The following is a 102,484-nucleotide window of genomic DNA, read 5'->3' as shown; positions in this document are numbered from 1 at the left end:
TGGGGGTTATTATTGTATACAGTGCTGGGGGTTATTATTGTATACAGTGCTGGGGGTTATTACTGTATACAGTGCTGGGGGTTATTATTGTATACAGCTCTGGGGGTTATGATTGTATACAGCGCTGGGGGTTATTATTGTATACAGGGCTGGGGGTCATTGATGTATACAGCGCTGGGGGTTATTATTGTATACAGCGCTGGGGGTTATTGATGTATACAGCGCTGGGGGTTATTACTGTATACAGCGCTGGGGGTTATTGATGTATACAGCGCCGGGGGTTATTGATGTATAGAGCGCTGGGGGTATTATTGTATACAGCGCCGGGGGTTATTATTGTATACAGTGCTGGGGGTTATTACTGTATACAGTGCTGGGGGTTATTATTGTGTACAGCGCTGGGGGTTATTATTGTATACAGTGCTGGGGGTTATTATTGTATACAGTGCTGGGGGTTATTACTGTATACAGTGCTGGGGGTTATTATTGTATACAGCTCTGGGGGTTATGATTGTATACAGCGCTGGGGGTTATTATTGTATACAGGGCTGGGGGTCATTGATGTATACAGCGCTGGGGGTTATTATTGTATACAGCGCTGGGGGTTATTGATGTATACAGCGCTGGGGGTTATTACTGTATACAGTGCTGGGGGTTATTGATGTATACAGCGCTGGGGGTTATTATTGTATACAGCGCTGGGGGTTATTATTGTATACAGCGCTGGGGTTATATTACTGTATACAGCGCTGGGGGTTATTATTGTATACAGCGCTGGGGGTTATTATTGTATACAGCGCTGGGGGTTATTATTGTATACAGCGCTGGGGGTTATTATTGTATACAGCGCTGGGGGTTATTATTGTATACAGTGCTGGGGGTTATTATTGTATACAGTGCTGGGGGTTATTATTGTATACAGTGCTGGGGGTTATTATTGTATACAGCACCGGGGGTTATTATTGTATACAGCGCTGGGGGTGTTGTTGGATAAGACGTCTGTAGTAGGTGGAAAGAGGTGGAATTCTATTCTGGTTGGTTTTCTTCCTTTCTATTTTGAGAACAGAACCCGCGTAGCCATAATTACAGGTAACGTGACGTGGTGAGCGCGGTTTCTTATTAAGGCCCCTGAATGTGTCTGCGCCAAGACTAGACTTCCGTGAGTCTCGTAGATCTGTGGAAGGAGACAAACAGTCCCTACTTTGTTGGCTGTCCTATTTTGGTTGTAGATCGCAGGGTGTAGACGGCACAATATACTTTGTATCCTTGTGGTTTTACCTCCCAACTACCGGTAATACGTCGGTGACCTGGTATAGGAAGCCCGGGCGTCTCAGTGCCCTGCATTTCCCCCAAATCACTGCAAGGAACCGGCTGATCTTCTCTTAGAAGCCGCGATGGTGCTTCTAACGGTCTCTCAAACCGCTTTCTCCCCGTGTTTCTGAATTAACCCCTTAAGGACAATGGGCGGTTCCTAAACCTATTGAAAACAATGCATTTTGAGCCCGTACATGTACGGGCTTTGTCATTAAGGGGTTAATACTTATGTTTCCAGACAGTATCACGTTGAGATACAGCTAAAATAGGACCCCTTACGAAAAATTACTGCAGTTTTTCTGAAGTAATACTGCTATTTTCTGGACATGAAAAAACTGCAATACTGCACTTTTACTGCAGTATTACTGCACATTTACCGCACTTTTTTTTTTATATTGCAAACCTACGGTTGTACTTCAAAGTACTGTAGCTTTATTGCATTTGTACTTCCGTACAAAAATAACTGCCGTACAACTGCAGTACAGTGAAGTGCAAATGCAGTAAAACTGCAGTAAATGTGCAGTATTGCAGTTTTTTCATGTCCAAAATATAGCAGTATTACTTCAGAAAAACTGCAGTAATTTTTTTGTAAGGGACATGTATTTATGTGTACATGTTCTAGGGTCTATTCAGTTATGGTTTCAATTCCTTGACTTCACTAGACATCATGCAAGGCCAACTCCAGTGAGCTTCGGGACGAGCCTGGCCAGCCCTGGATAATGTATAGTTAAATCAATGACATTCCTTCAAAGTCTCCTCACCCATTGAATTATACATTATACAGGGCCACCTTTTCCCTCCGCAGTGGAGGTAACCTGCCAGCGCTGGCCCCTTCATAACAAAGAGTGAGAGGAGAATTAAGACCAAACTCTCCTCCCAGCTCTCCCTTTAGTGAATAGGACTCCTGTGTAGGATGGCAACGAAAGAACTCACAAGTGTCACAAGTGTCCGTGCAAAGGAATCGAGGTCTTTACTCTAACAGACACTGTGTGCTAGCAGGGCTCGCTCCACCTAATGCTTGTCTTAGAGTAATAGGGGTTGGATCTCTATGGTGGAATGGTGGGCACTACTCTGTTCTGAAGTCATATATATATATACGGTATATACACACACACACACACACATATATAGACACTTTATATAAATAGCTATTTCTGGTCTCTGATTTCCACGAAGAAGGCAGAGCCGAATCTCCTGTCTGCCCATTGTTTCCGCTCTTGCAGGCATTCTGCTTGGTAAGCACTGCATGTTGCCTGTCTACATCCGTCCACGGGTTATGCGTTTGGCTTCAATGAGTGACAGACTTCACAATGAGGAAATGATAGGGTCTGGAGACAGGCTCTGTACTGGACGTATATGTGAGGTCATGACCCATGGTATATATGTGAATGATAGGTCACGACCCGCCATATATATATATATATATATATATATATATATATATATATATATATATATATATATGCCAATGTGAAGACTGCTCTGTTCTCAGAGCCCGAATCTACTAGACAAACACATTGTCTCCTTATCATACTGCCTTTGGGGAACAATAGAATTGCTCAGTCTCAATCACCCAGTCAGACACTCTGACTAATGAAAGTCTACGGAGGAACAGACTTCATAAGCATCGCCATAAAGCATTGTCTCAGTGTGGTGTCTGAGCCGGGAAAGTAAAAAATGACATCAAATTACTGACAATAATGGTGGCAGATAAAGGGGACTTTTTGGAACAAAATGAGATAGAACTGCATACCCTCTGGGTTAAAGCTAAAGGAAAAAATATTTTCCCCTTTAAAATGAGAACAAAAGAGTTTAGGAAGTAGATGTGAATAATATGTATTGTGTCGCAGAAGAGTCAGTAGTGCTTCTTCTCAACGAGGTTGACAATGGACAATAGTAAGCAGCTGAACCGCTCCTAAGGATTATTTTATTTTTATTATTTTAACTTCTTTTGCAATATATGATATACGTATATATATATACATACATATATAATTAATTGTATCGTTATATAGATTAATTTGGAGTCTTGTCATCGTGACCTCTGTCTTTGCCTTTTAATATATTTATTTTTTAAATATTATTTTAAGAAATATTATTTTTCCATCTATCGAAACATTTTTTTTTTTTTATAATCTTATGCCTGCTATACATTTATAAAAAGGGAAGTAAAACATCCAGGCAAGCTTTACTAATCTCAGAACACCAGAATGCAAACATTTATGAAAGAAGTGTAAGTTTGCGGTTCATTTTTTTTTTTTATTTTTTTTTTTAGAAGTTTCTTCCCTGCTGCGGTTGGACCGTAACTCTTGCAATCTCAGCCAGCCAGTTCATCTTTGTATAGCTCATGGTCTGCTGTATACATTGTACAGCGCTACGGAATTTGATGGCGCTATATAAAACAATAAATAATAATAATAATACATTGGTCTGATAACAGAAGCGTCTATTCACAACAATAGGTTGTGAGTTGGCAGTTGTGTCGTTGTGTCGGCAGGTTGTGAGTTTGCACGGAGAGGACTAAATGGTCCAACTCACAAATTCAAGAGATGGCCAATCACTAGTAGGCATATTACTGTAAGGATAAATGGTGCTTGCTCATTAATAATTAATTAAGAGGTTCCCACGCCTAATTAACGGCTATAGAAAGGTGGAGAAGTGTCACGATCGCTCTCTATGGATAGCAGTAAAGCACTTGGCCAAATAGTCACAACCGCAAGAACCTCTGAGACATTTTGAAGGACGGCTGGAGGAGGTTTAGGAGGGTTCGGAGACACACGTTAGCTCTTTCTCCTATGGTCCGTGCGCCTTGAGTATTCCGGCCCAGGACCGTCCAGGAGGTGGACACCAAATGACCAGAATATTAGGCGTTTTAAGTAGGCCCAAGTGGTGCTCCTGGGTCAGGAATCTGATAAGGATTCTTGCTTCCGCGGTGAGCGAGGCTGTGGTGCCGTGTCGCCGCTTGATCGATTGTGAGAAGAAATGTCAGATCCCCGCAGGACTTCTTCTATCAAAGAGGCTAAAATGAGTGTTTTGGGGTTTTTAAAGCCAACGGTCTGCCTTCCCACTCTCTAGATCCGGAATGATGACGATAACGTCCCGGCTAAGCTGTAGGCTTGGCTTATAAACAATGATTTCCTCCATCTGTTGGCATCGGCGTTCTGTCTGCTACTCTCCTGTCTTATCTTCCTTGGGATCTGTTCACGGGGTGAGGCCCTGTAACATGACTCCTCTATACACTGTATCCTATGTGTTTCTCGCATTGTCTCTGTTACACGGGCGGCTCAGAAAGACTGAAGAGCTGCTGACGCCCCCACCAGACAGGGAGAAAGGGCGACGCTCGGCAAGAAAATTAAAAATAGGTTTTCACAAATATTGTTCTTTTTAAAAACTGGCCTAGTTTGCAGAATATAATGTTTCCAGACAGCCGCATACCAGCCATTTGTATTTAGTTCTCGCTCTGCTATCTGATCTACTAGACAAACACCCCGACTCCTTATCATACTGCCTGCGGTCATCAACAGAATAGCTCGGTCTTAATCACCCAGTCAGAGACTTTGACTAATGAATGGAGAAACAGACTTCATTAGCATCGCCATAAAGCATCGACTCAGTGTGGTGTTTGAGCCGGGAAAGTCACCCAAAATATCACATGACCGAAAATGAGAGATTATGGGGGATTATAACTGTATACAGAGCTGGGGGTTATATTACTGTATACAGCGCTGGGGGTTATATTACTGTATACAGCGCTGGGGGTTATATTACTGTATACAGCGCTGGGGGGTTATATTACTGTATACAGCGCTGGGGGTTATATTACTGTATACAGCGCTGGGGGTTATATTACTGTATACAGCGCTGGGGGTTATTACTGTATACAGCGCTGGGGGTTATATTACTGTATACAGTGCTGGGGGGTTATATTACTGTATACAGCGCTGGGGGTTATATTACTGTATACAGCGCTGGGGGTTATATTACTGTATACAGGGCTGGGGGTTTATATTACTGTATACAGCGCTGGGGGGATTACTACTGTATACAGCGCTGGGGGGATTATTACTGTATACAGCGCTGGGGGTTATATTACTGTATACAGCGCTGGGGGTTATTACTGTATACAGCTCTTGGGGGTTATATTACTGTATACAGCGCTGGGGGGTTATATTACTGTATACAGTGCTGGGGGTTATATTACTGTATACAGCGCCGGGAGTTATATTACTGTATACAGCGCTGGGGGGTATTACTGTATACAGCGCTGGGGGGTTATATTACTGTATACAGTGCTGGGGGTTATATTACTGTATATAGTGCTGGGGGGTTATTACTGTATACAGTGCTGGGGGTTATATTACTGTATACAGCGCTGGGGGGTTATATTACTGTATACAGCGCTGGGGGTTATATTACTGTATACAGCGCGGGGGGTTATATTACTGTATACAGTGCTGGGGGGTTATATTACTGTATACAGTGCTGGGGGTTATATCACTGTATACAGTGCTGGGGGTTATATTACTGTATACAGCGCCGGGAGTTATATTACTGTATACAGCTCTTGGGGGTTATATTACTGTATACAGCGCTGGGGGGTTATATTACTGTATACAGCACTGGGGGGTTATATTACTGTATACAGCGCTGGGGGGTTATATTACTGTATACAGTGCTGGGGGTTATATTATTGTATACAGCGCTGGGGGTTATATTACTGTATACAGCTCTTGGGGGTTATATTACTGTATACAGCGCTGGGGGGTTATATTACTGTATACAGTGTTGGGGGGTTATATTACTGTATACAGTGCTGGGGGTTATATTATTATATACAGCGCTGGGGGGTTATATTACTGTATACAGCGCTGGGGGGATTATTACTGTATACAGCGCTGGGGGTTATATTACTGTATACAGCGCTGGGGGTTATTACTGTATACAGCTCTTGGAGGTTATATTACTGTATACAGCGCTGGGGGTTATATTACTGTATACAGCGCTGGGGGGTTATATTACTGTATACAGTGCTGGGGGTTATATTACTGTATACAGCGCTGGGGGTTATATTACTGTATACAGCACTGGGGGCTATTACTGTATACCGCGCTGGGGGTTATATTACTGTATACAGCGTTGGGGGGTTATATTACTGTATACAGTGCTGGGGGTTATATTATTATATACAGCGCTGGGGGGTTATATTACTGTATACAGCGCTGGGGGGATTATTACTGTATACAGCGCTGGGGGGATTATTACTGTATACAGCCCTGGAGTTTATGCTCAAGGGGATTTTTTTTATTTTTAATGGGACTTTACTTTCAATGATAAAAATTGTCTCTTGTGGGAGGGAAGAGGTGGATTTTCTGCTTCCCCTTGAAGTATTCGGTCAGGTTGAAGTATGGGGGCAGAGCAGATGGCGGAAGGGCCTACGCTCATCATAATCAACAGAAGCGATACTGAGAATAGGTTGCCTCGGCCGCTGAAGATCTAGCTTCATATTTACACGGCCCTTACCTCTGAGTTAATAATTAAATTCTTAAATTGTTCAAATAACTCAAAAGGTGACAAATTCCCCCCCCCCCCGGAGAAACCGGTTTCTTTTTCTGGCGTGACGAGAAAGTCTTGATTTTTATCACCGTGAATTTATCGATAAGTCAGAAGGAGTGGTTCTTGCTTAAAGTAAAATTGCCATTTGCTCTAAGGCAGTGCCAGTCCTGTAACCCCTTAATGCACCGTACATAGTAATGTGCCCCACCACTGACGTATATACACGTATCAAGGGGGTTATTGTATATAGGGGCCAAGGAGGGCCAGGGAGGGCTCGTGCCCTTTGGTCTGGAGGGCAGGCGATTAATATAACCGTCTAGAAACTTCCCAGCCATGATAAATTACAGGAGGCAGGAAGGGACAGGGTGAGATTGGGGGTGGGGCTATTCACACTTGGAGGCGGTGCTAGCCCCTAGTAGATTTAAAGGGGGCAGTGAGTGGGTAGAACCTGGGTGGGAACTGGGTGTGGTCAAACACACTGGCCTTGTTTAGTGTCATACAGGGCAGGGCAGGGCAGGGCAGGGCAGGGCAGGGCAGGGCAGGGCTGGCAAGGTGGGCTCATCTGCCCTGTGAAAACCAGGACTGTTGGGAGGTATGAGTCTACATATACAAAAATACACATTCACTTCGAGACTCCCCTCTCCTTAGTCTGCCATTTCATCTGAAGAAGAGACCATTGAGGTCACCAAAGCTTAAGCATTTGAAAATCTTTTTGCGTCGGCCCACGTTACATATTGCAATCGGCTTCTTGTAAATATATGATTTATCTTAATGACATGGCCTAATGGGATTATTTTAAAGCCAGCATTTTGTATGTAAATCTTTATTGAGCATTTACAGCTATGTACAGTGCTTTACATAAGTGCAGTCATACAATAAGGACAGTGATTGGGGTACAATAACAATGAATATATAAGGAAAGGAGATCTCTGACCCACGGAGCTAACAGTTTACACGATTAAAGGCACAAAGAATAAACGAAATAAAAAATAAAGCGTGGGGCAAACTGCCAGAAACAGCACCAGGAAGTAGAGTTCAAGAGGCTCCGCCCATCGCAGTGACGTAATTTCACCTGGCAACAGCCACAGGACGGAGTCTCCCTGCCTGGAAAGAAGGGATAGAGTCGGAGAGCGGGATCGTGCTGTGATTGGCCGGTGGCTGTCATGTGACCTGTCCAGTCTCCGAGGTGGCGTTCTAGCCGTCGTGGATGCTGGTTGGCGGCAGTAGAGGAGACCGGTGTGTGAGGAGAGTGACGGGACACGGGTACTGGAGGGGAGCCTACCGGATTGGATGGGCTGAGTTTGCTGGGGAGTAACGGAGTGAGAGGCCAGAGAAAGAATCCCCATATCCGGGGGCCGGAGACAGCCGGGCAGCATGGGTAAGTTTCCCGTTACAGGGGCCGGCGGTGTGGGGAGTAAAGGACTACCGGGTGTTGGGCCTCGGGTGCAGCTCTGACCCTGAGGCAGGGATTGAATGTAATGGGGGCACATCCTGTCCCGGGGCAGTAACTCCTGCCCCACCCTCCCAAAAAACTTTGAGGCCAGGATCCCCTCTGCGGTTGGGGAGCTGGGTAACTGGGCCCTCTTATCAGCTGAGTAACCCCCAAAATGTGTGTGCGCGCCTCTTTGTCAGTTTTTTTGGGGGGGCTCTTGACCCAGTTGGCGGGGGGCTCCTGTTTGTGCCATGGGGGTACCTGGCTGTAGGCTGTTCTGTAGGACCCCGTCCAAGTATTTGTGCGTGTGTGTGTGTGGGGGGGTGTTAGCTTGTGGCACCCCAATAGTCTCTCGCCCTGTTGTATATTTTAGAGGGTCTTCAGCCTCTACAGGTTGTGACCCCTCTTAAGGTCTGTCTCAGGTGGTGGCATTTGGGGCTCAGTAAAGGATTTCCTGATTGCCGGGTGGGCATAATGTCCTATTTCACATTAATAATTAATAAATCGGGGCGTTGCATCTCTCTGTAATCAAGCGTCTAATAAGAGGCTGGGTGTTTGTAGAATTCTAACGGCATTATTTAACGTCCGGTCGCCCCATTTTTCCTGCTACTGTCTTGTTAACGTAAAGCTTCGGTTCCTTACATCTGGTAATCATTTTATTTCATCGGCTGCTTGTTACATGTTATATAGCTGGCCTAGGAAGAAGTTTTACTTTACTGGGGAGGAGGTAGATAAGTGGAGCAGCCTCCCATCAGAAGTGGTAGAGGCTAATACAGCGGAGGAATGTAAACATACATGGTATAGGGATATGGCCGGGCGACTAGATGGGGTGAGTGCTTCTGATCTTTGACCTTGAACAAAATAGACAACTAGAAACGACCATTTTTTAAATGATTTGTCGGTTAAATCCTGGAAACGGTGATGAGCGGCTTGAAGCAGTTTGGAAACTCTTACAGCTTAATAATTATGATAATAATACAATTATAAAAATGATTATAATAATAATAACGATGAGTCAGACTGAAAACCGAGTGCCTGGAAATGCTGTCTGCGGGTTAATATGGTAATTGCCCACCGACAGACAGGAAGCAGCCCGTCGAGCATTGGAGTCGCTTCAAAGCCCGCAGATCAGACCCTATTCTACCCGACTAGTCGCCCGTTTCTCACGCTGTAAAGACTCAGCCCTTAATCAGTCGTTGGTCTCGTCTTAGATTCATGCGCCTGTCCCATGCGTGTTTACATTCCCTCGCTGTATTACCCTCTACCACTTCCGCCAGGAGACTGTTCCGCTTATCTACCACCCTTTCTGTTAGCAGAGATCCCATGGTTTGGTGTTTTGGTGCTGGAGCTGGGTGTATTTCATGAGGAGGCTGCCTTAAAAAGACTTTTATTTAGCAGTAAAACATAGGACTGCGATGCCGTGTTTTCATTGTGATCGGGCGTGTGTGTGTGTATATATGAGTGTGTGTGTCTGCGCGTGCGTGTTGTTTGTTATTGGTGTTGACAAAATAATTGCGCTGCCGGAAGAGCTGTCTGTGTTTGTAAGGTTACGCTGTGAAGGCTGCGCTGCATCCGTCTTTGGATTGCGTAGCAAAGTAAATGTGGGTAGAACTCTTGCCGGTTATCTTGAATTTAACTATGCATTATACGGGGTCCCCTCGCCCTTTCCTGCATTAACTCATCACCTTGGTTTGAGGCAGCTGCATATTAGCCATTTGTATGAGTTCTTGCTCTATTATCTGATCACCAATCTACTAAACACCCTGTTTCCTTATAATACTGCCTGTGGGAAACAATAGAATGGCTCGGTATTAACCGCCCAGCCAGACTCTCTCTGACTAATGAGTCTAAGAAGGAGCGGACTTCATCAGCATCGCCGTAAAGCAATCAGCTCAGTGTGGGGTCTGATTAAAAATCTATGCACTTGGCTTACTATAAACAATGGGTTAGGGCATTTCTTTGTTTTGTTGAAAGAGTGGTGGGTGCTTGGAATAGCCTACCAGATGAGGAAGCCCAGTTATTATGCTGTTCGGGTATGTAATGTAGACTAGCTGCTTGTAATTAACGGCGTTTCTGCTGACTCGGTGTCTGTAATAAAGTTTCTGTTACGTAGAAACAGCTGATGGACACTGAAACGTTTCCATGGAGACGCCGGCCCCCTGGAATACACTCGGCGTCCCTTCTAGATTGTAAGCTCCTTGCCTATTGTATGCACGCATTATTGTGACATTAAGCCCTTTTTACTTGTTGTACAGCGCTGCGGAATATGCTGGCGCTATACGAATCCGTTAAGGACCTGAATGTCTGTCTCGGGGCCTCGCAGGAACCGCGTGGAGCCGTTTAGGATGCCGGCGGAATGTGGAGGGTTTGGGCTTTCAGTGATTTGTCTTATTAGCCTGAGAATGCGGTCTTCAAACTGTCCTCCCATGAAAGGGGAGGACGTCTGCAGCTGTAGAGCTGCAGCTTCTCGCTCATGTAAGCCTTTTAGCCCCCCCCATTACTTTTAATCAGCTGCTGCTTTAGTGTTGCTGTCGGACGTTACCCCGTATCTTTAAGGGCTTTTCCCCCCTCGATAGTCCTGGTACTATGAACGCAGCTACACCCTGCGGCCCGCATCGGCCCCCGTACCCCAATTAAGTTGCCAAATCTCTGCCCTCTAACCTTCAAACGTATACAGGCTGGGCGTCCAATCAGAGAGCAGTCAGGTGTGCGCTGGTGAACATTGTGTTCTAAACACTAGAGACATGGATGTGTAAGTGGGTCATTCGTGTATCTTTACATCTGCCAGATGTTAAGTCGCTTACCGCAGCGCATGCGCTCCTGGCTTAACCCTTTGGGTGCCATGCGGTCAGGGCACATCCGGGGGAAACTTTTGCGATTTTGGCAGAGCTCAGTGACAAAAGTAGTTTTACGCATTTACCCAGAGAAACCAGTATTCTGTTACCATGGTAACAAAGGTTTCGCTAACATCTATAGGCTCTAATTAAACTCTACGTGTAATGTCAGAGAGGGTTGTAGATAAGTGTATCAGCCTCCCAGCAGAAGTGGTAGAGACTAATACAGTGTGTATGTGGCTCGTGGACATAAGACGGGACCAAAGACTGATTAAGGTCGGATCTGCCGGCAGGTCCTAGGTTTCCGTATAACATGTTAAGCAACGGACTGTATATAGATATAGCGCTATATAGATTTATATTGAGCCAATTGAGAAGGATTGCACAGGGTGCGTGAAAAATTAATATAGCTGTATTAGCCCACCTGAAGAAGAGACCTCTGAGATCTTATGCCACTTTACAATAGTATGTAGTCGGCAGATGCTAGAATGAGAATTTGATGGCAGATACGAACCGTTTAGCCCTTCTAATCTCCTTGCGGCTTTGATCTATACATTGTGCTGGGCCAGCTCAGCCCCTGCCTGGGTTATGAGAGCAGAGTTAAAACTGCAGTTCCCCTGCGCACTCCGTTTAATGAATAAGCCCCAACCCGGCAACGGCTCCGATCTCGCCTACCCCTGCAGTTTCCCTTTAGGTCTCCATTCTGACTCGAATTTAGATAGATATATATTTTTAGCGCGTTTGCCTGTGATTTTAGTTCCCGCCTGCTCCACACACAGCTTGCTGGAGATTCCTGGTTAAAATGTTTGTCGTTGGCCACATGGAGAGGGAGAAATGTCCGTTGAAACCGGTTTACAGGCGGTGTGGGTACATCGGCACTGATCGGGATGCAGGTAACGGTCAGTAGGGGGCAGGCTAGTGTCGGAGCTGATTTCATTTATTTCAATTATTATTCATCACGGCGTAATCTCTGAGCCTTGGCACCGATCACAAAACAAAGGCCCCGACGATAAGAGCGAAACAATGTACATATAATATATATAATCACTACAAACTCTTATGTGCCAAACATCAATCAAATCAACCAAAATAAATATTAAAAATGAAACTAAAAACACACAATCAGTAATTCTCTGCATCTTGCTTTCCCACATCACCTTTTCCCTTACACACAAAGGTCACAAAAATTATATAGAATATAAAAAAAAAATTCATTTTTTTTTTAATTCAGTTTTTCACAACTTTAATACAATCACATGAAACAAAGATCACATCGGAAGCTGAAGAGAAACTCAGCAGATCATTTCCACAGAACCGCCTTACAGCTTCCAGATAGAAACATTCTGTCACAAAACAACCGCCCAACCCCCCAAAAAAACCCATCAAAAACACCTTTTTAACAAAAAGCACCCATTTGATCCGTGGTTGCTAGTCGCTTACTGATCTCCGAGTGTAGGGATGCCTCTTGACGACGTCAGAGATGACTCTACTTTCCTCTATCTATTAGGTCACCCATGTGATGTCATTAGAAGGCATTACCTCACGCTGCATCCAGATGCCTTGGCCATTCATTGGGCGTCTCGTGGAGAAATAAAGATAATAGAACTTTTTTTTTTAAATAAATAAAAGCCCCTCAACAACACTGACTGCCCAAAATATGTACTGCACGTCCCTGGCTCTTCGGGGGTTAATCCGCGAATTGTCAGTTGAGTTATGGTTTAACTCCTTCACTTCTTTGATCGTCATGAAGGTCCAACTCTGGCAGGTTTCTCCAACAAGAAGGCCCCCCCCACTGTATAATGTATAATTTAAGGCTTTGGAGAAGTCTTGCTGATTTAACTATACATTATACAGTGAAGTCAAGGAACATAAACTAGAATGCTCCCCTTAGTGAATAAGCCCCAATGACTGCTTCTTAGAACGTTCTCCTCTGATATGAATCTCAGACTTTGACGGGGGCGAGGTGAATGTTATTTATACAGGTTCCTCCTCTTATAAGGCTACAGACCACAAGCTTGTTTGATCAGGGCCAAGGGTGTGATAGATAAGCCGGGGAAGTTTTATAGCTCGGAGTACAAAAGATCAATTGAAGTTGTTTACGGGCAAACATTTACCGTGTTATAAGGAGCGTTTCTCATGGAGCGTGTGCGTATTTACACGGAAAGCATGTGAAAGAGTGAAAATCTGCTAAACGCAAAAAAAAGGAAAAAAAACATGTTGTGGCCCTGAGCTCTGGAATGTGAATAATGTAAAGCATGTAGTATTGTTTCCCCTTCCTCAAGTGTGGGGGGGGGCGACCCTCATCCCCTCCTCCACTCCTTAATCACAAGGATATTTTTGGACTCTATTAATCCATTTCCTCATTTCTTCATTATTTATTTTTTTGCACTTTTTTAAATTTATTTGTTGCACTTTTTTTCATAAAATTTGAAAAAAAAAATATTTTACTAATAAAAGAAATGCTTGATAAATCGAATCCCTTCCAGCCGTTCTGAAGCAGCCAATGAGTAGCAGTAAAGAGCTCCCATTGAAATCAGTGGGGGTCTGGCTGCTCGTTCACCTGGTGGTCTGTCGGGACCCCCGCGGTAATTATATCGCTTGCCCGGTCATGGCTATTACGGTATTTTGAATCATGCCAATCCTCTATATAGATAATTCCTGGTACATGTACGGGGCGAGGTGCCGAACCAATCAGACACAAGCATGAGGTGTGCTCTAATTGGTCCTCGTGTCCCTTGTATCGCCTCGTGACGGCATTTAGTCAGATTTTTCCTTTCCGTGCTCTCTTCTGCTGGGTGTCCTTGGACTGTAAGGAGGTTCAGTAAGACAGCTGCTGCCTGGCTACATGCTTATTAGTAATTATTATTTTTAATGGATTTCCTTTTAAGCGGCTGAGCTGTGTCCGCACCCAGAAACCGGTTGCCGGCCCGTTTAATGGATAAGTGATACTGGAGCGGGGTTGGAGAACCGGTTCGGAGAGCAGGAGAAAGAGACTAGACACTCAGTCGCTTATCCAAACCTACATCTGTTGAGCCAGACCACAACATCATCAAATCATCTGAGAACCAACTTTTTTAAATTTATTTTGCCGGCGGAAGCTTCCGGCTCCAGCTTGCTCTCAATACATTAACCCCTCGCTTTGCTCATGCAGACTTAAGAAAGTTAATAAAAACAAAGCGTTGAACACACGGGAGTTATTTGTTGAAAGCGCTGTTATTATTAATTGTAATCCCAACAATTCCTTCCAGAAAGCAATGCGGGGCTCGTGCTTAACTGATGAGAAATGTTAAGACGAGAGGTCATCATCTGACTAGAGGGTCAGAGGCTTGGATGTCATTTAAGAAAGTTTTAGTTCACTGAGAAGGTGGTAGATAAGTGGAACAGCCTCCCAGCAGAAGCAAACGGATCTGTTTTGTCCCGTCAGTAGGTCGGATTCACCAAAAAGTATAGAAGGACTGAAATATCTGTGAGCGGGTCGATGGGGTTGAGGTCGGCGGCGCGTCTATAATGTGAGCTCGATCCATAGATCCACCGAAAGCACGTAATTCATGGGGTTTAGGCTTCAGACCATCTGTGTTTACACCCAAATAACCAAACCGCCGCTCTGTGCACCCGTTTAGTGTGTGTGTGTGTGTTAATTTATCGCTACGTTTTAGCCAGTCCTAGTTCTGTCTACATTTAAAGTAGGGACTGTAAGGAGAGCTGCGGGAGTTTTGGTGCTATAGTGGTCGCTGATCCAAGTTTAAGTTTTAAAAAGGTTTACATTACAGACAGAAATTGTCTTATTTTCCAAGCAAACAGCTGAGTGACCCCAAACAGCGGTGTATTTAGCTAGCAAAGTGGGCTACATATCGCCTACATACTCCGAAGCGCTGTTTTCAGCGGCCACATAAAGTCCTGGCAACAAACGATGCATCGCAAAACCTAAAAAGGGAACAGCGACCTCTGATCGCTAAGAGATCAGCGGGAAAAACTCTGACCCCCCCACCACACAACTCCCATCACCTTCATCCTCGAGGATGAGAAGGGTTGTGGGAAGTTAGGGCTTGCGTGTGTGATTGTGGGCTGCCACACGGTCTGTATGTGTAGCCTACAGATATGTAAACACATCAGTTGGATACATTTACGGGGGGGGGTGGTTGGTGGGGATTTGAAGATTTTTTTTCTTCAATTACCATCACCTTTCTGTAAAAATAGGGAAACGATGTTTTGTTGAATGTTATGGTTTTTATCGCTCTATATTATGTGCCGCCCCACGTACCCTAAACCAGGTATCCGCGTATAGCCTGTTTATCCTGAAATAAATGCTTCTAATGTAACAATAATAGCAAAAATCTAAAGACTGGCCCGGCCTTCCCCCGGCACTCGAAAGGTTAATTGGCGATTATTACCCGGCTTGCGCGTGATCACTGATTGGTCTCTGTGTTCTCGCATTGTTGCAGTGGAATACGTCGTGGAGTACGACTATGATGCGGTACACGATGACGAATTAACCATACACGTCGGTGACATCATCCGCAATGTGAAGAAGCTGGAGGAGGAGGGCTGGCTGGAGGGCGAGCTTCACGGGAGACGAGGCGCCTTTCCTGATAACTTTGTTAAGGTAAGGAGCGCCCCTTAAATATCTGGCCGCCCAAATATAATGCGTGTTACCCGTGCACCCGAGCCGGAATATAGAGGGATCGGACCCGTTCTCCCGTCTACTTGCCGGTTTCTCCTGATCTAGAGACCCAAACCTTAATCAGTCGTTGGTCTCGTCTTAGATTCAGGAGCCATAAGTCTATCCCATGCATGTTTAAATCCCCTCACTGTATTACCCTCTACCACTTCTGCTGGGAGGCTGCTGCACCTATCTACCACCCTCTAAGGAAAGTCAAAACATTTCTCCAAGTAAGTTCAGGACCAAAGAACACTTCACTTGAGCTATTAAAGAAAAACAAAAAAAAAAAACTTTTCTATATTTTTATAAAATCCCGCTTTTTGTTTTGCTTTCTGAAATAGTGAATTTTGTTTCAGTGGAAGTTTTTATTTTGGCAGCAGCTTGTTTTCAGTCCCTGATCGTTTTACGAGGCGTATAAACGCTGGTTGATATTGGTTGTTATTGATTAGTTCAGGCGGCCTTTACAAGGTATGGGGGAGGATAATAAAGAGAACTCCCGGGCAGGAAACTAATTAAATAATGCTGGCCCCGACCCCCCCATTAAATTATCTCTGACTTTATTCTTTGTTACCTTATTGCTTCCCTTTGAGGCAGTCTCTGTAATGTTGGGGGAAGGGATTAGAGATAACATGAGATAGTGACATATTATATAAATATATATTTGTTTTGCTACACATAGTCCCCTGCTTTGAAATTTACCCAATCACATCCATCATTCACTCAGGATTTTTAGGGGTTCATCGTGCATAAAATGATTTTAAAGGTACGCCCCAGGGTTGGCATGTAATAGACGTGTTTGGTCATGCTGTTTGGAGGTGTATACTATCCCTTTAAGAAAGTTCAGCTGAGGTTGGATGTACGGAGCAGTGCAAAGCAATAAATATAAATGAAAGCAGAAAAAATGCACCTACACATTATACCTGTACTAGAAATAAATATACATTAAAATATAGATAAAAAAAATTATAAAAATAAATTAATATAAAAAAATGCACCTACACATTATACCTGTACTAGAAATAAATATAAATTAAAATATAGATAAAAAAAATTATAAAAATAAATTAATATAAAAAAATGCACCTACACATTATACCTGTTCTAGAAATAAATATAAATTAAAATATATATAAAAAATAAATTATTATAAAAAAATGCCCTTACACATTATACCTGTACTAGAAATAAATATAAATTAAAATATATATAAAAAATAAATTAATATAAAAAATGCACTTACACATTATACCTGTACTAGAAATAAATATAAATTAAAATATATAAAAAATTAATTTATGTGTGTATATATATATATATATATATATATATATATATATATATATATATATATATATATATATATATATATATATATATATATATATATATGCATGCACTCAAGAACATGTATTTTGATGTTTTTTGTGTGTATATAATTACAAAAAAGTAATTTTGAGTTTGTAAAGTAAGCATGGAAAGGGGTGATCACATAAGGTACAAATATGGCAAATGTGAAGCAGAAGCCCCTGGCAGTCATGGAGTTAACAAACATCTAATACTACTTTTGCCATTGCGCAATCTCTTGCACTTTAAAGTTTGCGTAACGTGTAAGCAGCGCCCCAGATGTATTATTTTGTCTGCGGGTTTCGGTGGGATCTGGCAGTGAAAGGGTTAGAAACTTTGCAGGACAAGACAAACAAACAAAAAAAAAAAGGCATTGGGACCCAGGAGCCGGGCCGTGCATGCGCGTTCTGGCAGTGCCGGTAAACAGCTGCCTGCCAGTTACCGAGAGTCATGTTCCTACATGATCGCTGTCTCTTTTTCCTCCCCTCCTCTTGTCCACTCCCACAGTAGGAAATCTTAGCAGGGTGTGTGCAGGCAGAGATGTCTCTGGAGTGGGTGAGTGCGCCTTTTACTTGCTGATCTCCGGTTTGCGGGTAAAAATAAGTTTTTTATGTGATTTTTCTGAAGTGGTCACCAGAGCCGGTCGCAGAACCGGTTCCCCCGCTCCTGTCACGGGGAGGTGCGCCCGCGCCGAGGAGGCTCGTTCACTCGCTGACGTTTCATTATCCGGCCCGTGGGTTCCGTGCCTGCGCCAGTCTCTTTTCTTTTATACTCAATAACAACATATGTTGAGTTGCACATTCCTACAGTTAAAGGGGCAAGTGGCGCTTGGAGGGTTAATGCGTCCATGCGCTCTTTGACTTATCAAAATCAGGCGTTTGCGTGGTGTGTCTGGGTTATTTATTAAATTATATGGCGGCGGCGTATTCCGTAGCGCTGTACAGAGGGGGCCGCCAGCAGATGTTTTAAAGGGGAGTCTCACTTTGCGATGAGTAAGAAACTTACGATATGGTTCGTGGGATGATGTTGAGGATCCTTTTATACGTGGGGGGGGTCTTAATTTAAAGGAGCACCGGGGGGGGGTCTTTAGTTTTAAGGTAAAGTAGAGACTCGGAGCTCTTACCTGACACAGAGGTTGCAGCCCTGCTGCTGCAGCTGCCCTCCCTCCTCCAGGATCTGAAGATTCCTGCCAGTGATTGGCTGCTTGAAAGTATGTACTTTAATTGGTCGTGTTTCTGTTGTGTTGATTGCTATCTGGCCATTTAAAAACCAGATCAATAACCCTTCGCATGCTGTATGTAGTGGGGGTTGGGATCGGGTGGAGGATATAAGGGCAGCGCCAGCAGCGTGTCGGTTAAAATGTGGCATCATTAAACATGCGAAGGAGCCCCTCATGTGATATTATCGAGTTTGTCACGGTGGGCCCTGGTGGGACAGAATTCAAACTCTTCTTATCTAGTCCCTGAGGCTGAACGCTTTACTTATTGGAATTTGTCCTCCTGCTCTCATGATCCTGCTTTCAGTGGAGGTGGCCGGGAGCGGAGTCAGGAGACGGACGTCTCATTCCAACAACGAAAGAGTGCCTGCGCCGAGCTACGTTCAGTAAAATGCGTCGGCGTCCATTGAAGCCGTAAGTTACATTTACAGAGAAAAACAAGAGAGAACACGTCTGTTTCGGATGTATTTAACGGAGAGGGTTATTATTTAATATACATCCTTCGGTATTAGGGCTGCCGGAGACATTAAACTGTCCTCGGACCCCGGATACTGTGTATTGTGCGCGGCCGGCGCTTCGCTGAATATTTAGTTTCGTGTAGCAGAGTCTTTTCCCGTTTCGTAGCGTTGGCTTTTTATTGTATCCTATTAAGTCTCTTGTTTATAATGCGAATGAATTAACCCCTGCTGCTGATTGGCATGCATACATGTCACATGATCAGAGTAATTAAGGCGATCCCGGTTAGTCCCTCGCAGTGATTGTCCGCGTTCGCTGCCTCTCCGATCCTGAGCTGGAGAGACGGAGAAGGTGCTGCGCAGGGGAACTGTTGCTGTTTGGGCAGCATAGTTATGGGGAGGAAAAAGGTTGGTCATTTGGCACTTAAGTCTTAACGTGGTTCTAGTCTGGAGCGGACATATGCCAACCCTGCTGCTCCAGCCGTTACATGCTCTTTAATGCGCGTGAGCTCCCTTTAAATTCACATGCTGCTCCCCTTGTAAATGTATGGGGGGGGGGCTGCAAAATCTCCCCATATGCATTTGCCCCTTTGACTGCACCCGCAGCCATATATATATATATATATATATTGTATTAAATGTATAGAGCACTGTATAAGGAATGCAGAGAATATCGTCTGTTCTTCAGGGAATGGTAGGTCTGATATGGGGGTCTGATGTCCCGAGACGCTCTGCTCGCCTGCGTGTTGTTGGGCCAGGCGTTTAGGAAACCCGTGATTAAGGAACGTGAAGGGCGTGCGGCCGGAGCGGCTGAATGCTTTAATTAAGCTGCCTAATGATACCGTAACGAACGTTCTTATGACTTCATCGCTTAATAATATACACAGCATATAATCACAGGCGGTACAATCCCGCGATACCCGACTGATCCCAAACAATACTGCCGGGGATCCGCTCTCTACCGCCCGCCAGCCTTTCCGTGTGATGAATGAAATGGCTAATGGTTTTTCTGAAACGTGCCGGTTCCCCCTTCCGAGGAAGACGATGTCGTATGGAAGATGGAATGATGTCATAAGGACCAAATGAAGTCAAGGGAAGAGAGTAGAAATACCTGCCGCCGCTGACACGCGTTTCTTGGTGTAACATATATTAGGAAGGGAGATGTTCCGGATTTCAGGGATCTGCTCACCTGCTTTTCCTCTGCGTTCCTCGCAGGCGGGGGTGGGGAATCCGCTGGCGGTAACTCACTTTAGCAGCTATTTATTGTTTTTTTTTGTTCACGTGAAACTCTTTACAGAGTTGGCCCTCCTTCCGGTGAGGTCGCCGTGCCAAGATTTGCAACCCTGTCCTTAACTCACATAAAAACCCAAAATATTGGGTAAAGAGGATGAGTGTAGAAGCAGCGAGCAGCTGAACAGCCAAAATGATGTCATCGAAAAAGTGACAAGTATTGCTTTATATAGCACCGACGCATGCCGAAGCGCTGTGCATTGTGCTATTCTGTAACCGTTTAAAGGAAGCTTTTTTGGTTTATTGTAGAGATCAGAGTGAATATTCTCCGGCTTTGTTTTTTTACGTCTCGTTTTTTGTGGTTGTATGAAGTAACGCAGGTGCTGCCGGAGCGGTGCCGTTGCTGTGAAGTCGCGCTCTGTGGCTCTGTTTCCTCTCGCGACCTCCTCGCTGTCGCTTCAGCCCCCATCAGGGGTCTCAGCGGCTTCTTCTTCTGAGCTGGAAAAAATCAGGCGACCGCTGGATAATCGTCTCCTCCATTGTAACTTTGTGCGTGATCGTCATGTGACCGGAGAGCCGGCTGACGGGGTTCTCGGGATAGATTTGCAGAGGTTTGTTGGAACGTGCTGGAAATGTTAGTTATTTCGGATACACGCGGAGGAGCACCTTTTACTGCCGTCTTCCCCTGCGCCAGTGTTTAGATTTGGACCCTGCTGCCCCCCGTCCGTGCCTTCGACCTGGTGTGTCTGCGGTGTATCACGCGCGGAGAGCCCCTCTTTTTATTTTTTACATGGTCTGACTGTCCCTTTAAATGATTACAGTTGTATTTCCTCCCCGTCATCGTCCTCCTTTAAGGTGACAGTAATTGTTTCTCCTCCTGTGAGGTTATCGGCTTGGGTGGATGCTTTCAGGCTGTAAATGTCTCCTAATAAAACCATTAAAGAGCTTTCCCCTATATATATATTACAGCGGGTGATTACTTTCAAGCGATCCATGTATAAAGTGGATATAGAGGCAAAAAGGCATCGTTATTTATCTTATTTGCATGCGCCTACACCAGACAAGCCAGAAGGCTTTTTTTTCCCATGGTGCTGCCACAACCACAAGGGATTCTGGGTAGGCGCATGCAAATAAGGTCAACAATTATCACCTTTTGCCTCTGTTTGCCACCGCAGACACACCTGGCTCTGTCCCTTTAAGGTCAAATGCAATTACTTTCAAGGGTTCCGTGTATAAAGTGGATATAGAGGCAAAAGGTGATTGTTGTTAGCCTTATTTGCATGCGCCTACCCAGAATCCCTTGTGGTTGTGGCAGCACCATGAGATTTCTGAGGGAGAAACAAGCCTTCTGGCTCGTCTGGTGTCGGAGACATAAGTTTGCAGGTATGGCAGGTGAAGGCGGTTTGGATTCCGGTGACCTCCGGAGAGGGCTGAGCGGTAAATATGATCCTCCGGTCGCTACGCGGTTTCTTTAGGGTCATGACTGAAGAAGGAGAGCTCGTCGTTTTTATGATTGGCTGAAACACTGAATGTTTCTGTGGCCTGGATGACATCATTATCTTTTTCCCCTTAAACCCGAGAATTCCCGAGCACAGATGCGGTGCTTTTCCCAGCACCCCCCCCCATTTGTTTTCTCTGTAACGATATGAACGTTTTTCGGTGTTGAAGGCCTGTTTTGAGGCCGAATTCCGTGGATGGAACCTCCTCCGATATGTACTTTCTTGTTTCACTCCTTTCCCAATCTTCCTCTCCCTGCGGCCGCTAGAACCCGTTTAGTCCGACAAGCCCCGTGCTGATCCCCCGGGTTCCGTATATATATTTATCTTTTCCACGAGAACACATCTAGCATTCAGCAGCGCGCATGCGTGGAATAATCACTGCCAGCCAGCTCCAATGCAGACTCTCAATGCGGACTAAAGAGACCTCCGGTGTGCATGCGCAGAGTATCCCGTCAGTGTAATTGTATTTATCTTTTTATCCTAGGAAGTGAAGAAGGATCCCGAAGTAACGGAAGACCAAATACCCGCCAAACGGGAGAAAGCTGGGAATGTAGCCAGTCTGGTCCAGCGCATCAGCGTGTACGGCATTCCGGGACTGGGACCCCCACCCCCGACCAAGTCTCTCAAGAAAAGTACGTGAACGCCAACGTGCCGTAAAATGCTGCCGGCGGCCGCCAGTATATCGCGGCTGTCAATATCAGTTAATGCTAATATAGTGTATAATAATATAATATCGACACTAAACAGGGCTGCTGGGAAATGGCCCGTGAGCCACGATTACTTATGTATCATATTCTAGTGAATAAGATTTTCGCACTACTATGCTGCATTCGTAAGGTTTGGCTACTTTAGTTGTAGATAAGCGGAACAGCCTCCCGGTAGAAGTAGCGGAGGCTAATACTGTGAGTAAACGTGCATGTTATAGACTTACGACTCTCCCGAGACGAGACCGGCGACTGATTAAGGTCTTTACAGCAGGAACAACAAATGTCAAAAACCAGCAGTGAGCGGCCGGGAAATCCAAGCTAAGCCTAATCTACCCGCTAAGTACATGATGATTTAAGAACCGTTCCGGATAAGCAAATAACCCCGCAGGCCCTTACTCATCACTGCCGGTGCCTCTGGGAGCAGAGACACCGGCCCCCGGGACAGACACCTATAACATAAAGCCGGTGCCTCTGGGAGCAGAGAAACCGGCCCCCGGGAAAGACACCTATAATATAAAGCCGGTGCCTCTGGGAGCAGAGAAACCGGCCCCCGGGAAAGACACCTATAATATAAAGCCGGTGCCTCTGGGAGCAGAGAAACCGGCCCCCGGGAAAGACACCTATAACATAAAGCTGTTGAGTCCAGACCATTTTTCCTGTCGTTGGTCTCGTCTTAGATTCAGGAGCCACAAGTCTGTCCCATGCGTGTTTAAATCCCCTCACCATATTACATGCTACCACCTCTGCTGGGAGGTGGTAGCATGTGATAGTGTTCAGGTGTCTTGTGTAGGTGAAGCCGTGTATTCCGCGCCTCTATGTCTGCGATCTGCACCCCGAGTGCCACATAATCGCTTTTATTTCGTTCACAGAGTCGAAAAAGAGACAATGTAAAGTCCTCTTCGAGTACATTCCCCAGAACGAAGACGAGCTGGAGCTCAAGGTGGGAGAAGTGCTGGACATCATCGAAGAGGTACGTGGGGGAAATTAACCAAAATCTTCCAAACTGACATTACCACGGTAACCCTAATAGCTTTCTGGAGAACGCTACTTAAGGCTTTAACTACCGTATTGTCCTGAATATAGGCCCCATGGTGACTTTTTTAAGGGAATTAAATTTTTGAAGAAAGGCATCCTCTAAGTAACGGTGCCTCGTCTATTAAGGAGAGAATCTTAAAATGACTCTAAATATGGGGCTGCGATACTTTATAACCTTTTTAAGGTGGAACTCTCTTTGTCGGCTCACATTGCAAGGGGACCGCATTACTGAAGGACCGCGCTACTGGAAGAGCTCCATTCCGGGCACCGCCGGCTAAACCCCGTCATAGGCCACACGCCTGATTTAAATATTTAAATAAGCGCAGAAAAGTCGGTCCTATACTCAGGACAATACGGTAAATGTCCTCTATTTGCCCCGGGACCGCTCCCTGGTTTTGCTTTTCTTATAACCTAATCATATACATCGCACCCGTATGGAAGAGGTCCGCGGCCTCGTGCAAGACGTCTTAAGATGGGGCTTTAATGTATACATATGGCATGTGAGAATCCATACTCAGAGATGGTGATCTAGAACCGCTATCTCTAATTCCGATATAAGTGTGATGAATCGGGCCGTTCTGGGGAGATTGTGGAGGTTCCGCCGAGTAACATTCTCTGTAGAGTCTGATTAGATAAATGAGATCTAGGATGTTCTTCCGCCATACGGCGTGCGAAGCCAAGGTGCGTCGGCAGGTTTCGTGTTGTTGAGGAATCCAGACCAGTGGCTTAAAAGGAACCTTTTTGGACTACCCCCCCTCTGTGTATTAAGTACGATGCGGTAGAAGGATCCCGGGATCCGGCCGCTGATCCGCTGGCGTGTAAGATTTCCGATGGATTACATACAATGGGATATGTGATGCCGCTGTTTGGAAGGATTAATATGGGCAGAGTGGATTCTCTGGACCCTTTGCCTGCGGGTCGAGAACTTCAGCTGCTCCGAAGGCACCCCGACGCGGCGGATGCGCATGCTGGCACATCAAATATTTGGAAAGCTGTTAAAACAATCTTCTTTCCCGCCTGCCAGGGTTTGTTGACTACATGATTGCCTCGGGCATTGTGTTTCCTTATCCAGAATGGCGTCATGATAAATGTATTTGTACAGCCGCCGCTTCGGCAGTATTAGCCCGGTTGCAGCTATAAGGTGTGCCTGGTTTAATGCAAGCATTTTGTGAATGCGTGTTTTGAATTGGCTCATCTTATACACGCCTTGGATAAATCGTAAGGAAGTCTTACTTTGCTGAGAGGGTGATCGTTAAGTGGAACAGCCTCCCAGCAGAAGTGTTAGAGGGTAATACAGTGAGGGAATTTAAACACGCATGGGATCAGCATACGGCTCCTGACTGGGGAGAATGTCTGATCTGCCGTCACATTCTGTGTTTCTCTGTGTGTAAAAATGAAATGTATATATAAATGAAAAAAAATGTGGGCGAGCCTCTTTCCTGCTTCTTCACCTTGACGTATACGTAATGCGCTCGGTCACGTTCTCACCTATTTATAGTGTGCATACTGCTGCCTGTCAGCTCTGACTAATTTGTTTAAAGTCCAAAGGGATGTGGCCTTGCTGTTTACCCGGCAGTGTGATGTCATTTATGTCATGTGATGTGTGTGATGTAATTTATGTCACGTGATGTGTGTGATGTCACTTATCTCACGTGACGTGTGTGATGTCATGTATCTCACGTGACGTGTGTGATGTCACCAGGGCTTTCTGCTACCTTTTGGGCGGTGATGACTACTTTTCACTCGCTGTTTCTTGTTTTGTTTTTTATCCATAAAGCTAAACTTTGTTTAGCAGGAAACCTGCGGAAACTCCTGGCGTTATCTGCCCCTATCCTCCAACGTCGCTACGCGGCATCACGCTGGGTTCTAGATTATTCTATATCTCTATTTCTGGTAATTTAGGACTGCCCTTTACCTCACCTTCCTTACCACACAAAAGTAATATTTTCTTAGTTCTTTTAATTAAAGCCCCCCCCCCATGCTTCATAGGAACGTTTAAGAAAGCAGAATGCCGATAGATTGTAAGCTCACCAGGTCAGGGCCCTCTTCTCCCTCTCTATCAGTATGTCTTAACATGTGTTCAGCTCCTGGGAGATTTCCAGGACATTTAATGACCCCCCCCCCCAAAATTTTTTTTTTTAATATTTAAACCAATTCTATAAAGGGTATGAAACGTGACCGCAAGAAATCGCTCGCATTCCCTTCATAAATAATATAGAAAAATTACAAAATATATATATTTTTTTATGTCTTCAGCAGCGACGCGTTTTGACACGGCCTCTAGTTTTATTATTCGTCCGTCTCCTCTTTATGATCTATATCTTCTTTTATTATGTGCCAAGATATCGGAAACACATGTTTCTGTGGTTTTTGGTCACGTACCTGATGTGAACTCTCGGCGGCTGTTTACAATTCACTTATGTCATATAAATATATAATATAAATATATAATGTAACTAAATACAGGGAAGGGATCGGTGGCGCGGCTTCTTCCTTTTTCTTTCATTTTTTAAGGTAACGATTGTGCGAATATTTTAATGAAGGTAATTGGTGCGAGTTATAAATAAGCTTTACTGATGCTTTAATGAGGGTCTCATAAATTACCCCCCAAAAATGTAAAGATAAAGAAAAATGAATATTTATTGTCCGATATTATTAATATCTCTAACATTATAGCACAACGGCAATTTACCTGCCCCAAAAGGTTTTACCTAAGTCTGCGACATTGTCACTCCTTGGCCTGAAAATGGAATCTCTTCATAGGCGTACCGTGGCCCCTTATCACTCCCATCACTCCTGTGTTCCAATGGCCCTTTATCACTCCCATCACTCCTGTGTTCCAATGGCCCTTTATCACTCCCATCACTCCTGTGTTCCAATGGCACGTTGTATTCGCTGATCCAAGTTTAAGTTTAAAAGGCTGATTGTTAGAAACCCTTCCAAAATTATATTACAGCTGGTAATTTTCTTGTTTTCCATGAAAATATCAGTGACCCCAAACTTTGGAACTGCCGTGAGTGCATTTATAATATCATTTAATTGATAAAACATATTAACCTCTCCTTAAATACCTTCCAGTTGTGTAATCCGTACTAAAACCATACATTGTATTTGAAAGCGCTGGCAGCCGACGTGTTCCTGTACCGCGTGTAACACAGCCCCGTTTATCTGTTTAATAAATGTATTTATTTATTTTGAAGGTCGAGGAAGGGTGGTGGAGCGGGAGCAACAACGGAAAATCCGGCCTGTTTCCATCCAACTTTGTGAAAGAGCTGGAGCCGTCAGATGACGGGGAGAGCCAGGACCTCCTCGAAGAGTCAGGTAATCGACAAATCTACATAACGGATGGAAAACACGGCCAGCGTGTACATAAAACGCCAAGCGATCGGCACGTTTATCCACGCTTATGCTCCCTTATCCACTCTTACAATCACAAATATACGGCTATTTTAAAACTCCCCCAAAACTGGGTTACTTGAGGTTTTAGAGCGATGTTTTTTTGGTGCCTAGAGGTATTCACTAAAGTTGTCAGGAGAGTTGTGGTTCCAAATCCCTCCTTGGCCCTTCATAATGAATAGCGAACGCTGCCAGGCATCTGTAACAAAAGGCTGAGCCGGCCCTGCATAATGTATCATTCAGTGAGTGAGGAGATACTCGCTGGTTTAACTATACATTATCCAGGGCCGGCCAAACACTTCCTGCAGCATTCCACTCTTGCTTTGCACGCTCCGGCCCTGCCTATGTGGCCGGATATAATTATATTGCCCCCATCGCATACGCTTTGAGCCTTTGCCGTGAGAGCAGCGTTATGATAACGAGTTCTCACGTTACTGATTAACTTCGCCTTATTAAAGGGACGGCGTCACGGAAGACACGCGTGCTGCGCTTGGAGACGGACATTTACAATGTATCATTCATATCACAAACTCTGTTTATTGCGTCCCGTGTGCGATTTGTGGCCCACCTCGTACCGGAGGGCTTAAACTGCCGCTTCTCGACATGCGCATGGCCGCCTCGTCTTCTGTCTTGGGCAACCAGGCCCAGGGATCTGGCCGTGAGCGGCTCGCCCACAGAACGGATTTCATTTCATACAGTTTGTTGTATCTCACAAATGAGGCCCGGGGCGTATAATGCGTTAGAATAGAAATCTGTGTATTATATGTTCCTTGGCTGTGTATACAACGGGCACTGCCATCTTGAATCCTTTTTCTCTGGATTTCCATGACTCCTTCTCCCCGTTAAAGCATCTCTCATCACGTTGCCGATTGTCTCGTGGAGATAAGAGTTTGGAGAATAAGGGGGAGAGATTTAAAACAAGAAAACGGATTCATTAATGCTGGCTGCCGTTCCAAGACCTTTCTCAGCCCTGCGATCCTTCAAACCGATCGCTTACACTGCTTGTGGGTAGTTTCAGAATATTCGTTTAGGAAAAAGTTGGACCCAAAATGTCCTCCTCCTGTAGAACGTCTTCAGACTCAGGGTTGTAGCCGTGTCCCTCGCGCCATTCCCACCTCTTTTGTCTGAGGTCCGCTGTTGGGCAATACGACCTTTGGAACCATAAATCCGTCCAGGCTTCTGGCGTCCTCCATTGTTCCTTATCGTGTACCCGATGACACATTACCTGCCGCGGGGTATATTGTAAGCATTAGCGCGTTCGGGCCGTGTTTGCCTAACCTGATGGTACACAGAAGATTTACTGGCCCTGACAGGCCTGCTAAAGAACGATGCGTATTTAAAGTACACCAAACTGAGGTGGAAGCTGCAGCTGCCTTCCTCCGTGGTCCGATGGTTCTAACCATTGATGGCCCATAAAGCAAACTCATTGAAATCAATAGGGCCAATTATTGGGGGGGGGGCGTCAGAATAGCTGACAGGCATGCAAAGGGGCAAATGCATATGGGGGGATTCTGCGGACCCCTGTGGGTGGGGATCATGCTATAGAAAGGACTAAGTTTTAAGGAATTCATACAGCCACCCCGGGAGGGTTGCTTGGTGCTCAAGTGGTTAAAAGATGTACAAATAGAATATATATATTTATATAATTTTCCTTTCCTTCCCCGTAGCTGAGCCGGGGGCCGTTACGGCCTCCCCTGCCTCCCCGGTACTCTCCCCGGGGAATGGGCCGGAGGCGTCCCCCTCCCCTGTGGCTCCGCCAAAGAAGATCATCGGCGTCGGGTTTGGAGATATTTTCAAAGATGGCTCGCTGAAGCTTAGACCAAGGATGGCAAATTCTGACTCGGACTTCAAAAGGGTCGAGAAGGTGAGTGGCGTGCGGACATGGCAGGCGTCCTATATATGAGCGAGCCCTCCGATCGCCAGCCGGCGTGTTCCCCGCTGCTCTCTTTCCCCGTTGCTGCTCTGAAAAGCTTCCTAATGGATTAAAGGGTTAAACCAAAATCAGGCAATGTTTTTAGATTTTATTTTTTTTAGATTAACATCCTGTTTATGATTTCTTGTATTTATGCCGTAAACGGCGCAAAATCACCCCTTTATGCCTGCAGGGAAGCCGCCCTGTAATTCTGTAACCCGTCATATTAAATATATTTATATATTATATATCCCTCCTCTGAGCGGATATCTGAAATCCCTGTGTTCCTTTCAATGAGAATGCAGAAAGCTGGCCGTCCTGCTGTAATTATAATAATAATAATAGCCGCGATTCCTGCGGAAGATGCTTTATGACACGTTGTGGCGTCTCGGGGCTTCTGGCCCTTGGAAGCTCCGTTGCGGAAAGTTTCCCCGTCTGGGGCTGTAAAACGCTGCTTCCTGTCTGTTTTGGGGGAAAACCCCCACATTTTGCTGCCCTCTCCTCTTGCACGTCCTCCCCACCTTGTATTACATAGGCTGCTCATCACAGGGGGTTTACTCACAAGGCTGAGAGCCCCTTCCAAGCAGTCTCACTGATTTCACTATGCATTATACAGGGCCGCTCAGACTTTAATGCAGGGGGAGCTCCCTGGGGCTGGCCTTTCGTAACACAGCGTGAGCTTAGCGACCGAAATCCACAACACGTGGTTTAGTGAATACTGCCCTAAACTTGGTCTTCCGTGTCCCAGTCACGGCAGGTGTTCACACGCCTCAACTTATTTATAGTGCTTCAAAGCCACGCGACCTTCATGTGCTGTAACAACGTGTCCTAGTGCAGAATAACAGAACGAGACGCCTGCCCATCGTATGCCCTGTAAGGTGTCCTCGTTACGTTTTCATTTTGTCCCCCGTTTTAGTATCTGTTGTTTGTTTTATATAGCGCCATCGTATTCCGCAGCGCTGTACATCTGGTTCTGTCTTATTTCTGCAGCCGTTGCCCACCCCACCTTCAGGTTCTAGATTATTCCGCACCTCGAGCTCTGAACTCTCCCGGGCGGAGACGGACAGCAAGCCTAAAGGTACGAGTATGATCTGCCTTCAACCTTTCAGCAAACACGGAAACTCCGTATATTTACGCCTTTCCCCCCGTTTTATATGGATCGTGATCGGCCTGTGCCCTGTCGTACCTGAACGTTACTGACTGAGGGAGCGGGTCGCGCACGTCTAACCATTCATCTCTTGTTTGTAGCCAAAGAGACCTGCCGAGCGCTGTTTGCCTACATGGGAGTCAACGATGACGAGCTTACCTTTAAAGAAGGGGACATAATCCAGATCATAAGCAAAGTGCGTTTCTGCGAGTATTTCTTTATATACTGATAACTATATAATATATTCATAGAATCCTGACCCATTCCGTCCGTCCGTCTAGTCGCCCGTCTCTCCTGCTGTACAGATCAGACCTTAATCAGTCGTTGGTCTCGTCTTAGATTCAGGAGCCGTATGTCTATCCAGCGCATTTTTAAATCCCCTCACCGTATTACCCTTTACCACTTCTGCTGGGAGGCTGTTCCATAACTTCCTTACACCTAAGCCTCTGACCCTTTCGTTCACCTCCTACCCCCCCTACTGTGTTAAGAAATAATAAATCCTTTTAAATATGTAAAAGTTCCTTCTCGCGGCCCCTCTGGAGCGCTGCTGAAACTCCCCGCTCCTCTCTTGCAGGACACCGGGGACCCGGGCTGGTGGAAAGGAGAGCTGAACGGTAAAGAAGGAGTCTTCCCCGATAACTTTGCAGCCATGATCCCGGATTCCGAAAAAGAAGTACGTTTTGAACTTGTCCGTTTCTTTTGTTGGCGGCGCATCCGTTACCCGCCTGCTATCCGATGATGTCGGTCGGCATATGTCCTCAGCGCCTGCGCTGGTCCGGCACGTGCTCGTTTATATGTCATTTATATGTTATATGTCTTACTGACGATGGATAGAGACAAGCCGGCTGATTCTCTGCTTGGAACGTGTTGTCTCAAAACACAAGAAGTTATTAAAACTTTCCAGCAAAATATGCTTTTTGTTTGGATTTTTGTAACACAATAATAATCTAACAATCTGCTGCGACCGATCGTCCTCATGTTTTCAGCCTGTGGGGGTTTTTTCTTTATATTTTATGCAATTACTGCAAGTCAGTAACTTGGTGCCTCTAAAATGCTGCTGTTGGTTATCGGTAATATTTGTGCTGTTATTATTATTATTATTTTTATTAATATTTTTATTATTGATGTTTGTACTGTGCTAATACTTCATACAGTGCTTTAGACGCGTGACTTGTTTCTTTTTCTTTTAGAAACCAAAGAAGCCCCCACCTCCTAGTAAAAGCCCAGGTATGTGAATGACCGTGTTGGGAATAAAACCTGGCGGGGGGAATTGTTTTTTTAATGGGTTTAAGGACAACCCATCCTAGATATTAATATATTTGTACTTTTGGATTGTAAGCATAACCCGACTACATTTTTAATGACCGGTGGGGGGGAAAAAGTCCAAGAAATGTACTAAACTCTCACAAAACCGATCTTCTCCTCCAGCACCAAAGCCGGAACTTCGCATCAGCGAGAAGAAGTTTACCCCGACCAAACCGGAAGACAAAGGTGATCAGTCAATGCGGGGTTAATGTATCGGTGGTGACCATTCGATGGACTTCTCCATACGGCCAGGCTGCAAGGAGTTAAAAGTCACACATTAACCCTTTCTTGTGTATAATTTGTTCGTTGCAGATGAAAAGCCATCTCTGGATTCTAAGCCTTCCAAACCAGCCGCCCCTCAGGTACCCCCCAAGAAACCCTCCCTCTCAAACAAGTCGAATAGCCTGTTGAAGTCCGTCTCCATCCCACCCAAACGACCCGAAAAGCCAGCCTTACCGGTACCTACATCCAAGTGAGTGCCTGCAGATGAATGTAGCGCGTCGAGTCCGGATTGTTACGCGATGCTCTGCTTTTAACGTGCCTTTTTCCCACGGTGCACCGCTTTAGAATATGACAGCGCTATATAAATTAATAAATAATTATTTCAACGCTGAGCGCTTTACAGAAGACCCAACGAAGGCGTCTGTGGTGGTAAACGATGCATGGTGTGGTGGTATTGGGTTTAAGGACAACCCATTGTAGTTTTTTTTTTTTTTGATACCTTTTTTTACTTAGTTTTTTTCTTTACCGCTTTAGGTTTTGCTGTTAAGATAACAGAAGGTTTTATTATATTTTGTCGCCTTTGGTTTTTTTGTTTTGCTTTTTAACTTTCCTGTCCGATAACGCCGTTCTCTTTCAGACCCAACGGGGAATCTCCTCTCACTCGACCCAAATCAGAACCTGAGCCGCTTAGTAAAATGAAGATGGACCTGGAGCAGATTCTGAGCCGGCCAAAATCCGTAGAAGTCGAGCCGTGTGCCGCTAAAAGCCCCAGAGAACACGGTACGTACAACACGTTTGCCGGTGCGTCCTTAATCCCGGTTTTAACCCCATAATGACAAAGCCCGTACATGTACAGGCTCAAAATGCATTGTTTTCAATGGGTTTAGGGACCGCCCATTGTCCTTAAGGGGTTAATCACGTTTACTGACGGCAGAGAGTAAATCTTATTTAAAAGTAAATAATGGTGCTATTTCTAAGCCCCGGTTTTGTTCGTTGTAGGCAGGGCACGATTATTCTCACAATGCTTTTTATAATTTATATCATAAACTGAATTAAATATAAGTCACATAATCTCCAATTGAATTCTCGCTCTCACCAAAACCGGCTTTGTTCAGGTGGCAAACATTTCATTACATTACAGACCGACCTTCACCAGTCGTTGGTCTCGTCTTCAGGAGCCATATGTCTATCCCATGCAGTTTAAATCCGCTCGCTGTATTACCCTCTACCACTTCTGATGAGAAGCGGTTCCACTTATTTACCACCCTCTTAGTTAAGTACTACTTCCTTGTATTACATTGTGTTATCTGTAATAAAAACGAGCGGAGTGTTATCTTAATTTCCATTCACACCCTGTTAAGTTGCTGATTGCTGTAAACTAGAGTAAGCTAAAACACCTTAACTGTATACTACCAAGGGCCGGTTTTGGCCCTGCAATATCCATAAAGATTACACGGTGAGGAAATCTCCGCTATCGCTGCTATTCGGACGCCGTTTAGTTCGTTATGCAGGTATACAGCGCCACCTAGTGGTTAGAATACAGTCTGCAGTCTTACCCCTGTCACGTCATTCCATGATCCATTTAATTTCTAGTTTTAATTCTGCTGGCTGTCCTTAAATTACTTACAATGTACTTTCTTTTCTGATGCGGTGTCCACAAGTGCCGTTTAATTTACATATCCATATGTTTTAATCTGCTTGACGTATATAGCTATAGGTTTCCTTCCCTGCGTACATAATTTTTGTGTTCACAATCGCACCACGACCCATAAAAAAAAAACTTCATACGATCCGCTTCCCGTCTACAGGCAAAGTTTAGGGTGATCATATTCAAGTTTTGAAACTGCGGGCGTATTTTTTACATGTTAATCGTGGAGCAGATTTGAAGACGTAGAGTAGTTGCTATGGAAACTGATGATTTAAAGCTGTGATCACTCTGGCTCTCAATATGTATATGGGCAGGCATGTTCTATACACCTCCGTCACTGTGTAGTGGGTCACGTTGGGGACAGTAGCCGTAGGATATGGGGCCTCTGAGATATTCCTTTACACATCGTCTCATTCTGTTCCTTCTGCAAATGTTTCATTCTCCTACTTTACAAGATATTTTTTTTTTGTTTCCGAAATTTCCTCTCCTTCGCTTTTCTTTCCAGATTTTGTTTCCTCTCCTGTTTGCCATGTTTTCCTTCTTTCGTGTCAGGACCTTCCCCTACCCTTCATCTTTTTGGTAAGATCGCATTTTTTGTCACTGAAAAACCCTAGACGGGTCCTTTAACGCGTTAAGAGAGAGGCCGGGAGCCCGTAACCTAGTTATTCTAGGTGAAATGTGAGGCTGCTTCTTCCCACCCAGCTTCCCATTAATAAAAGCTCGGCTTCCTTTTAGGTTAAACCGGGGGCAAATCAGATGTATTCTGCCCATTAGTTACACAGTTAAGTAGAGAGGCTCCACCTTCTGGACTAATTGTGTACTGCATGTATAGCATGTGTAGTTGTTGTGATGCTAATAGCAGGTATAAACATGTTAAGAGTGGGGCAGTACTGTACGTTATTGTAGCCAATCTGTGTAACGTATGCATGTACACTGTGTTTTAAAACTTTTGGCCCTCCTTTGCACAATGGTCCTCAAACTCGCATACATAGAATACATATATATATATCTGTGAAGTGCATCAAGGGGTCGCCTGGAAGTCGTAAACCCTGTTTTAAAAGAAATCATGCCATGCATTGTTGCTTTTTAACCTCACAAATGAAAGGCCCACTGCAGTTCTGTTTTCATATTGTCGCAGTTCATCTTGCATGGATTCCAACGCATTTTACTGCATGCAGATCGGTGCAGGTGTTGTGTAGTTACTGGAGTTAGAAAGTTTAGCTCTTCCTCCGGCTGTCTCTGCTGGCTCCTCCCTCTGGCCGGCTCTGCTGGAACCAGGAAGCATACCTGTGTACACTGGGGGGGAATTCAATGAAAGGTCATAGCTTCAAGGTCTGGTATTTAACCCCTACTCTCCTGTGCATACAAGTCATTTAAGGACTTCAACAGGCATTCAAAAGTAATAAGAAGGACGCGTCGCCTGAAGGGTTTGAGGACCACGGTGTCAAATACAGCAGGCGCCGCCTGTCCTTCTGTATGCAGACCGTATAGTATGTGTCACCGCGCGGTGACATGCGCAGAACATTACAGTTCATCCATTGTGTGAGTTTAACGCATGATTGGTTTATATTTGTTTTATCGCTGTGTGTGGTTTTTATTCCGAGTTTAAATGAAACGCGATCATTTCATTGAGTTCCTAATTTAAAAAATAATACAAAATCAAGGTGATTTCTGGGGATGTTCTTTACATTTATTAAGAACTGAGTTGTAATTTTGTCCCTCCCTATTATTATTGTATATAAAATGGACGTTTCATTTGATTTCTGTTTAGAGACCCTCCGGGTCCTTTGAATTTCCACGTGGTCCCGCTTCTAAATTCACGAAGGGATTCTGCTTTTGCCTCTTTTCCCCGCTCAGCCGCTCCTGGGCTGGGTTTTTGGTCCATTTCAATGAGAACGCTTTTCTGCTGCTGTTTGGCTGCTTTAAACAGGGAATCGGCGGCATGGAAACGGGACCCCGTAAGCAATGATCCCTGGAGCTGGAGCTTCTCCTAAAGGTCATTGATTTCATTGAATAAAGTCCAATTACTTTAACGTACATTCTTTGTTGGTGAGACTGCTCGGGACGTTACAGGGGAAAAACCCCGAAAATCTTGCGCGAGTTCTTTAATAAAGTGCCGGTGCAAATGTGACTTTTTAGATCATAAGACTTTAATGCTTTATAAAACGTTAATAGATCCCCCGCACCCTTTTAAAACCCTCAGATCCCCGTATTTTGAGAACGGGATAAATAAGGCATCCAACGCAAAGTTAGTAAAGAAAATGATCGCAGTGACGGGCGGCTTACTCTTCGGAGCGGTGCTTAGATGGCTGGAGACCACCTCCCGAGGCCTTGGGCACCGTCAGTAAGGAACATGTTATGCCCTCCATGTTTATTCTTTTAAAGCCCAATTCTGTTTAGAGATCACAGCGCTCACAAATGGCTTACATTTATATTTGGCAGCTGATATTGGAGTTATTTAATCAGCAGTATAGGGGGGGGGGGGTCTTCTAACTTAAGCCTAACTCCCTGGGTTTCTTTTGAAGCTGATGGATCACGTTTTGGGGTCACGAAAAATTAAGGAAGCTTTTATTTATATTAAAAGGAACGTCTTCAGAATCATTTTCTTATGGGTGTAGAAAGGGGGGGGTCAACTAACTACTGATGCCCACCCCCCTGCCGTTTTGCCCCCCTGGTTTTCAGTCCAGAAGCAGATCTCAGGCAGTACAGGAGCCCGCTGTGTCCAACAGGAGTAGAGAGCTCTTTTTGAATGCTTCTCAGGCATGGCCGGCTCCTGTACCGGCTACTGGAGTGACAATCAGATAATAAAATATATTTCTTTAATTATTTACAAAACTTATTCTGCAAACCTCACTTTTAATACACTCTAGATTGTAAGCTTGTGGGCCAAGCCCTCTCCACCCAACGCATTGCTTTGTGCTGCTTATTCTAGTTTTGTGAGATCCCGTGATTATATGTATTCAGCGCTGTGTAAAGGGTCGGTGCCATATAAATAAAGCATGATAATAATAATAGTAAGTATCTTTTGGGTGGTACGTGTAAGGCAGCGATGCACCTGTATGCAGCCATGTTTGCTGCCTTTAATGTACTGAATTCAGGTTCACAGGCTGCGCTCTGCCCCGCTCTTCAATCAACAAGGCAAATCAATACAGCTTAGAGCACAAATAGCAGACGCATTTACTGTATAAATCACCCCGAGAAGTATAAGGAGACGGCTTCAACTCGTGGCTGCGACCCCAGACCTGGTGGAAGTCACTGCCGAGTACAGGGGCTGCCGCCGAAGATCGATTGAGCCGTCGTTTCCACTCAAAACTGCACTCCTTTTTTCCTCTCTGTAGGGTACTTTGAGAACGATTTTGAACAATTACCCCAATTTATACAAAAAAGATTAAAAGAGCTACGAACGCAAACTTTAATTGGAGTGGTTAATGGCATTCTTTGGGAGCAAGTGTCTAGTGTCTCATGCAACCTCACCAACAAATAATGTATATTAAAGTACTTTAAGGAGAAGCTGCAGCACACCGCCCCCCCCCCCCGTCCCATATTTGTGCCGCTGTTGGGTGCTGGAGGCCACCCGTCGGTGCCATCACACCTACTGAGGAACCTTCTGAAGATGGTAGCGGGGGTTCTCACTAGAGCTTCTTGCGTGATCCGGTGGCTGAGCTGACCGCCGGTGAGTATACGGGGCCGCAGTGGTGGCAGGAGCTAAACGTACCCTGTGTAAGCCGAGGAGCTGGGAAAGAGACGAAAGGGGGGTATTCTGCGGGATTTTGTTATTAACATAGGGTTGAGATGAAGGCAGTTCTACGTTGAAGTCCGTAAAGCAGCTTGGACAATGACTGGCGATGGTGTAATGAGAAGGCTGCGGCCGGGGGCCGAATATAATTAGGGAAAAGACGCCAATCAAGTAGATTGATCGGGGAGAGAGGGAAAGCCGATGCAGTAAAAGGGCTGGCCGGCCGGCCAAGGGATAATTGGTCTAATAATGGTCTGGGGGACTCGACATGGTAATGGATGGAAGGGGATGGAAGGGGAGCGGGTGTATTGGAATGATCTGTCGGTGTATATGCAGCGCTCGCTGAAGATAAATCACATATACTCCGTTAGCGTACTTATTCTACTCGTTATACTGATTGGCCGCGCAAAGCGTATGACGTGGTCTTCATCATGGCAACCATGGAAAAGGTGCCGGAATTGTGGTCCCCCCCCCATACATAACCACCTGCTGTATTTAAGCCGTAATCCATGCCGCGAGTGCGTGGAATAAATGGCGATGGTTTCTTTTTTCCTTTAGATCCGCTGAGTTTTGATGATGTGCTGCCTACCTCAGAGAACTTATCGCACCCGACCGCAAGCAGACCAAAGATGCCCGGAAAGCGATTGCCCGGCCGGTTTAACGGCTGCCCTCCCCCTGTAAGTAATGAGCTTTTCAGTGTCTGAGCTTTCTGTGTGACCTTATAATCACCTTCACGGAGGCGGCAATAGAACAACATTTACTGGCTAATTACCCTGCTGACGGAGATAATAGCCTCACCTTTGATTTATTTATTATTTGTTTTATATGTCGCCGCCAAATTCCGTAGCGCTGTACACCTATATGTTTTAATTCATCGTACGGCAATCTTGGAATTATTTGCTGAGAGATTTTGGCCGTCTTCCCGTGAAAATAATTCCAGGACCCGTCATGTTTAAGAGCCGCGCATGTTATATTGTAAACGTCTTAAGGACTCGCCCGTAGTGTTTTATGTTTGGTGACGGTCGCTATAAGAATAACCAAATGCGTTCATTAAAACGACCCACGGCTTGGCCTTTTTATCGCTGATTTGTGTCATTGTTTAGGCGATATTTAGAATAAATGTTAACCGTATGGGAGCCGAGATTTGTTTCCCGATGGCAGAGCCGGCGTCACCTAATCGATTTCCATTCCCAAAGTCCTCTCCCATCCCCCCCCTCCACCCACAAAAGGCTGCCTGAACCAATCAATATCAATCAACGACTTAACAATAGGTGAGAGATAACTTAATGGGCAGGAATAATTACGTGAGTTACCTCTCCCCTTCGTATTCACCATAAAGCGCGGTGATCGTCGCATAGACCCCTTTCTCCGAAGGTAAAACGTATGGACTAAGATTGGGAAACATGGATTACGATTCCAGGAGATTATTCCTCCGTCACGCGGAGAAGTGGAGAAAAATGTGGACCCGTCACCCAAAATAACGGAGTATTCAGAATTCTGACATTCGTATTGATTATTCCTTCCAGTGAAAAACGAGATATTTAGTAATTTCAGTAATGCCCTGTATTACGGGGTCTAAGCCGATGACGGCGATTGTTAAAGGGTTTTCGTCCTTCGCTCCCCATCTGACACGATGTCATGTTTGACATTTTATCTGTTTTGCATACAGTCACTCGCCTTCCTCCAGTAATTGCAAATGTGCCTCGTTTTATTCCTTTCTTGGCTAAAGTGTTACAAATGTGACAGTAGCGGTGTCTAGCACCAAGGGTCCGAGGGGGACGCGAGCCCTCTTGGACCTCTCCCGAGGGGGACGCGAGCCCTCTTGGACCTCTCCCGAGGGGGACGCGAGTCCTCTTGGGCCTCTGGGTCCTTGACTTGCGACACGTCTGCCTGCTGTTTGTAACGTAAGAAATCCTGTCCTCCTGCCCCTAGGAGAACCTTCGGGCAGCGGAGCGTTCCAACACCCCAGGTATTTGCCCCCGTTGTTGCCGATATAGTTTAACGCTCTGCACGTGGCTCCGAGAAGCGATGCTTTCAGCCGTTCAGATGCATCACCGTTCATCAAAGACTATTGATGTCCAATAATGATGTTTTGCAGGACGCTAAAGATTCAGCCGAAATCGTAAAGGTTGCTAAAGAGGAGGAGGATGAAAGTGCCAAAGTGAAGACCCCTGAAGTTAAGAAGGTACGTCTTGATCTATTAAAGCTCGCTTCTAGATGCGCATGTATTTTCTGAGCTTATGTCTCAAGCCCCATCGTGAGCTCCTTGGAGAGAGCGAGGAGTCAATAAAATGTCTGCAAGCCTTTTGTTTGCTTGAATAGCTCATGTTGGAACTATAGAAGCTTTTATGTTTTTGTGTCAATGTATGAAAAAACTTTGTGTTTGTTTGCCTGAAAACGCTGTTTTTGTTCTTAAACTTCCAGCCACCTGTTTCCATCTCGACTCCACCTGTATTCACTCCCACGCCTTCCGTCGCTGCCACTTCCGTTCTCTCGCCTTCCGTCACAGCGCCTTCTGTTTTCTCGCCTTCCGTCACCACCCCGACGTCTTCTCTTGCCAAGTTCTCCAGTCCCCTGAGCCCGGCTGCTGCGGACGTTAGAGGGAAAGCGGATGTAACCGACGGTAAAAAGAACGAAGTGGAGGAACTGAAATCCCAGATCTGCGAACTCCTCACTATCGTGGACGCGCTCCGGAAGGAACACCGGTAACGTGACTTCTCTTGAGATTGGTCGCCGGGCTTTGGCTGTCTTTTTAACGTTTAATGAGCAACGTGTCAGGATCGGAGGAAAGCGGCAGCAATGTATAGCTGGTTGAGGTTTCTAAGATTTTGCTGATAAGGAGAATGCGGCAGCTTTAGTGATCTCTTTTGTATAATGCACTGTTTATGTGTAATATGTTTAATTATGTCTAATTCTTCTCATTGAAGGAAAGAGCTGGATAAGATAAAGAAAGACCTGGAGGAGGAGAAATTGTTGCGTACCAGCCTGGAGGTGAGCGTTTCTTTTTTTTTTACACACAGCGCCCTCTACTGGAGAGGTGGATGCAACATGATGGGAGAAAGCATGAATACCCTGTACATATTGAACTTAGCTTTAATATCATACCCAACTTAACGCACTCGTCGGGACCACACACAGGGTGAAACGCGTGTCAGAAGAGATCATATGGCCAGGCGACCAGAAGGAATAATATCTAGATGTTGATTACCCGCAGTCTTTTTGGGGAATGGCATTTTAAGTTACGAGGGTGTTAGTAATGTCTGTATACGATTAGGCAACTAGTTGCTTTCCTTTATATGACGCCAGCATAGTTATCCTCTATTTCCATTTAGATACAATGGTGATAAATGTAAGGTTATGCATCTGGGTAGTAAAAACACGTGACGATTACTGGCTTAATAAGTCACTAAATGTATTAATTGATTAATGAATATGTGATAATTTAGTAAATAATTAAAATCATAAAAAATAAAGCAACGCTGAAAAATAATGGAGCCGGCTGTGATCTTTCAACCACGCTATAATTGTACAAAGTAGCACCGTTGGATAACGTGAATGCTATATAATGTCATGTGATAATGTCATATATATATATAATTTATTATTATTAACATATACTTTTTTAAATAACCAAATTTAGTATTTCTTTTATTTTTTTTACTTGATTTCTTGATTCTTATCTAGTGATTAGTCACGTGGTACATAAGACATAAAACAATGTTTCATTAGTTAAGCATTTTTACCAAGGTGGGACTTGACTTTAGGATTTGGGAGATCTTGGCTGATGCTGCTTTTTACTTCTTCTGTCTGCACGTGAAAAATAATGTGTTGTTTATTCACTCAGGGTGAGATTGACCGGCTGAAGAAGGCCATCCATCTGACATGAAACATCGCCTTCCTGTAATAATCCGATCTGGACATCGGAACCTCACACCGCGATGGAAGCTGGTTCAACACTTACTGGCATTTTTCTTATATAAAAAACAAACAAACAAACTTTTATATATAATTTTATTTCCTTTTTTTTTTTGCCAATAAGATAAAGCGGCCTTACTTCTCACTGTGCTGGAATAGCGGACCTTTTTGTCGGTTTGCTTAAAAATACTACTGAACTTATGTGTAAAGAGAGGGAATTCTGTATTAGACTTTTATCAAGTACTTTACGTCATTTTTAAATATGTTTAATGCTCAGAATACGGTGATATATCTTTACAAATCTGTAATATAGGTGGGGGTGGGGAGGGGGGACAAAATAGCCTTCTTGTAACGGTAGCTTCGACTTTTCCTGCTCTCGGAAAGCGATTACGACAATGATATATATATTATATTTTTTTTGTATATTTTTACCCTTTATTTCCCTCCCCAGGACCACACACTGTTGTGCCTGTCTGCAGTCAGAGTATTAATAACCGATCTGTGTATATTTAGATTTCTATCGGATAGTACCTATGTGTTCATACTGTATGTAGGAAGCGAATCACCTATGCACAATAGTAACAATGTTTAGTATTTTTTTTATATATGTATATGAGAAATCAGGTCACTTGCACTAAAAAAATTTACAAGGGATCCGCGTTAGATGCGCTTCTGGCTTTGGGCCTCGATTGCACTTAAACACTGGATAATTCTGTAGACTCTTTATAAGTATATAGAAGTATCATTCCTGTCTGCTCCTGTAATTTTTCTCCTAATAGCATTTCTCCTATTTTTATATTTCAAAATAATCTGCAACAATACAGTTCAAATATATATATATATATATATTAATAATATAATTATATATATATATATATATATAATTTTATTATTATACAATATTACGTTGATTTCCCGCTCCGTATTGGCCAAGCGATGGATTCCCTTGCTGTTAAATATGTATATTGTTACCTGTGCATTTAAGTGACAGTTTCTGAGATCGCCTTCAGTGTTGGAGCAGATACGCAACGTCCGCGATTTATAAGGAAATACTGTAATCTGAAATATATATATTTTTTACCATTATCTCGACAGAAGCTCTCGACTGCTTGAATTAAATCCTTTTCAGGAACTGAGCCTCTTAATTCCAAGATTACCTATGGGATAAAAGGTGCATCTCGTAAATGAAAGAGCTAGAACTGGAAAACATTAGCTAATCCCTGTCCTTTTGAACAGGTATCTGCATGCACGCTCGCACGGAGGGAGGCACGACAATCTCTTTCATCCGAAAAGGAAAAATACACCAAAATGTAATGGCCTTGTATCTTGTAGCAATAAAATTGATAAAGTGCAATGAGATGATTTAGCAAAATGAATCCTTTATAAGCTGCTATGGGTATTTGTAGCCATAAAGAATATTACACTAATGTCTCTTTCATGTTGTCTTAAATGATTTATACAAAACATTCCAAATCCTACAGGAGCCCCTTAAACCAGTGCATTCAATTTACTGTTTACAGGTGCTGTAAAATATTGCATGCTTTCTGAACAGTTAATAAAATGATTGAATTTTCACTTTGGTGCCTTGATTTTTGTTTTCATGGCTTAGAGATGGAACCCCAAAAAGTTCCAGACCTACTCATTGGCAATAGAGGGTCAGAGGTTTAGATGCAATATAAGGAAGTTTTACTCTACTGAGAAGGTGGTAGATAAATGGAACAGCCTCCCAGCAGAGGAGGGTAGGGGCTTATACATTGAGGGAATTCAAACATGCAAAGGATATGCATAAATATCTCTGCATCAGGGAGAAATGGGTCTTATTTGTCGTTAAATTCTATTCTTATGCCTTTTTAAGAAGTAAAAGGGGGGATTTTTTAGGCTGTATGTGCATCAGTATCAAATTTTACCCCCTTTTATGCAATTAATAAAATATAAAAAAAAAAAATGATACATCTAGGACTTAATTTGGTCCGACACAGCTTGTTTTTAACAAATATACATTCAGAGTGGTGCAGAATCACTGAAATATTTAAAAAAAAAACTAAAACCATCATAGTTTAGTGTAGTAATCAGATACAAAATAAATATCAGATATAGTGTGATAAGGGAGCCTTTCAAACAGCACTGGGGCTTAAAGCGTTTGGGGAAAAAGTTCTAATAAAATAAAAAAATAGTGCCGTTATACACGGAAAGTCCCGAGTGCTGGAGTCGCTCGCAAGATCTTATCGCACCCTTAGTTTATTGCATTGATGGTGATATCCTAAATAATAGAATCCGGCAGAAAGCAGCAGATAGAATTGGATACGTCTATTCACAGCGATCTTCTTCTAATGAAGCCGTGAGCCGCGAAACGCGTTAATATCCTGAAAGGTCCGCGTTCTTCGAGGATATACCCAACAGCTCCATGAACACCACACTCAAGAGCCAGGGGAAGAGATGGAGCCCATTCATCCCTCTCATTCAGGTGCCCATTCATCCCTCTCATTCAGGAGCCCATTCATCCCTCTCATTCAGGTGCCCATTCATCCCTCTCATTCAGGAGCCCATTCATCCCTCTCATTCAGGAACCCATTCATATTAAATCCATTCAGGCTTAAGTCTCGGGAAGTCATTCCTTCCGACCACCTATTTTCATGACGGATCCAGTTCAGATAAACACTAGAGCTCCGTATTATACGGCTATTCTATGAAAAGCGCCCTTGTGTTCTATACCCCAAGCGGTTATTGCATTTGAATGCGGAACGTAATTCGTATGTGATTTCATTAGCAATTCAAGCAGTTTTTCTTTGGCATGTGACACAGCGTGATGTTTTGATATTAAATAGTGCGCTCAATTGTTAGCGGTCGGGAAATAAAGCATCTGTACCAATTTACCAGTTGAGTCAAATGACAGGTTTGGCTTGATTTGCCTCCGCCGGTCGATGCGTGTGATAAAACGGCGCTGATTTTCATGTAAACCAGAATTCGATTAATTCAAGCAGGGCGGTGATTGGAATTTGCACTCCTGGTATTCTTCAGAACGGTATCTAAATCCAGGTTCTTCCATGTCGAGTCCCCCAATAACCTCCCCGCGGCGCAGGGGTTTAATAACACCGTTCAATATGTTTAATGTTATATATTCCTGAGTCAGTTATTAATTGGATGAATGTATGTTTTTAATTTAAAAAAACTTTTTGGAATGCGTTGTAAAATTATCTTTTATTCATATAGCGCCAACACTTTCCGCAGCATTCCTTAAAATACATATATTAAAAACTAACAACATCATAAATTATATCTCTGCTCTAGAGCTTTAAAATATCTTTATATATATATATAATAAATGCATGTTATTTAATGAGAGGGGCCGAGGCTGTCAATGGAACAAAACTAAAAAGATTGATGTTTCTCATGGGACCGACTCATGACCACCAGTGACCTGAATGCTTAGCGAGGTCTTAAAAATGCTTCATCATTTTCATGTTTTTCCGAGGATACTTTTATTCCAAAAAGTTACAGAATGTTTACCCCACGAAGGAAGAACGTATGTTCCGTGCTGCACCCCTTCTGTGGAGTTCCCTCCGTTCTGTCAGACTTTCTCTCTGAAAACCCACTTTTCAAGAAGCGTATAACATTTCCTCCCAACACTCTCAGCCATCAACCTCTACAGATCATCCGGACCCCACCAACTCATCCCCATCCAAGCCTTCGTCTCCTACTGCTTCACCTCCCCCTCCACCACCGACTAGATTGTAAGCTCCCAAGAGCAGCGCCCCCGTCTCCTTTTGTACCAGTTTCTTCTTGTGTGTGACTTTAAATTATTCAGCTGATTGTAACAGCGCTACAGACTGTGCTGGTGCTATACTAATAAATGTAATAGAGGACTAACCCTTCATTCATCCAACAAATTCTCGCTTGAGCAGCCAATCAGTGGCAGGTAATGCACTCCCATTAAAAGGGGCGCCATTTGTACCTATGATGGCTGGAGTGTCTGTCCCTTTAACTGGTTTAACGTGATCCCTAAAGGGCCAAAAGGGCCGGCCGCCCTTCAGGTTTACTTTAGCGGTGTCTGCAAGTATCATTGTGCATGAGAGCCGGGTATGACCCCCCATCTTCCTTTTATAAAGTTATATGAAAGATGGAGCGCGACAGGGATCTCAGTGGGTTATTATTACTTTATTTTTTGTAGTTGTGTTTGGAAGCAGGCTGCTTGGGCAGCAAATTATTTTTAGGGTTACGCACGCACCCCTGGATAGCACTATCACCCATTTATAGCGTGCGATACACACATTTCTGCCCCGTTACAACTTCCTGTGTACAATGTGAGGAAGAAGGGCTGCCACCCCGCAGGGCGGTCACATTGAGATGACCACGATTGAATCCAGCACTAAAAGCACCCGTGTCATTATTATTATCGTTCAGTTATTTAGGAATGCATGATCGGGGCAGTTCATACACATTTCCCATGATCCCTCAGTGCAGAGCGCTTCGAATCCTTCTCCCAACCAAAACAGGAAGTTCTAACCAGCTTCCTGTACTCTAACGGCCCATTTATAGCAGACGGCATCTAAACTTTTAGTACCCGATGTTTGAAGCTGTACAGGTCCTCTGCAACATTACCACAAATTACTGATTTCCTAGCTGCCAACAGCCCCGCATTTTCCAGATCAGTCCCAACCAATGGACTTATATCCTGGCAGCTTTCTTCACCAATGTCTTTACTAAAAATGTTCCGTTTATTGGTGTTTTCTGCAGATTATTTAGCGTTATAAATGCAGAAAAATGGGAAGCGCTGGGACGTTCCATGAAAGGGGTTCCCCGGTGACATCATAATTCCTTCCCAAATAACATAGACAAAGTCACGTGGAATGTCGCGCCACGCCCATTCTCAGGTTTTGGGATATAAACCCCGGGAGCTTCTAGAACTGCGCAGCACAACAGAAAACGACAGTTAATTTGTATATTAATATAAAAAAACAAGATTTTTTGTTTTCTGGTGAAAAAATGAAGATTGGGAATAATTACAAAGCATTTAAATAATATATAGAAAAAAATATAGATTATTATTCACCCCACCTATGAGCAAACTGGCCGTAATCATTCTAGTGGGCTACCTAGAATAATACACCTAGAATAATATAAGTAATAATATACGTGATTCGTAAAAGATGGTAGGTAAGTGAAACAGCCTCCCAGCAGAGGTGGTAGAGGTTAATACAGTGAGGGGGATTTAAACATGCATGGGATACACATACGGGTCCTGAATCTAAGATGAGACCGACGACTGATTAAGGTCTGAGTCTTTACAGCAGGAAAAACGTGTGACTAGATGCCGTCAAATTGAATGTTTTTATAATTGAAAGCCCTTTTATTGATTAATAAAAATTCCTTTAAACAGCATATAGTACCCCAAATAATTTTTATTATTATCTAGGAATTAGGGTTAAAAAAAATCTTCTTTCTTGACTTTAGGAGGACCATAAAGAAATTGAATTTTTAGTAATTTTTTTATTAACATTTTCTTTTAACATTTTATGAACGTATTTTAAGGGAGAGATTTCTCGGAGACCTTGTCGCGCGTGACGGGCATTTCTATTCGCCGGGATCAATAGCCGTCGGTTTTAGGCTTTAATCCAATAACCCCACGGACGGAAAGCTCTGATTTCCTAATCAATTACATCCGTCTGATCACAAAAAAAGATCACGTATATTCTGGAGCAAACGCATTATCCTAATCCCCAACCCCAAGGAGAACATTTCAAAGATGGCGGATGTTACATCCTCTAAATAATAAACTAAGAAGTAGATCTTAATTAAAATACACCGCTTGACGGAGAAATCCCCTGCAGGCTCTAATATGCCCCACAGTTATTTTGTGCTGCTTTAATGTTATAGACCTAGAGGCAAGATGGCGGCAGCACTTCCTTTAATTTGCAATACCACGCATGGCCAGAGGGGGCAGCGTGTGGTCGATTCATTTCATGTCCGACAGGAAGGGTTTCCAATGTGACCAGATTACCCATGTTCCCTCCGTAAGAGTCCTATAGAGTTTATGCCAGCGTGTGTGGCCCCTGCACAGATGTATAGGGGCCACGGACGTCTATGTAACGTTTTGAGGGAGGAGTGACAGATTCCTGAATTCTCAGGTGTATCTGAATTATTTTGCCATAGACCTGAAATTTAATTGCCTGCTCCTCTGCCTTAGGTCAAGGATGTTAATGCTTATGTCCAGTGGGCAAGCAGGACATATCTTGGACCCCCACGCTGTTCGGAGCCCCTTTTCAGTTGTCTGTAAAGCCGCAGCCTTGCGGTCGGAGACCGAGTGTCTTCTTTTAATGGTTATTTGTCGCCGTTGCATCTTTGAGCTTTGGGAGCCAAAACAGATTTCAGTAGAAGAAGATCATTTCTAACTAAATTGTTACTTTTTTTTTTTTAGCACCTGTTGCATTTGTAAATTTAGTAAATGTCACCATTGGCCTTAAAAGGACAGTTTAAGGTCCCCGACAGCCCCACTATAGAATGCATATTAAAGTACTCTGTAATTACCCTTAATCCTCCTTTAGTACTTTATAGCATGGGCAATTCTTGTCACTGATTGGCTGCTTGAAGTTGCAGGAAAGTGCTCCTATTGGAGTTAATGGGAGCACTTTCTGTGCATGTGATGGCCGGAGCATCCCTTTAATGATTAAACTCTTATTCAGGCTTAGTGTGGGAAGCACTACCAGTCTCTTTACTGTTGTGTGGCTGAGCGTGATGGGATTCAGACTGTTTTACAGACACACAAGACTGAGAGAATGGAAGGAAAGGATGACATGAAGAAGGGAAAGGCTGGTGTCTTGGGGAGCAGGAATAAATTGGCCGCATGTAAAGCAATTGGGAACGTAATGAGAAATAATAAGAAAATAATACACATAATAAATAGTAATGACAATAAATAATTCTCCTTCTTTACTAGTATGTCTTAATATGTGTTTTTCTTATTGTGTATTGTCAATTTTAATGTTGATGTTGATTTTCTCCATCCCTGTATTGCAGTAACACTAGATAATCCGCAGGGTGACTATAAATCTGATGTAACGTAATGCTCTAGCCTTAAATGCTCACTAAAAGCCCACCTGTTCAGAGAATCGTACACTCTATCCTTCTTGCTATGTCCGTCCAGTGATTGTATATGTTGTATAAGTAAGTTGAACCTTAACCTATATACTGAAAAGAAACCCTCCGTCCTGCCCACCTTTAGGACCTCCACCATAATGACTTCTTCAAACCACCTTCACCGTAACCCAGCCAGTCCCTCTCCTTCCGTCTCCTTCTCCCTCAACCTCTCAATAGACTGTAAGCTTGCGGGACCAGGCCCTTCTCCCCTGACCCACGATGCCAATTTTGTATCTTGCCAATAATGTTACTGTTAAAGCAAAACCTAAATGTTTTAGTTATTTTATAGTTTTAATAAATTAATTTAATCGCACTAAAAAGATGAATGACGGGAACAACCGCGAGCTGCTCTACCTGGAGCCGTGATGAATCTTCCTCAATGGCTCAGTAAAGCCTTCCTTATTATTAACTCCGCGCTTTCAAACATAACTCTGCTGATTGCCACTGATTTCTACATAAATCATCCATTTTCTCCTTTTGCCCCCCCCCCGTGTTCTATCTGTTGGATGAGGTTCTCCTTATTTGATATTCCATTTGTTAGTTTAGAGCGTTCCGTTATAAAGCATGTAGAACTTTTTCTTTTTTTCTTTTAGATTTCTCCTAAGCCAACCAAATAACTTGGCGTTTTGGGAGAGTGAAAAACACTGGCAGGTTTCTCCAGCGTAAAGGGCTGGCGTGGCCCTGTATAATGTATAATTTAATGCGTAAGGAAATCTTTCTGATGTAACTATACATTATACAGGGCTGGCCAAGCTCTTCCAGCAGCCGAAGCTCACTGGGGTTGATCCTTTATGATCTAATGGTGAAGTCAAGGAGGTGAACTCCAGCAGACTCTCCTTTTAGTGAATAAACGCCTTTTGGTGCTGCTTTTATCTATTTTGACATAACATATAATATTTAATATATATATAAATGTTATAATAATATTAATAATATAATAATATTTTTTGAACAAAACTACTTTTTTGTAACAAATTAGTAATTTTATTTTTCATTATTTTATTTTTTTTAAATCTTTGTGCCACGTAGATGGGCTTGCCCCTGCTGGGCTGATTGTTGCCCAGTCCTCGGCTTGAAGAAAACCTAAATATTAGTGCAGAGCGTTCAGTGAAGATATTTATACTGAAATAAAAAAAACTGCAGCCCACACGCGGTGAAAGCGCACTTTTGGCCCATCGCAGATTGTCGGTGTAGCGTGTTAAAAGCTGATTTCACATCTGTGAATTTGTAGGAAGTTGTAAAATGCCCTGAAAGGTGAAAATGGATGCAATTTGTGCTACCGCTTCCACAAAAACCCTTTTCACACTTTTTTTTTTCTATCTGATTTTCTTCTCTTGTGTCAGCTGTAAAAAAAAAAAAAATAATGCTTGTAGATTAAAATAACTTTGATTATTGATATATTTTGTATTATAGGCAACATTCCGTTCTGTAACTCTGCTTTCCAGTTTGCACAATAGGAGCTAAAGATTGCTACATGACAGCTTGTGACATCATAGCATGATAAGTATGACATCACCTATTTGGTCGTATAACTGCCTGGTTATCAACTCATTGCACTTTTAGCTTATTTATTAACTTATTAGCTCTAGAGGGTTCATTCTTTCAGGGGACAGTCGTCAGGAGAGTTTGAAGAAGAGTTGTGGTTTAGGCTCCTTCGCTTCACTATTCATTATGAAGGGCTGAGCTGGCCGTGTATAATGTATAACTCAATGAGTGAGGAGATTGAAGAAATGTCACTGATTTAACTATTCATTCCACAGGGCCAGTCAAACGTTTCCTTCAGGAGAAGCTCCCTGAGGTTAGACCTTCATAAAGTAAAATGAGGTCAAAGAGTTGAAACCACAGCTCTCCTACAAACTCTCCTGACAAGTAATAAACCCAACTGGACCAGTGACTCCTAGATGTTTTAGTGAATAAAACCAGCTTTGCTCCATTGCCCGTGTATGACTATAAACCAAACGCAGAGAAACCATGCTTGGTTACTTTATGGCTGCCTCCTGATGTCACGGGTTCACATAATAAGCCTCTTCCATAGGGATATGTGTTGATCTGGCACTTTCCTGGGGCAGGTCTGGGGCGGCTTCCAAGTTAAACACGTCTCTCCTGGGGATTACTAAGGAACCAGGCCAAAGGACCTGTTGGTCCAAATTCTGATGAAGCCCTCTTCAACCTTCCAGGGACACAAGGACCTCATCCTGGGTTGTCACCAGAGGACCTTCTCTTCACTTGATTCACAGGGTGACGGAAGTATGAAAAAAAGGCAGAGCGACAATATGTATAAACAAGACTTTTCAGCGCTGCAGACTCAATGTGACTCTCTATTAGACTGTGACAACGTTTCTACCCAAAAGGTCTTCGATTATAATCCTTGGGCTTTGGCTCGAAATGTTCCCTTGCCCGCGCATGACCGTCTCTATACTGGTTGGGATTTCCCCGTTCCATGCAGAATCTTATTTCTTGTTTCTTCATATTCTGGCAAAGAGTCTGAGGGTAATTGGGACAGTGTGGATCATTTTTTTCATTTTTATCTTCTCAACTAAATTGTGCAGAAACAGTTTGTTTATAATTTGTACCGTTCCTGAATGAATTCAATATACAATGTTAATTGAAATCACATACTGAAAATAAGTATTCACAAGGAAATCCAAATGAATTTTCTCCGGCACCCGGTGGGGTCTTCTGCTGTAGTCCATCTGCTTCAAGGTTGGACATGTTGTGCGTTCAGAGATGGGATTCTGCATACCTTGGGTGTAACGAGTGGTTATTTGAGTTACTGTTGAGACAATGGGTTGTCTGCCCATTCTTCTCTGACCTCAACCAGGCCTTTTCGTCACACAGCTGCCGCTCACTGGATATTTTCTCTTTTTCAGACCATTCTCTGTAAACCCTAGAAGACAGTTTGGGTGAAAATCCCAGTAGATCAGCAGTTTCATGTCTGAAATACTTAACCCAGCCACCATGCCACGTTCAAAGTCACTGAAATCCCCTTTCTTCCCCATTCTGATGCTCGGTTTGATCTTCAGCAAGGTGACTTGAACGCGTCTACATCCATAAATGCATGGAGCTGCTGCCATGTGATTGGCTGATTAGCTATTTGTGTTAACAAGCAATTGAACAGGTGTACCTAATACAGTGGCCAGTGAGTGTATGTTTATATATCATGACATAATATATAAGAATATATAATGTGTACACATATATATATATTTCTTTAAATTTTAATATATTTTTATATTCAGTCTTATTTTGTTTTAGCCGCAGAGAAATCATCAACCAAGGACACATCCTCGTCTTTCAACTTACGAAGTAGCAGAAACGCATTTGTTTAGGAGGCACAGAATGAACATTTTAACGATAAGAAATAAGATAGCAGCTTTTAACCATTTACACCTACGAATCTACATTTGAAATGACACAATTTACACGGCGGCCTTGGCGATGTACATACTTATACCGGACAATAGAAACCGAGTGATCTTGAGTTCCGCTTCCACCCCTCCATTGTTAAGCCATCGCATGAAGCTGGGAACATGGTCGGGTGCGTGGGGTACACGAAGAAAAGGGTTTGGGAAGAAAATAGACAGATGTATGAAGGTACGGACTGCCCGCCTTAACGCTGACTGAGCGCTATCAATAAATACTGCGGATTAAGTGACATTAAATTATTCTACGTTCTATAAAGTATTAGACGGAGCTTAAAGTAAATACGAGAATATTTTTAATCTTCTTGAATTTAAATTTGAATTAAAATTAAAAAAAAAAATCTGAAATAAAATGATTGTCAAGACTTCTACTTGACCGATTATTAAAAAATAATATAATATAATATGCATAAAAAATAAAAATAAATATATAAAAAAATTTAAAAAAATAAAATATGTACAAACCAAAGAAAACATAAAAAAAAATTAAAAAAAAAATAAAAAAATAAAAAATAATATATCGGATCATTTATGATGGTTTTGCCTCATCTGTTACTCATCCTCTCCAGTTTAATGCTATTATTTAATTAACCTTTAATATCTTTCGGTGACTTTGTCCTTGAGACGCGCCGCGTTTTACCGCCATCATTCCCGGTCCTGAAATATTCTACCAGCGTACGCCGGATAACTTCCTATATTGGAATTTTCTAAAGGTCACTAAGGATTCTGCATTCACATTTCCGATTAACAACACGAGACAGCCTGTCAGCGGTGAGATATTAATTAAGGAGGGAAAAAAAAAAAAAAAAGCTTCGGGGTCAATTTAATGCGTCCGCAATCAGTATTAGTTGTCTGAAGCTTTTTGCCCACTGAATCAGAAAATTCAAGTGTAAATGGACCGGTGATTTCAGTGACACCGCTAAGTGCCGGGAAGAGCAACATTTTCTTTAAGGCTGAGAAAAATAAATGCGTCATTCTATATTAACTGTTAATGTCCCAGGAAGAACAGAAATGAGATTTTATTAAATAAGTTAAATAAATAAATAATGTCTAGAGGTCTATAGCGAGGACATAAAGTGTGTTGCACGTATGGCCGAGTATATGCGTCAAAACTTGAGTGCCCTCAAAAGGACGGAGGTTCTGTTCCTCTGCCCACAGGCAGCTGGGTTCTTTAATTAATACATGTTTTAAAATGGTCATACCCGTGTTAACAGCGAATATGTTTATTTTTCTTTTTTTGTTCCCAAAAGGAATTCAAAATAGGAACGCCAATTGATTTAATATGAGCAAATTTATACATCTTAATTTATAGAATCACATCGGTGAGATATGACATAAGGCAGCGATCACTGTGGTTCCTGAAGGCTCAAATCCTGCCCGGAATTCATTATTTAGTCATGTTAAAATTTGCCTCGTTTTATATTTTCATTGGCCACCATAATTTGTGAAATATTTACAATATTTTCCCACGGGTGGCTGCAAGTAGAGATTTAAGCTGCTTCGGCTGAATTAATTTTGCTGACATCCATACCTTGACTTTAATTAACACAAAATGATCTAATATCCTTAAGGTAATCGGTAGAAGCGGTCATAGCGGGACTTAACGGGAAGAAGCTCTTTCTGCCTTCTGGTGCCATGCAAAAGGTATTTAATATGCCGGTAACAAGTCGAAATACTTGGGGGGGGGGACATCTCATCATCTATTCAATGCAATCAAATATTAATATATATATATATATATATAATAAATTCTTATCACATGGAAACAGACTCAGAAATGGAGGTTATTCTCCACTATAATCACCTTTTCTTATTATTCACTTCTTAAACAATTGCTCATTTATTGTCTTCTGGATCGAGATGCTGGTAATGACATTGATGGCCGGCGTGAAGTGGGATAAGGTGTCAGTTGACCCACTTAGACCTCTTGACAGGTTACGTTGGGTCGTCTTTGGCCCGGTAGTCTACAGGCTAAACCCCAGAATGTATTTTCTGTTACCCGGGTATGTTTCATGGAATACTTTATTGAATGAAGTCTACTGGCTAAATCCGGAGGGTAGTTTCTCTTGCCCAAGTCCACCTTAAAACCTGTTTCATGGCATATTTGGGTACGAGTGATTTAATAACGTGACGATAAATCACTTGTGATGAAATAAACACGGCATTATGGTAGTTTGTAACTAAAGGCACCCAACACTTTGTTTCTCAACTTTAACCCATGGTCTCGCTAGGGTTCTGGGCAGAAAGCCAAAATAGTTTAGAATGTCTTATGCGGGTCATAAACTGGCCTGGAGGAGTTAGATAAAAAGGGACCATTGTGGCCATATTTACTTTTCTGTTTTAGGCATTTCCCCCTACCATATTAACTCTTTACCCTCTTAACCCCATATTCTGCTCAGGTAGTCCACTTACCTCAACCATTTTCATCTCATTCTCCTTTCTTTAACCCATTACTCCTTTCCTTTATTCCTTTAAACCTTCACACGCATGCCACTTCTGTACCCTCTCTCTCACTCACTTTCCCTTTTCTTCCAATTTCCCATCCTTAAACCCGTTTCCAACTTTTAGCATAAGTATATATAGTTGTCGAGCACACCCAAGGGACAAAGCTGCTATAGACCACTAAGGCATCCTTGGAGTGGCTCCCCTTTTCCCCCATAAAGAGGGTAGCCAAAAAAATGGAGGATGGTTTCATTGATAGTTATGGCTGGGATTGATGAGTCCAATAACCTGTGGACACATCAATCACAAACAATGGGTAAGCAGGACATGACAAGTAATGTATAACATAACAATTAGACATATTATAAGTGGATAGCATATCTTAATCTTGACTGTAAGTTATTATTGCTCTGTGTGCTACAATTCTATATAAATTATTAAGTGAATATGTTGGGTGTTTTATAGTAATCTATACACTGCAGAGAAATGTAAGGACTGTACGTAAACGATAAAAAAACATCCTTTACGGAAACATCTCTCCTGATTTGGGTAATGTAGGTCAATTGTTATAATCGCTAAGGAAATAGAAAAACATTTAGTATAGAGACAGCAATGTATATGTTAAGGATATATGTAATTAACCACATAGAAATGTCAGTCCGCAGGCAAATCATTTCATCACTGATACAATCCCCCCAGTGTTTTAAATGGGAAACCGTCTCATGTGCCCGTCAGCAAGCACAGGACGGCTTCTGTACTCAGTGACCTGGGGCTGGCCCTATAACATTAGATGGTTTAAGAGCTGGAAGCCTACGTATGACTTCAGGATGAAATTGAGGATAACGATTAACAAAATGGGTAAAACGGAACGTTCAAAAACAAATCAGGCATGACTTATAACCCCGCCAGACGACGTTTAGGGTCTATGTAAGTCGTTAACGTGATGTATTAAGGAGAGTGGGATATTGATCTGCTAACCTGAAGAACTGGCGTTCACGCCCATGTATGCAGAGAATTATGGCGCCTGCTGCATCCTACTGAGGAGCCCCTATGAAGGCCAGAACACACGTCTGGGGTGGTTGGTTCCCTTGTGCAGAGAACATTTGGCTCACATTTTCGTTCTGGGATGCTCGTGTGGACAAGATCAGACTGATTTGTTGATGGAGATTTTTCCTCTGTAATGGCGGCACAAGCGTGCCAAAACTTGAGACGCTCTCGTTCTCCGTTGAGTTGTTCTCCTTACTCTTTGTAGAAATTTTTTATAAAATGCATAATATCTTAAGATTTTTCAGCCTTGCTGAGTCTGAGTACCGGGAAGTGAGATCATTTCCCAGAGCTACCCCTCCCCCCCTTCTCACCATCTACCCCCTTTCTCCCCTTCTCACAATGTACCTCCCCTCCCCTTTGTAGTTCACTTACCCTGCTGAAGTCCTGTGGTGGACTTTTTCATGAATGACCGCTCGGTGCCTGTCCTCCGCTCCCTGCTGCCTCGGCGCGGCCCTGGCCTTGGTGGTGGGATGGCCGCCTGTCGCCCCCGCTGCCATGGCGCCCCGTGCGGCTGCACAGCTCACACACCCCAAAGGCCTGCCCTGCGTGCCACAAGCAGCCAACCCTGGGGAATTCCCGGTCATGTATATATAAACTTTGCTGGGAAAATCTCTACCAATTACATATAAAATTCATTCCTACGCGAGGGTTCCTTGTCTGAGTGCCAAGTGGCTTGAGTCTCCACACACATTCCTTCTGAGCTCCAGGGGCCCTCTGTGTTTAAATGGATATGGATTGTAAGCTCATGTGAGCAGGGCCAAAACGTGGGAACAAAAAACAAGGCAGAGACAGTTAAACACAATCACGAGACACTCACTGCAGACTTAATTACAGTCTCTAAATATTTTAGATGTATTAGTGGTTCCAAAGTCTAAGTTTGTATGCGATCTAGAACCCTGTTACATGAGTTCCTCTTAGATCAGAAAAGTCTGTGTTCCGGGGCAAGGCATTCGGTAGATCCCACTCTTTAATGTCCTTAATGTACACTTTGACACCGTCGTAATAAGAGTAATGGCCTGTTATGTTCAATTTAGATCACTTTATTGCTGCATAGGAGACTAAACCGTCCCTTTAAATCAGAAAATATGGCATCACACAATATTCCCTTCCATCATTATATAATTTGTCTGATAAAGCGGTGATTTTGTATATTTAAAAATGTACTGCGAATTAACATTGTTTTAGAATTCCTATTATGAAGATCATTTGGGTTTTATTTTCACATTATAAAAAGAAAGTAAATATATATATTTTATATATTTATATATAACAGAAAAAATACCCTGAGGTTTTCATTTTTGGGGGGGGTAACTCGCCATTTTGTTTTTTTAGAAAAAGCATTTATTTTAATCCACGTGATTAACCATCGATTATAAACGGAGTGTGGGAATTAGCAGGATATTTATGGTGATTTTGTCTGCTTCTGCTTTCTAGATTAACTGTATTCATAATACTAGCTTTGATTTGAAATTTTCCACTTAAATCCAATTAAATTAACAGTTTATTTCATGTTCTAAAAAGTACTAAAATATTGATTAAATGGGGGGAAAATCCTTTCAGCTATTTTTCAGCAGTTTAACAATTTTACATAAGTCTTAACTTATAAAAAATGAAATCAACTGTGTCATGTTACTTTAGACAAATGGCTCGTTGCGGCCCCCCACCAGATAATGTGATTAGAATAATTAACTTTCTGTTTACGAGGGGAATGATTTAGATGAGCAGCTCAATGATAGGTCTTATGATACAAGTTACAATACTTTGTTTGTCTGCAAACATGGCTTTCCACTACTAAAGGCTATTATGATCTGCAGTTATTGGAACTTTAACTGAAAATGAACAGCAAAATAATAGCTAAAACGTTATACATGGCAACATTTTGAAATAATCTTCTTAAAAATGCATTGCTTTCAAATTTTCATCTGACATTCATGGGTCCACATTCACTCACACTCTCATTCTAGTTCACTCTCTCTCACACACACACTCTAAATGTTTCCCTATCTTCTCTGCCGACCACTTCGCATCTTCCACATATTTATCTTCTCCCTTCACCCTTCTCTTCTCTCTTCAATCTTCAATCCATAACTTTCTTTCTTCATCCGCATCTCCGCGAACATAACCTGGCAACTTCCGCCAAAATGTAGGCGCTGCTGTGATGTCCCCCCAGATCCTCCAATCGTGCCAGAGGACGTCACTGTAAGCGCCACCATATTGCCCTCAGTTCACGTGAGGGCAATATGGTGGCGCTTGCAGTGACGTTCTCTCCTCCGATTGGAGGATCGGGGAGATGACGTCAACGCAGAGTCACCATATTGCCCTCTGTTCCCCTGAGGACATCGGGGAGGACGTCACTGCAGCGCTGCCGTTTTGACGGAAGTTGCCGGGTTGTGTCCGTAGAGATGCGGGTAAAGAAAGAAATTTAAGTTTTGAAGGATGAACAAAGAAGAGAAGGGTTAAGATAGAAGAAGAAGATGTCCAAGAAAATGCGGAAGTGATCGGCAGAAGCAGAGGCAGAGAAGGTAGGGAAACATTTAGAGAGCATGTGAGCGAGCGTGAACAAGAATGAGAGCGTGAGAGTGAATGTTGGTTTAGCAAACCAAATGGGCAGGGAATGAAAATCCTTGCCTGAAAAACGATGGGCCAAAAAGGAAACAAAAAATTCATCCAAATTGTTTTTAGCCCAATAAAATATCCAAATGGCAAATCTGATATAATTATTAGCATTTTTTTTAGAATTCTTTTTTTTTATTTATTTTATTAAGCAAATAATCATAAAACATTAAAACACAAACCATACTTCGCTGAAAGAGAAGAATATCAACAAAAACATATTGAATATCCCGTAACATGAGGTGTGATATACAACCCTATAGTTATACAAGGTAAGAAAGCAAAGACAAATTGTATCAGTTGAAGCGGTCATATTGACGTTTCGCCAGATGGACGACTCTCCAGTTTTTTGACTATGTAGGTAATGTGTTTGATGAAAATACGCTATAGGGGCCGGTCTGGTCGAGTGACATGCATTAGTAGTTTCATTTTTTTTTAACCTTCTTTTGTTACGCGTATTAGCGGCTATTGATTTCCATAGATTAGTTTGTTTGGAAAATCACAAAAAGATTCCATTACCAATTCCCCGTATTCTTTCATGGAATCTATTAATGTATTCAATATGGGAGATTTTTCAACCTTGACAGAACACATTCGTTGGGAGAATAGGTCAGCGTTTAATGATTTTACATCATTTCAAGGACACGTTTAGATATATTTATTTTTTTGTCTTGGCAAATGGTTTGTATAGAAATTTTAGGTTCTGAAAGGAAAAAAAACCATTATAAACATTGAGAAATATTAGGGTCAAGCATGCAACAAACTGCAGCATAACTGCTTTAGCTGCCTTATTTGTGTGGATATTTAAAAAGTTCACAAAGTATGTTAAGTGCATACGTGAAAGGCTCTTGGCTATGGCATTCTGTTGTATCATTGACCCCTATCCCTGTAGGGGTTCTCTGCGCTGAACATAAAGGCATTTATTGGGAAGCAGACATAATTCTCCATCCTGGTTCAGATTTTTTTTTAAAGCCAGCAATAAAAAAGTTGCTATTTTAGAGCACTGATGTCTAGTCATTATAGGCCTTCAGGGAACATAGTTCAAGGATGATACATCTTTCATTGTTCACTGATGCCCATACTTAAAGGGGAATATCTACTAACCTTCACAATATTTTTTGTAAGGAAACATTAAGTATGTAAGTAATACTTACACAATACTTAATCTTAAATTATCTTTAAATTGTTAATTTTACTCACCTACCTACGCACAAGTACTCACCTACCCATGATAAAAGCTGGGAACTTTCAGAAATGGCTCACCCTGAGACCCCTCAAAAATACATGTGGATATCGCCACACCTTCTTAATGTAATCTTACAAATCTAACAAAATGATACCAACAATATTGATTGTTATAGTAAGTGAATGGTGTTAGAATGGACGTGTATGTATGTATGTGTAAGTGTATGGTGTTAGAGTGGCTGAGTGTGTATGTATGTGTAAGCGTATGGTGTTAGAGTGGCTGAGTGTGTATGTATGTGTAAGCGTATGGTGTTAGAGTGGCTGAGTGTGTATGTATGTGTAAGTGTATGGTGTTAGAATGGACGTGTATGTATGTATGTATGTGTAAGTGTATGGTGTTAGAATGGATGTGTGTGTATGTATGTGTAAGTGTATGGTGTTAGAATGGACGTGTATGTATGTATGTGTAAGTGTATGGTGTTAGAGTGACTGAGTGTGTACGTATGTGTAAGCGTATGGTGTTAGAGTGGCTGAGTGTGTATGTATGTGTAAGCGTATGGTGTTAGAGTGGCTGAGTGTGTATGTATGTGTAAGGTGTTGAGCTGTTCCTGACCATCATCATACCGCCCACATCAGAATTCATTACAACCCTCCCGTCGTTATTCCCTACCATATTCATATGCCCTACCATCATCAATATGTTCCCCTCCACCATTATTTCCACCCCCTACCATTATCACTCCATATTTCACCACAATCACCCCCCTCCATATCACCTAACATAACTTCTCCCCATCTCTGGTGATTGGCTGATGGTGATGGCTGATTAAGGACAGCAAGACACCAGAGAATAAGTCATCTGAGATACAAATCTATCACCCTCTCTCTTATGTCATTTTTTCAAGCAGTCAACGGGATAATTGGTATTTAACTACTTTGATTGCGTGTTCTCAGCTTTCTGCATTGTTTCCAGACACTGGCCATTCTTAATAAGTGGAGCGCAAGCATATGACATCATAAGGTGTTCAGCTGTAAAGATGGCGGCTGCAGAGTGGGCGGCATGGGAACCAGAACTGGGTCAGACCTCTAACCACAGAACATTTGACTTTTAATATGACTACTAAAGCCTTCCAATGACCAATATTTCAATTGTAATAACTGTATACTTTGTATAAACAACTAAATTCTGTTAAATCATCGTGTACGATTTAATACAAAAGAACCAGCCTATTTTGGACTTCCTTGAAACAAATTTAATTTGATTAAATAAATAAAATACTTGTCTTGCACGACGTTTCTAACTAGAGAAAAACATCTTTGAAAAGGGGGTGACCTAATCAATAAATGTACGATCGTGGAACGGAATAATCAATAGGTCAGACAAGCATATAAGATTTAATGAAGCATCCCTCCCGTTGTTCTTACTCCCCAGCATGGGTTGATAGGATGTACAGCATGCGCAGGCCCCTCGCAGAGGAATTGTAAATATAGATCGGTAGAATTTGTTGTATAACATCTGTGTGATTTGTGGGAAACGAGCAAGAATTTCACGATGTAGGTAACTTATCAGGTGCATTTTTCACCAATTAGTGCTTTCTTTTGTTTTACTTACTTTTTGTTAATTTATAGCTAACTATTCAAACTGCTCTCCCCCAACAGAAAAACTGTAGAAAATAAAATTTGGAGCCACGTCAAGACCTTGGTCCTTGGACATCAGGCTAAGCTAGTCTTGGCTGCTGGATATGGAGTGTCCCACAGGTAGAAGTGCTGGAGGTGTTTATTGGAGGTGCCATTGTGGTATAATCCATAACATTTTACCTCTAAACAATATCAAAATATACATCTTCATGTGATTCCAGCAGCCTTCACCCTCCTCTAATAACCTGTAGAAATCGGTGGTGCACATGTTGGGGCCCTTATGGAAGCGCTAGCCCTTTAATTACAGATTACAAGTACTTAAGTATGCTTGGGTAGGATGCTCCTGTCTGCACTACAGGAGGATATAGAGATAGACTCTGTAACGTCTCTTCAACCACTTTCGTGTCCCCATCTCCTTTTCTGCAGCTCCGCTTTTTCTCTTTCCTCTTCTTGTTCTTCTGTCTTCTTTCTTCATCTGCTTTTCCCCGGTATCAGCTCCGTTTTCCAGGTACTTCTACAAAAAGGCAGAGCCTCCACACACACACCCTCTCCCCCGATTGGAGGAATGGGTGCTCACAAACATTTTTAAAGTGCGTTTCTGTGTTCCTGTGGCCTAATCACACAGCCCGCTCCTGCGGGGAACGTTATTCCACGTTCTATTCAAGCGTTCTCTTCTCACTGCCCACAGCCTGCTCCCCAAAAACTCAGCTCACATGCCCAAGCAGCAAAAGGGGGATGAGAGGAACCATTAGATGTCCTGGTGGTTGCTAGGCAACCCATGAGCAGCAGAGGAGGTAATGCAAATAGAAGGGTTACATTGCAAATAGAAGGTCAACACACATATGGTTGGTTCTAATAAATGTTTTATATATAGAGGGAGATAGATAATATTTTAATCTCTAAACACACACACCATGCCCGAACATAATTGTTTAACCATTAAAAGTTCTGCCTCCTTCATTATTTTAGCTGGGAACACATGTCATGTGACACAGAGGAGGTTGTTCCCATGGAAACCGAAAAAGCTTCTTCAAACATGTTTTTATGTGATTGAACCATCAGAGGAAATAATAAAATGATAAGTCAGCTTAGCACATTAGAGGGTGAAATTATTGTTGTCCTCCAAGGACATTTTTATCACCTTTTTAGCGCACTAACGTTTGAAGAGTCACATAAGCTGTGAAGACAGCGGGATTCCTTTCTTCAGATGTCATGAAATCTCTTTGGTCTTGAATGTAGTAGCGTCCAGTTTCGGTACCTCTTTACAAATAAAACAAGAGACACTTCTTTATTTTAAAACTTTATTAAATGTCAGATATGGAATTATTTGTCCGCGGTGCGGACTTAAAATAACTTCAGCACCGCGACACTCAACCTTTATTAACATGTTACAATGTTACAAAGTGTCAAATATTATTACCACAACCAATTTGACACAATATAAATCAATAACATAACCAATTGTAACCATTTTAATAACCACTTAATAACCAAATTAATAACCAAATTAATAACCTGCTGGTATGGGCGTGTCCACCTGTATCCCTGCTGAAACTGCCAGCGTCCCGTAGCGCGGCAGTCACATGACCTTACGATTCACAGAGGCGCATGCCCCCGGAGTGTCCTGCACTTACACCTCTGTGCACCACAAGTAACCATACCTAGATGGTTAACTCCTGCACCGTACCAGCTTAAAAACCCGGCAAAATGCCAAAATCAGGGGAAGGACGGGCAGGAAAATTTTCTTTAAAATGGTTGCCCCTATAGGCCACGACCCTTCCTTATATACCCCCCAGGGAGGGTAATTATTCCCTCCCTTCTGGCCCTGCACGTGCCACCAACTTAACACTTTCAGTGCCAAAATTTCTGCTTAGTCATGCCTTAACCCCTTCAACAGGCCTGACCATGGGTACCTCGTCCGCACTAAATTCATGTGGCCCCTCCGTCCAATTTCTTTCCCTCCGGGGCTGTTCTTGAAATTCTATGTAAATCTACATCTTATGATTTTCCATGATTTCCAGAATTTCTTCTGAGATTCAGGTAAAGCGGGCATCCCTGCCTTGACCCCTTCTGTGACCATCTCTCGCTGCTTCGCGTCTCACCATCCAACACCAGCCGATCCAGACTGCCTCGTCGTCCTCAGTCCGGCCCTCAGTGTCTTCTTTGGACACCTGAAATATTGAGGTGTGATAGTGGAGAGTAAAAATTAACACCAACATTAAAATGAACAATATACAAAATTGTAACATTAATACGCCATAAGGCAAGAAGAAGAAGACTCTGCTCTTTGCCATTTTACACAACTTCTTTGGATGATCTTCTCCATGACCAATACAGCAATATCCATTTTTGTGGCGTCCTTTCAAATAGAAAACCATATGTCGCATATTATTTATATTTCTAGACCGAAGCAGCTGGATGAGTTCTGGCTCCACGGAGCTTTATAACAAATTTAACCATATTAAACATATATAAATGTAAAATAAAATACACGTTGCCTAAAATAATGTCAGTAAATAATAATGTCAGTAAATAATAATATGATTTCTGTTATCCACCAATGTGCCATGCATTTAATGAAACAAATGAAATAAACGGTAAAGGATAGTAGAATAAACGGATAAAACTTAAAATGAACCTTAGATTTCCATCCAATATATTTCATTAATTTATTTTTATTTACTTTATTATTATTTATTATTTATTATTATTTATTATTTTTTATACATCCGTAAGTATTTATCTCGAGTATTATTTTCCAGGCTTTTATACTAAATAAATGTAAGATTTTCTTATAATTCCTTTTGTAGATACATTCCCATTCTATAGAAATATTCTTAAGTATGAAATTCATGAATTATAGCCTCGTCCTTAAAAAAAAAACCCATACATTTTTAATAAAGTGCCTTTTAGAGATAATCAGTAATAATTAGAATAATCTTTGAACATTTGCCAGGGCATCCCGATGAATGCTAACACATTCCAAAGCTAGAGGTCAGATTTGATGATATGGTGAAAGATCTCCATGTATTCTTAACAAGACTCGAGTGAGTGCTAGGAGCATTTGCAGTTTTTGTTAATTCATGTGGACAATCATTCTACATTTTCCCCCAAATTCTTTAATGTATCGTGAAGGCAAATTCCCTAGAAAAAGAGTTTGCATCTTGGAACACGGAGAAATGTCCGAGTAAGTGGCTACCGACTAGTACTATATTAAATAATTACATTTAAACATTGTCCAGTTTCATGGTTTGATGTATTTTTCATTTTCTATGCAGTAAAAGAATGCACACAATACAATAAAATTAACTCAAAATTAACCATTTTATTATCCCATTGCAAAGACTCCCTAATGCTTGCAACCAAATCATTCTACTAAGGATGGCTTGTCACGGGGTAAGGATATTCTGAATTAGATCACCTGTTTTCAAGCAGGAATTTCAGCTCTGATATAGTAGTGAGAATTAGATGTGTGTTTATGGGCTGGTGTGTGTAAGGGCAGTGTAAATATTGCCTGTTATCGCCAGTCCTGTCCTGATGTCATCAGATATACTCTATTAATGAGTTCAAGCTCTAACAGTAATAATGGAATAATTTAAGATTCACTTTTTTTTTTAATTCTAGGTTGAAATGGGATTTTTAATGTTTGATTAAACACTGCCTTTTTCCTTTAACTGGGCAAAGGGACATTTGGTACGTGTGGTGCTGGAGAAGAGCTCGGGATTTCAGGAAGCTTGAGACAGGCATGATAGGAGGAAAGCATAGAAGCACAATTAAGTACAAAAAAGCAAGGAATGCAACATATGGCTAATTAGAAATGGGCACTGGGGTGGAATTAGATTAGGGAGGGACATCAAAGGCAGACACAGTGGTGGTGCATTACATGTCTGAATGAGCGCTACAGGAAGCAAAAAAGCTCCATACTCCAAGTCAAAGTCCATCAGCTCATCCTGGTGTAGAATCTCCAGAATGGTATGAAGCTGAAATAAGAGTTGAATAGAAGTGACAGGATCCAGAACACCTGAATCCATCTCCATACCCAGACAGTGGTGATGCTTAGGGCCCCATCATTACATTACATTTATTTATAAAGCGCCGGCAGATTCCACATCCAGGGATGAACACCCAGTGCCACCCCTTCTATACCCCGGAAGACACTTAATAATACTTTTCTGGATGTATCAGTTTGCTAAATAAAATATGTAGGTAACCTGGGTGGCTGCCTTTGGGTTGTGAGTTGGTAGGGGCACTGCCATGAAGTTGGTTCCTATGTCAGGAAACAGGCACATGCATGAGGGGGTACCACCAACATAGTTTGCCTTGGGGGCTAGAAACGCTTGGCCTGCTACTGATTCCGGTGTAGCAAAGGACCCGTCTATACATGGGCCGCAGCAATGGCATATACCAACCTAGCCCAAATAGGACCAGGTCTACAGGTTTCAGGAAGTTGGCAGCCTGTTGTGTGATCAGGCTCCCAACCTGAATACAGACTTTCTCATGAAGAGACCTTCTCCACTAAGAGGCTTTTGACTTCTTTGTATCTCTTAAAACCATTTTAAATACCCCTCTTTCCCACAATGATTATGTAAGAATGGTTTTCAGACTGTGTTACACGTCTGTGCTGCAAAGACATGCATAATATTTTCCACTTTGTCTGTTATAGCCAAAAGTGCAAGTATTGTAACAATTACGGGGCAAATATTCCTATGACAGCGGACTCTTAAAAGTATCATAAAATTATACAAGCAAACATAATATGTAGAAACCTATATTTATCCTTTTAATTACAGCAAGCACCACTTATTGATACCTTAGTAGACAAATCATTTCTAATGCTGAAAGTGCCAAACAATGAGGTTACGCTTCTAGTCCTGTCGGCAGTAAGCAGCAATACCATTTGTATCTACACAGCGCGAGTCCTGTTGGTTATAACAACCATTAAAGTTAATGGGTCTCAGGCAGAAATATGCATTAAAACCCTCTGTTAGAAGAGGAAAATACATGGATAATGCAGATTCATTTTCCCTTTAGCTTTTTCCAGCTGAGATGACGTAGGTATAAGTGAACACGTTATGAAAGAAAATCAAAACCACAACTTCGAACCAACAAAAGTCCACCAATAAGCCATGTTTCACAACATTGTGTACCTTCTTACAGACTGTGGTCAGATCAGATGGGACTCCAATCACGAGTGGCCCCTTCCAATATATAGATTTATAGAAACGTACACACCCAGTGCCAGATCTCAAAGACAAAACATAGAAACATAGAACTTGATGGCAGTCAAGACTCATTTGGCCATCTAGTCTGCCCATTTTTCCTGTTTTAAGATCCCATCTTAGATTCAGGATAGATTTATTCCGATCCCATGCCTATCCTATGCATGAGAGGCTGTTCCATGTATCTACAACCCTCTCAGTAAAGTAAAACATCCTTACATTACATCTAAGCATCTAACCCTCTATTCTTAGACTATGACCTTCTCGTCTTTTGAAGTTTAATTCAAAAGACGAGAAGGTCATAGTCTATTCCTCCTATACTTTGCTAAACCCCTATAAGTATTGAAATGTATCTCTCCCATCCCCTCTGTCCTTTCCTCCAAGCTGTACATATTGAGTTCAGATAATATTTATCCTGCAATTCATTAACTGTTTTAATTGCCCTCCATTGAACTCTCCACGATATATGTCAGATGGGGTCTCCAAAACCCCCGATGCTCTAGATAACCTTCTCCCTCTTCCTGCTTCTAATGCTTCTCGCCATACAACCCAGCACCCTGTGACGCTATTTACCATTAAAATTGCGTGAGAATTATCTTATATTTACATATAATGCATTCATATGAGGCTGCTTGGGGCAGTAGACTGTCCCGTTAAGTAGCTCCAGACAAATTCGATATTTGCGAGGCACATTAGCTACTTAGGAGTTCATATTTCTAAAGCCTTCCAACCTTTTTACATTACCTATTACACAGGATTACATGAAGAAATAATTTCTCCTCCACGTCACTGGCCTGGCTTATCCGTTCTAACAATGGGTCTAGCTAATGCTGTCAGAATACTCATTCTCCATACATTGTTATTCATCTTTACAGCCAATAATTGGAGTAATTGTGCCCTGTAGGCCTACGTTATCAGGTGGTCAAATGACCTTTTAGAGTGTACTGTTATCCAGGGCAAAGAAAGCTTTGGGTGTGAGGTTCCTTTAAAGGAACATTATTATGTACTTATCGGGATACGCAGATTTTGTAAACCATCAAGTCTGTTTAGAGCGGACCTAAAGCAGAAATAAATGAGGTGTTACATATTTAAATGTCGAAACATATTTAACTAGAAACCACAGGGCCCTGATGCGTAAATTCCCCCCCGGGCCCCCCAACTTCAACAGCTACCCTGTTCCATCAATGCCCCTCCTCCTTCACAAATTTCACACACACTTACTCATACTCACTAACCCACACTCCATCTCTTCCCACTTCCATGCTCACACATACACACAAGTACACCTCCATACTCACACAAACAGAATTTCACATCCATGCTCACACACACAAAAATCCATGCTCACAGACACAAAAGTACGCATCCATGCTCACACATAACACAATTACACATCCATGCTCTCACACACACAAGTACACATCCATGTTCACACACAAAAGTACACACCCATGCTCACACATAACAGAATTACACATCCATGCTTACACACACACAGTATCCCAGTCCCTCTCCTGTGATACTTTTACTAGTGTGGCTGGTCCCTTCCTGTACAACGGCACATTTACCTATTGTGTAATACACCCTTCTAGATTGTAAGATCGTTGGAGCAGGGCCCTCCTCACCTGTTGTCTCTGTTAGTCAAATTGTTATATTACATACTACTTGTTACGTCCTGTCTACCCATTGTACAGCGCCACAGAATTGGATGGCGCTATATAAAACAATAAATAATAAAAAAAATAATAATAAAGTACAGATCCATGTTAACTCACAAGTACACATCCATGCTCACACACACATAAGTACACATCCATGCTTCCATACATACATATATACATACATATATATATATATACACACGAACATATATGCATACATCCCGCCTCCCTCCAGTCCCTACTCACCTCTCACCGCTCCTGCAGCTTGCTATTGGGCTGCTCACACACGGAACCGCAAACCTCAGTTTCACCCGATACGCTTTTATCTCCCCGTGCCGGTTCAAAATAATTTAGAAATGGCCTTTCCGACCTGGATCAGTGCGGTCCACGTCGGAAGGGTCCTTTTTTAAAAACAATTTTGAACCGGTACGACGAGACAGGAAAAAGGGGTCGCAGGGGTAGTTACGCCGGTGTAAATGTCCTAATATGCTTTTGTTATATTTAATATTTAAATATTTTTTACAGTTCTAGTTTTTGATGTCTTCATATCTGTAGTACAAAATAGAGGCAGATATTTAAGTATTTTCCAGGATAAATTTCCAGGACTGAAATGTAAATGAAAACCATTGTTTACCTCCTTAAGGATCAGGGATATTTTATCCTACAAGACCAGAGCTTTTTTCACCCTATATTTCCTTTTTTTGCATTCACAGAAACCATACACGTTATATTTTTTTTTCAGTACAAGTAGGGATTTTTTTTTAAATAAACCATTATTTTTATAAATAAAATTCAAGAAATTGGAGTTTTTTTTTTTTTTTTTTTAAAAAAAAACACATTTATACATAAATGTGAAAACATACCAAAAATAGGTTAGGTTGCTTGCCCTGATTAAAAAAAAAAAAACAAAAAAAAAAAACATATCTATATATCATTTTCATTTATTTTAATTTTTCTAATTTGTTTGAGGGTTTTTTTTCACCCATGACATACATCTTTTGAAGACATAGCTGGTATGTCATTAGTCACAAAGGGGTTAGTAAAGGCAAATTGCTTTGTCTACCTACGTACCATTACTGGAAAGCACACAATCTGTTGCATAGAACAGTGTACATGCGCAAGTGTCAGAAGGTTAGTCTTTGACTTGTTTAGAGCTTGCAAATAAGTTTCCAATTTCTTTACATTCTAGTAGACGCCAATCTCATGGCAGCCGAGCCCCTTCCTTTTGTGCCACTCCGTGTGATAATGTGTGTTCACATTATTGTTGTTTTTCCATATTGTCACTGGTGCTTTATAAAAATGTAATCATGTAAAATTGCTCTGGTTTTTACCATGACCCATTGGAAGGGGTGAAAACATTGATGTTTATGCCATTGATGACAAAGCGAACACGCTGTGATTATGACTCATGTAACATGTTTATAGACATTTCCATGGGAATTATGTAAAATATTTTTGTTCAAAAACATCCGAATAATCTTGTCAGACAAACGGCTGCTGAACATTTTGAAATCTCTCAAAAACATACCCGCCCCCATATTGATGGAAATCATATTGTCAATTTACTTATAGGTGTAACACTATTGGTTTTACAGCAAGTCACTCTTGGGACAGAGACAGAGCAATAATCAGTTCCCAGTGAAAGTCAAGTATAAGGGTAGTCAAGACAAATCCAAGTTCATGGCCCAGCAGCAGACTGGATAATCCGAGTCACAGGCAAGAGGTCAAGGTTGACGGCAGTCAGGAAGGGTCCGGCAAACAAAGCAGAGTCAAACACCTTAGACCAAGAGACGTAACTATCACCCAAGACTAGATCCCTTGCACAGACAAATGCTAGGCCAAGCAAGCAAGTGGAGGGAATCCCAAAAGGAAACTCCCCTCCTGCTTGGGTTCTACGATAAAGGCAAAAACATCAGCTCCAGCAGCCATCTTGGATGAGGCAAGAGTAAAAAGAGGGTGACACCTGCTGGTTGGAGGTGCAAACAGCAAGGGTCCTTACAAATGGGCAGTGATAACCTCTCCTTTGCTTCTATTTCCTTCAATGTAGAAAAAATGAAATCTAATTTGACCAAAGGGGAGAAATAACATGGAATAATCAGGTTCTAAGAACAGGAAGTTAAGATAGCCCCTCCCATAGTATACATATTGGGTGGGTTTTTTTTTATGTACACTAATATGTAAACATCATTATATTGTTCTTCAGTGTTACTTAGTGTTCTTAGCTGTAAAATGTCTTATTTGGGAAACGTGACATATGCACTTTGCAAGGTCAGTTTACTGTCTCTGACAACCCTTCTAAAGAAGACTGTATATTAAAGTACTCTGAGTAACCCTAACCCTCTAAATCTAAACCTCGCTTCTTCCCACCCATCTCTTATCCACAAATCTTCATTTTGGGGCATCAGTGTGTATCATTACAATCTGCCACTATAACAATATCTGGGCTGAAGATTAAACACATTTAACCATCCATCAATAATACTATAATGTATTGCATCAAGTCCATCACTTTTCACCTCTATCCCATATTACTCTGCAACTTGGAATGAAAATAACTATAGCTTTTTGCTGATTTCCAAGAAAATCCCTCGGATTTGCACTCTCTGACCTCGTGTGTAAGGAGAGTAATTATCTTCCAGAAAAAGAGCAGAACTTAATTGGCGAGGATAAAGAAAATCAGAGGGAACTCATTATAGCGAAATCATAACTTAGGTAAAGAAATTCAGAAATTGCTGTAATAGCAAACACTGAAATTGGGTAATTATCGTATGAATTGCAATTCATTATGAACAAGAATGAATTGCGCTGTTAGTGTAAAAACAGGAAAGATAAAATTATAATGTGGGGAGCTGAAAGAGATGTTGTTACTGTGTATTTCTATAATCAGTGCGCTATTAATGTAAATGCCGCCAGCCAGTAAAAGGGCATTGCCTGTGATAGCCAACAGCCCAGGTGCCAGGACTACAGTATAAAATTCAGGGCTGTTGGTGGTGGCAGATAATTGTGGGAATAAACCTTGAATTCTACATGAATATTGGTACCCCTATGCCCCATACTGGCACGGGACTACGTGATGGTGCTTGCTCAACAGTCTCTTTTTGGCCACCTTCTCTTTAAGTGTCACTGAATGACATCATAGGTGGAGAAATGCTAATAAAGTTTGTATTGTGGATGTTTTATTCACAGACTGTATTCCTCTGGACCCTTTGTTTCAGTTATTGAGGCACAAAAATAAGGCAGTAATATGATAGCAGACACCTTTCACATTCTTGGTAATAAATAATTACCGGCAGATGCCATGAGTGCCAGCTTCAAATAGCTTGTGTATGCACCATGGACATACCTGGGAACTTCCCAAGGTACGCTGCTTGGAGTTCTCCCTCTTTTGGGGGCGAAAGGCTTTGTAAAGGAGTGGGGCTGACCCCAGGGAGCCTTGAGGGCAGGGAACTGAGTGGCGAGTGGGTAGTACTGGGTTGGGCAGTGGAGCACGGCCTAAGGCTTCTTCCTTACACAGAGATTGACGAACCTGACCTGAGACCCAGGGAAGCAGGAGATTTCCCAGGTATGCGTTTGGGCCCATGGGTGGGCCGAGGAAAGTGTGTGGGACCAACCTGTGCTACATGAGCCAGCAGCAGGAGCGCCAGCTCGCACAAAGAGCGTGGGCACAAAAGATAAAATCTCTGTGCACAAGGTAAGAGGGGAAGGAAGAGAAGGAGGGAGAGGTGTACTGTAGGTGAGATAGGAGAAAGTGAAGAGAGGGAGAGAGCAAGAGGGGAGAGAAGGAGAGAGAATGTCTGGGTATAGATCAGGGGTATCCAAGTTTTTTCTGCAGTGGGCCACTTCATCAGAAATGTACGTGTGCGTGGGCCACACTCATTTTTCACTGAGAAAAAATGCATATTAATACAGGGTTAATTTGGCGATAATGAAAAAAAGCAGTGGACAAACAGTTTTTTGATCAACTTCTATATATCATTCTATCAATACTAAATTACTTAAACAGTAAAACAAAGTCAGTCCACAAATCATTTAAAACACGTTTAGCCAAATTAAACTGCACAAGGCTGGAGCACACAGTGAGTGTCAGCCAGTTTCAATCCAGCCTGTGCTCACAGAGTTGATCAGGGCCGGATTTAGAGGATCATGGGCCTGGTGCTGAGGATGTTGGGCCTTTTAATGGAAATAAATAAAATAGACAGAATCTTAACTCCTCGGCATCCATGTGTACTGAATAAAGATGACATCGGCGCTTGGCAGATAGTATAGGATAGAGGATGTGATGGGACTGGGAGTAATCAGTACACTAAAAAAAGTCATCATACACGGGACGCCTTTAGCCACAATTTAGTGCCACTGATCCTTTTTAATAAAATATGCAGACAGGAATAGAGTCAATAACACAAAACATTTACTTTTCCTCTCACTGATTTCTGGACTAGAAAGTTTTATCCCCTGAAGTGACTATAAATTCAGGAGGGCGTTTTATCTCTAGATAAGTAAAAAATTAACTAGTTCAATTTATTCCTACAGAAAATAAAGTGCCAGGAAACAGATGAACACACACCAGGACAGGCTCTGCCACACCGACACCCAAACACACACTCACCAGGACAGGCTCTGCCACACTGACACCCAAACACACACACACCAGGACAGGCTCTGCCACACTGACATCCAGACACACACCAGGATCGGCTCTGCCACACCGACACCCAAACACACACACCAGGGCAGGCTCTGCCACACCGACACCTGCATCAGGATGGGTTAATCTACACAGAGCATTAAAAATGCTTTCCACACTGCTTTGTTGTTTGTGTGATGCCTCTTGTGTATTGATGCCCCATCAATATAAACTAAAAACTAATAATGATAAAAAATATAAATAAGTTACTATTTGTAATGTCAACTCATGATACAAACACTTTACAGATCTGTCTGAGATTGCGGGGTATTTAAATATATACGGTATATGAGATTCTTTAAACGGACTCACTTTCAATACTCATGCTATTCATGTAATTTCTTCAGATGCACTTTGATAACAATTTGAAATCCAAAGAGGTCTTCAACAAAGCAACATATTGCGAACCTCTCCGGCACGCATGATGCCACAATGTGCATCTGTTGTATGTTATAAAACCAGAGGAGCGTAATAGCTTTTTCCACGCGCCATAATGTATACGGCTTTAAACTATCAGAGTTTCTTTTCAAGTCGATTGCTAAGAGGACCGCTCACAGTCATGCACAAAAGACAGGACTTCAATAAATCATTAGGAGTGATTATCCCAAGGCCAGGAAATCACACTATAGAAACGCATCACTATTTATTTCTATGCTTTTGTAAATGTTCCCGCGTACAGAACGGAACCCTGTAGAAGAGATGAAAAGAAAAAAAGAAAAACTGGCAAAGGGTTAAACTGAAGAAAAATTAAAAGTGGAAAAAAAGGCTTCCTGGCCGCGACACGCAAGGGAAGACGCCGGGTGGCCGGGGTGAAGAAGTTCCCAGGTATGGTGGTCAATTGTTCTTAGTGAATAAACTCAGCTGACCCTGAGGCCTCTAATAATAATTTGAGTCATCAGCTCTAATTTCTGTAATCTCCTCGGGAAATCCAGTGAGATTTCAGCCAATTATCACATACATAATGCTAGTTAAGACACGGGTCTTAGCTTTGCGTTTTTGCTATTTTCTTCAACTATAAAACCACCAAAAAGACACCATTTTTTGTGAAAGATTTGAAAAAAAACCCAACATTTATTCACAGTTTTACACATAGATAAATTATCCGCAGCTAGTAGAAATGTAAAATAATATACAAAAAATATCTTTGCTAACTTGTCCCGATCTAAAAAACATCCCATATTGCTAAAAATATTTAATTTATATTGTTTTTAGATGTTTTAACTGCTCCCTAACCCTGAGGCTAGGTTTCCACTTGTTTTTTTTTTTTTTGGAAAAACGCCCATAAAAACGCCAATTCAGCGACACAGCGTTTTATTAGTGAAAAAACTCTGCGGCCAGATGTTAGCTGTTCTTCAATAGGAAATCGCACAATGCCATTTCCACTTGGCGTTTTTCTGTTTGGCGTTTTTTCAGTCCTCTTTGGCGTTTTTCCGCTTTTTTGGGCTCTGTGGCAGTTTTTCAGAATCGCAGCATGTCGACACTCTGGCGTTTTTTGCAAGGAAATCTTGGCGTTTTTCTCCAATAGAAGTCTATGGGAGAGAAAAAACGCCATGAAAAAGCCATGTGGGTTTTGCCTTGGCGTTTTTTATGGCGTTTTTTTCCACAGTTACAAAAAAGGGGCAGGACCCAGGAAGAGGAAGAGCTGCCATTTTCCCAGTACTGTGGTAAAACCTTTATCTGCTTGTACACTGTGTGCTGTCTCTGTGTAATTTATTAGCAGCATGGCACCCAGAATTGTCTTTGATGTGTCCAAGCTTATTCAACTAGTGAGTATCCCTTGCGATTTGCAATCATTTGGGGCCAATCTTCCTAGAGCAGCAGACATTCGAAATAAAGCATGCCTTACAAACCACAGAAAAGAGACAAAAGGGTCCGCCGGGGCATTTAAGTACAACTGTACCAAGGAAATGACATCAGGAGGGGGCAAATACTTGCCATTTATCCTAATCCCTTTTAGCTGGGTGAAAATTCTAACTTGTAAAGGCTGGAAAAACTGCTTAAGGTCAAAAAAGCAATTTCCACTGAAAGGCTAAAACGCCAGAAAAAACGCCAGAAAAAACGTCAAAACGCAGGTAAATGCAGTTTCTTTCTTTCATCAAGAAAATAACGCAGGAAAAATACCCAAGTGGAAACCTAGCCTAAACCTAACCCTAAATACCTAATTCGCCAGTAACTACCCCATATGCATTCAAATTATAGATGAAAAATTAACCCCTTAAGGTCAGATAAAAAAAGGTTAAAAGATTGGTCTTGGCACCCAAGGAGTCACTTTTTCTTGCTGTTTAACATCTCTCTACACCTTACAATCACAGTGAACAGAGAGACAGAGCCTTTGTCATCTGACTGTGTCCATGCATGTGATTGGAGCCTACCCTTGCGGGACTCGATCAGGACTGGTTGTTGAAGTAAGTGGGCGTTCCCACGGACATCGCAAGAAACACCCCCATTTAAAGGGGAAATGGGTGGGGAGTAGGGCGTGCCAGGACCCTGATCTCGTGACCTGGAGGATTCGGGTGTCGACCCGGAGAACCAGAGAAACGGCTCTTCTCCTGGAGTCTCTGGGCAAAACCATAGAGTTCCTAGGTATGGTGATTGGCTGTAGCAGCGATCACATGTATGGCAGTGTCGGGATCTGGGCTGACCACTCCGCCTCTGGATCTGTGAGCTACATCGGTGACTGCAATCACTGTGTGGCGATGTGGGACTGGTTTTTACCCATGTCGTACCGGGTATTTCATTGTCCTCTAGGGACATTTTATTTAGACTAAAAAGCTGTCCACTCCAATAGAATCAGCCGGTATGATGTGCTCCAGAAGCTGAATATTGTTATTCCTTCAGGTCTTTTGTTCTTGTTATTGTACATAAGAATTATACTTTAGAACTTTCTAAATAAGATGACTCTTACTAAAACCAACCAAATGGTTCTAATGATGGTTCTTAAGAAAAAACTTGAATTGATTTTTTTAATTGAGAGTAGGATTGTTTGTTTGACGTTTATATTCACGTAAACACGTTTTATTTTTATGTCTATCGATTTATCCAAATACTGTCATATCAAATAAATCTTCTTGTAGCTATGCTGGTTTATTATGATTATGAGTAAAAAAAAAACCATTGACTTTTACCAAATTCTTAGGCTGATTAAATGCGATTAAATTAGAGCAATATAAAAAATGCAAAATGTGGTTCCCCACTGGATTATGTGTATTAATACACAAACGTAGCCTTTTTAAGCCTGAATTTAGAAAAGGAACTTATCTGAATTTAATATTAGATGAGTGCTTTTTAAACCTCATAAGATTACCAGTACATATATAAACATAAAGCAGGATATCAGGAATTTTCATGACAAAAAAAATGTATTTTGAATTCTTATTTAGATACATAGTCTGGAGAGGAATTGTAATTTTCTTTTTATTTTTGTATCATGAAATGGTTTTATTATTGTATTCGTGAATATATATGTCTTTGATATTATAATTTTTGAATAAACTCAACAATCAAACACAGTGTTTAAAGGGACACTCCAGTGCGCCATGAACCCCCACCCAGTGGACAGTGACCTGACCCAGGACAGTGCCCTGAGCCACCCCCTACATGACCGGTGTCTTTACTGCATTAAAAAAGGTACTGTGCTGTCTAATACAGTCTAATTATTATTATTTATTATTATTTATTGTTTTATATAGCGCCATCAAATTCCGTAGCGATATACAATGGGTGGACAGGACACAACTAGTAGTATATAACATAACAAATTGACTAACAGAGACAACAGGTAAGGAGGGCCCTGCTCAAAAGAGTTTACAATCTAGAGGGTCTAATGCAGTCTAGAGTCTAATGCAGTCTAATGCAGTCTAATCCAGTCTAATGCAGTCTACGGAGGCTATGCTGAGCCGGCACAGCCTCCATAATATAAATCTCCTCTGTAACCCGCCTATTGAGCAACAGCACCCAAGGGGGCCTGATCACCTGCCTGCCAGTTTTGCACCATCTGACTTCTGCCCCCTTAAACCCAATGATACATCACTCGCCCCACCAATGTAGAATGCATTTTAAGATACTTTAAACATTCAAAATCTGAAGACTCTCAGGGTCATGTCATTTGAAAAGGTCCCGGGTATGACCCTATGGAACTCTGGCTCATTCATCATCTTGCTTGGCTTTGCTGTAGATTGTAAGCTCTTGCGAGCCGGGCCCTCGGTTCATCTTAGTCTGTAAATTCCAGTTTTGTCGGATCCCATGAACGTATGGACTGTAAGAAGCGCTGTGGAAAGGTGTTGGCATTGTATAAAATAAAAGGTAACAATAATAATATATTAAGCAAAATATGTGTTTGATGAAATTCCTAAATCAGGCTAGCTGTGTTAAATGAATCATTTTATGTAGATTTTTGGTGACTTTCCAAAAATTATTCTGTCAAGGCCAAATAATAAGAACATAGATTATTTAAAATATATAGTTAATAATTCATAAGGAAAAAGAAGATGCGTATGTTAACATTTTTAAAAAATATAAATCATATTTATTCAAATGTTTTTTATCATTGGTAAAAAAATATATATCTGTTTCTCTAGCAACAACGTATCAGTGCCTAGTTTGGTGTCAAACAACAATGTACACAACTTTCAGAACACAGTATTATTTGATAATAATAATACACTAGACATTACAGTTAATGCTTTGCCTGTTTTCAAGGAAAAATGTTATTGCTTCTGCTCTCTAGTGGACATCTCCAGTATAATGAATCTAAAAATCCTCCAAATTATTAACTTTACACTCATTTCAATTCTGTTCTCTAAGGAAATTGCGGAGTAATTTTGTTATTATCCATCACTGGAAAATATGTATCCCAATAGGGTGAGTTTTGTAACTTTACTCTGATTAAAGAAGTAAGAGACGCTGAATTGGCGGAGAGCTTAAGAGGGCGTGAAATCGTGGCTTATGCCGCAATGACGAACTTTCCAGCTGGGCCAACAGATGGTCTTACCTGTGTGAAACGCAATATATTTTATATTAGCGTACAAACAGGACATATTTAATTTCTAAGGATTTATCATACCAACTTCACGCTGCATTATAAAGGGCCAGCCCTAGTAAGCTTCTTCTGCACGAAGGGCTGAGCTGCCCCCATATGCTGTGTAGTTAAATCTCACTATAGTTTAACTATACTTTAATGTACACTTTAATGCACAACATGACAATGACAACGTGAGTAAACACAAAACGCAACTTTTAAATGATCATTCATTGAAGGTAAAGAGTTAAACAAAACCTATATCACCCATGTGTAGAAGTAATTGCCCCCCTAAGCCTAATTACTGGTTGTGCCACCCTTGGTGGTTACATCTGCTATCAACCGTTTGCAATAACTGGCAATGAGTTCTTTCCATCGCTGTTGATACATTTTGGCCGCTCTTCTGGGCAGAATTGTTTGCATTCAGCCCCATTGGAGGGTTTTTGATCATCAACTGCCTTTTTAAGGTCATGTCACAGCACCTCAACCGGATTCAAGTCAGGAATCTTCATTTTGTTTCTTTTGAGCTGTTCAGCTTTTTTGCTTCAAATTATTGTCCTGCTGCATAATCCAACTGCGTTGGAGCTGTAGGTCTCCTTCAGGATTTTCTGGTAGGGAGCGGAATTCATGGTTCCATAAATGATGACATGTCACCCAGGTCTTAATGCAGCAAGGCAGCCCCAGACCATCACACTACCACCACCCAGACCATCACACTAACACCACCCAGACCATCACACTACCACCACCCAGACCATCACACTGCCACCACCCAGACCATCACACTACCATCACCCAGACCATCACACTACCATCACACTACCATCACCCAGAACATCACACTACCCCCACCCAGACCATCACACTATCACCACCCAGACCATCACACTGCCACCACCCAGACCATCACACTGCCACCACCCAGACATTCACACTATCACCACCCAGACCTTCACACTACCACCACCCAGACCATCAGACTACCACCACCCAGACCATCACACTACCAGTACCCAGAACATCACGCTACCACCCAGACCATCACACTACCACCACCCAGACCATCACACTACCACCACCCAGAACATCACGCTACCAACCAGGCTATCACACTACCACCACCCAGACCATCACACTACCACCCAGACTATCACACTACCACCACCCAGACCATCACACTATCACCACCCAGACCATCAAACTACCACCACCCAGACCATCACACTACCACCACCCAGACCATCACACTAACACCACCCAGACCATCACACTACCACCACCCAGACCATCACACTGCCACCACCCAGACCATCACACTACCATCACCCAGACCATCACACTACCATCACACTACCATCACCCAGAACATCACACTACCCCCACCCAGACCATCACACTATCACCACCCAGACCATCACACTGCCACCACCCAGACCATCACACTGCCACCACCCAGACATTCACACTATCACCACCCAGACCTTCACACTACCACCACCCAGACCATCAGACTACCACCACCCAGACCATCACACTACCACCACCCAGACCATCACACTACCAGTACCCAGAACATCACGCTACCACCCAGACCATCACACTACCACCACCCAGACCATCACACTACCACCACCCAGAACATCACGCTACCAACCAGGCTATCACACTACCACCACCCAGACCATCACACTACCACCCAGACTATCACACTACCACCACCCAGACCATCACACTATCACCACCCAGACCATCAAACTACCACCACCCAGACCATCACACTACCACTTCTGTGTGTGACTGTTGGCGTGGTGTTCTTATTGTGGAATGCTGTGTTAGCTTTATGCCAGACCGAGAACCCATTTCCTCCAAAAATTCCACAAAATATTATCCCAAAAATCATGTGTACTTTTTTAGCTACCAATGAAAATGTCATAAAACCAGTGATAAAGTATCTCAAGTTTGAATTACAGGGGAGCCTGACTAAGAACGGGGCAACCCAAAAGGAATAAGTCTTCACCGTAACAAGGGAAAAATTGGTATGGCTCATGATTATATCTGGCTATGGAGAAGACTTACTCGGCCAGGATTAGAGGTGAATATAAATGGTGACTCCTAACAAAGTGAACCTAATACACAATTTAGACCATGATTGAGCAAACAGCAGACCAAGCTAAACAGGCAGTTGGGTTCTAAGAATGCTTTCCTTAAGTGACCAGTCTATGATTTTAATAGGTTGATAAGTTGCGCATGTTGCCAAAACAAATGGTATAAATTGACACATTTTTATGGCTACCTGTTTCTTAGAACCAATGGCTTCACAGTACAATAAATCAACTTTGGCGACCACAAGACTAATCAGAACGAGATACCATGGACTAATTTTATGGCTTTCCCCCCCAAATTTGGCATACGTTTGATCATCCCCAATCTCCTCTTCTTTTTATGCAGTTTTAACTCTGGGGCTAAACAAAAGAGGTTAACAAAGACCCTCAGAATCATAATAGAATATTGACAGCTTAGCATCCAAAACACGTAATTAAATTATTGATCCATAAGAAAGAAGAAGCACTGAGAAAGATCACAGATCAGCCACAACATTATGACCGCAGACAGGTGAAGTGAATAACACTGATAATCTTGTTATCATGGCCCCTGTCAATGGGGGGGGATATATTAGGCAGAAAGTGAAAATGTTGCCCTCAAAGTTGATGGGAAAATGGGAACACGTGAGGATCTGAGCAACTTTGACAAGGGTCAGAGCATCTCCAAAACTGCAGCTCTTACAATGGGCACGTGAGCAGAAGAACTGGATCGCGGACCAATGGAAGAAGGTGGCCGGTCTGATAAATCCCGTTTTCTTTTACATCACGTGGATAGTCGGGTGCGCCGCTTACCTGGAGAACGTGCAGCACCGGGATGCATCCATGGGGGTCCCACCTCGCAACGGATCCATGCCTCGGCGGGTCAGGGCAAAGGGGAGACCTACCCAATATTAGACAGGTGCAGGGGCGTAACTAGAAACCATGAGGCCCTGGTGCCAAAATTGCTCTAGGCCCCTCAACTTCAACAGCTAGACTGTGCCATCATCGCCTCCAAACAACAGCTTGCCTGTGCCTTCTTTGACCTTTTTACAACAAATGTAAACACACATATATTACACACACTTACTCATACTCACTAATACACACTCCATCTCACCCCACTTACACATCCCTGCTCACACACATAAGTAGACATGCATGCTCACATCCATCCATACGAACACATATACATACATGCCACCTCCCTCCCGCCCCGCGTACATCTCACCGCTCCTGCAGCTTTCTCTCCAGCTGCTCGCGCACACTGTGCGGGCAGCCTCGGTTTCACTGCGGGGTCACGTGATGTCACATGACCCCCGATACGCTCCTGTCTCCCTGTGCCGGTTCAAAATAGTTTAGAAAGGGCCCATCTAAACAATTTTGAAAAGGCAGAGGGAGACAGGAAGAAGTTACGCCAGTGGGCAGGTGGTCATAATGTTATGGCCGAACGGTATATATATATTGTTCCTGGGGGAAAAAAAAAAATTACCATCTGTGTATATGATGTAAAGGTCTGTTCTATTTCTGTATTCTCGCTATTGTGCCTTCTGGGAACACTCCATTGTCTTCATTCGGGTTTCTGTGATTATATGCGATGGTACAGACTTCCAGATTATTAACGCAGTCCCAGGCATTCCCAGAACGCTTGAGAAATATCATGTTCCCCTCTCTCTCTCTCGGTCACTCAAAGGGTTAATTTTGAATTTCTTTAACAACAAAAAAGAGCAGTATTTTTTTTTTTTTTAACTAAAGTAATAGCTTCTACATTTCGACAGGACTAGGGCATTGGGGTCCAAATGAGTTTGCTTGAATGATCGCTGATGATGAAACGTGCATGGATGCCCCTGTGGCTAATTAATTCGCCCATCCTTTTGGTGCTCAGGTGGTTAAACTACTTATTATTTTAAAAACCAAGGTGTCACGTTCAGAATCAACCAGTGGGGTAATTACCTTCCTTACATTAATACCAGGATAAACATGGAAGCGTAGAACGTGACGGCCGATCACACCCATCCAGCCCGTTTTTCACCAGAATCAGTCGTTGGTCTCGTCTTGGATTCAGGAGCCACATGCCTATCCCACGCGTGTTTAAATCCCCTCACTGTTTCAACCTCTACCACTTCTGCTGGGAGGCTGTTCCAGTAATCTACTACCGTCTCACTACAGCAAACCTTCTTTCCATTACGTCTAAGCCTCTGCCAGTTTTAGGCTACGGTCTCTTGTTCTAACTTTTCTCCTCTTTTGAAATGAATTCCCCTTCTTTACTTTGTTAAATCTCTTTGTGTAGTTAAAGACTTCTATCACAGCAACCAGTGAAGCCGGGGCATTCAGCTGGAATCAATAACAAAATGAATCTTATTAACTGTGATCTCTCCATCAGTATAAAACAGAGAACAAGTTATCTCAGATAATAAACTATGATCCCCATCATCCCGGGTTGCTTTGAGATAGTGGTTATTATTATTATTATTATTATTATTATTATTATTATTATTATGTACATAATAAGGCATTTTCCTCCATCCTCCCTCCCTGCCATCTAATGGTGTTTTATAACCTCCCAGCCCCTCCTTAGCAGGACCTCTGGCCACATCCTACCACAGCCTCAGAGGGCAATTACTACACATCTTCCCCAAAGGAGTCATCTGTCTGCGCTGGAGTCAAGTACAGGAGTCTGCAGCAGATCTCACTACATAAAGGAGAAGAGAGACAGCTCCAGGGGTGAAAAGAGTGCAAGAACTGCTGAAACATTGCATTGAATGGTTTTCTCTTTCATTGCCTCTGATCTGGCAGAAGCTGCTGCCAAGCAGTGGCTGAAGAACAGGACAAGCTGATTTTTTGGGGGAGAAATCCTTGTTTTTTTTGCTATTATTTGGGGGTGAGAGTGGAGCTGATTTTGGGGGCTGTGTATAAGGAGACACCTTGTCCTAGGAATATGCCAGCATCACAGCACAGGTACAGTAAGGTCAATTCTCTCAATCCTTTCTGGATGTGCTACTTTCATTCTTCATGGCAGGTAGTGATGCCTTTCACCCACCAAGTGATCTCAGCCTTAAGGAGCTATTAGTGGCTCATTGCAAGGTGATGAGCATCCTGTGTATCATTGTTATATAAACACCAGTGTGTTGTAAGCATTGCGTAAGCTAGTGTTGTGCATGTGTTGTGTAGACAGATGACATAAGGCATCACACATTGTGGTTTATGATCCAGAAACTCTATAACATAGTGCTCTGTGTGCCATTAGAATTTCCAGGTGCAGTTTGTGCTGTACACACTATATCACATAATATGATACATAATATATGTACATTATTTGTGTACTGTCATATACAATGTTTTATCTGCACAACACTCTATAATTTATCCAGAATACAGAAAATTGACATTTTTATATGTTTTGAACAGGCTAGAAAATGACATACATTATACTATATTTATACTGTTTTGCATCCTTAACAATTGTGTGTCTTGAGTGTTCTGTGTAGTGTGTATGTTGTGTCCATAGTGTATACATGCATGACCATTCACATGCTGTCTCTTGTGTAGTTTGCTACCTGATGAATGCTCACCATACAATGTCTATACATTGTGACCAATCTATGTGATCTAGATGGATCTGATGTTTATAATTTTTATTTAATGTGTATTATTTATTGTTGCTTATTAAGGCTATTTGTATCTATAAGCCTGTTAAATATGATCTATGTGCCTTGGTATATATTGGATGTAGAATATGGAATTCAGGTACATTGTTATGGATTGGCTTAGCTGCATTTCATTTATATGGCTTGTTATGGGCTAGGGTATAAGGGTCAATGTTTTTCGCACAATTACTAATTTAACACCGTGGAGTCCCCCATGTAACTGATGTATCCACAGTAACAGATCCACATTGCATACAGATATCTAGAGTATTCACTAACATTGGATCTCCTACAGTGCAAAGCCTTCCTTGGAGATATTGATCACTTATTATTATTCAATATGTCAGAATATTCTCTTTGCAGTAGTTTATTTATCAGAAACATTTTTTTTCTTTTAATTTTTTTTTTCTGATATTTATTTAGAATTTCAGAAATTCAAAAAAGTGTAATATTTGTGTTTTTTTTTAATTTAACAAATAATGGAGAATAAATAATTCTAAATAAGAAATATTCATAGTTTCTAAAAAAAAAAAAAAAAAAAAAAATAGAAAAGTGAATCTTTCCTCCGAAAAAAAGGGATACATCCTAAATCTTTCATCATTTGAAGAACTCTACATCGGTGTCTATAACTTAGCTGTGGGCAGTAAGAATTAAGAAACTATGGGGGAAACTATGAGTTCCGGATCAGGGATTCTGCATTTTTCATTAGTGCTTTTTTTAGATCATAAGTGAGTGGAACACAGAAAATTGAGGAAATGTAGGAGAAATCAACATTTAATGAAAAATCTGTATGTGACAGCTTCTCTCTCCCTTGAGAAATTAATGATTTTCAATCATTGTGGACTCCTCTCTTTTTGCCACCTCCAGTTGTGTAATTAGACGGTAGGCTTGCTATCCCTGGTGGTCTTGAAGTGGGGTCTTGAAGAGGGGCTTCATGATAAAGATTTTGTGAATTGCCTCACCAATTTTACTAGGAATGGCCAGGTCAGCTCCTTCTTGAAAGAGAAGAGGACTCTCATTAGTCAGAGTGTCCGGCTAGGTTATTGGGACAGAGCCATTCTATTGTTCCCCACAGGCAGCATGATAAGGAGTCGCGGTGTTGTTCTAGTAGATTGGGACTCAGATAACTGAGTGAGAACTAAATACAAATGGCTGATATGCAGCTGCCTGAAAACATTATATTATGAAAAAAACTAGATGTTTGAAAAAGAAAATAGCTCAATAATTTTTTAAAACTTGTTTTTAATCTGATACATAAAAATGATGGGAGAGCCCCTTTAATTTAATAGCCCTGTGGAATATTCAGTATTAAAATAATAAAAAAACATTATTCAGGAAACAATTTTTTTCTATAAACATTTTTATTTAGTTAATTTGCGAGTAAGTTGTCCTGCATTCTGGTGTAAGGATGATATGTAACAGATTGTTTCTTTTTTGGACACTCATGGATTTCTGGATTCAGCATAATACAATATAACCTTTACAACAATATATACGTTACTAGCATAACATGACTACAGATTTGAAGCCGAAAACTCAGCAGAAAAATGTATAGGTGAACAGATTTTATTTTATTACTCTTTACTTGTGCCCTAAAAACCAATACAATGTTTCACCCAGCCTCACTCCTAGACCCACCAAGCCAAGGAGGACTTCCCCTTCAACTCTTTGTCATTTGATGACATCATACTAAGAAAAAATGTGAGCTGATACGCAGCACACACTCAAAGTCATTGAAACCTACAGGAGTCCATCAGAATGTTTATTAGTCATCACAGCACAATCAGCGTCTTACGCGTTTCGCCCTGATCAGCTTAATCATAGAACTGGCTCTGCAGGTGAACTTTAGCGTCAAAGAAGTTCGGACCTTTGAATAGTTTCTATATATAGACTGTATGACATCATATCCAGGTGCTCAGCATTTGTTCCCGCAAAAGTGATCCTATGGGGGTTTACATAAACATCTGTTGTGGAAGCATAGAAACATAGAATTTGCTGGCAGATAAGAACCATTCAGCACATCTACTCCCCCTGTTATTCCTGCTGTAAAGACTCAAACCTTAATCAGTCGTCGGTCTCGTCTTAGATTCAGGAGCCGTATGCCCATCCCATGCATGGTTATGCCCCATTCCATTAACTTTTACCAACTGGACTAGTATCAAGGGAGATTGTTGATCAGCAGGTGGTGGTGCGCACTGAAGGGTTAACACCGTACTGCAATCCTCACGTTCCATCCCAGGGATTAAAAACCCACTAGAAAAGATCATTTCAGAGCTACATTTCTCACTATTCACTGCGACCATCAAACAGAACATAAGGGAATATAAATACCCCCCATCAGCATTCCGAGCCATAGCGCACAGATCTATCACTCTACTCTTTATTACGTAATTAAGGACGAGCTCACCATGGAAACATTATAGATTTAATATTCGACCACTTTGAATGTAACTCTTGAACTTTTTTCATGTCACATTAAGGTGATTACATCATTTTCAATTCACGGTCAGCTGACAAACCTAAAATTCACCATTTGGGATGGATTTTCATTTGGAAGGGAGTCGCGCACACCAGTGGGGTAAATGACTCAGTATATTTTTTCCTTCATTATACAAAATTTTATTTTCTTTATTTTCTGGCATTATACAAAAAAAAAAATTTAACATTTGTGACATTTCTATGTTAGTCCCGAGGGATCATTTCACTTTGATAATAAAAAAATAAAAAAATGATAATCTCAGAGCATGGGAGAAAAAAAACTACAATTATTGGCAATGACACAAAAACTGGCATTTTTTTTGTTGTAAAAGCTTGCAGTTTTGTGAGCTCAAGGTATCCCTAGAATAAAACCCAGTCAATAAAAGACGTTTTGGTAGTAATGGAAAATTGATGTTTTCTGGTTAAGCATTATATATATGACCTGAAGGGTGAAGAATTCAACTTCAATGGATCCATAAACATCAGCAAGGTGGGATATGAGATAAAAAAAAAAACAGAAAATCAAAAAAACATTTGTTGGCGGTAATAAAATAATAGAAAAGTGAACGCCAGGTAGCCAGTCTGCCTAACGCGTTTCGTATCCAACACGGTGGTATTTAATCATGGGCTGTCTTGCATACAAATGGCTGACATTTAAATGATGTACCGGCAAGCGAGCATACAATTAACACCTGCCATCCTAAATTAGGCAGTGAGGGAGTGAAGAACACTCAAATAAAAATTTAGCTAGATATAATAGGCATATTATGGGAAAAAAATAATCCATAAGAAAAAAAGGTAATAAAAACAAAGTGGCTGAAAAAAAAGATACAATGTATTCACAATATTATTCACTATGTAGCGACATGAGAGTAAAGCTGCTGCTGCTATAGAAATCAGACTCAGATTATTCAATTAAAGTGGAAAAAGAAAGCCAGTAAACTGAAAATCAGTACAGGAACCAATGAACCATAACACGGAATAAATAAATGGCTAAACTGCTAGCACAGATCAAAGAATATGGAATAAAAGTAAATAAATGCAAACAGATATAAACAGAATCACGTCGAAAGAAGAGAAGAAGGAGAAGGAAGGCAACAAAAAACCTCATTTTTTTTATCAATGATACATAATTAATAATTTAAAATTTGAATTTATACAGAGCTGCATATCAAATAACAATTTTTAGGTGAAAAAAAACACTTAATCTCTAATCTGGTTAATGCCTTAGAATCGCTCTCTCCTCTTTGGGCATAACCACCTTGTCAATACCCTGCAGTCTGTATTGGCTAAAGACGCGTCCTAATGGAGTCCCTGGTGTCTTCACGTGGAATGGCAGATAAATGTTCTCTGTATGTTGCCCACATATTGCTTCAGACAAGATATGCATGTTAGAAGATGGATCACTTTTCCCGTGTTACCATTCATGTAATGCCTCATTTGGTTTCTTCTTTTGAGAGCCCGAGCATGTAAAAGGTTCATTAACCCAAACAGACTGGCAACACTCACAGTGGTTAAGCATTATACGCCATTCCGGTAATTGGACATTTATTTGAGTTCATCGTTTTTTGGAAGACTCTCCTGCCTGGGCTTCATCGGCACATTGCCATAGTATTCATGGCCCTAGTGACATATTTAGGGCAGACGTCGCCCTAGGGTATTGACTCAGCTGCCCCATTCGTATGATGTCATATGGCTGACTTCCATGGTGTATATGGGCAGGTGACAAGGGGGATCTCGGATCTCCACAAACATCCTATTGAGCGCTGGGTAACCTAATTGCCCAATACAATGATCTGCCCCAGGTCATGCAGCATGGGGGCTGCTGCCCCCTAAAACTGCCACAATGGGCTTAGGCCATAATACACTACTGGATGGACCTTTGGACCATACCATAACACAAAATCAATATTTTAGCCTATACTGAGTACCGAGAACATTAAAAATCATTATAGAACTGCAGAAGGATAAGAGTGGTCTTTGGACCTTCATAGTCAAATCAGTACCCTCCCCCCAGCTTTCCCTTTAATTAACAAACCTAGTTGTAGAGAGAATTGAAGTAAAATATAACGTGTTTATAAGGAGTTCCGTAACACGTTGTCCACGGTATAAGAGTCGCAATGTATTAGAGCGTCTGTATAGGGAAAAGGATTAGTGAAGGGAGAAGTTTCAGTGCTTCGAGAATTGGAGGTTTTTTTTTTGAGCTAATGAAGGGTGAGATCTGGATCCTTGTATGGTCTGCTGCCCCGCACTCCAATCCATTTCTGTCAAGACAGTTTGCAAATTGCTAAAATATCATTTAAAATGTTTCAAATATTTAGAATATTAGAAAAAAAGCGAAAATAACCAAAAACCTTTGCAACAAAAGAAGGGTTGTCTTGTAGTCAAAATTTAACAATGATAAAATCTTTATCCAGACAACTGGTGTCTGATTGATTAAGTAATTTAGTACTTTAGGGGTGTGTAATCCGAAAAAGGTTAAGAATCCCTGCAATATTTTATCTAGAACTGGTTATTTATAAACTGGATTGAACGAGCCCTGTCCCTTCCTCACAATTGAGCTACATGGGTCCTGTACCCCACAAAGGAGATGAAGCTAGGCCCTGGGGATAGGCGTACGGCTCCTAAATCTAAGACAAGGCCAACTGATTAAGGACTGAGTCTTTACCGCAGGGATGACAGGCAGGCTAGACGGGGAGAATGGGTCAAATTCTATGTTTTTATGCGGTTTGTCCAGAGGCAGCCTTTTAGAGAACACTCCTTAATTGCGAAAAGCACACCAGGTCACTCCGTAAGATTCTCTAAGAGGAATTCACAAGCATCAATGTGTAAGATTATTACAGTTTAACTTAACGGGATGGAAAAAGTCTCCTTACAAAATTCTTGTATTTTAATCATTTTTTTTCCCCAATGCATCATATTTGCACTTTAGGAATGGCCATGCCCCTGGCGTATCTGTAAAGTATTTCCATTAAATGAATCGGATGCTCCCTTTGTGACAGACGTCATGTTAAATAATACAATAAGACACAAAACGCCTGTCCATATCTGCATACGTGTCTTCAGATTGCGTGTTTTGGGCATGCAGTTACTTTTCTGGATAACTCCGGTTTATTCTTTATCTCCAAGGAAAAACTTAATCTTTTCACTTCATTACACTTCCTGTGAGTAGTATACCTGTCCTAGAGGGCTTGGAGGTAGGGTTTTCCCCATTTATGCTACCAACAAAGTGCTTCAGATTCTGCAGAATCCCCCCATATGCCCCTTTGCCCCTCCCCCCAGTTATTTTGATATACGTACTACCAGTGAGCGCTAGCGCTGCTCGGCGACTGTCACGGGGGTCTAAAGAGAACCAATCAGTGACTATGGAGGAAGGTGGGAGCTGCAGCTTCTACCTAAGGTAAGTATTTTATTATTTTATTTAATAATGCATTTTAATACTTTGTTAGTTCTTTGTTATGCATTATTTTTTTTGGAATAGACCCCTGGTTTATTATACTGTCCCTTTAAGAATTCTAGATGGAAAGTCGCAAATAGTGCATTTGATGGCCGGCGTGTCCCGTTAATAAGTGGATATACATTTTTTCTGTGCAACAGAGAGTACTAATGATCATAATCGCTGTCATTTTCCTTATCTGCATCTATTGAGATATAGCGTTACCTGCCTGCAGCCCACAATAAATGTCCGGCGCTCTTCTGATTGGTTATTCATAGGACACTATTGCGCTTAGGAGGCTTGCTTGTTTCCATGGAGACCAACTTGTTAACCATAAGCATTCTGCTGCAGTACATATTTTCATTATCCCGCTATTGTAATAGAGCTACAGAATCTGCTGGCACTCTCTATATAAAACCTAATGATAATGATGTAATGAATGAAGTAACACTGCAGGGGGCGGCACTTGGGGAAAAAATGGCTGATATGGCAACAATAATTAAATGCTGTGTTGCAGAGCGCTATGGAAACCAGAGTAAATACATTCACTTTTCTAACTAATACATCATCTTGTAGGAGTGCTGAAACATGGTTAAAAAATATGAATACGAATGCATTATCTGCTCTTACTGGCTGCAATAGATCATGTCTCTGTTTCATACACGCACTCATGTATAATACGCAGGTATAACTTTACACTCAATTTTGTAGGAAAAGTTTTTTTGTATAACACAGACCCTGACTCCAGCTTCACAGGTTATTCCTACAATCTCAAACACGCACACATTTACATGTACTCACACTCACATATACTAACACTTCCACATTCACACACTCAAACATACAATCTCACTCCATGAATCAAACACACATCTACATTTAGGACACGCTCTCAGCTTACCTACCATTGTAGGCTAAGGTTGAGAACTTGAGACTATCAGCTTGTGGTCCAGCAGCTGGTGACGGATCTGTTCTCCTGCTCATTCATTCACACCCGCGGTCCTCACAGCCAGCGCACTGGGACTGAAGGAAAGCCGATGGAAGGGACTTTGCTCACCAACGTTGGTCAGTCCTTCAGCAAGAGACTTATTACTAGATAGAGGCATTGCAATTATTAAAAAAAAAGTATTTTTTTCCCCATTTTATGTACTCAGGGATTATAATGGGGCAAAATGTGCATAATATAGACAAGATCCTACAGTATATGCGTAAAGCAATGAAAAAACGGTATATTTTCCTGTGCTTCTTCCTAGGTGCTCGTGAGAATTGTAGTAGAATGGCACCTAACAACAGTTTTATAGAAAACAGAGGTTATGTTCCACACTACGCAAAAGATGAAGACCCCTTCTCATCCAAACTCTCCTGGGAAGCTGATGTTGTAGCCGGCATTTACCTTACAGTGATTGGTAAGCCTGCTTTAAAGACTGTACCTTAAATCCACCGTAGAGCCTTCTAAAAATGCACTTTTAATGCACAAAACATGTAACTGACGTGTATTTTTACCGCCTGCGCATGTAGGAACAATGGAAGTTGGCAGCAAATAAATTAGGGAAAGGACACTACTGACAAGGGTAAGTATTTTGTAAAAACATCATAAGATTACTCTGATCTGGACCTCATTGACAAGGTACAGCTGTAGGGCTATCGAGAATTTCCTAGTGATGTGCTTTTTATTGACCCGACATTTTATTATTTGAACATTATTTTTTTATTATAAAAAAAACGATGAAACAAACTTAATTTTATATTAAAATTGTTCATTTGACAGAGTAAGAGAAATTCCACCCTTAAATTCCGCACCGCATTCTCTTACTCCTGCGCGCCTTCTTCATGCTTTTCACCATAGAGCTGGCTGGAGACCATAGAGGAGTCGACTGTGTCCCAACGCGGCTTTACGGTTTAGAGACAGTCGGGTCCCGTACAATGGCCCTCGAAAGGGGACTAAATCCTTCCTGACTTTCAATCAACAGACTATAACTAGTATATTTGTATATTTTCTTTGCCCATATTGAAAGGCATCAAACGGGATCGTTTCTGTAGAGAGTGAATTCCACATCTTTATTGCTCTTACTGTAAGGAGCCCTTTCAGCTGTTTTATGTGACAATTTCTTGCAATCGAGTCTGAGTGGATGACCTCTTGTTCTTTGCATTGTGCCCCTTACAGTCCTCTTCTGTGCCTTCATTAGAACCCTACTGAATTAGCACTAATAATGAATTAATAATTAATACTAGGATCTGGATATAGGAACAAGACGTTCAATATCATCTCAATCTACCCTCCCTCATTCCCGGGTAAATAGAGTCAGGGTCGCCTATGAGGGTAGCTGTGGTTTGTTACATTAATCAGCTTTACAGTTTGGGTTTCCAAGATTCCGCTGCTGCTTCTGAAGTTCCGCGATCGAGTAGCCATGAAAATGGTTTTGACGTTTCTACAAAAACAGGGACAAAAAATATTCTCTGGAATGTGGTTCGGGGCTTACAGCAAATGCCAGGAAATAATGAAAGAGAACTGGCCACTCATTCAGTTAAAAATACTCCTAAACTAGCTCGGCTAGAGGGGATTCCAGGGAAGAACCCTTAAAGGGTCATCGTATGCAATTTAATGCATCCGGCAGCTGACTGTTTCCCTTTCTTTTAATTAGGAGTTAATTGGAACAAAATGAGATAAAATCTTTTTTTTTATCAATGTCGACCTACATTATCGGTTTATTATATATTTTTTTTAATTATTATTATGAATGGTATTTAATATTTTACAATGTCTTCTATCAACAACTAATTCCCCATAGCTGAGGGCAAAAGCCCATGAGAAATAAAATCATTATTGGATGAGTCAGCTGTTGCTCGCTGATTTGGCTTATGAATGGTTTTTCATGGTGTCCTCGTGCGCCTCCCTTTAGTGACCCATTTACTCAACTCATGGAGGGGAGAAAGTATTAGCAAAAATGTGACAACATTGTGGTTCTTATTTACAATTATTCTGCTGTTCCGATACACTAACAAAGGCTAGTGTATCCGCAAAACATCCAGCTGAAATGCATGCCCCGGGAGGAAAGCCATGACGGTCTTGTGATCTTCAAGTATTTTCAATTCATCAATCCGTGTTCTTACAATCTCATGTACTTGTAAACTTTCTTTATCTCGGATTGTGGGAAAATGTGGTTTATGACAGATACCCGGAAAGCAGAACGCTGCAGGACCTAGGAGCAAGTTGATCGTGAAGTTTAATCAGGTTTATAGAAATCTAGACTAGGACGGAAGATGCGCCTGTTTTTTGCTTAATCCAGCAACGTATTTAACTTCCGTGCTGCCCGGGGCTCGATCTAGGAGAGCGGCTCCCCGCAGCCAGCGTCTGCACTGCATTAGGAGGCGATTTGCCCCCCAGGTGTGGCAGAAGGGAGACCGCAGCCTCCCCGGACCTGTCGCCCAGTATTCATCACTGCATTAATCAGTCGTTGGTCTCGTCTTAGATTAAGGAGCCGTACGCCTATCCTTACCTCTACGAGGCAATGAGGTCCATCCAACGCACCCTCTGTAGTCTTTTTTTTTTTACACCTTTGTTAACCCATTCACGACAAAGCCAATGCATGTAAGCATGTAATGGGTTTAAGGACTCAATAAGTGATCTTCACTGCCCAGCTTCATGGCATCCGAAGGATGCAATTATTGCCCCTGACCTCTCCTTAAGGAAGCGTTGATTGCCGTATTACTCCTAACCCCGCTCCACACAGACTAGGGGAACAAGGGTGGGCAATTGTCTCCCCCTTCCTGGTTATGAAGAGGTCACTGTTTGTTTTTTAAATATATATTGATGGTTGGCTTTTGAATGTTTGGATCTTTTAGAGAAGTAGCCCTTATGAGTGAGTGTACACTTCCATATCTACACCACACATTACAAGTTGGATACTCCTTCTAAAAAGAAAAGTTTATATGATAATGGAACCTTCAAAAGGACCACAGAGTCTGGGGAACGAAACATTTCTCGATTACTTAATCCATTGACGATATCGTAGGAAGGGTTTTTCTGTTTGTTTCTGTTTGTTTCTGTTTGCCGGCTTTACAGCCAGACCCCGGGTTTATTTCGGATATGCCAGCTCTTACACATATTCAGTCATCTGGTTCCATTTATACCTTCGTCTGTAAATAGTTGGATGTACTTCAAGATGCCTCTCGGTATCCTCAGACCTCAGAGAACTGTTTAGTAATAGGTTCTCCAAACAGTCGGCTATAACAATGTTTTAGCGTCATGCAGACATTGTCAGCTTCCTTTTATAGTTCTAAATAAAAGTGATCCAGAACCATGCTGTGAGACAGAAACATGCCGCTTAAATATCTCGACTTGCCCTCCAACCTCGTAACAGTATTATTTTAACTCTGTATGAAACTTTGCTAGATCCCTGCCGGTTCTCAAGGACCATGCCAAGAGTCCATCGGCGCCCATGGGTTGTGATGTCATCAACGCAACTCACCGGTTCATCAAACACTAGGGATTCTCACATTTCTTGTTACGGAAATAAAACCATCTTAATTCACATATTGACCTCCTCTCGGGCGATCTACTTTGTTTGTGGGAACACCCGTGTGGATTTTAGATCTTCACGGTGGTCCGCAATAACTAGATTCAACTGCAAACACTTTAAAGCATTCTTACAGCCTATTCCGCTATTTTGAGACACGTAAGGTTAAGGAGTTGACTGAAAATTAGCACCCAAAGGATTCAAGAAGAGCTGGCCGGAATAATTTGCAATGATTCCGAGTAGATCATCTTTAAAGGGTAACAACAATCCAACGTGGGTTCTCAGGACCTTCTAAGGCCGTTGGAGTAGCAGATGTAAGCTGTCAGGGTTCTCAGATGCCAAACAGATTCATATTATTTGCTTTATAATTAAATCCCCGGAAATTTGATCTCCTGCTCATTCAGGTCTAAGGCGTTTTGTATCTGGGAAATATTGAATTTAAAGTAAGGATGATATTTGTCATTAGAAGACTTAATGGAAGGGGGTTTTGAGCCCTGAGGGTAGAAATAGGCCTTATCAGTCATGCCTTGAAGAAGTATTTTCAGAACTTTTTCCGGGAAATACATTTCCTATTCAAGGAGATACTTATAGGTCAGTTAAGGGATATCCCCCGAAGTGATTAGCAATGGCCCGCTAAAGAACCACCGAGAAATAACATTACGTTGGAGCTGAAGACCCAAGTCCACTAGACCATGTGAAGCCTTTAGGGAGAACGATTACTTTAATGTGGAGATTTAAGATGATTTTGGATTCTCTTGAAGAAGCTGAAGTTATTTTTCCAATTGTCCACGGAAGTTTGTAAAAGAACGCCATGCTTTAGAAGTAACGCTGCTTTATCCGGGACGTGGTGACCGTCTCTGTAATGTGGACACCTTCAACGACCCACAGCTTCTCCAGCGAGCAATGAAATGTTGATTGAGAGGGGATCTTAACTTGTTCCCCGCTACAGACTTTATATTAAGTAGTGTCTAACTCTGTAAGAGATGACGACTGCCTCCGTTTTTATTAGCTGACCGCATTATAGTATGCCATCGGCCAATCAGCTGGAAGCTGCATGAAATGAGGTGTATCTCAGATTTTATCTCAGCAGATATGCCTCTGTGCAAGTAACAAACTACTTCAATACGCAAATCAATAAAGCATGGAGGGTATCATTAAATGACGGACATGCTTAATGTCATTAATCTAGCTCACGCGATGTTTTTATCCCGGTGAAAGGACATCTTTAAACATTTTCCTTTGGTAAACAGAATTTAAATAGAATGTTAAAAAGTCCGCTTGTTGTTGTTGTTGTTGTTAAAGTGTCTGCCGGCCTCATTTCCATTTGGTTTAAAGCACAAAGTGAGAAGGACGAGATAACACAGAAATCAATCATAGCGCGGCGATAAACATGGCGGATTGATTGGCTGTGTACTCCCATTCTAATTTGGGATTTGTTTTTTCCACCTTCAAGGAGAGCTAACACATCAATCACTAGTGCATACCTGCGATGTATCTCGCTTTCTGCGGGACAGTCCCAATTTACGGTCACGGTCCCTCCGAGCTGCCCCAGGAGGGATCAGACTTTAAGGCCGGCGGCCACCTCATGACATCAGAGAGGCCGACAGCTGCTGTTCCACTTACAAAGCATTAATGGCGTCCTCTAGAATGTCCAGCGAATGAACCTTCGCAGGCCTGCCCTTTTTATTCTTTCCTCTGAAGGTTTTGATTAAACCATAACATTTCTATGGCAACAACCTATCAATGCCTGCTTTTGTGTCATGTGATACTTGAGTGTTCAAAATTTTTGAATGGGGCAAAATTTCAAATGACGTGGAGCACAACCTTTAAACGTTGCACAGATTACCCGCACTTTGTATTTAGGAAAAAAAAAATAGATTTTTGTTTCTGGTTCCATTGAAATAAATGTTTCTTTTTGAAATAGCATCCGCACGTCATACTTCTTGGTGAAACGCTACTCGAAGAGTTAACGCCAGTGACCTCTCCTTATGTGTGACTTTTTCTCATTAAAAAAAAAAAAACGTTAGAACAGATTGTATTGGAAATGAGACATCTGTGATGATTCCGGCGGAAAAAAATAGAACGCATCATATCCTTGGTACCGCTGGCCTTTTAATAATGGATAGAGATGAATTTAGAGATGGTTATTGCCATTATTTTGATGATGATAAAAATAATCATTATGAAAAACAGAGTAGTCAAACATATCCGAAAACACAACAGCCTCGTTATAATCAATAGACGATAATGTAATGTACAGCGCTACGGAATCTGCTGGCGCTATATAAATAAATGTAATGTAATGAAATTATAATCAATAGTAGTAGTACTTCTCCAGCAGGTCGTAGCCGCTCTCTCCCATTCATCTAATCGAGGGAGAGGGTTGCGTTATTGCGGCACGGTATGGCTGCTTTCTTATATATTATATATATATATATATATATATATATATATATATATATATATTTTGTTATTTATACTTTTTATTTTTTATAAAAAATAAGTAAAAGTTTTAACTTTCTAGGGTTTAATTATTCCCATAGCAGCCGGAAAGCATTGATCTGCCACAGAAGTCAGTGTTTTCAGAAGGTTCTATGGTTAGGACTGTGTAATTTAAGTAGATTTTTTTTTTCCATTTTATAAATTGATAAGTGCATTTGACCAATTTTATTTGTTTTTATTTTTTTTTTTTACAGGTGTGCTTTCAACCCTGGGAAATGGTTACGTCTTATATATGGCTTTCAAAAAGAAGAAAAAGTTACGGCCAGCGGAGATAATGACAATAAATCTGGCGGTATGCGACCTGGGAATTTCAGGTAAAGATATATAAAATATATTCATTAGCATTCATTTTTTTATAATGTTTGTATGTATATAGTGCCAAGTAGCTGGGGGGCAGGGAAAGAGGCAACTGTAAATGACCCACTTAATAGTCTAAAATAGTGAGTGGAAAGCATCAATGGTTAACTCATAGCAGTGCTGCCACCTAGTGGACAAAGTTTAAACACTTGCAACTGTTTTGTTCGGTTAGTGGAATGTTATTCAGACATTCCCTTGGTGTTCGAGTGACAAAGACTCATTTCCCTGTTATCCGCAGCGGTTCACTGTAATTGGAGTACACTTAAATCTAACAAAAACTAAAATTAGGATTTACAGAGTTACTCATGAAGCACATTTCCTCTGACATCCATAAATACGTTTAATATTTTTGCAGGTAAGGAAACACTAGAGTATATTACGAGGAATATATTCACGCAGTTGGCTTAATGGCCTCATGACACGGGCATAGAAACATAGAATTTGACGGCTGAACCATTCAGCTCATCTAGTTTGCCCATAACCTTTGATATAAGGACTCAGACCTTAATCAGTCACTGGTCTCATCTTAGATTCAGGAGCCATATGCAGAGCCGGCCTTAGGTGTTCCGGAGCCCTGTGCGAACTACTCCTCTGGCGCCCCTCCTCACTACCCTCCCTCTGCCCCTTCAAACTACCCCCCTGTGCCTTCAAACTACCCCCCTATGCCCCTTCAAACTACCCCCCCTCTGCCCCTTCAAACTACCCCCCTCTGCCTCTTCCTTCAAACTATCCCCCTGCTCTCCCTACTTCTCCTTATCCTAACTTACCTTGAGGAGTCCTGCCGGCATTTCATGTTGAGCGCCGGCACCGCGACGGAGTCACGGAGAGTAAGGGGCGTCGAGCGGTTGCTGAGAACTTCACGAGCAACCGCTCGGCGCCGCTGCCCGGGACATAAATGAAAACATTGTTGTTTTTTTTTGTTGTTGGTTTTTTTAACTTTATTTATCATCCTCCATGTTAAATAAAGTAAAAAAAAACTTTATTTAACATGGAGGTTGTTAAATAAAGTTAATAAAACCAACAACAAAAAAAACCAACAATGTTTTCATTTAGGTGCAGAGGGGGCGGCGGAGGAGGAGGTCCTGGCGGCGGCGGCGGCGGCAGCAGCGGAGGAGGACCCCTCAGCAGCGGCGGAGGACCCCGCGGCGGCAGCGGCGGAGGACCACGTGGCGGCGGCGGGGGAGGACCCGGCGGCGGCGCCCCCTGGAGTGTGGCGCCCTGTGCGGTCGCACAGGTCGCACACCCCAAAGGCCGGCCCTGGCCATACGTCTATCCCGCGCATGTTTAAATTCCCTCTACAATTTTAGCTGTATGTACCACCCTCTCAATAAGGTAAATAGAAAAAAGACCAGGTGTAGACTACAATAATGATATGAATTATGTATCATTAGGAGTCGAAAAAGAACATAAGAAACCCATCTCAGGCACTCGTCACTTTCTTTTTTTCTCCTGGAGCATAGTTGGGCTCCTTCTGTCTCTCATTCCCCTTCAAGCTTCTAATGGATTGTAAACTCAGAGATGAGCCCCGTTGTCCCTGTGTGTCTTAATGTTTGTTAATCTTATTGTCAGGCTTGTATATTTTTAATATTATCCTTTTATTTTAATGTTATTGCTCATTTTTAACCTCTATAATTTTAAAAGCACTATGAAGTGTTGACGTAATGTAATCAGTGAGGTTACTTTCTAAAAATTTAAAATCTATTATTCTTCCCCTACAGAATCTGTAGCTGATTGTAGATCAGGATGAGAAGAGGGGGGAAACAAAGCTTTTTCCTCTTATTAAAAAAAAGAATAAAATAAAATAAAAATACAATTAATACTTTATTCTCGCATTATATCTTTGGGTGGTGATCCCTTGGGATCTCGTAAAATAGTCAAAAGCAAAAAAGTGAAAAAAATTAATAAATAAGTAAAAAGAAATGTGGTAAATCTAAAAACAATGAAAAAACCTTGACACAAATCTTGCAGCCGAAGCCATATATACATATATATATATATATAGAATATAAGGGTATATTTTTGTATTATTACTTACATAAAAGATAAATATAACAGGACTCTCATGCTCTTTATGCTTTATTCCATTTTAGTCTCCGGGAAGCCCTTCTGCATTGTGTCCTTCTTCAGTCACCGCTGGGTTTTTGGTTGGACGCTTTGCCGGTGCTATGGGTGGATTGGATTTTTTTTTGGCACGGGCAGTCTTATTACATTGACTGTCGTAAGTTTGGACAGGTACCTGAAAATCTGCCATATGAGATACGGTAAGCACATTACTGCTTAATATAAAAATACATAAACTGTATATGGTTACATACGTTATAAGGTTGAAAAAAAAAAAGATAACTATTTTAACCAAAAGGGGCTGATTTCCTTAAACAAAAAGGGTTAATCTGCATAGTCTTCGGCCTGCTTGTACACTGATGTCACAATTGTTCTAAGATCTAACACATGCTAAGGAACACATGTGAAGCTAGAGCTGGGATCCAGCAGTAGACACTAATGACCTTCAACTCCAATCTTGATAGGTTATCCCTAAGATACTCTGGGTTGTTTACCTGGTGTGACTCTGCTGACATTTGGTGCCATCCGTATCTTTCTGCCATGTTGTCGCTAAAGTCACCTCCTACAGACGGAACAAATTGATGCATAGAATGATGCATGGCCAACGGCTGGACTTCCATCATATGTTCAATCGGCCAATTTAATGGTGGACAGTCCATGGCTGGGTACTTCAATACGGTGCACTATGTTAGCAATGCTTTTATAACCACTGCTGATTTCTCATTGGGCATTTATTGAAGATGTGTAAAGGATTTTCTTTAACAGATAGCTCAGAGGTCTCCAATATCTCTGAATGTCTTGAATTCGGCTAGACCGGTGTTTCATTATAATCAATCGGTGTTTATGATGATTACATGGATCTATTACACTTTATTGTCTTATAAAGGTCAGGAAATCTCCTGTTTGTTGACTGGAGACCCTTCAGCTTCCAGTTTAAAGAAAGACCTATATTGAATTTCCATATCGTCTCCATCCATTTCTGTAGTGCTCCTGCACAGAGCTAGCCCCACTTCCCAACCGGCTCTAGCCCTCTGGAGCACCAGTCTTGTGTTGGAAGAGCCAGGGCCGGCCCAAGACATAATGCTGCCTGGGGCGAAGTTTAAAATGCTAACCTGCCGACGCCAGGGGTCATTATCTACCCCCCCCTTTGTACGTCACTTACCTTTCAGCAGTCCTGCGGTGAGTCTCCCTGCTCTGCCGCGGTGCACGCTGCTTTATTGCTGAGCGCCGGGAAATAACATCATATTCCGGCGCTCAGCATTACAAGCCGGCACCGAGCTAGAGGGCTCGCAGAGGAGAGAGAGGCGCCGAGCGGGTACTGACAACTTGGTAAGCGAAAACCTCGGCCAAGGTTTGCGTTTCAGGTTAAGTTCAGTGCATCCAATCCATCTCTTAGTGAAGCAGAACTTTTAGGCGTCTATGGAACTTGAACGTTGCATGCCAAGCAGGGTAACCTAATGAGTTATAACAAATTTCCCAGGCTTCCTTAGCCACAGAGCTATCCTATCCACGATGCAGAATCACATCTATCAAAATGAAAACAATAAAATAATGAGGAAAACAATAAAATAATGATCATGAAATGTCATTTATTGTAATTATTTCCAGTTTTATATCTTTGTTGTTCTTCATTCCTAGGCACCTGGTTGAAAAGACATCATGCTTTTATTAGTTTAATGTTCATCTGGTCCTACGCTTCCTTATGGGCCACCTTACCGCTGGTGGGAGTTGGGAACTACGCTCCAGAACCCTTTGGGACATCTTGCACGTTGGATTGGTGGCTGGCCCAGTCTTCCCTGAGTGGAAAAGTTTTTGTGATCACAATACTGTTTGCCTGCCTTATTTTACCCGCATCAATAATAGTATTTTCGTATGCAAAGATTATTGCCAAAGTAAAATCTTCCGCCAAAGAAATTGCTCACTTTGATACCAGAAATCAAAAAAACCATAAGCTGGAGATAAAACTGACCAAGGTATGTATATTTCCATATAAAATAACAATAAATCCAAAGAAATATGTCTCAAACGCCCACCTTTAGGTCCAAAACTTCACAAGCACACTAAATCATGATGTCATTTTACACAGTGATCTGTGGTCCAGTGGTCCGGTTCACGGGCCCATTGTAGGAGCTTTCGGCAGTGGACAGGGGTCAGCATGAGCCACCCTACCACAGGTGCCATGATAACAAGATTATTAGTGCTATTCACTTCACTTGTCATAATGTTATGGCTAATCGATAAGTTTCTGCCTGCCTGGTGTCTGACGCCACTATTAGGTTCCCTTCTATGTTGAGAACAAGTGGCAACGGGGCCGCGAGAAGCGGTGTTTGCTCTGGGACAACTAGGCCTTTGGAGGACCTTTGGGCCTGCCCCAGCGGAACCGTCCCTGTATAGTCTTTAATGTATAACGATGAATTATACAGGGTCAGCTCAGCCCTTGCTAGGGTTGGTTCTTGCGTAGAGAAGATATGGAGCTAGAATATTCAACCAGTTTAGTGAATAACTTTCTCACTAAGCCAAGAGGTTCTCTGTCTTAGGCTCATCACATAAAAGACATACAAAACTATACCCATTGATACTGACGAGCGAATTCTCTTAATTTCATCAATTTAAAACCACATGGGAGTGCAATGTAATTATTGTCTATTTAAATAGTATTTGGCTGCTGATAAAACCATTTGGCTCATATTTCTGCCTGTCGTAAGCCCTCAAATGTATTCTGTCCATCTAATCGCATTGTCATGCTCTTTTGTTTTTAAATACACTTTTTATTTTCTAAGCAGAACCCTTCTTTGGTGCACAAATCTAAATTTTCCGTTGACGTTAACACTTTTGTGTGTAACCTCATTTGTGTGTTGTCATTCTCTGTATCCTCCACTAGGTGGCGATGTTGATCTGCGCGGGCTTCCTGTTTGCGTGGATTCCGTACGCAGTGGTGTCCGTATGGTCAGCGTTTGGACGGCCGGATTCAGTTCCAATTAAAGTTTCGGTGATACCGACTTTGCTTGCGAAATCAGCAGCTATGTACAATCCAATTATTTACCAAGTCATAGACTACAAAAGCACATGCTGCAGACCTAAAAAATCCCTGCAGAAAGCACATTCCAGGTATAGTATCTTCCGTACTATTATAGCGCCATCATATTTCGCATCGCCGTACAATACACAATTTATTCATAGTGTATACACTGTAAGAAAGGAGAGATTAGGGAGATGTTTCAGGGCGTCCGTATTCAAAGATATCAGAGGGGGGGGGGCACCGAGTCAACACTGTCCTCCGTAGTTTCTTCACGCCATGCTTTCTTGGAGTACCGGGATATGATGTCATCAGGGCCGGCCCTATAATGGGGCAGACTGGGGCAATTGCCCCAGGCGGCACTTTAGAAGGGGCGGCACCTTGCCGCCCCAAGCGCTTTTTTTGTTTTTTCTTTTAAGCGGAGGAGAGAGAGAGGGGCGCCGAGTGGTTTTCGCTTACCCGCTCGGCGCCCCTCTCTCTCTCTCCTCTGCGGCGAGTCTCCCTGTTCGGTCCCGGTGCCGGCTTGTAATGCAGAGCGCCGGAAGTGACGTCAATTTCCGGCGCTCAGCATTACAAGCCGGCACCGTGGCAGAGCAGGGAGACTCGCCGCAGGACTGTTTAAAGGTAAGTACCCCGGCGTCGGCGGCGGGGGGCGGCGTTTTAAACTTCGCCCCAGGCGGGGTTAAGTCTTCGGCCGGCCCTGGATGTCATATGCCAATGCGAAATATCCAGAGATACTGGAGCTATAAGTATCACATTGATGTAAAGTATAGCAGTATCTTAAAGATACAACCTAGAAGCGGTATAGTAACATTATTTCTTATCCATCCTTGGTCTTGTCTTAGATTCCAGACAGCCGTATACCTGTCGCATGTATGTTTAAATTCCATCACCGTATTAAGCTCTACCACTTACGCTAGGAGGCTATTCCACTTACCATCTGCTTAGTTCATGCTTTAAGACTATATTGAAAATCTGATTTCTCTTTTCTTACAGGGTCTACACAATCCCTCCAGGTGAATGAACCTTCGGCGGCGATGAAGAGAGAGACACATTGTTCAATGATTGATTATTTGCTCAAGGAGCGTCAATAAGAGGAATCCTGTGTACTTTAAACAAATGTTTATTTTACTATGTTTTTTTTACATTTGAAACACTTTTTCTGAAGAAGAAGAAAAACAGAATCCCCGAAACAGATTCTGGAAACGTAGCTTCACTGTGATTTGTCATTGGATTATGCGATACAAAGAAAAAGTATTAATGTTGTGTTTTATCAACATAAAAATCTTGCACTAATTTATCTGTTTTTATGGTGAGAAAGAAAGAATGTCCATATGTTATTTAACCCATAGCACTAAACATTAGCGACTAAAGCTTTGGTATGATATAAATTATTGAGAGGATGCAAGGAAATGTGCTTTGTATATATTATTACATGTACATGGAGTAAAATAAAATGTATAGCTAACATTTTAGCATCTAAATCCTGAATTTATGATTCCTGAATTTATTGATTGAGGAGGAACCTTAAAGGGTAATCTACAATATATATATATGTATATATTTCAACTGTGTGTCTACTCTTTTTTGGTTTGTTTGGGTTTCAAAAGATCGATATTCACTAAAACAAGAATAATTTCTGTTATTTATTCAAAAATAAAAACATTAGCGAGGTTTAACCCCTTAATTACAAAGCCCGTACATGTACAGGCTCAAAATGCATTGTTTTCAATGGGTTTAGGGACCGCCCATTGTCCTTAGGGGGTTAAG

General features: G+C 42.0%; 2 protein-coding genes across 2 annotated transcripts; both read left to right on the top strand.

Annotated features, from left to right (window-relative positions):
* The first annotated feature begins 8,025 nt into the window (after positions 1-8,025).
* On the top strand, positions 8,026-41,388 carry CD2AP (CD2 associated protein). The gene is made up of 18 exons (XM_053461295.1): positions 8,026-8,245; positions 15,576-15,736; positions 22,022-22,169; positions 23,114-23,214; positions 26,480-26,600; positions 28,343-28,539; positions 29,578-29,665; positions 29,836-29,930; positions 30,309-30,407; positions 30,925-30,961; positions 31,163-31,225; positions 31,352-31,511; positions 31,899-32,041; positions 37,204-37,322; positions 38,744-38,830; positions 39,070-39,350; positions 39,573-39,636; positions 40,490-41,388. The coding sequence occupies exons 1-18, from the start codon at positions 8,242-8,244 to the stop codon at positions 40,529-40,531; spliced, it is 2,010 nt and encodes a 669-aa protein (XP_053317270.1). The 5' UTR covers positions 8,026-8,241; the 3' UTR covers positions 40,532-41,388.
* Positions 41,389-81,600: 40,212 nt separating this feature from the next.
* On the top strand, positions 81,601-102,105 carry OPN5 (opsin 5). The gene is made up of 7 exons (XM_053461294.1): positions 81,601-81,658; positions 89,515-89,667; positions 95,475-95,594; positions 97,728-97,898; positions 99,337-99,671; positions 100,580-100,806; positions 101,711-102,105. Exons 2-7 carry the CDS (start codon positions 89,538-89,540, stop codon positions 101,736-101,738), a joined length of 1,011 nt encoding a protein of 336 aa, XP_053317269.1. The 5' UTR covers positions 81,601-81,658; positions 89,515-89,537; the 3' UTR covers positions 101,739-102,105.
* Positions 102,106-102,484: the final 379 nt, after the last annotated feature.

Source organism: Spea bombifrons, chromosome 3 (genome assembly GCF_027358695.1).
Source record: "Spea bombifrons isolate aSpeBom1 chromosome 3, aSpeBom1.2.pri, whole genome shotgun sequence".
Classification (NCBI taxonomy): Eukaryota; Metazoa; Chordata; class Amphibia; order Anura; family Pelobatidae; genus Spea; species Spea bombifrons.
This window is presented reverse-complemented; position numbering and strand designations above follow the sequence as displayed.

Excerpts from the sequence above, each read along its gene's own strand:
- CD2AP (XM_053461295.1), top strand. Across the intron at positions 29,666-29,835 it reads GACGGACAGCAAGCCTAAAG|CCAAAGAGACCTGCCGAGCG; the intron begins GTACGAGTATGA and ends TCTTGTTTGTAG. Across the intron at positions 32,042-37,203 it reads TAAAAGCCCCAGAGAACACG|ATCCGCTGAGTTTTGATGAT; the intron begins GTACGTACAACA and ends TTTTTCCTTTAG.
- OPN5 (XM_053461294.1), top strand. The coding sequence starts at position 89,538 with ATGGCACCTAACAACAGTTTTATAGAAAACAGAGGTTATGTTCCACAC. Across the intron at positions 89,668-95,474 it reads CATTTACCTTACAGTGATTG|GTGTGCTTTCAACCCTGGGA; the intron begins GTAAGCCTGCTT and ends TTTTTTTTACAG. Across the intron at positions 100,807-101,710 it reads CTGCAGAAAGCACATTCCAG|GGTCTACACAATCCCTCCAG; the intron begins GTATAGTATCTT and ends CTTTTCTTACAG.